The sequence below is a fragment of the Vidua macroura genome, chromosome 6 (assembly GCF_024509145.1).
Source record: "Vidua macroura isolate BioBank_ID:100142 chromosome 6, ASM2450914v1, whole genome shotgun sequence".
NCBI classification, from domain to species: Eukaryota; Metazoa; Chordata; class Aves; order Passeriformes; family Viduidae; genus Vidua; species Vidua macroura.
The window spans coordinates 62,948,380-63,070,275 of record NC_071576.1 but is presented as its reverse complement, the minus strand read 5'-3'; the positions used below and the strand labels follow the sequence as shown (position 1 = coordinate 63,070,275).

Below are 121,896 nucleotides of genomic sequence, written 5' to 3'. Positions count from 1 at the left end.
TGTCCAGGTGCCTGAGGTGGGGCTGACTATGGCCTGCAGTTCTGCATGCACACCCTTCCTGAAGGCTGGGTTGACATTCACTTCCTTCTAGCTCTCAGGAACCTCCCTTATCACCAGACCTCCCAAAGATAATTGAGAGTATCCTTACAATGACATTTGCCACTTCCTCAGCATTCTCAGGAGCACCCTACTAAATCCCACAGATTCACGCATGTCACAAATGAAATTTATCTTTAAAATAACCTACTTAATACTGTTAATACATATAATAATTACATATACAAAAGAACTTCAACAACAAGAGAGGAAAGGAAGAAACAATCCTACGCATTTTATTGGCACTGAGGTACAGTCCCATTACAATTTATCTTTTCCTTTTTTTTTAACTAAAATGCAATATAGAAAAAACATAAAAACCTGATTGGTCAACTAGCAGTAAACACAAAACCTGCTGACAAAAATGAAAAAAAAAAAAAGAAAGGCACAAAGCAATCTGCACTGGACATACAAGTACACAGAACTTCACATTTATGGTTCAAATTTGGTCGAGATTGTAAGAACTTTTTCTGGACTATAACTTCTTTCTGCACAGGGATCCAATACAAGGGTTACTCCTGGGCTTAGAAATCACCACTGGTAAAGATCCATGTGGCTGACAAGATACAGGTCTCTGACTCTTCTTCATGGCAAGAACTCTGTCTTCTTTTGGGGGAGGCACATGTACTGGCTTCCAAGGAATGGGGTTACAATATGCTGGAGCTGGATACAAATTTCTAGAAGCACTCCCTAAAACATTTAGAAAATACACATAATTAAGAAGAATAGTTATTGCCAATGCAAGCAGTTATAATAATTATCTGGACTAAATACAACACAACAATGTCTTCAGAGAAACACAGCACAGGCACATCACATAATTTAAGTGACCCAAAATGATAACCAATCCACCTTTTTGTTTTTTAAACAGTAACTGGCATAGTCTTCATCTCTACTTAAATAATAAACAGGTTGAATGCTCACTGCTTTGTGTTCTTAAAAACTGTAAATGTCTACAAATTGGTTACTTTGTTTTACACAACCACATGACTATACACTTCAAAGTTTGTAATACATTATACTGAATGCCACAAGTGAGTAGACCAATACTTTTCAGAAATCATTTGAATAATTGACTGCAGCTGTCAGTATGTAATGCAGGTCCAACCAAAACACGAAGGCAAGGTATATCACTATTTACAAATAAATGTAAGCGCAAGAGTAAGGGTTGTTCACCTGCTTTATACCTGTCTCTTAAACATACAGAGATCAGAATTTTGGTCTCAAAACTATTTCTGTTGCAAAGTCAAATAGAAACAATTATTTCAGTTGTGCAGAAAATTAACATGTTTGCAAACAAAAATGGAACAGGATTACAGAAGCCAAGGAGGTGCAATGCAGGTGAAAAGTGAAACAGAAAGGAAATTTTAGCTCAATACAGGTTGATGCCCCTGTCTCCTTTTTCAGACAGGACTTCTGTCAGCTTCTAATTGTTCTTGTGTCTCAAAACCCCACCTCTTTTCTAAGGGGGATTCAGGTGTGCTGACACACACCTTCTGTAGCAGGAAAACTAACTTTACAAGGACACAACTAATTTGCTTCACAGGACCTAGTACTTTGCTCTAGTGATTCCTATGCCTGGTAAAAAAAATCAGATAAAATCATACTTTGGTATGCCACATAATTATCTCAAATAATGTAATTTTCCTCCCAAATAAAAAAAAAAAGGTAAAGAAAAATACACAAAAGGTCTCAATCTGTTTCCCTGACTTATAGTATAAGTAATCATCCTTATGTGCCACAATTAAATATTAGATGAGTGTCTTAAGCAGCCTTCATTTTACACTAAAATACTAGAAGGAAGGAACCACAAACCAAAGTCACTACATATTTGTGTACTATACATACAAACCTGTAGACCTCCCATGTGGGAAACCATAACCATTTAAAGGAGGTTGTGGTTTGTTTCGAGCATTTTGCAGCCATTCCTTAAAGACTTTCTCCGATCTTGTTCTCTTCTCCTGTAGCTCAGCCTCCCGTTCTTTTTCTTTTTCCTAAAAAAAAAAAAAAAAAAAAAAAAAAAAAAAAAAAAAAAAAAAAAAAAATTAAGGTACTCCTAGACAAAGCCCTGTACAATATACACAAAACAGTGAATAATTTTTTGCAGATTTCCAGACTGCTGAATATAATTCAAATATTTCTTCCTAACAATTGAAAAGATGCATTTTTTGGTTTAAGACTGAAAAAAAAAAAAAACAACCCAACCTCCAACCTCCAAGTTACTCCAGTGTTTTCCTGAGAAAAAAATCAAAGGCTATTAACAAAAATGCATTACAATGCATCTTACTTTGCTGACCATGCCACAGTGTCTTTAAGGCACTACCATTGTAACTCTTGAAAGAATTTTCTTCACGTACAACACTGCCATTTGATGTCCATATATTCAATGTAAGATTTGAATATATCAAATCTGAATCTGCAATAAGTTGCAGAATAAGTAACTCCATCCAAATAAATTATCAGTTCATTTAACACCTTCTCTTTTTTCTTCTTTTCTGCCTCTTCAGCTCTCTTCTTCTCTAACCACTCTTTATACTTTTCATCAGCCTTTTCTTTTAACTGCATTTTTTCTAGTTCCCTTGTGGCTTTTTCTGCCATTTCTTTGCTCAGCTTTCGTTTCCTTTCTCTTCTTTCCTATGTGAAACATATCAAAGAAACAGAATAGAAATTTTTAGTCTATTTCAATGAGAGATTCTTTTGAGGAATACTGTAAATTTTATTACACAATTACACAGAAAATTACCCTAAACATTAAAAAATATGTGATATTGTAAGCTCTTTGAAGTCAGAACCTATTCACTGCTAGATTCCAGGTATGATAGACATATAAACTTGTCAAAAAAGACGACAAAAATTTACTTCCAGGTCTTCTCTGGTTTACTACTCTGTTTTATTTATTCAGAGATTTTTTTAAACATTTCAGACACATCTCAGTATTTCTGGGAATAGTAAATCATTTTCCACGCAGGAAAAAAAACGAAATCTAATTGCTTTTGAAACAGAGGCATTATATACAACTAGGAGAAAATTACTGAAATATGTATTTCTGTATTTTTACATCAATGACTAAATGAGAGGCCGGAATGTGTAAAGTGCAGAGGTGCTTTCTGTTCTGCATTTTCTATGTAGACTGTCACTGAGTAGAAATTTCAAGAAACTAATGTTGTGATTGTTTTTTTAAGATACTTCTCAAAGCAATCCTTTCCATCTTATGGTCTGCAGAATATGACAACATTTTTCTTTTCACAGATAAGTGTTCTGCTTCACGGCTGTTTGCTGACAGCTAGCATATTCTAGCTGATAATATAGCATATTAATATAGCATATTAATGCTGACTGATGGCAAAATATAGGAAAAGCCCACATTGCCAACATCAGAACACACGTCCCAATTTACTTGTTTATCCTCATAATAATTGTGGACATCAACCACTTCTAGCAGTCTTGGAAATCTGTGTCGTTCAAACAACTGTAATTATCTTTTAAACTTTGTCCTACAACACAACTCAGTGACCAGGCCTAGCCCACACAAATACTTCTTGAATCTCTCTCTAGAATTTCCATGTGAAAACAAGAAGAGGCTAGAAAGCAGGTCAACAACAGCCTGAGCTGGAGATGGCTCTTGACAAGCTGGTTTATATCAATTTACTGCTCACACAGTCACTGCAGTTTGGGAACTGGAGAATTACTGGGCCTTTCTCCCAAACTGTGTTCATTTCACGTGGGGACTCAACGTGTGTGGCAAGCATAAAGTTTTAGTGTACTTGGCTCCTGGAACACTCTTGGGATCTTCAGAAGAATGTGGACTCCACAAATGCTGCTGAAATACACGAGCACACATTCACCTGTCACACTCAACTCCTCTTCCAAAACTCTAAAACTCATTCTAACACTCAACACGAGAAATTAGTTCATTCTACTTACAGAAATCTAAAGGTAATTAAGATTCAGGTACAACCTAAAATTATAACAATGGCATTGGTCATGCATGACATCACAGAAACATTTTGCTTAAAGACTTTTCAGGTCCAGAGAGTAGAAGACCCATAATATGGAAAAAAAGAAATCTTTAAGAAATTAAGCCCAGACTCACAAAAAAATTTAGATATGTAAAGATCGACTTAAGTATGTAAACAGAAAATTTTAATTCTTAAATGCAGGTGGTTCTCATGATTGGAAAGCAATTATACTAGAAGTTTCCCTCACAAATACACTTCTTGAAGGGGTTCAGTCTTAAACAAGTGGACATCTTAGCATCTCTTTCAAGTCTGAACTTGAAAAACCACAGCAAAAACCACAGTAAAAAACCTCACACAAAAACCTCAGCAAAAACCACAGTACATCAGGCTCTACAGCAGCAACCAGTGTTTGCCTCAACAACAGTTCAGCTGTAAGAACATTAACCTAGACAGGGAAGGTCTGCGTTTCGTTACGTTTCTGCCACAGGAGATTCCAGCTAACATGTCCCCAAGCTGCAGGCTGGCATGACAGGATTCTCCACCCCTTCTCTGGGAGTGCTACCATTCCTCACAAAATCATTAACAACTCATTGGATGAAAGAAAGAGAGCATGAGCAAGCATAGCTTTTGAACTTGAAAGTCATGCTCAAGCTGTGGAACAATCTGTGCTCTGTATTAACCACGCTGAGATAAAATACACATTAAACAAAAAGCCTCTGGTGTAAGAGTTGGCACCTAGGTGTCTCGTCTGGAAGAACAGCACACCAAAAAGGGAAGTCTGCTCCAAGAATACTGTCATTCATTACTGCACACTGTGTTGGTTCTAGGCTTTCATATACTCCTTAATGCTTTTTGCTTCTCATAAAGACTATCACCCAACAGCATAATAAATGCTACAAACTAACTTTTCAATGGAAAAGCATTCAAATAGAACTTTTCCATCCTGTACCTAGTTTCCATTAAAAATTATATTTTTCAGTAAGTAAAGGGGACTTACTGAAAAGAACAATAAAAACTGTTGAACATCCAAATTCTATTTTTAATGCCTGCTTGGTAATGTTTACTTTTAAGGAAAAAAAAAATGTTGTCTTATTCTCTATTCAACAAAGCAGAAAGTATTAGAAATTCTACAGTCAATTTTAGATGGCTATTAGAATAATTGGTTTTTTCAATGGAAAACTGTAACTTCACTACTTGTGCTCTTACAACTTTGCTAGGTATCACATTATTACAGCATAAAGAATTACATGCAAAGCCTAAATACAGGGATGTTAACAAAATGAGTTTCAGAATTGCAGTTACCTTGGAATGCAAGTATTCCTCGTTGGGGATTTCTGTCACTGTTGCAAACATATGCATAACACATGTAGTGGGATTTGGTTTGGATGGAGATAATTTGCTTCATAGCAGCTCCTGTTGTGCTATGTTTGGATTTGTGAACAAAACAGAGTTTGCAGTGCTTATAAAGCTTCAAGATCTTTCCTGCTTCCCACGCCATCTCACCAGGGCAGTGTGGGGGTGCACGAGGAGCAGGGAGGGGGCACAGCCAGAACTGACACCGACCAAGCCAAGGGAAATCCCAGACCATCCTGCTCAGCAAGAAAAGCTGGGGGGAGCAAGGGGGATCTCAGCTGCCTCCTGGGGCTAACCCACAACAATAATAATATAGATATTTATATGCACACACACGTGTACATATATCAATTGGATACTTTAGATATTTCTAAGTTCATGCTCTACTGACACTGTAAAAATAGAAGCAGCTTTGCAGTCAGTAAAGGTGGATTAAATGATTTAAAGATACCATATTAGATTGTAGAAGGTAGAGTGCACTGCATCAGAGTTGATTTTTTTAACATGCAATGAAAAAGCTGCTGTCATCAGGCCTGACCTTTAATCCTAATATTTTGTTCAGCAATAATTTTAAGAGGTTCTGACTGTGATGACAATGTTAAGGAACTAAACTGTCATGGCAGTTTACAGGCTCTTCACAGTTTATGCATTCACAATGCATTTCTCATACTCTGATTTGAATCCAGTACTTTGATTTAATCAGTAATTCCACAATTACAGGTACCTTACTAAAGTGTTCAATCCCACAGCTGATGATAGGAATGAAAGAGACTTCACATCAGAAGTTCACATAAAACAGGAACTGAACACCAAACTTACTTGCTCAGCATTTATAAACATAGCCACTTTATTTTTATCAATAAATCTAACTAACTCAGAAATAAACATTTTAGTTGCATTAAAAATCATGTTATGTTCATTTTCCTTCTGGAATCAAAAGCATGCTTAGCATTATTTCAGAGTTAAAATATTTCAATTGATACTTGCTAAAATGTCAACAGACAATTTACTGTTTGCCCACAAATGGGTCAACTTTAAGAGGGAGAGAAAGTAAGACTATTTTTGTCCAGGAGGGATCCAGTATCTTACTGAAAATTGTAAAGGCATTATTAGGTCCAATATAGTGCCTAAAAATTGGTTTTATTAAGCTTTTAATTCCTAGTGAGCTGAAAAATTTTGCCATGAACAAATATTTGTATAAACATATTTCATGGCTTAGAATGTTCTTTCATGGCTCATATTTCAAAATATTACTTCTAGTTAATTTACAACCTTTAAGAACCACAAAAGCTATTTACATAGAAGAATACTAAATAGCTAGGATTCCTTTACTTTCAAAAATGGTTTCTGTAAAATGATTAAAAGCATAAGAAAATAGTAACAGCATGTAATTTTTGATCTATATTAAATAATAAAAAAACCAATAGTGAACAAAAACAGCTTTTAAGCTTTGCTTCCTAACCTCACCCTAAAGGACTGTATTTAACAGTTAGAGAGCACCACAACTAAAACTGCCATGCAAAAATACTGGCTTGACATCTGGAACACCAGAATTCTTTTATGCATATACAAACATTTTACTTCTGACATAAATGCCTCTCACATTCACAGCACAAAGACTGCTCCAGCCGTGTCTCCTGGTGCTGGATGCTCGAGATGAAGGAAGAAGTTTCATGTAGGCTCAAGTGTGCTTTCCTTTCTTTATCCCTACAGTACTGAGCAATGGGAAAGGGCACAGACTTGTGGAGACTACAGAGGTAAGATCCCTGAAAGTACTGCCTCTTCCAAATAAAGCATTTTCTGCTCTCTGCACACAGGGCTCAGAACCAATAACTGACTTTGGAAAAGGTGAGTGCTTAATGCAAATTTCAGAGAAACATACTGCAAGTTTTGCCTCAAGAAACATCTTTTGATACTTCTATGAGAAAATGAAGTGTTTTCCAACATAAGATATGCACATGCTCCCCAATAAAATTATATCAACTGTCAGTGCTCATGACTCTTACCTCAGCTACAGGTGAAATCTTGATGCACCTTTAAACATCTTAGTCATGGAATTGACATATTTATCCTTCAGTCTGTGTCCAGACCCACAAATAAGCTTGCAGAAAACTTGAAGTGGGACAGTCTACACAGCACAAATGTTAATATCCTATGGACAGCTAAGCTTTTAAATTCAGTTTATCCTTGATTTGAGTGTGGTTTATAGGAAAGACTAGCCAACGAATCACCTGATTTAAATAAAAATCAGCTTCCTTTTCTAAACACTTGCTCTAAGGATGACCCTATGCTTCCAAAACATAATTTGATAAAGTCCAGACACAAGCATGTTTTTTCTCCTGTCCTCTGCTGTGATTACTATAAAAAAGACCTCCTAATCCCACTGACAACAGAATCTAAGTTGTTAACCAGTAAATCCACAAAGTTCCAAGGAAAATGCAAGTAAGTCAAAATTTATGGAAGTTGAAGGAGGTGGTAGGGGTAGTGAGGAGGAGACAGAAGGAAAACTTCTGGTTCTGAACTGGAACTATTTTAAGAGGCAGACCAACTCCTTCAAGCCAATGAATAGTTACAGACCCCCAGAATTTAATTTTCATTTTAATTTCATTTTTGAAGAGGAAAATTGAATCGTATATGTTGAATAATAAATCTACATTTGCCTGTGTACTTTAATTAGTAACATAAATCGTAAGAAATTAATAGAGCAGGATAGGTTCTGCAGTGGGTTTCTGCCAATTATCCAACTGGCATTAAGACTAAGATTAATTAGGTTAGATCCAAATATATGTTATTCTAGTGGTTCTAGACTGAATCTGAAGAAGTTCTAAAACCATGAAAACAAATGTATGAGGTCTGCCCATCCAACCCAGCTAGTGCTGCTGTGATATTTTTAGTGAATTTTCATCTGTTTTTGTTCAGAAACAGAAGTTAATACAGTGAACAGCTGGTATTGCTGCAGGTCATAGGACTATGAACACATGAACTGCCAGGGCTGGACACACCCTGGTCTCCCAAGGGCTCCCACTCAGGGCACGTGCTCACCTGGTGTGACACAGCTGTCACACAGCCCCACTGAGATCATCCTTCTGTCTGTGTCTGACCCTGGACCCAGGCACTCCCTCAAGAGAACTTAAAAACATTTTGATCCCACCCAGAAATTAATTACTGACTGAAGGAACTCCCAATTACTGTGGTGTACTGAGAATTCCCTCCATCTGGCCCCATACCTCAATTATCCCTCCTAAACCACATCCTGTGGTAAATGCTCCTTGCCTGTCTGTGGTGATATTTAACTAAATCCCTCTTCTGACTCTACCTGGTGTACAGAACATTGCACACAGTCAAGATGTACACTTAACCAAAAATGTCTGGGCACTGAACCTGGGAAGTCTGGGTACACTGAAGACCAAAACCCCAGCTATCATCAGCAGAAGGCTACTGCACAAGATGTCAGTTATCTGACTACTCAGAAAACAAACCCCTTTGTACCTTACAGAAAAAAAAAAAAAAAAAAATCGGTCTTGAAAAAATGTTTAGTTGCTTTGGCATGTTTTTATAATTTTCAATTAAAGCAGCCATTTACTCAGCAAACTGAAAACATGGATGTCCAAACAGACTGAGTAAATTTTACACAGGCTTACTCAAGCATGGCATGTACTAGAATATTTCCAGCCAAAGCACTATTTACCTCTTCTCTCTTTTTTTGGACCCATTCCTTGTGTTTCTCTTCAGCTATCCTTTTTCTTCGTTCACATTCTTGATTTTGCTTCATTTCCTCAAGCTGTTTATTCATTTCCTAATTACAGAAAAAGTATACATTTCAAATCTGTGGTGACCATTTACAGCAATACTGGCAGTAGTACTGCAGTTAAAACAACGTAAGCATTAGATTTTGGTATGTTTTCTTCCACTAAGATTTTGGAGAAGAAGAATGGCAGTCACCATAGAAATACTATGAAACACAAACAGTGAAAATGTATCATTTTTAGGATATTAACTGGAAATACATATTTCAATTAGGCTTCGGAAGCAATTAAATACATCAAATCATCCCTCAGTTTAATGAAATGCCTTTTTAGTCAGCAGACTCTTAATTTGCAGTAGTATTTTCCTACAATATTTAAAATTTACACTGTGTACTGCTCTGCAGTGTGAAAGGGGTGAAAAGCTAAGTGAAATATTTTTCACCTCTGATTTTTAGTACCAGAACTACTAGAACTTTAGGGCTTAACCCAAGGCTTACTAAAGCCAAAATTATTGCAGATACTAGCAAATTTTGAAACAGAAGTTTTCATTTGAAGATGAAGGAAGAAATTTCAAAGTATATTTACATGACATACAGTATATATGCAAACATTTGTATCTCTCCAGTGAAGTTAATAAAGAAAAACATAGCTAAGGAGACAATTTGAGATGTCTAGTTTCTCCAACAGTAGCAATAACACAAAGTGCTAATTTTCAATGAGAAGTCATACCTTCAAACACAGACAGATTGAATTATTTCCATGAAACTGATTTTACGGTCCCTACACTGCAGTTTCAGAGAGAACCCCCTTTTCTTAGGACATCAGTGGAAGCTTACAGAAAGCTCACACACCCACAATACAGACACAGTTTGAAAACACAGTGGCTGTATTGAGGCAAAGTTACAGCAAATAACATCTCTTTTGAGTTCCAAGACACCTGTATTGCAGGGGTCCTGGTTTCTGTAAAAGCTGATGGCAGTCTAAGCACCTTAGAAGACCCAACCTAATCCACTTCAAATGTTTATCCACCTTCTTGACATTCAGGGCAGACTGAACGGTTTAGATAGTCCAGATTTTGCTGGTCCTAATGTCAGCAAAAGATCTGGAACTTCACTGTTGTTTCTTGGGATATCAGTTTAAAATACTTTTATTATGCAAACAGAGCAATATTTTTTTTGTATAAATATCACTCATTTCATTCTCTTCTGGCATCTTACAAAAATTCTGATTATATTTTTCCCCCAAATATAAGCTTCTGACACTGCCTTGCTGCAGTTTAACATCTAATGTTTTCAAAGTCTTACAAACTATATGACTAGTTCTACATGGCTTTAAGTAATGCTTGTTCTTAATATTTAGGTGAGAGACATCTGCTAGCTTACATTTACATTACCAGTGTAAATTCTCATATAAATGAGAAGTCATGAAACATTTGGTGGATGTGGATTAACAAGTCAAAGCATATTCCTCAAGTTTAACAAGCTACTTTGGTGTACTGCTGACCTGTAAAATTCTGTTCCTGAACCTTCCAGTGGTAGGTGTTTAATAAAGAGCATGAGGTAGCCCACATAAAACACCTGCATGCTATATTCACTTTACAGATAACCACGGAAAGGCTAGGAAAACATTCAAGGTCAAATAGTTAATCAGTAACTAAAGTGACAAGTTATCTAATTTTGACGTGATTGTTCTAATCACCACCCAATACTTCCCATTTGACTTTCAACGATGGTGTAATTTAACCAACTGCAACTACAAACACAGTAATCAAGAAAAGATACGGTGCTCTCACTTAATTGTGTCCCAGCCCTGGTTCTCAAGAACTGCTCTTCACTAAGGGGGGAAAAAGACAGAATGAAGGAAAAAAGTGCTGTAACAGGGATCCCTTTCCTGGGAAAGGACACCAAACAGCTGTAAAATTACGTGCTAAGTGGGTAACAACACTGTGCCTCAAAACTAACCAAGTAGCTTGGCATACTTACAATCAGCACACACCTCATTTTCTTCTACAACCTACATGCAGGCCCACATACCCATGACAAAAATCAAGGTAGTAATTTTATAAATGTTTTAATCTTCTAACATCGAACCATTACCTGACAGTTGGATAAACAAAATATTATACAGCACCAGTTCAATGAAGCATAACATTCAGCAACAGAAAATGCACATAACATGAATCGTGCCAGCACTGACAAACACAAACACTATGGAGGCCTAAGAGACAAAAAGGGGAAAAACAACTACTCGTGTCTGTACAACCAAGGAAAAGAAAATCCTGTGTCTGCAATCTTCTGTTAGACTCAGAATCAAAAGAGCTGGATGCAATCACCTCTGCAGCTCTAGCCTGTAAGCGGGCACGCAGCTCCTTCTCTTTGCCAATGAACCACTCTTCCCATGGTGAAAGGTTATCTTTCAAAGGTGACACTTTTCTCCCCCCTGCTATTTCAGCCCTCCTGAATTAAAAACAAGAAACAGAAGAGAATATTATCTGTAATGTATTTGATTGAAAAGTTAAAGTGTTACTGTCTTGAAAAAGTACTTTTCTTTTATGGCATTATGTGACAACAATGACATAATTTTTCTACTTGTTTAGTAATCTCCCTAATGGATAAATGGCATTTATAGTGCACCTCTGACCATCCCCCTTACATTCTACATTTTACTTACTAAATTCTAGCTTGTTAGTGATTCTAAACTGTGGAGCAGATGCGAACATTACCTTCTAGGAACTAAACAAGAAGAATACCCATAACATCAGTGTCCTTTTCCTTCTCACATATGGAAGCCAAGGAAAATCAGAGGTTTAACATTAACATCCTGTCCTTGGTCACAAGAAGCTCCATGTATCAACTGGTCTTTAGCAAAAGCAAAGCAAAAGCGAGAACGTTATTTTCTTTGTTCAAGTCTTATAGAAGTGGATTTCTGGTATCAAGAAACCTCAGCATTAAGAATCCATTCATTACAAATCCATCCATTCAATCCAGGAAGTTTTCCATCTTAAAATACTTTCACAGGAAATGTGCTTAAGAAATACAGCCAGCATACAATACTTGATGGTATTATACAGGGTTCTATTAGACATTTAATAGGATATCTTATGTAAGTCACTCATAACTTCTCTACTCATGAATAATGCAGCAATCCCAGCCCCAGGTCAGAAATGTCTTTTATAATGTTCTATACATGTAGTATTTAATAAATAATACCATATATTAGGGTCCAAGTCAGCAAAATTTGAAAATAGGCCAAGAGATTTCGTTAAAACATCTGCCACAGAATTTTGTCTTGAGAACAAAGCAATGAAACCAGACTTCACTTTACTATTTCATATAGATGTACAAGCTCTGGAAATACCTACCTGCATACATATTCCACTACAGTGAGGAATTCTGTTTGCTGAATCTAAGCTACAGAAGAAGCATCCAACAAGCATATTATGCTAATGCTCCAGACATCAATTTTTAAATATAAGATACCTGATTTTATCAATATAAAACTACAACATATTCACAGGACAGAGCAGTACTCCAATACTCAGTTGCACATTTTCTGTCCCAGTCATCTTTAGAACACATTTCTGTGCTAGAAAGCATCTGGGGACAACGTCAGTGTTGCAGAGTTTTGTTCTACTCTTCCCTGTTGTTTTACCCACGTGTGTTTGTGCTAACAGGACTTTCCTGGTCAGGTCAGGGCAACTGATTCACTGATTCACACTGAAACAAATAAACCTGGAGCAGGTTTACAATCCCACTTTTACGGTGTGAAATGCAGACCAACAGAACTGACAGGGACATCCTGACACACAGACAGAAGCAAGGACAGAAGCAGCACAGACCAAAGACTCACCAGTCCAGCACAGCCCCACACATTCTGCTGCACTCCAGGGCTTTTATGCTGCAGCATTAATAAAGACCAAAAATTCAACAGAGACAGCTTTTAAACACATACATATAGTAAGAGGTGCCACTTAAGAATACCTAATAACACATTTTGTAGGACAATAAGTCTCTGAAAGTTAATTAAAGGATAAAAGTATTATACATTCACATTGAGGAAAAAAACCCATAACTTTGTACAGACTTGACATTTTGGGCAGGGACACTTCCTCAATGCATTATTTTGCTTTGCGTGATTTGCATTATGGCACCTTGTGGAACATGACTGACAAATTAAACCAACCTAGAAAAAGTACTAGGAGAATTAATAAATTAGGAAAAATAATATGATATCTTTTCTTCTATCAATACTTATGAAATTCAAGCTGTCAACTTCTTAAAATAAGTTATTCACAGCAACAGATTAAAAACTTACTGTAGATAAGTAAGAAATAACACAAAATGAAGCTTGAAGAGGAAAACACGAGCTCAGTATTAAGACCTGTTAGGAGAAACACTTCTCCAGTACTCTGTCTGAAGCTCTCCTATTGCACCAGAACCCAGTCTTCCTTGGTGTGCATTGCAGCCACCAGTCACACTCTCCTGGCACACCAACCATGCATTTTAAACCACACACACCTTAAATTTCAGAGGACCATTTTCTGAAATTCTAGCAGTTATGAACTTCTTCAAAATAATTAGAGTAATAGACTTAAAATAACCCATACTCAAGTGCACATTTACTTCTAAATAGGTATCTTAAACAGAACTAGAGACATTTGGCATTAGACCCAAGTGGGATTAATAGTGAACAGTGATTATCATTTGCCATATATTCACTAAGGTGACACATCAAACATAACACTGGATCCACAACAAAAGTTTGAAAATGCCTAACAGCATTAACACCCTTCCTCTTTTGCAAATATTGCATTTTCCACAGCTTAGTTGCCTCCACCTAATTTTTGTGTAGTTTTAAGAGGACAACAACAACAAAAAAAAGATGCAGAGTGCATGCATACATGGGAGGCTACATAAGAAATGGTTTCTATTATATTTCTGAGATCTGTGCAGCTATACACAGAAGCTGCTATATGGACACAAGGTAGGCCCTTAGTGCAACACAGCAGCAGCGTTACCCAGCAGCAGCGTCCACGTCAGCACAGCGTGCATTTAGCCCACAGTTTAACAGGACTGCCAGCTCGGGCCCTGCAAGGGGCTGTCTCCAGCTGCACCTCACCGCTGCCAGAGAACGCTGCAGCAACAGGCCCCAGAGTCAGGAGCTGCTTCCAACAGCCTCTGAAGCTGCAAAGACACGTTGAAGCTTGAACAAACTGCAGCAGAACTCCAAGGGGCATGAACAGAATTGCTCATTGGGAACTAGTAACTGAAAGAGAAGGAACCATAAGGGATCTCTTCACTCTGAAGCTTCTGACTACACTTGAACACTCTTTCCCTGGACTTTTGGCACCTTTTTGAAGAAATGCTTTTAAGTAAAGTTCAGTGTGGTCCACATTCCTTCACTGCTCTCCATGGAAATTTGAGAACCATGCTGGAAACCTGCACCCCGTGAAGCTCTGCTGTCCTTCCTTTACTTCACCATCGATTTTAGCTCAGTTCAGCCTTGCTAGTTACATTCACCACCAGTTAATGCACAACTCTGTCAAGTTTCTATCATGAGGTTGTATTCGAGAATAGGACAGGCTCTCCCTGCTCTTCCCACTTCTGTTTTAAAGGGAAGAAGAATTATTCTCCTGTAAAGCCGGTGAGATCCCAAGTAAAAAGAATGCATTTTCTGTTTGCATATAATTAAAATGGAGTAAGATTAAGGCACCGGAGCAGGAGCTGTGCAATGCTTACATACAAAACTGACTCTGGACCCAGCTACATACACTATGCAAAACAACCCTTTAGTCTGCCAGCACTTTTAAATAAAGGCAGGAGAGACTGTAGCTTTTTATCAGGCTCAGCTCAACGGCTTATAGACAATTTATGAGCTCACAAAACTACTCAGGTGTCCACTGAGAAGACTTTCCAAGACACTAAAAAAAAAAGGAACAAAGTGCTTAAAGCGTTCATCTCTGCAAACAAGGCTGTATTTATGTAAAATAATCTTCCATCTCCAGCGGAGGGAAGCGAGTGCAAGGGCAGCCCCGAGCCCCGCTGGAGCCCGGTCCCTGCCGCAGGGGTTACCTATGGCCCGGCGGGCTCCGGGAGGCCGCCGCCCGCTCCTCCTCCTCCTCCTCCTCCTCCCGGCCCGGGGAGCTGCAGCGGGACGCGAGGGAGAGCGGCGAGCCCTCCGAGGGGCTGGCGGCGGGCTCGCCCTCAGCGGGCGGCGGGCTCCGGCGGCTGGGCCCGCTGGGCCCGCCGGCCCCGCCGCTCATGGCGGGGGCCACGCCGTGAGGCGGCGGCGGCGGCGGGCACCGGCAGGAGCGGGCACCGGTCACCGGCGGGAGCGGGCACCGGCAGGAGCGGGCACGGGTCACCGGCGGGAGCGGGGACCGGCAGGAGCGGGCACGGGTCACCGGTCACCGGCGGGAGCGGGCACCGGTTGCCGGCAGGGGCGGTGCGGCGGCGCTCCCGGCGGCCCCCGCTCCGCCGTGGCCGCCCCCTGGCCCGGCCCGGCCCCGCCGCAGTTCCGCCCGCCGGGGGCGCGGCCGGGTCTGCTCGGCCTGGGGAGAGACACCGGGAAAAGAGGGGGTCAGAACCGAGGCCCCCGATCCGCTGGGGAGCAGTGAGCCGAGTGCTCCCAGCGCTGGGATCTGCCGGAGGCACCCGGCCCGGCCCGCGGCACCGCCAGGGCGAGCACTGACACGCCTGTGCTGCTTTACAGCAACGCCTCGCAGTTGTTCTTTCTTCCTTAACGTTTTTGCACAAGTACCAGTCAATAAATAAACAGGAGCCAGTAACCACACCTGCAGGTGACAATCTCAACACATCAGAAGAAAGCATCTTAATATTTTCAAATAGCCAACTCAAAATTCGTAATCTATACTTGCATTAAATTGCAAAATCCCATTTCAGTCTTCACAATTACTCTCTTGTTTCTAAACTAAAGCTTGGTTGTCATACACCTCTGCTAGGAAAATGGTGTCCTTTGCCTTCTCCATCAGTTAATTTTCCACTGAGTCTACAACTATCCGTAATAAATAGGTCAGATTATACATCTATATCGATATTCCCATCTTTGTTTGCCAGTACATTCTTTGTCAGCCCTCTGTTGGGGTTCCAGATCCCAGGAACACAGTCCCCCTTCATTTCTTATGCTGGGCCACCCTGTTCCCCCCTCTGTTAGCCAAATCTTAAGCAGGATCAGCAACAAATATCTGCATAACCAAAGCTTTTCATTACCTTCAAATTTCATCAACCAAGGAGATAACTGCTGATCAGCAGCTGGCAATTTTCTATAAAACTGTGACTAATTTTGCTGTGGCCAATATGCAGAAGCATTACTGGTATTAACATGAGATACAGAAGTTTGAAAATTATTGTAGGTTTGGCTGCTATATTAATTGTTCTTGTGGGATTCTTCAGGTGAGTTTAACAAGAAATGTATTTTTAATTGGATAGGCAAGTTGAAAAATAAGAAACAGTATTAAAATGCTTTCTCTTAATCAAGAAAATCAATTGTGACATCTGAGGCAATTGACTTGCCATAACAATTGAATTTCAGTAGCTGAATGATACAAAAAGGTCATCAAATCTATACAACAATTATGGGCACCTAGACACCACCAAAAATGAGTGCCGTGAGGCAGAAGACATGTCAATGCCATCATTAACAGTCCTAAAGGATGCCTAAAATGATTATATTTGAAGAATTTAAGACGGGATGTTTGGTGCTTGGGCTGCAGACAGAGAGGCACCCAAATCTGTAATTGCTCTGACAAACAGCCTGCATCTCTCCTGTCTCTCAGGAGCACGTACTTCTCTCTCCCTCTTGCTCTTTAGACCCTTCACTGACACACAAAACCTTACTAAAATGGTAGAAAAACGTTTTACCAAACAACTTGTGGTTTGAGCAAGCTAAAGCTCAGGGTTTTTCAGACAACTGCTGAGGCCAAAACCAGGCAAGTGACAGGAACACAGCCATAGACTCAGAAGGAGAGGTAGCAGTGTAAGGGATTTGGGATTTCCCCCTTCACCGGTGCAGCTTCTGCATTTGGCTTACCATTTCACAAGGAACTGCACTTTTGACAGGCTGGAGAAATAACATTATGATTCCTGTAGGAAAAAGTCACGTTACTGCATTGCTGATCACCAGATAATCACACAGAACTGTTTACAGCAAGCTGAAAAACACAAAAAGGGCCTGAATACATCTCTGACCTAAGCACCCTCAGAATACTGAATACATCACTATGCACCAAACATGCTCATGATGCTTAAATAACTCCATCCAGTTACAGTAGACTGTTGATTGTTATTTTATGATTATCATAAGTAAAGAATCAAGTATGAGTAGCCACAGTATCGAACAAACAAATTACACCTGTTGAAATAATTTAAGTTGATGATTCAAGTATTGGAGACAACAGAACATCACTAGAATCTAAATTTCATGCCAAGTAAAGTTATAACAAGAAGAAAACTTCAAATTGGTCTGAATTCTTAGGATACAAGTTACACAATCCAATGCCTCAGCTTTGTTGAGCACAAACCACCCATGGTTTTAGAGGAACTTTTGTATACGTGCTGCATTGAGCTGAGAAATGAAAGCAGCTGTTCACTCCAAGGCTACCCAAGCACTGTGAGCAAAGCTCCATGTCATGGCAAGCAGGAAAACCTCAGGTATTCAACAGGCTGCAGATAAAGATCAGTTCAAAACATCTCAGGAAGGCTTGAAAACCTTCCCTGACCTTATAGCCCATCTCATAGTGAAGACAGTCATAAATGGATACAACAAATGAAAAGTACCATGCTGTCTCAGTGAATTGAGGAATGCTGGAACTCACTACACTGGGCATCTCTCACTTCTAATGGAGGCCTACATCACCTGGAATGGTCAGAAACTGTGGGATGGATGTGTCAAGGCAAGGCAGCAGCAACGTTGCTAAACACAAACATTTGAGCTTGTCTATTCCTTTCCTATCCTATTACACAGAATATGGGAATTTCTCAGGAGGCAGGAGCAAATAGCTGATATTAACAAACCTTAGCACTGGGACAAGCTAGTGGAGTTTATGCATCAAGACTGGCCACAGGGAGGGTGGCAAAAGCCAGCCCACCCTTTGGGAAATTAAAGCATTGTTCCTGGAATGGCAGAAGCATTCCAGCAACTTTGAAGAGATGTGAAAACATAAAATAATATTGTTGCTATCCCGCTTACCATTGTGCCCAACTTGCCAAGCCACCTGCACAGCCACTGTGCCCCAGTTAACACAGGAAAGGCATGAGCCCAAATAAAGTAATTTTATTAAAAAGCATTGAAACAACAATCCTGCAGGTTCAGGTACACAACTTCTATGGCCACAGAAGGATTGACAAGATAAATGGCATGCTGCAAGGATGGCAAAACCTTAATTCTGTGAACTGAACGCCAGAAGGAACTGAACGCCAGAAGCAACTGCCCTGACAAGAATTACATGTCAACACTGCTAAAACCCATAGGCAAAAGCAAACTGCCACAATAAAGCACAGAAGTTGCCACAAACAACTGAATGTAATGAATAAATATATACACGCCCCCCTAAGGTTGATACCACTGTGCAAAATCATCCTGATTTCTCACTAAAGAAAGTACAAAAACTACATTCAGTCTTTCAGTGCTAGCTCACTGTCACAGACTATAGAATAAGCACTTAGAGCTATCTAGCAACAGTGAGTAAAATTCAGAGTAAAAAGAGCATGACGTGTTCACAGACCTATACTTTCTGTCTGCATGGCCACGCCAATCAGCACGTCTGAACAACCAAATGCTCAGGACAAATTTCTCAGAAGTATTCCCCAATAGCCACCCACAGTATTTAAAAAATCATTTTACACATAAAATATCAATAAAGCAATTCCTCAGGTAACAGACATAGAAAAGATTTCTATTCTAGATAGACATCAACTACTCCGAATCACTAAGCACCTTGATTTGCCAACTCTTGTTTATGAAATCATTCCATTTTAGAAATTCAACTGTAATCTGATGAACTCAGTCTCTGAAAATACAGGAGCCAGCAGAAGGAAACTTCTCAGGTCAACTTGATGAACACTAGCCAGGTTTACTGAAAAGAATGAGATCAGATTGCTTGTAGATGTCATGTCTAATTCCCCACTAGACATTAAGGAACACAGAAGCATAAAAATAATCAAAAGGGGAAAAAAGATTACTAAATGTAGGGAGAAACAGAGGCTTAGACATCAAGCATTAAGCTTAAAGAAAATACTATTTTACTTGCAACCTTGAAAAAAGTAGAAAATTTAAACCAAATATAGTTGAATTCAACTTTTCTTAAGTCCCCTTAAGTCTTCAGATTTTCCAGCATAATAAGAAAAGATACTGTGGCAGGCACGGGAGCAAGGGAGAAAGCTTCTTGGCTCACCTCCATGTCAGAGCTCAAGGAACACTGCCTGTACTTGTCTGCTGGCTATTTTTGTGCCTGAATGTGTAGTTCTGCTTGATTAGAGGCTGTGAAACCTGAGAGGTCCTGCATTACTTCACTTTCCTTCGTGGTATGATGTATTCTCATCCTGCAGCGCACTGTACACACCGCCAGTCCCAGCTCAGATTCTGCTGCCTGCAGATGTGGAACTCTGCTTTAAAGGGACAGAGCCTCCAGATGGGAGTTCCTCTCGTCTGGGGAAATGTGCAAGAGCTCTGTGCAACGCATTTAGTTTAAAATCACATCCTTGTGAATCACTAGCAGGATTCCCACTCAACCCAGCTGTTTTTTGCTAGTTGGAGATCACAGCCCTCCTGCTTTGAACAGCCTTCACTTCTTTAGCTAGTTTATAGCTCTGCATAAAGTCTTTCTCTCTTTTAAAAAGCATCAGTTACTAACAGATTTACTTGCTCATTTTTGGGCTGGAATTTTCAGAACACAGGTTATGCTTTTGTTACTGGAAACCAGTGAGGTACTCTGTATTTTGTTACCCTCAAATCAAAATTAGTTCCCTATAGCAAACACCACAGTGACCACTAACTAGTATTACTTATGGAAAACCTACACTGCTACTTTATACTGGAGTAGTGCCAGAAGTGCAATGTATGAAATATGTCCATTCACCTTCCAAGCTCTTTCAGTATATAACTGTACAGAAAACAGCAATCTGTGATGGTATTATCCCATTTCAGATTTCATTTCCTTATTTATTGAATCATCTTCAACTGAAGCCTAGCGTTAAATCAGACTCTACAGTACAATATGTGAAATATTGAAAAAATCTCCTGCTAAAAAAATCAACTTATGCTAACAGTAAAAGATCAAAAGCATTTATGTAATTAAAAATTACTGAGAGCACATATAAAACAAACTGCACAATTTGCTTTTAATTAAAAGTATTACCCTGTAAATTGAAACTGAAGGCTTAAAAACAGTAATCAAAGTGAAAAGAATTACTTAAGTATCTTTGTGCAAGTTTGAAATTTCTGAGTAAATTCACAAATAAACAGGAAATTCTACTGGAAAGAAATTAAAAAAGGCAAAAGGCATCTAGATCAAAAAGTTGAAAAGCAGATGCATTGTTTTTATAAGAGAATGAAAAAGCTCAATTTCAATGGAAGAGCTCTCACCAGCGTATTGCCACAGAGCAGGCTAATATCCATCTGTAAGAAATTACTGTTAATGGGGGAAAGATAGGGAATACCTTTGGCAATTTTATTTGGGACCATCTCCCTGCAAAAAGGTGCTTCCTCCCAACTGCAGAAGATAAGGAAGAAAAACAACAACAAAATGCTCTCCTTGCCCTATGTTTTTCATTTAAAGTCAACAGCAAAGCCTTTCTGACTGCTAAACCCAGCACTGGAGCCCAGTATGGCAGTTGTGGAGAGGTCTAGAGGCACGATATGTGACACTGCAACTGTCAGAGCAGTTTCAGCTAGCGTTAGGCTCTAGAAAACTGGAGGAGTTATTGTCTGTGGGCACCCCAGAAGGGTGTTAACTTGTGGTTTCACTTGTTTCAGTCTGAAAACTGAAATTAGGAAGATCTACCTAGCAGAAGAGACTGCTGAGGTGACAGCTCAGAAAGCCACTGGTACACAGGTAACAAAAATCCCACACATTGCTAACATAAAATAGCTTTAAGGCAAGCTGTCCTCACCTATTTGACATTGCTTTTGTAGCAGCAGCAAGCTGAACACTGCACTGTGCCCTGGCCTGGGGCAGCTTCCCCAGCAGAGACACAAGGAAAGTTGGCATTACGTACCTGGACCTGTCTGGTCTCTCCTGTGGCGATGGTCCGCGGGCGTCACGCACGAGGTCACGCTGAGAGAGGCCGGTTGGCAGCACTGCTTCTGAACAGGCTGGTTCCAGGAGCTGCTGCCCACACTCCTTCCCCTCCACCAGCGGGTGCATTAGAGCTCACTGCTAGTATAACTGAACTCCAAAAACACGCTGAGGTACAGTGAAATAGCAGAGCTCCCAATGGATCACATCACCTCTGTGAACAGCATGGCAGCAAAGGCTCACTTGTAGAACAGAAGAAATAAATCTGTACGTAAGAACGCTGAAAATACAACAGGCTTTCTGGAAGCTTCACGGCTGGATTTCCTTCCCTACTGATTATAAATGGCAGCTGACATTTACAGTCTGTTTTGAGAAGCATTCTTATTACCTTTGACAGGTCGGCCAACAGAGGGAATGTGGGACAAGCTGTGACTCTTACACAGTGATGGCTTAAAAAACCCCCACAATTTTCAACATTAAACAATATCAATATGAAAATTATCATCTGTATGATTGTTCAAAGCATACTAAAAACATTTCCACTCAAACACAACACATAACACCTTTAATCAAGAGATTCCTTCATAAGAGGGCTAACACTTCGCTTAAGGTTTTTAACCTTTTGCATGCCAAGAGTCAACATTGTTCTGAAATCATAGATCCACCTGTAAACTGGAAACTTTCTTGTTTTTCCGGCAGTTCTTTCCTGAAACTTTCACGACATGTAGCCAAGAGCAGATGAGACATAATTTATGCTCAATAATTCTACATGTGCACCGTTTTCAGCTTTAACTTTTGAAAAACAGAGATAAATAACCATAGTTATTCATGTACCCTTTATTTGCTTTCAGTGTAACATTCCATGCTAATTGCAGATGTAATATTCATGAGTGTAAATATAAGAATTAACAACTCTTGGATGGTTTTCTTCCCTTTTTACGCTTGAATATTTTGGCTTACAAAATTAACAGCATACAGTAAATATTCCTCCCATACTTTGTACAAACTACATGATTTTGATATACAAGGATCCTGTTTTTATTATAGTGACAATATACAACCACGTCTATTTACAATGAAAAAAGTACATAAACCACATTTTAAACATTCTGCTACTGGCAGCCACTATTGTTTAGGAGGTAGCTTTAATTAACAAAATGAACTGAAGCCACATTGCCCATCATGGGTTCTATCAAATAACTTACAATACAAAGATAAAAATTCATTGTATGAACAGTATATACAGTTTAATTCTCAAAACAGAAATCTAGCTTTAGATCTCAACAAGAATTTCTCCAGAGTAACTGGGATGGCAGTGGATTTACTCCTCATCTAGTTGTATTGTCCAAAAACCTTATGTAATTACTTAATCATGCATTATTAACTTTGTATTGATCATATTTCAAACTAATTATAAAAAATTGATCACTGGTTGTACTTAAATCATTTGGGTCTCAGAACTTTAATGCTTTAAAAAGATTGCACTGATTTAGGTGAAAATCAGTGACTTTGCACAGTGTACTTCACTGTCAGTAAAGTAACTGGAAAAATGCTTTTTTTTAGTGCCAAATTGTGTTGCATTTTCCCTCCATTTCCTAAAGTCTCGGTCCATGATAGGAATTCCTGTGCCACTGAGCAGGCTGCAGAGCACTGGCCACGCTGATGGCACAGACACGAGCTGGCCACAGGGGAGCTGTGCCAACAGCCCGTACATCCACACTGCTGCCAATGCTGTGACTCGACTGGGTAATACTGAGGAAACGCTGTGGTTCACCTGAAGTGATGCGGCATCACTGGAAAAATGTGCTTAACCCTACTGTTCCTGACAGCTGTCAACATTCTTGTTCCAATAAATCTACAGAACACTGCGGATTACAAGTACTTTACTGCAACAAGTTCTTTAAAACTTGAACATTAACTAAAATACAAAACAAAACACAGTATTCTGATATTGCTGTCACAGTTACGTATGGGAGAATTAATCCCTTTTTTGGCCCTGCAATAAAATGCATCCTGAGATTCAATGCTGAATATACTATACAAAGCTAGCAATAGATTTTTTTGCTTATAGAAAAGTCACATTTAAAAAATAATTTCTATAATATTAAACAGCTGTCCTTTATATTGTGCTTTCTCGGGGGGGGGAAAAAAAAATCACCAGAACTTACCTCACCACCAGAAGAAGCAAAGTACAACTGCAATATGATGTGGAAACACACCATTAGCATGTAAAAGCTGTATAAAAGAAACCACTATTGTGTGAAAAAAGTAAAAATATTGGGTAACAATTTTGGTTAGCAATTATTTACAGTCAGGGCAATTGATTTTTTTTTTTTTTTTTAATGTATGGCTCAAGAAGTTACTGCCCACTTCTCTTCTTTACAAATGACACGAAATAATGATTACAAAAGTGCTTCCTGCTCAAAAGGTCAAAACAGTCGACAGTCTGCAAAACACGATACCTCTTTATTGGAGCAGCTGAGGGCAGAAAGCTTTCTCAGTCTTTAATTCTTGGTATGTTGTAGGCATAACGCACCAAAGGGAACCCTCTGCTTTGGTAGAAGCAGGCACGGCCACAGGCCTGCACCTGGTCCGAGCTGTCCGACACGAAGGAGTCGTCCTCATCCACGTAGTCAGAGTGGGCTGACTGCGTGCCACAGTCTGACCAGTAGCCATCCGGCCTTTGGCACGGCACCGCTGCCAGCGCGGGACAGCTGTGGGATTTTATTAAATGTTTACAGGGCACGGGCTTGGACAACAGCAGCGACTCGCAACATTCACACAGAGCAATGTTACCACCCTGCAGGTGGGAGTAAACGCCACAGTCGTAGTACAGATCCTGTGCCACGTCCCCTTGGGCACTGACAGCAATTGCTACGGCGCCGTTCCTCCTGCTCAGGTGGCGCCTGAGCAGCTTCCAGTCTTCCTTGAACTTCGGGTTGAAGAACACGTACAGGACTGGGTTCAGACAAGCAGGCAACGGGAAAAATATCAAAGTGACAGACTTCATGATTTCAGGGCTGATAGAAATCGCAGTGATCAACGGTGCAAATGAGAAGAACGCAACAGGACAGAAGAAGATGCAGTTGGTGAAGATTAGCCAAGCGACATGCTTAATCGTGCTGGACTGGGAGTTTTCAGAGAGATCCTCCTTCTCCAGGTTGCAATAGAGTTTAGTGTAGATAACAGCCATTAGCAAAAACGCTAATGAATTCAGCAGCACTAGAGTTACTGTGAAACCTAACAAAGGTGTTTCTCCAGTGGGGAAGGGCAAGCAAAGGGGTGATGCTGAGTACTCTGCTTTATAAAAGAGTGGTAAGCACCCAGCTACCAGAGCGCACAGGAAAGCAAAAAATGCTGCAATTTGAAATTGTTTGTGGCGATTGCTTTTCCCCTTCTTAATAAACTCCTTTGCAGACAAGCTCCGTTCAACAGCTGCCAACATCAGGAAAAAAATGGCACTTTCTGATGAAAAAACTGCAAGAAACCCAGCAATTCTGCAACCACTGCCAGTCTCCCACCATATGCCAAATTCAGCAAATCTTCCCCAAGATACAGCATCCAAGAAAGTTAAGATACCAGTATAGACTCCCATAAATAAGTTAGAGACAGAAATCAGGCTTATAAACAGTTTGGAAGATGGCAATGTAGTACAGGATGCAAATATTGTTAACATGACAAGCAGGTTGAAGAACAAAGCAACCAAAAAAATAAACCAGACAGTAAGGCGAATCATCCAGCTGCCCAATAAATATTCACAAGGCTTAAAAGCACCTAGAAGAAAACAAAAAACAAACAGAAGGACGACCAATTTAGGAAAAAATTCTCCCTTAATAAGCAAGATTTTGAAAAGGTCTTAAAAGTGTACTCCTCATTAATTCATGAATAGAATACACAGCTGAACTGCTAAATAGGTCAGCTGAAAGTAAACTATTCTGCTAAAGTTATTTACTAATTAATTATGCCTGAAATAATAATTAGTGCAGTGAATGGTCACTTGAGAACATTTGGTATAAACAAGCTAGCAAAACAAACTTAATTACCTCTTACCTATTCAAAATAGCTTTTATTAGTGTGACCTAAATACTATTTTATTTTACGTATATTTCATAATTCATAAAAAAGTTCGGCAAAAAAAAAAAAAGGCGAATCTTCACAATCCCCTTTGCAAGGGAAAACAATTTTTAGAAGGAACACATTCTCTTAAAAAATTATTCACACACATGCCTTCTGGAGTAACTTTTGGTGACAAGGAAGCATCTGTAGAACAGCAGACAAATTCAATTTAATCAGCTTTAGTAGGGACAGGAATTTACCACAAGCCCTGTCCCCCAGCCTCGCCACTGAAAGGCACTGTGAGCTTGAAAAGTGATATGAGAAAATTATTTTCTTCTTCTTCTTTTGCCACTTAAAAAAGCTTACATAATAAAAAAGTCCAACAAACAAAATGATAGGAAAGAAGGCCAGGAACAAAGGTCACTACTATTGCTTACCCTTCTAATTCCTCTAACTGCCATTTATTCCATAGGGAATCCTCCTGCTTTTAAGTAACAATTAGAAGAATTTTACCTCTCCTATATCCCCGTGCTAATTGTCCTAAGCACAGTAGCTCAGGATCCCTCCCTGCATTTGAGGACCACGCAGGGGACTGAAGAAAAATGCCAAACTGCAAAGGCTGGAGTCAGCCCGTGACCGAGGGCTGGCTCTGTGCTGCACATGCCTTTCCTCTAGGCAGGGGAAAGGTAAGGACAGCCCATCCCTCATGTGGGCAGGAACAGAACTGCCAAGAATGATTCAGTGTCAGTGCAAAAATCTCCCAAGGCCTAAAGCAACTTGCAGAAATTAATGAACTGACAGGCAAAAAAAAAACCCCACTTTTTTGTTTGTTTACATGATCAAGCTTCATTTCTGGGTAGAAAATAATGAAGTGCACTGGATTATCAGAAAATCAGGAGTATAACCCCTTTTTAGCAGGTATTCCCAAGTAAAACATCAATGACAGAATAATTAACTTTACAATACATTTGTGTGACACAACAATACCTGCTAAGCTGATCTACTTCAAAATAAAAACAACTTCCTACTTACAAAATTTTAAAATGTCAATTCTGTGCTTCCAAAAATTCAATTTGAAGCCATTTTTTTTATTTTTAGACAAATAAAAGCCACCACCCTTTCCTGTCTTTCTCCCAAAGTCTAGCTATCCTTTGAGTTAAAAGTTGCCCTCCTCTCACACTGATATTCCCAGCCCATGCTGGGAGGGGGCAAAAATCCATGCTTGGAAGGACGTTTCAGCAATCTTGAGCTCCTTGAGCACCACTGTTCAGCAATCCATTCTTCAGGCAAAGTGCAAAGTGGATCTACAGGCTGAGCAGTGATTCAGACCTGACATGGTGGGTGGAGTATCTCATGACCAGATGGCAGCATGACATAGAAACTTGTTAGTACGAGAGGGACGGGTGAAAAACAAGGCAAACTGTGAACTTGTAGGGCAAGCTCTTTCTTTTAGACCTACTACATCATTTCTGGCATGGACAAAAAGAAAGAGCTAAAGACTTTAAAAATTTAACCCCTGTAACACACCATCTCAGTTCTCATTCTGTAAACAGGAGATTAAAAGCAAATAAGCACCTTTAACAAATTAACTTTCAGATTATGTACAATTACATTAATATATTTGACTTTCTGACTGCAGGTTTTTTTGGCTGTGATCAAGAAATTCTTGTGATAATCTGGATATTAAAGCCAGAGCTAACTCAAAAGATAAATGGATTTTCATAACATAAAATAGTAGTTAGGAGAAGAGAAAGAAGTAAGACTTGGAAAACTCCTGCTCACCCAGGAGTAACTTCATTGGAAGCACATTGCATCTGCATGTTCCTGTTTATGCAGACAAAAGAGGGTAGAAGATGTAGGGAAGGAATCCTCTGGAGAGGCTGGGGCAAAGGCAGAAAGCAAGAGGTAGCACAGCAAGTGCTCCAGGAGCTGAGTGGAAGGCTGTACGGAAATTGGCAGTTTGAGTAAGAGAAACAGAAGGGCAGAAACAAAGCTGCCTAGAGTGAAAATATTCATTGCAAGATCAAAGACTTTCAACACTCCTGGACTGTTCAAGCCTGAGTTGGAGTAAATCTGGTATGCCAACAAGACTATTCACTGCACAAGTGTCTTGAGCAGTTTAAGATGCTACTGCCTACTGCAGCTACTTGTAACAGCCCTCTGCTCACAGCTAATGCAGCTACAGCAGGGCTGGGGAAGAGATCACATGGGTGCCCCTTATCCTCCCTCCTGGAAAGACATCAAGCTTCCTTAAAACCACCAGTGACAGACAGCAGTTGGAGTTAAGCTTTTAAAGCACAGGCTGAACTCTCACTGAAACAGATGAGCATTCACACAGTCTGCTCCACAGACATCTCCTTGGAAAAATAAGGCAGAATTAGGAGGCAGTGCATTAGCAGACTCCAAATATAAGCTTTACAGTCTTGATTATTCTGCTTATGGAAAGAAATTTTGGTATTTTTCCTAGCATAGTTCTCTAATGAAGGGCTGTATGTCTAAAGCTGAGTCAGATCTTTGTGATTGCTCATCCAAAACAACACTGACATCAAATCAAGTTTTACTGAAAGCATTGGAGAATTTAATCTTCTGTGTACAGAATGACTACCAGGAATGAAAGATGTAATTCTGCACTCTTTGCATAACACCATGCCTGAAGTTCAGTGTGGCTAAAGCACATGATAAGATTTACCTGTTGCTGGTGTACAGTGAATAATAGTCTGTCCCAATTCCTCATTTTTTGCATTTCTTAGAATATCTGCATTAGCTGTAAAAGTGAAAAACATGTTAGTTGTAGGAAGAAAAATAAGTGAAATGGCAGTGAAGCTGCCTAGGATGGAAGCAGTTCACTGACACCTGAGCCTTGTGACAAGTGAAGTGGTTCTGGTTTGCATTCTGTCAGATGCCCAACGCAGAAACTCCTGTTCACAAGGCTTTGTAACAAAGCAACATCTTTGATCACTGGGGAAAGGTCTATGGAGCCTGAAGCAGTCAGGAGAAGGATAGGTCCTGTCTGAATAGAAAGGCTGAAACACTGAGAACAATAAAACCATGACAGAAACAATACCTGCAGTTTGACTTTTTTTTTAATTACTAATTTTTTTTCAGACAGGCAAGTCTTACAGTGTCCAACATATCTTTCATGTGTTTAGAAGGAACATGGCACTGCTGATTTGTAAGCAATTGCTAACTGGTCTTTAAGAGACTTCTTTTGTATCCCTATAAAGACTTGTATTTTTCCTATTTCCTTATTCAAAGGCAACACACACGGTTATTCTAGTCTGGTACAAAACAATACTGCTGGTTAAGTACAAGAAACATTTACCCTTCTCATGATCCATCAAGGCACCTTGATCTTGGTGACTGGAATCTTCAGCATTGGAGTTTAGGTAAGAATCACAACCCCAAAATGCACAGCACTGATAAGCATATGGTACAGAGAGTGACCTGAAATATGGGCAGAACAAGGAAGACCATTAAACTTTGTAACCGAAGTTCAGATTGCCACCTATTAAAAATATTTAAGTGGCACATTTCTGTGCTAAACTCAAATCTTATTTTTCTCACAGTGGCTGATAAAAACTCTTTCAAATTGGATGAGGTAGAACTATTTCTAATGAACGCTTGCACTGAGATAAAGGGCAGGTGACGTATACAAGTGAGAAGTACAAAGATGATGTTATGATATTTTTAGCTCGCTACTATTCTTTCTACTCCATATACAAACCAAAATCTGATCAGGGTTAGTTTGTAGCATTGCTGTTGAAATTAAACTGAAACTAATTAAGTAAGCTAATTAAAGAGTAACTGTTTTGTAAGAAAGTTAATTCCCAGATGACCACAACCTTGTGTTACATCTTTCCTTCTCACTCTTCATTCTAAAGAATGAAAAATAAGATTTCTATTTTTTGTGTGTTTGTCAGAATTGGTACATACTGTTATTCTGGCAGAGAAGAAGTACATCTTCACACAGAGTTCTAAAAAAACCACATAAACAATGAGGGAATAGCAGACCAGAATCTATTATTTTTCACTCAGGACTACAATATCAACTGTCCTGAATTCCCTTCTTGAAAATATTTAGGAGGAACATCAGACTGCTTCTTCTTTGTAACATCTTTGTAAAATGGAAAACAGTTCATCACTGTCCGATCCATCTCCCACAAAAATCCATTACAGGCTTCCATTTGAATGATTATTTTTATTCTTATCATTTGCCTCCAAGAAAATATATAAAAAGCATGGTGATTATGTAATCAGACACCTGCCTGTCTGCTCCTGTTTTCCACACTGTCAAAGACAGATGTGCTCAGTTCAGTAACAAATGGAAATCTACCCAAAGCACTACTCTCAAATCAGATGATATCTGGCCTGAAAAGTGGTGGAGAAAAAATACAAAAAATCCCAAGAAAATGATCTGTAACTGGCTTCTACAGCAGAGCAGTCAGATGCCCTTTCTACAGTCCAGCACTGAGATGCTGCAGGACTCAGCAAAGGCCATTTGCCACGAGTACTGTACCCCCTGGCTCCGTTTGCCACACACTGCTGGGCACTGCAAGCACCCGGGGTGTTCTCCACCAACATACCGCAGCTTGGCGAAGTTCTTGGCTGCCAAAGCTTCTTTCAGCTCAGAATTGCCTGTGAGCTTGAGCTGGTTCAGTCCACTCAGTCCTTCGGCTGGAACTGAACTGAGCTCATTGAAACTCAGGTCTCTGGAATGGGAATATCAACACTGTGTTACAAAGTAAGTTTGAAGACCCTCTGGCACACATTTCATTAGAGCAGGGAAGGGCTTCATCATACGAGGCTGTGCTCTGGAAATGCTGTCAGTGCAGCAGGAACTCTGAAGAAGTGTGCCCTGCATGTATTCAGCTAGCAGGAGCCTTCCTGATTCACAGATATTGAACAAATGATGAACACATCACTTTTAAGCTAATAACATTTATTATCTCACCAGTTTAATGCAAGAGAGAGGAGGTGACTGCACAGAACAGCCTACTTACAGGTTAAGAAGAGCTCCAAGAGTGATGAAAGCTCCCTTGTGGATCTGATGGATTCGATTTCTACTGAGGTCCCTGCAATGAATGCCAAAGGAGATTATTTGGCAGCTTCACCAAATCTAACAGCCACTGTAGTGAGGAAAAAAGCTAAGGTGACAGTTACATCATGCCTTTATCAGAAAAGCAGAACATATCCCCTCTCTTCCCATTCAGCCAGGTGCAATAGCAGCCAAATTCCCTGGCAATGCAGCTGTATCCTGCTTTACCTCATCTCCCATTCCTGCTCCCTTTCCCTTTCTTTGTGACACTACAGCACAAGCTGTGCTCCCAAGGCAGAGGCTGCCTCTGGCATCACCTATTCCCAGCAGGAAGATGCCAGGATGACCACCCTGGTGACAACTGCGTCTATAGCAGGGCATGTGGGCAGAGATGGGGGAAAACAACAAAAGAACAAGCAGAGAAGCATCTGCTTTGCTACATGTGAAATCCAGCTCCACCATGAGTTATAACATTCTTCTTAAAATACCTGTCTATTTCTGGATTGTTCTTCCTGCTAACTTAATATAGCTTGAGTTGTAAGGGGAGAGGATAATTTTGTTCACTTATCTGCTTCTCCTGAGGAAAACAGATAGGATCTCTCCAACAAATACTATACAATAAAATAAGATAGTTACAATGCAAAATATTGGACCACTGAAAAAAAATCTCATTTTGTAGACTTCATATTTATAAAAATATTTTTATAGGCTAGAAAAATAAAATGGAGAATAGAAGGAACAGGGCTCAAACTGGCTGCTGGCCTTTTGCCATCAATCAAATTTGTAACACCAAACCCTGACATCAGTTTACATGGGAATCAAAACCAGGATCTTGTTTTACTCAGCATGCAGCTACATCTGCACTCACAGGACACGGAGGGAGGATAGTCCTTGAAAGGTGTCCTCTGCAATTTCATGGATTTGATTATGCTGTAAGGAACTGCAAAGGGAAGAAGCAGAAACAGAACTTTATTAGCTGATTTCAAACAAAGGGATAGCTTGGTGTCTGCTAATGCAGGGCTTTAGCCTTGCCAGTGAGAAGGTTTTACTCATTTCCCCTTGTAGACAGACTGACAAGTGTTTTGCATCAGCTATGTTCATACAACCATGGAGCACTTTCCTGGCACCTCTGCCCAATCCCAGTTCACAGCTCATTTAATTTAGAAGAGACTAAAGAAGTGTGGACTGAATTACTTTCAAGCTAAAAGTAACACTCTCCATTCTGCATGGAGTCTTTGGGCATATTCTAGCCATTCCATTTATGTGCACACCAATATTACTATGCAGGATTAAGCTGTCTTTCATTAATTTTGTACCACGGGAATAATTAAGTATTAGCTTATTAAGGAAAGCACAAGTGGTTGAATTCTCTGTCCAGCACACTTCTGATATGAGATCATCATACTATCTCTCTCTGTCTTTAAGTTTTGAAAATTAAGATGAAACATGAAGCAAAAAAGTCTCTAGAGATGTGGACTCAGAACACTATGGAGTTTATAAAAATAAACAACACTTATTTCTACTTACATTTCTTCCAAGGTGTGGCAGCCCTTAAAACTTGGGAGGTCCTTTATATTGTTATAAGACAAGTCCCTTCAAAATAGAAAATGGGAGAAAGGTGCTTAGTTAACTCCTTTCTACTTGAAACATCTCATCACTTGTAACTATTAAATGGATTAACAGAAAACTCATCCTATTAGTACCATTCTGCTGAGAAACCAAGGGTCCTTTAGAGAAAATCACAGAGGTAATCACAAGTGTGAACTCTACATCCTGGTATACACATACCCTAAAAACGTTTAGGACATGCTCCCTGAATTGAGAGTTATAATCTAAAAAATTTATTCATAACCTGCTTTTTTAGAATAAACTAGGTAAATTGTATGTAAAGCATATAAATTTGGTGCCAATTTTCTGTTTAGTGTGCTGGTAATTGCTTAAGTAAAGCTAGGAAAGCTCAGAATGTTCTGTGAAACAATGAAGAAAAAAAAAAGACTAGAAACAAGCAAACAATCTTAAAATTTCTATTTGATAGGTTAATGGCTGTTTGAAAATAAATCCCACCTCATCATTTTTTGTACTGTTTTTCTTCTATCAAACAGAAGGTATTTTTTCTCCTCCCTTTCCCAGGATTTGCTTCTGTTCCACATTTTCCTGCGTGCATCCTTTGCAAACACAGTTGTCCCCATCCCCCTAATAGTTTCAGTTATCAGTTTGGGGGTTTTTTTCATTAATTTTAACACATGCTCACTGCTTTTCATGTCTAGCCTTTGCATTGCTATCTTCTTCCTAATCCTCATCTCCATTTCTTTGGTTCCTGATGCTCTCTCCTCTGTTCCTGAACACAACAAGTCAAAGCACTGTAACTAAACTCTTCTTTAACCTCTGAAGGTAGCTAACTACAGTTCTGTTAACAATGAATGGTGGCACAACAAATTTGAAGATTGGTCTCTGCAGCACCACCTTACATCTCTCTCTAACACAGGAAAGAAATGTAACATACCCCTATAAAGAGGACTCTGCTTAAGAAATGTAAGGCATTGCATCAAATCAAAAAACAATCAAGAAACCACATTTCCAGCTTTAGTAGAACTACTAGGATGAAAAAGTCAAAGTAATACTTTGACTTTAAATTAGATTTAAGTTTCTTTCAAAACATTCTGATGCATGAAGAGAGGCACAATATATATACTTACAAAGTTCGAAGCACCTTTTGCTCTTGGCATAAATTAACAGGAATACTGTTTATCTTGGTTCCTGTAAGAGTTCTGTGGGGAAAAAACCCAACAAACCCACACATATGAATTTTCTTTTGTTTATGACAGATGGCATAACAAGAATATATAAGAATAGAATACTACCAGGGTGCTAGATTCACCCACCAAATTTTGTTTGTTTGGGTTTTTTGTTTGTTGTTGGTTTTTTTTTTGTTTTTTTTTTTGTTTGTTTGTTTAAGAGGACAATTTTTCTGTTTTTCATTTCTGGGAGAGTGGGTTCCTATCAATGGCTTTTTTCATAGGTTTTTCTCGGCTTCCCCTACTAAAAAAAACCCACTAAGTGTCACCCAGCTATCACAGTGAGGAAAACTGTATCATTACATTTATTGACAGGAAGAGAACATAAATGCGGTTTCTCTCCAGATCCACTAATCACATTTCCATTACTTCACAAGAGGCAAACACAAGAATTTATTTCTGCAGAAGACACTTACAAGCTCTCCAGATTTACGGTTCCTGTCAAATTTGGAAACCACTGCACCATGCTGGCACCCCGAATGACCCTAAAAAAAATCCCCATGAAAATTAGGTGTGAACTACTGTGAAATTGAATTGTGACATTCAGTCTTGTAATCAGGTAGATATTTACACCAAGGAGACACTCTAACATTCTTACTGCTTTTAAATTTTATACTTGAATAATGTGTGAAAGTTGTCTTTTGACTGCTTCCTTTGCTACTCATTTGCTTAATAAATTACTCCTCCATGAGCAAACAATTGGAATTCATCAAACTGAAAAGAGTGCTATCAATACTCATGAAAAGTGTAGCTTGTAGTTCAAAGTCTCACTCCATTTTGCTTATTCATCACCCCCAGAAGTGGTCTCTTTTAAGAGCAGGACTAACCTGCAAAACATTCTCACAATGTACATCCCTGCACAAAAAACCACCAAGGACACACTGCAGATTGTTTAACTAAGAGTCTGAGCACTTGGCCTTGGGTTATGTATCTTATGAAAGGTCATTAAAAAAAAGTTGTAGAGCGTATTTAATAGAGCTTCTTAAGAAACTAGATATTCCCAACAATAACAATATTTATTGAAACTTACTGAAAAAAAACCCTCTAATATGAGAGGGAAACAGAAAATTTATTTATTTTCAGTTCTTAGCCACAACATTTCATACCCATTTATTGTACAGTATTGTCAAGAAGGTACTTACAGGGAATGCAGATCTGACAGATTCTGAAATGCTGAGTTTCCCACAAAAGACAAAGGATTGTCATACAAATGTCTGGGAAATAAAAAACACATTTCAGGGTTTGTTCTTACGGTCACTGTCTGCTAAAGGCTAAAAATAGATGGATGGAAATTACTTACATTGTTCTTAGAAGGGGGTTTCCTGCAAATGCACCATCAGGAATTATGGAAATGTAGTTACTGTGAAATCCCCTAAAGATATTAGCAAAGAAAAACCCAACATTTAAAACTATACTGCCAGCAGATTCAACCAGTAATCATTTTCATCACATCTGCTCAATTCCCAACCCTGCCATAACAAGGACTGCAATAGGACTAAGTCAATCTGCAGGAATAATTTTAATGATTTAGCTGCACAGCAGCTAAAATGCAAATATTTCATTAGAAAGGAATTATTTTGATCCAACATAATGCTGTACTTTCACTTTTCTCACTCATCTCTTAAGAGGGGACAAGGAAAACGTGCATCATCAAGGAGTACCTAACCTGGAGGCCAAAACCATCTCCTGATTCACATCTATGCCAATGGTTCTCTTGCTTATGTAACTCCAAAAAAATTTTCAACACATACCCTCTCTAGATGTTGATTATATTTTCTTTGAATTATAGCCTCACTTAGCATAACCTAACCTAATTTAGGCTCCTGCACAATGAGACAAGCAGTCTAAACCAGGAATTTCCCCCCCCCCCTTTTTTATTTATGAAAAGGAGAATGAAAACTGGTAAAAAGGGAGAATAAGTAATACTCACAACTCCTTTAGACTTGGAAGTGCTTTTATGGCTTCAGGGAACTCTACCATATTATTATAATTTAAATCCCTAGAAGAAACAAAGCAAGAACATTATAAAATTTTTAACAGTACCCTGAACTGTCAAAATCATTTTTGTTTAAGACAGTCCAACGAAAGAAAAAAAAAGAACACCTTTAGCTAGACCATAGAATGACTTCAACTTAGATTTAATCTTCTGATGTTTTACATGCTTTATAACCAGGTAATAACTTAGGTAAGATATTTAATATTACCCAGAGGATTATTCATATTAAGTTAAATAATATTTCCTTACTATAAGTCAAAAAATTTCCTTACTATAAGTCAAATAATATTTCCTAAGCTCAGTATTATTCAAGATCTCACAGGTTTTTCTTCAACAGAATTTACACAGAAATGAACCATGATTTGAAAGATTAAAAAAAAAAGTAGATACAAATGATTACTCTTTATTATCATCTTACTAAGAATACCTTTTGTCAAGGTTTTATAAGCCAAACAGTAAATAAGCCATTATGTAAAGGCAGATCTTGCAGTGAAACCAATTATAAATACTGATCAGAAGCACAGAAAAGCCTCATGACAGATTGGTGATGGGTTGAATTCTCAGTTAAGCTGTCACTATTCCAGCAGTGATATCAGGACCTCTGCCAAAGGGATCCCTTACAAATGGCAAAGCCCATTTTCAGAGCCCTGTATCAGCTGTATCTATCTACCCAGCACGTCATTGCTTAACTGAGGGTGAAAGAGATGAAGTAAGCAGCACTTGTGGACTCATCCAAGCTCCTCACGTTAACAGAGCTTGTCACTGGCTTGCCCTTGTCCTCCTTCATCAGTTTCACTTATTTAGCATTCTCCAAAGCATAGAAAAAGGCACTGCTGAGGGAGATATCACTTATTAGACATTCCCTGAGCGAGCTGCAGGGAAATGGGAAATGTGACCCAAGCAGCTGAAAGCCAGTCCTTGCCAGTGAGGCACTTGGGAGGTTTAGGATGAGGAACAGAGGAGCAGCAGCCCCCTGAGACCCTCTCAGAAACCTCCCATTGTCACACAACAGCTTTGGCAAGGTATCCTGTGTACGTTTAACCCTACAGGAAATCTGAGAAACAAATATTTGTCCCTTATCACTCATGGGGCCACTCAAATACTTGTGGTCTGTCCACCTGGCTCAGCAGAGTGCTATGCAAAGGTACACCAGCTAGACCAGGGCCAGGAACGTTAGAGCCACATCACCCAGCATGGCACGTCACCCAGGCCAGTATTCACCTGCTTCTCAACGTAGTTAATTTGTTTTGGTGGGGCAGTGCACGGATACCAGCCTTCAGTTCCAAAACTGAGCTGGACCTAAGTGTCAGTGGCACAGTGCATGCATGCCTGATTTGCAAAACTTTCATCATAACCAGTATGGCAACCTTGATTAAGCTGAGACTGAGACAAACACCAACCACAAATTATTTTAAGAAACATACTTACAAGGTTTCAAGGTTGTCTAATCCATCAAAACAGTGTTTTCCTATTGTTTTTATTTTATTATTATGAAGATGTCTGAAAACCAAAACAAGTGAATGATTTCATATAAGTTAACAAATTAGCAGGTATTTCTATGAAATCAAGAGAGTTAAACAGTTTAGGAAAAAACATTGCATGGGGAGGATTACACAGAAGAATGTATTTCACTTCCAGACAGAATATTTCATCCTCGTATGGAAAAAGAATAGATTGCTTGCAGTCAAGACAACCTATTTTAAATCTTTAATCACTATTCAGAAGTGTGACAAAAATATAGCAAACATATTTTTCTTATTATTCCACAGAGATTGCTAAGATTACAAAGAGACAGGCTTCAGATAAAACATTTTTTTGCTTCTTTTCGTATCTCTGAAAGCTTTCTCTGACAACCATTGTTTTGAAGTATTCATTATATAATGAGAGGTCAGAAATCAAATCTCACTACCCACAGCCCATGTGGCTTTTTGTTTAGGAGAAAGTCTTTAGCAAACCTTCAGCAGGCTCTCTAATATACATGGTATCATCTCATGTGGGCAGTACAGGCTATTCCTGAGCTAAAACATAGCAAATTAACCATTTTCAGTGCCACCCTGGATTAACCAAAACTGTAACTGAGGAGAAAAGCAAAGTGCCCCATGAAACACGAACACTCACAGAACAACCAGGCTGGAAAGGTTGGTGAATGCATAGTCAGGAATGTGAGTTATTCTGTTGAGAGCCAGCGTCAAGGCCTGCAGGGAGGGGAGATTGCTGAGCGGAGAGATGGGAACTTCTGTCAAGCTGTTGTCATCCAGCCAAAGGTGCCGCAGCTGCAGCAGCCCCTCAAAGCTGTCCTCTGGTATGGCAGTGATGTGGTTAGCATCCAAACGCCTGCATTGAAACACAAAGAACCACGGAACAAACTCACAAACTGCAGCCCAGCAAAAATACCAGCTCAAGTCCTACTGTTCATCAACATCTCTTTTCAAGCTTATGTGTCTTTCACTGAAATAATACTGCCAAGTTTGAAGTTTTATTGAAAGATGCATGAAAACCCCTTTCAAGGCAAATGGAGAGCCCATAAAATAGTTCCATAATAAACTTCTCAGACATTTCTAATAAAACATTTGAACAAATTGATATGCTTATAATCAGCTAACCAAAATGAATTACTAACTCCTTTAAGGCATCTCCCACAAAACCCCTAGCTTCTAACATAGCAACAAGTCTTTAAAACAGTAGTTGACAGCATATGTAAGACTGCAGAGGCATTTACTCATTTGAATGGATTATCCTGACATCTCCTTTGCTGACAGCATTGTATACTGTTGTATGCTTTGTTTTGTGGCACTGCTATACAGTAACAAAGCAGCTACTTTAGAGAACAGGATTATTAAAAGCTAGTTGTGAACCAAGTCAGAGTTATGAGTTATCCCAACAAGTAAAACATCTCAACTAAAACTGATTGCTCTCTTGCCCGTGATCACGTCAGCACTGTTAACTCCTGTACATCACTGGATTTACCACCATACATTTTCCCTAAATGAATGCCATATCTAGGACCCAGAGGTTATTCAGTATCCTGGGAAGAAGCAAAACATTCCTAGTCCATGGACTTCAATGGGCCTGAGAAGGCACAGAGCAGGGAGCACTGGGCAATACTTGATGGCCCTTGGACCTAAAGGCTGCCTTCTCCAGGTCAGCACACAGCTGCACCATGGTGCCCTCCCTGCAAACACAAAGACAGCACCTTGCACAGGTGGCGTGCAGTGACTGCTGCACCAGCCACGGGGCCTTGTATGGGGACACAGAACACACACACCCTCCTCCCATAACAGGGATGCTCAGAAGATACAAATCAGCACAGCTCTGGAATTACTTGCCACTCTCCGGTCTCTAAAGCCATGATCAAATATGCTCTTGCAAGTCTAGCTAGGTTAGTTTCAGAAGTGATTCCCTCCAGCCCTTCATCCTGTCCTTCTCTGGGCAGGCAGCACAGACCAAGTGACTTCACTGCATTTGTCCCCAGGCAGAGTCAACAGATCTGGATCCCAACACTTAAAGGACATGCAGAATTCAAAGGGAGGAGACAACCCTGACTAAGAATTAATGCAGAACACAAGCCTGATCACAAATTTGACACGCTTCATCTTTTTCCTTAAAAGAGAGGGTTTTTTTGTAATGCACGCAGTCTGCATATTTCAAATTATTATGAAAAAAGCCATAATCTGAATTTCCATGTAGTAAAAAAAGCCCAAAAATACATCAAATTAAGGAACAAATATGCTATTACAAGTGGGAACTTAAAAAATTGTCTGCAGTCAAAGTTCTCTCCTAAGATGAGTGAGGTGTCATTAGCTCTAAAGCTGTACATCAAAGAGTTAATTGCTATGGTTCATATGCTGGCATCCCCTCATCATTTGCCCATGGTCCAGCAGGTGTGTATGATATTCTGTCTGAATGCTCTTGGGCTGCATGGAGACTAGAACATCTCAGAGGAACTGAAGTCTGATGATAATAAAGGAGGAAAACAAAGAGGCTGGGGGGAGAGAGGAAAAAAGCCTGAGGCTCTGCTTCAGAAAAAAAAGCAACTAGAAATTACCTTTTTTCTCTCCTAAATTTACACAGCTCCCTGAAGATCAAAGAATTATTTCCCAATGGAATAAGCATATCTGAGTCTTCTAATTTCTCCCTGCTCCTCCCCTCCCTTTTTTTTTTCTGAGATTTTTTTTTTTTTTTTTGGTTGGAGGAAGGGGTTGGTTTGGGTTTTTTTAAGAGAAGCAGCATACTCAAGAGACAGGCCTCGATCATTGTCCCTACTCATCTAGTCCATCTGTACTTCCACTGGCACCTTGCTAAATCCCATTTATTCTAGGAGGCTTTGGAAACCAAAAGCACACACCGTGCTCCTCCTCTCCCACCCTTAAAGGAGGAGGTGAGCAGGGGGAGGTGGCTGCACACAGTGAGGGAGCTGAACTCAGCCAGGGAGAACAGAGACAGGCACGGAGATGATGCTGCACCCCGCGTTTCCAGCTGGCTTTGCCAAGGCCTCTGTCCCCCAGGACAGGAGGATCCCGTACCCAAGTACCACACTTCAAACCATGGCTCTCCACAGCCATCCCAGCTGTTGTGTTTATCTTCTCCAGCCCACAGCAGCAAAGATGAGGGGGAAGGAACACCACCACGCACCACTGACACTACCAGGGAGGTTTGGAAAGTGAAAGAGGTGTTTTTAAGTTATTTGGCCTCATCCACAATTTTTTGTGTTCATCCATTTCTCCTAAGAGCCTAATAGGCCATGGTTATTTTTCTTTCTCTTCCAAACAGTCAAAGCTTATCCACATGATACTGAATGCACAAAACACAGCTGAAACACTCCCATTTAGTGTGGAATGCACATAACAAAGCACTTAGTGAAACAACTGAAAAACAAACCGAAAATATTTGACAACCTTCACAAAACATTAACAATTAAGGACCACAACTTTTCTTTAAGGTAGTTAGGGGAATATTCCCTAGCTCCAATATTTAACAAAGAACAAGCAATATTCTTTGCTTGGACTGGACTTTGTACAAAGTCTTCTTCCATTGTATTGTTAAAGATACAAGTATATTCTTCAAATTAGACCCTAATATTTCAGAAGTCACTTCAATTCCAGCTTTCTTATAGGCACTGGCTTGTGAGAGATCCTTATATTTTAGTCTATAAATTAAGAATTCAGTTGTGGAGCTGTCGTCTTCACTTTTATTCCTCTCATGTTCCCTCCTCACACAAGCACCAACTCCAGAAGAAGAAAAGAGCAGGAGAATGATAGAAACCTAAACATCAGTATTTGATATACTGTTAAAATAGGACACAGCAAGCTCTTCAAACAATTGACTCTGCTTTAAGGAAACCAGAACTAGTAAGAACGCCTACCCCAATTCAAATGAATAGAAGCTCCAAATCTAACACACGCATATAAATGAGATTTTACACACAGACCTACACACACTGCTCAGGGCAGCTGCCCTACAGCCTGCATCCCCCACAGGTAACAGCTGAGAGGCCTCCAGGACCAGCCTCACCAGCTCTCATCTGTGACCACAGGCAGTCTTCCAGGCTTCAGCGACTAGGAAGTTTTAACAGACGTGCACTAATAGCCTAATTAACAGCCTTGTACAGCAGGAGTTTACTGCTGATGTTAATAAAAGGCAAATCACTCCCAGCCCTTGTGTTAAACCACTTCTGCTCAATGGCAATCATTAAAGAACAGTGCTCTTTAAAGTGCTCCTTCAGAAACCACAAAGAAATCACTCCAGTAACAGTGGAGTAGGTTTTTAGTCCTGAAGTTGAGTGTAGATAAGGCTGGTACCTGGGAAATCCTGCCACCGTGGGAGGCAGTAACCCATGTTAACAGAGGCACTTTAGAACTCTCGAGAGTTTGCTCACTGGATCAAGCAGTGGCTCTTTCTGCAGTACGTGTTGAGAACATCAACACAAGGATTTGCTTTACTCAAAGACAAATTTACAGCAGCCCTCAGAACTAATGATACATGCTGAAGCTGTTTCCATCACTAGTACTGATGTGCCAGCACATCTCTTTCTTCACATCTGTTCAGGTGTACCACTCAAAGGTCACAGTTTGCTGCAAAGCACCCACAGAGGATTCAGCTAATTTTGCCTACATACTATTTAACTTTCACCATCTCATTTAAGTTTCCGATCATTCAATTTCTAAATAATTCCCTGATTTTATTTAAACTTAGCGATTCCTTAAGCAAGCCCAGACAGTTAAAAAAAAAGCTACAATAACGCCAGAAATTCCTGAAGTTCACAATAAAACATAGCTCACTTGTTCACAATAAAACATAGCTCAGGTAAAGATGGCACAGAAAAATATGTGAAGTATACAAAGCAGTATATTTAAAGGCTTTTCAGCACAATCAGATACGCTCAGAAGAGCTCTTACACATTCTTACCTCTAAATATTCAAGGAAGAAATACATATTCAGCGTATTTAAGTCTGTATTGGTTTTGCAGGTTAAAGAGAAAATGTGTCAATTTCTTCCATTCCCATTCTGATTAATCCCATTTCTTAACAGAGACTAAATCTGAGGGCTGATGCCCTTTAACCCCTTAATAACAGCAAAGCAGGAAACTAGAAAACCTCTGAAGACAAACCATTACAAGGTGCTTAGCTGAAAACACACCTGCCACAGTACGGGGTGCATACTACCTATAACACCAGTTAAAGCTCTTAACTTGGCCTAGCCATTGCTGTAGAGGAACACCTTCCACAGCCTCCCAGACACTGCTGTCCCTACAGACACGTCTTGTCCTTCCAAACTCTACACTCCAGAATCACAAAATTATCAACTGAAGCCCTAAAGCACTCTTCAAGAAGAAGCAGAATTAGAACGGAACTACGTAATTTTTGATATAAGATTATATTTGCATTGTTCTCTCCAAATTTAGGGATCTTCCCTTCTGACACATTTTGCATTTATGGTTTATGTTACTGAAATAGTCAGCAACATTAACTATGGCTTAAAATTGGACAGTTTCATTACCAGCAGAATGTTTCTACATTTGACTTCTTTAATAAATACAGATATTAACTTAATCTGAATAAGGAACCCTTCCTAAAATACAAAAAAGCTAGAAATTCGAGACTGCAGCTGATATGTGCTATAGCATATATTTTAAATATGTCTGAATTAATTTAAAATCATTTAAATTTGTATTAATTTATAAACAGACATTAAAATTAATTTAGACTATTACACACATTTCATATGTTTAATGTTATAAATTAAGACATATTTCAGTCATATTTATATTTTTAGATATGATTGAAATATGCTTCCATTCTCTGTCCCCGTGCTTCTACCATACATCTTTACCCTGCAAAGCATGATTCTGCTCTCACTCCTTTCAGTTCTACATTAGGACCCCAGCCTTTCCCACCTGGGCCAAGATGATTCCCACTCCCAGAAAACATATCCCATCCCAGTTCATCCATCCCATACGTTCGTGCCTCAAGGCTGCTGCAGCCTCCTAAGACAGGGCAGCAGGCTGAGGGACTGGTTATGGACGTGCTGGGAGCAGGTCAGGCTGTTCAGGGAGCCGAGGTGCCAGCAGGCGCTGCAGAAAATGCCTGCTGACCACAGGCGGAGACCTCGCCCGTGCAGCTCGGGTGGACACGCACACGCCAGGAGAGGCAGGAGCTGGCACAGCTCAGTACCACGTGGCAGGATCCCAGATCCCACCCTTGGGGAATCTGGCAGAACTGCTAGGCTGCAGGGCTTTGAACCGCGGCTGCAGCATGCTCCAATATTCTCTGCATGTGGACAAGAGCGCACATGTGCCGGGCAGCAGAACTCCAATTACATTAAATTGTACCCAATACATTAGCAGATACTGACAGGCATTCAAAAGACTCCTGGATTGATGGCAAATGCACAGTGGCAATTAGGTTTGTGGGTTTTTTTTTTTATTCAAGTGGAATAAAGTTTTCCTTTGTAAAGCATCTGAAAGTCTTTGTTTAAATAGTGTAATTCCAATATTTGTCACACACTGGGGATTGTACTAGACTATTCCTAAGTAGCTGTGTCTCTGTGGTCAATCAGAGCAACCCTAAAGATTGCTGCAGTTCACAGACCCATTTTACAGATCCCCAGGTTCTGGGTCAAAGCTCAGAAAAAAGACAAAATAAGTCATCACAGTCAAATATGCCAAGGCACTTAGAGGAGACTTTCCTCAATGGCTTCCCAGCAGCTCCCAGGAAGCAGCTCCAGCACTGTGCTCTCTGTGTGACCCTGGGACTGCCCACAAACCTCACCAACACCATCTCCAGACCTAAAACACAAGGTACACCTCTTCACTGGCCTTGTAGTAACAAAAACATGCTGCTGATGCTTTGCAGTAACCCAAACGCATCAAGACTATTGTTGACATTTGTGAAGCTCTTTGTCAGGTTTTTCAGCTACTAAAAGAGGCACAAGCTGGACAACCAGTGGCTTCTCCCTCGGCAGAGCTGTCCCACAGCCACACCTATCACAGCATCTTGCAATGTGAGCACACATCCTGCCAGATAAACTTTTCTGGGTGCTAAACAGCAAGCTTCCACTCAGTACAACTCTGTAATTTTGCTAAATTTCACCTCCATATAAAGAGCCCTGTTCTAACTCTCTTCTGGAGGCCAGAGCTGAGAAAAAATATTCAATGCAAAGAGCAAATAAAGAGCTGTCATTCAGTATTCTGAACCAGGCTGGCTACTCACCAGCTGTAAAATAACACTCCAGACCATGAAGCTCCTGTAACCATCTCCTTTATCTCCTCCCAGGTCTGTTTACTGAGTTTGCTAATGCATACCACACTGCGGCAACTGCCTTCTGGGAAGCTAAAAACTGGAGCACATTAAGACAGAAAACACTTCTAAAGGTGTTTCAAATGAAATGATCATCAATATACTATCAAGTTTTGTGAGGAAATAGTTTGTGCCTTCACCAACAAAAAAATACCCCTGAACCATACTTCAGAGCAAACTGGGAAACTGCCAAAAGAGGGACAGTTCAGTAATGTTTAAACCTGTAGGTTTGGGATGGAGATCATATAAAAGAGTAGAAGCAGGCTCTTCTAACATATATTTTGCAATTAATTATTTGTTTTAAAATAAGCTTCCAGCAATCTGGGAGTTTTGAATTAACAAAAATTCCTTAGGAAGGAGAATAAATCACTTTTTCCCTTATTTTTTAATACAATAAAGCAGGATGCTGACACTTATGTTTCCATGTTCAGACACAAAATTCAGAGGACCATTCTTCCATTCCTCTGCCAGAAGGGGCTATCTGCATTACTAAGGGATATGCATAACCAGTGTAATTATGCATGAGTAATGCTAACAAAGTTTTCCTAAAATTCATTAAAATCACAGGAATGCATTCTGGTGAAGTAAACAAATTGCACAGAAAAAAATGCTTTTCATCTCTCACTCACTTGTCTCAAAACCCAATTTATTCTCAAATTCCTGCCCATTCTAACAAATTACAAACCAAAGGCTCAATCACATCAGTGGACAGGAAAAAAAAAAAGCCAAGATAAAATCCTCCTGAGCTTGAGATGAGCTCAGCTGGTTAGAGCATAGTGCTACTAACACCAAGGTCATGGCTCCAATCCCTGTGTAACTCATTTATTCATTAATTCAGTTTCCTAGAGAGCTGGATCCAGGGATCCTTCCAGCTCAGAACTGTCTGTGCCTCTTGTACCAGTGACTTCCAGGCTGGACTTGCCCACCGTATTTCCAATGGTTATTTGGAAATCTCAGTTTGCTTTTCCTCAGAAAAAGAAGCAACAAGCAGCTTGCTGCTACTACTTATTAGCCTAATTTCCTCCTTTTTCATCATCCTAAAATTTATATAGTTTATCATCTGCCTTTGAATAATGAAGCTCCTAGAAAGGGAAATCTCACCACATTTGAAATTGATACTATTATATCTTAATTGTAAGGATGTTTTGGTCAAGTGATTATAATGATTACATTATACAACCTTACATAATTATCCTACTATTTTGTTCAAAAAGAAAATGTTTGCTTTTTAAAAAATAGCTCTAACAGAGCCATCTTCCCAAAAATATTTTAAAACAAATTAATTTTAAAAGAAGAGAGATAATGACTGAATTTATTCATTCTTTTTTTTTTCCTCTTAAATTTTGTTCCTTCCCTTTTGCACATAAAATTATCAAATTACCATCTCCAGCAACTGGAGATTTACTATTTTGAACTTTAATTAGAGAACAAACATTACTGTAAATATGTATAAATATTTATAAACATTACTGTAAATATGTATAAAAAAGAATGGATGATTTGTAGACAAACTACATATTTTTACTAAAGCAGTTTCTCTTTTTGCCATCAAAGAAATGCTGGAAGCCAAGAAGAAGCTTTTGTTTTAAATTATTACTAAAGGTTTATTCTTATGCAATTTGAAGGGCTTTTTTTACAATTCATAGTATTTGCACCAAGACCAAGGTATTTTCTCTTCTATGCACATGTTAAAAACAAGAGTGAAATTTGGACACTGAAATCCCTGCTTACTGGAATATCCAAGCAGCTGCAACAAGTAGGGCCAAGATCCAAGCTTAGGGAATGCAGAAAAGCACCTTTGCAAAAGCAAAAGTCATGCAACAGTTTGCAAATCTATTTCGCAAAACTTTTTTTTTTTTTTTCTTTTTTTTTTTTTTCTTTTTTTCCCCCCCCTTCCAAAAATCCGTAATATGAAAGCAACAGGGTCTTGGGCCACAAACCTGAACTTTGGCACAGAGAGAACAGATAATTTACACTCTCTTCCCCTCCCTCTCTCTCTGGAGGTAAGTGGGAAGGAGGAAATATCTTACAGCTCCTCCCACCTCCTCCTCCTCACAGTGATAGGCATCTACCACCTAGAGAGCTGTAATTAACTATTAAGGGCTGATTAAGATGCTTTATAAAACATAATAAGCCATGAGATAGCATAAGCACATATGAAATAGCTTATGTGCAACTGGCAACGATGGCTGAGGTATCCATAACTGTCTGTGAGATTGCAACACCTTCCCAAAACCAGTACTGGGCATGCCTCAAGTAATACTTCTTCCCAGAAATCCCTTTTCCTGCTCTGGATACAAAAGACTTGGGCATCATTCATTTTTGCATAACATTTAAGAATTGCTTAAATAGCTCGGGATGTGCAAGAGGGCTTAGAGTTTAACTACACCACCACTGCATTCACACAGCAATCTTGTACCCGGTGCTGGAGTTTTGAAAGAGTTTGCATTTGGGTCACTCCACCAAAGATGACAAATGAAATTCGTCACAGATTTTAATTTAGAAACTTGGTTCCAGTTGCAATTGCACTTTCAGAAACTCCAGGTACATTATTACACATACATCATTATAGTTCTTAAGTCTGTAGAATGAAGCAAAGGTGTACAGAGTGACTGAAAGTGGAACTCGGAGAGCAATCCCAAACCAAAAGCAAAGTAAGGCAACTTACAAGGACTGCAAGCCACTCAATCCTCTGATGGCCTCGTTAGGAACAGTCTTCAGCTGATTGTTCTGGAGGGTTCTGTAAAAATCCACTGTGTTAGTAAAGTGGAATTGGGCAATCATCTTTATCAAAGGTAGAGGTAACAGAAAAGCCCACAGTCCTGTTGTGGTTTCTCAGATTTCTGGTGTCTGTAAATGCACGTAGAATTCTCAAGACCAGATGCCCAAAGGCAACAATGAAACAATGGTCTATTTCAGTTTTATTGACAACTCATTCATTAACAGCATTAATTTGCAGAGAACAAGCTGTGATACAATATGCTGAAATTCCCTTGGGAACTCACTGAAGAGGTTAAACAACACTAGGACAAATTTGCTACAAGACATGATATTTTATTGTTTTCTTGTTGAATAATCTTACACATGCTAGAAAACACACAAACCTCTAATATTTCCTGAAGTTGCGTCAATACACAATGCATTAACAATCTAATTTACAAAGTGTGCTCACAACAAAGTACCATTGGGCCAAGCTGAATATTGTTGTGAGTTTCTTTAAAATTGTCTTACAGGACAATATATGTCATGTGAGTTCTTTTATAAAGAGAATGTAAATAACCTCATAAAATCTTACTCAGTTTTGGCACATACTGGGGTAAAAATTCAAGCAGACAACTGTTAATTAAGACCCATGTCCCACATTTTTCCAAGGACTGCTAGAATTTCAGGCACCTCCAGTGTTAGTGTTGCAATGGATAGGTCTTCAAGAGCTTTGACACTTTGCATTCAATTTACAAAATACCGTAGCAAATGGTATTGCAAATGGGCAGCTCCCTAATCCGTACCCTGGTAATAGTGTCTGTGTTTTTGTCTTTAAAACCTCAACGTCTGCTTTTTTTTTTTTTTAATATCTCTTTAATTAACTAACTATTACACTGCTAGCATTTGGAAGTATTTACATGATCAGAAATGCTACAGCTTTCAAACAGAGTTTGTTAAAACCTTAAACAACAGAAAGCTTTTTTTATCCTTAGCTATGGAAAAACAACTGCCATAAAAATGCTTATCTTAGAAAGAAAAACAAAAGACTTCTTTTAATAGTAAGCCATTTTCACCTGGAGAAGCACCAAACTATTGCAATTTTTTCTACTGCCAGTAGGGAATAATTCAAAGAGTGTATTAAATCTCTAAGTAATAGTACTACCTGATAATGTCAGGTACCTGACAGAGTATGCTGAAGGGGTGGAGAACAACAAAAGCTTACATGTTCTTTTTAGGATTTTTTCTCTGATTCTTCTGCTACAAGATATACTTCAGAAACAAATAAGTGTTCTAATAAAATGCAGTAATTATAGTTTACTGAAGTTCATCACTGTCATCTTAACCACATCCAGCAGGCTTTGTAAAGAAAAAATAGTAGGAGAGCTATACTTTAGCAGGACAGAGGGCAAAAAATTTCCTCCAGCCTACCAGTAAACAGTCTGGCTATGCACTAAGAAAGCATAGAGCAAGCTATGAAGCTCTAAAACCCAATTACTTACAGAACTTTGAGTTCTTTCAACCCGGACAAGGCCTTTGGATGGATGAAAGTAAGGTCATTGCCAGCCAGTCGCCTGGAAAAAAATTGCAATAATAATTTCAGTCACCAAATACAGTACTTCTACAACCATCTAACAAGGAAAATCACTGCAGTATCAAATCTTGCAGGCAATTATGCATTTCGCATTCAATAACGCCACATTCACACTCTTCCAAGTTTGTAAGAGTTATTTTACTTACAGCACATTTTTAACAATGAGGATGCATTACTCAGCCTCGTGGATATTCTTTTGCAAACGTGCTAGATAAAGCACACCCTAGAATGATGAAGAACCATCTTATGGTACAGGGTTTGAAAGTGCATTTACCAACACAGTCCTCTGGCTTTCAGCATTGCTCCACTGAAACATGCTCTGGTACCCATGCACTTTTAAGCTATGCAGTAGTTTCTGAAAAAAGTATGAAGTTAAGTAAAAACAGATGCTAGATGCTACAGCAAAGCAGCAGAAGTCTCTGTGAGAGTCCCAAACGTGAAAACAATATTCACAAGCCAGTGGTGTGTTCACCCAGTGCTGACAACTGACAGGACACCTACTGATATGACCAAGACATAATATTGGCAATATTTCATCTTTTTGGTCAGCTATTTGGAGGAACTTTTCAAGAAAGGAAAGTCTTTTGGGGCAGGGAAAAATGGAACAGGATTCTCAGCCATATACTCTCTCTCAAAATGTGGCTGGTTTCAAATCTGCACTGCTAGACATTAACACAAAGTAAATTATGAAAATCACCGTGATATTAAAAGTAATCAAGATGGGAGATGCTGCAGAATACAAAGTAGGAAGGCAGAAACAGCAGCCAAAAAGCTCCTTCCAAACAGCTTGTTCCCCCTTCCCCCACTCTTTTTTCTTTCTTCAATGTTTTACCTCTCCCCTGCCAGATCTGCAGGCCAGCCTTGCTTGAGCTGCTAATAGCTGTATTTTATCAAGGGTAAAGACAATAATGCAAAACACCTGGTAATCCATAACTGACATAAGATACAGAAGTTTCAGCCAAAGTATTTGGTTTTAGACTTGGGTTTCATATCCAAGCTAAGCAAAAGCAATGTTGGACAAGGTTGTGCAATGAAATCACCCGTGGAAATACTATGTACAATCCAATAAGTGTTAATAATTAAAAAACAATCAGTGTGCTTTAACAAAGGTTACAGAATGTCAAAACCCACCTCTGCTGTTACAAGGCACTGTGAAGCAAGCCAGACACAGTAAAGGGAAAATATCGTTTCAAAGAGGCAAACAGGAAATAACAAGAGCAACACCTAAAGGATCAGCTTGCCAGAACATATCAATGTTATTACGTTTTTATCTCCTTCTCTAACTACATAAAAGAGATTACCAAAGCACTAATGCTTACATAAATCTGCTTGCAACAGAATTAGTAACTTAATAAAATGCTGTCTGATAGAGAGGATGCTAGTTATCTTTATTAAAGCAATTTCTCAAATGCAGATGGTTATATTTATAAACCAAGGGAGAAGAGGACGAGAACACCTTCATGAACAAGAAGGTGACAGCAGGAGATCCTACTTGTCCTTACAAAACTCTGTTACTCTTGCTCGTTAAGGTAGATTTTGGGTTCTAGTCCTGGTATTTTCACACACTCCCCAGTTGCTATGGTTCTGACATCACTACAAGCATGTTTACAAAAAACCCACGTCTGCTGACTGCTGAGAAAAGCTTGTCTACATGCTTGAGGATAATAAAACAGCTCTGAAATGAGAAGAAAAATAAGAAGAACCTATGTATGCTTATTCTTGAAATCTCCTGTCTGCAAGCAAGCTCAGAATTTCTGAGCTGGGACATGATTTTTCAAGTACTTCGAATTTTTAACATTAATGGAAGTTTCCAGATGGCAACTCAGCATTCCCCTAAAATTCATTTTGTTGTCAGTAGCTGTCCAAATCAACTTGATTAACTTTATCTGGGGGGATGAGGAGGGAGGTTTGCAATATTTCATGTCTTTCTTTCTAACAATTTCTTAAGAAGTTCACTGTAAACAGAAAGAAGTACTGATGAAACATGCTGGGTCTACAGCAGAGCCAGTAATCTGTAAAACATGTTTGTGTTAAGATGTGTTTGAAACAGCATAATACAAATCCTTAAATCAAACAAAATTCAACTGGGGCTGTAGCACCTAATCATTCTGCATGCAAACACTACTGATTACACATTACACAACTCAAGGAGTGGCAGCCCTGGTAAATGTGTCAGGCAGCTCTGGCTGCAGCTCTGCCAAGGTTCCCCATTAATCTGCTGTGTGTGAGGCTTGTCAGGCATCTGCTCCTCTCCCAAAGAGACTGGGGATTGTTACTTTAGCTTTAAAAAAGCTAAACTAAATACAGCTGAATAGTCTCCCTCAACCTGAATGGCACTAACAACAACCTAGAGAGCACTGGAAACAAACGACAGCTGAGCCAGAGCAAGACTTGTGTGACTGCAAATAGCAGGACTTTGCTTTCCCCAAGGCAACTCCTGCTTCTTGAGCCTTTTTCCAACCAAGCAACAGAAAAACCCTAACCTTGTGACCAATTACATTTCCATTTCTCCACTATCTGGCAGTGTTCCAGGCTTTACTCATTAGTTTGCCAAATACACATTTATCATTCACATCCTAGCCTTGGGGAGCTGCTCATGAGGCAGTTCCAAGTGCAGCTCCCAAGCAGGCAAAGACCAGTGTATCACACACTGCTCTCAACACATTTCAGCAGCTGGAAGGATGGAAATGTTTCTCTTTACATAAGCAGGTTGATTTTAAAGAGACAATTGAAAAATTAATAGCGTAGAGTATAGCACACATACAGCATTATAAATTAAGATGCCATTGAAATCATCCAGTCAGGTTTTCCATGCTACCTTCTTTCAGCAAGTCTTAAAAATATTTATTATTAAATAATTTTAAAGCATCTCTGTTTTTCTGTCTCTCACACACATGGTAAATGGGCTAAGGGAAACCACAGTTTTACCGAGGCCAAAACTCTAGCACAACAGAAAAGACACAACTTTGATATCCTTGCAGCAAGACTCACTATCCTGCTTGAGAGCAGCCCTGGAAATTCCTGCTCTATAGTGGGACAATTCCACATTGTCACAAAGCAGCACCTTAAGGCAGCCCCACATTTACGCTATCAAGGGCTGAGTACCTATCCTTCCCCTTGTTCTGAGTGGAAATGGTTACACAGACCTAGTCTGAAATCCACCTGTTGCCACTGAACCACAGCACATCACCATTAACTAAAGCTCTTTGTCCAAAATGCAGCGGGCTGCAAAACAGATTCACCCACAAGGACAGTAAAAAACTGAATTAAACAGACAAGCGTAAAGTGTCCTGCCATGCTATAAGGCCACAAAAAACCTTTATTTGCTATCTCTTACTTCTCAAAGCACAGACACAGCAGCAGGCATCATCTGAAGTGTGATGTAAATGTGCATCACACTGACCATGAGTTTTTCTGCTGACTCTATCCTGGCTCCTCTCATTTGGAGACTCTGCCAAGGACTGCAGGTATCTGGAGTTAGTGCATGTGAGTTAAACCCTTGGAGGTTTCTCCAGTGGAGTCACAGCTGTAATGCACAGCCACGCTATGTATCTTTCTTGTAACTGCTTTGCATTGAATGCTGTAGTCTTGTATTTTTACTTTTAAAATAAATATTGAGTGTTTTAATGGTAAATTGCAACACATTCAAATTTACAGAGTCAATTTCAGCATAACAGGATAACAGAACAGGACACATGGAGAACAAAATCCTTCTGCTAGCCTGTCATACAGAGGTAATCATTATTTCAGTGAATAATCTCCAGATGTGGAAGCCACCTTGTTTTTACAGACATCAGGATGCAATGTAGCTGAAGACTAGCCTTTCATGGTGTCTCATTCCCAGAGTTCACACCAAGCCTAGGTTCTTGCACTGAGCTGCAGCTAACACGGTTTTCTCTCCTTTGGGAAATTAAAACTTTTGCAATTATGAGTCTGGCAACCCAGCTGCAGGTTAACCAAGCCAAGTTAATCACTGGTGTGGCTCCAAAAGTCAGGAAGGGTGTTCCAAGGATACATTTTTTGCCTGCAACAATTAAAAGCATCACTCTTATTATGACAGGATGCAATAAAACATCTTGGAAGCATCTCTCCTTGTCTTGCCTCCCAGATAGCAGCGAGCCCTAGGATATTGAGCAAAGAGTTCCAGCTACTTCTGTCCATCTGAAGGTCTTATGCTCATACAGAAAATATTTTTTTTGCTGTGGATTTTGGGTTGGTTTTTCTTTTCCCCTTGGTAGTATGATCCTAACTTTTTGTCTATCTTGTCTCTGAGAAAAATATAATGGCTACACAGAACAAATTCAAAGAGTGACACAGATGGCAATCCTCACATGTCATAATAAAACACCTGACTTATTATTTTTACTTCTACATTAGTTGCATTGTGGTAAGAGCCAAGACTCCTATTTCAAGGTTTAGTCAAGCCTGAGCCTTCCATACCCATCACCTGTTCCTCTGCCTGGCCAACATCTACTTTTAGCTATCCAGCTTTTACCTATTTTCATCCCACTGTAAAACACTGCACTGCTTCTCCTCCTGTACTTCCACAAATTCTACTTTTTGTGCTGTCTTACACTGAGCTATTCTGCTATCTTTACATGCCTGTCCCTAACTTCCACTTTTTCTGGGTTCTCTGTGCTTTCCAAATACAAACTTGAATTTTACTTTAAGTTACAAGAGAAGCAATCTTTGCAAATGCCTCATAGATAACTTAATCCAGGATGCCCAGCAAGTGTTTCCTCAAACCTGAAAGAGGTTCAGTTTCCGTCTGTGCCAAAATAGCAGTCACTTTGGAACAGAATTCTGTTTTTCTTAACAGATGATGCCTATTTATGTGCTACAATTTATTAATCAAGGTTGAAAGCTCTACAGGAGAGGTACAGTCATTTGCAGGAAAGTGCAGGGTTTTGCTGCGTGCCTTGTGCAGGGGTGGGTGCCCTGCCTGGTGAGGGAACACACCTCTGCAGACAGCTCCTACCCACATGGGCAGCTGCAGAAAGGAGGAGCTGGGAAAGGGAAGCTGGGTCTCCAGACCAAACCTGGCTTTGCTTATCTGGGAGTAGCCAACAGCCGCTTTGGGACTTCTGTCAGCTGCAGCCTGCTGCACTGCTGGGAAGCCAATCTATTGCCTCCAGGTTACTCCAAATGCCTCCAATTTAACAAAACCGAATGGAACTTTAATTCACTGCTGCTAATGGAAAATGCATTTGTCTCCTTTGCTTGCAGTAGTTTCAGTATTATACAACCTCAACCATTGTTTATAAAATTGTGAGTACTACACCAAGACACATCATGACTGGAGAAAGAGGACTGTCACTACAACAGCACTGAAACTGCACCAACTCCACTTCTTGTCATGATCTCTCCCTTTCCAGCATTTACAGCTTTCTCAAAGTATATTGAGCTTTAAGATAATTGCTTGTTTTCAAAATGCATTTCTAGTCTAAAAAGCTAAAATATCTAAGTAAACCAAACTGACGGATTAAAAAAGCCTAAAGCTCATTCCTAAGTTCTATGGTTAAATTGTCAGCAAGAGTCACCAGCATCTACCACAAGACAAAATATGCTCTATGGCAATGCTTTTCATGGACTATCAAAAACAGGAAAATAAATTACAGTGGGTTTCCAGGAAAGCAACCATTTACAACCATGCAAAATATGCTCTGTCCTTTCATTTTCAAGCAGTATCTGTATTTGGGCAAGATCTCGAAGTAGAGCCCACAGACTGCAACACATGCATCAAAAGAAATAATGTAACATAATTATTATACACTACGAGTTGTTAAAACAAGTGGTCTTTGTAATCTCAACAAAATTGAGATTCTGTGGCTGTAGTGTTTTGCAGCAAAGAACCTCAGAAGTTTGCACAGATTTTTTAACATGGACATGTATGTCGTAAACATAAGCAACAACACCATGGTATCTAGAAAACTGGTTAACACCGAGTGCGCAGCAGAAATGCTGAGTTTTTGCAGAAAGCAATTTTGATTCCTCTCACCTCCAAAGCAAAATGCAGAATATATTCTATAAAATACATTCTCTTCTCCCTGCTTGCCTTTGCACATCTTGTACTGTGTTGTGGTAACTTTCCTTTGCTTTACCATAGGCCAGATACACCTTTCTCCTGATAGCCATCTCAACACACAGGTAATAATGCATTTCACTTACCTAGTCTGCACAGCAGGGACAAGATGAAAGCCACCAAGTTTGGTTTTGATCAACTGGGATGCAACAACTCAACTACAGATTTGTGCTTTTAGCAGATAGTGCTATTTGGACACTCAGAAAGTTTCCAAGATCATTAAATATGTTAATGGTCAGACATGAGAGTGTGAAAAAATTGCTGCTGATATAGCAAATCCTCAAAGTTGCTTTGGTCTGCTCATACAGCCCTGTCTCTTGTCCTGGCATTGATTGGCTAGCCAAGCATGGGATCTTTGAATGACCATGCATCTAGCAAGTGATGCTGCAAAATGGGAGAGTGGGTTAAGTCTACGTGTATTTGGCAATTGAACTTTTGTTACTGGTTTTCTAACCCTCTCAGATGCATGTTGGGTAAATGCAAGACCCAGGCTCTGCAGACACCTTCACAATGCATGACCTTAGAGAAACAGAGGCAATTTTCAGTATGATTCTTTCATTCGGCCGAAATAAAAGCAAATATTTTAACAGAGGCATCTATAATTTTACTTTTATATAAGAAGGGCAGGAAAAAGAACTTTATAGGAGTCTGGTTACTATTTCTGTGCTAGGACATGTGCCAAGGCTAATTAGCCAAGAATACCTCTGTACTAACAAAAAAAATACAAGAACACAAACATCTGAGCAGAGGGGAGGAAAGGAGCTCAAAGAACGACATCACCACGTCTTCCCATGGTAACGCACAGCCTCGTACTCTGAAACTGTGATGACAGCAAATACTCAGTTACCTTCTCAGAGGATAAGGCATCTACCTTCAACATACAGGATTTTTTTTTTCTCCTTTTTTGTCTAAGGTTTTCAGAGCTCATGTGATGACCCTTGAGACCCTGGCCTCGAACTGGCTACCTGATCACTCACACACAGACACCTCCTGTTCCACACTCCAGTTTCTGAAACCAAAAGGAGAAGGAGGGAGGACTGCATGGTACAAGCTCCATTTGCAGAACTGTACTTGGAGAGACACAGTTTAAGAGCTTCTCAAGTTGCTGCTCAGCCTCCAGAAGTTTCTTATCTGGCTTATACCTTCAGACAGCCCCGACCTGGCAACTCAGGCAGCATAATAAATAAGGCTTGTAAGACTGGTCTGGAAGTATAACACCTCAAAGTTCAGCCTTCAGGCCATTCAGCTAAGCCAGCTTCTGTGTGTGTGCATGTGAGCAGAACACTGAAACTCAAAAAAAGGAAAAAGTTTTGTTGTCTTCTAAAAGTACTTGCAGCAGAATAACCAGTCTTGGGATCCTTATACACAGCCATGTCAACTTTGGAAATTAACATGTAGAAACAGAAACTGGAAAAAAACATCTTCTAAAAAACAATGGAATTTACTCAACCTACTAGCATCTATCCCCACAAACAGGAAAAAACATGCAGCTGTCAAGCAGAGCAAGAACCTTCTAAGCTACAGAAATATTCTTGTATCAGCACAATTAAAACTCATCTAGAATCAAATTGATTTAGAACTCACAGAGATAAGAAAACACTAATTAAACACAGGTTGGCCAACATGTTTTGAAACATCATTTAGCATTTAATGCAGACCAAGTAAATGATGTTTAAAAATATCTTAGCTGGCTGTGGTTAATTCTACTTGGGAGTCTTTGCCTAAAGGTTTGTCTTGACTAGAATCTGAAGGTGCAAGTTAGAACACGCTGATGGCTTTCGAAAGCTGCAGCGCACACAAGGCAGCAAGCGTTTCTAATGCGAGCAGGCTGGTCAAGTTGTTAGGCTTTTAACTTGCTACCACACGAGAAACCTACCCCTTGCATTTTTTTCATTAACATTTTACCTCTTGGAATTCAGGCTGGATCAACTGAGGAAATCACCTCCTCCAGCTGTTCACATATTCAGAGCTGGCAGATCAATGAAGGGCACTTACTGGCCTCTAACCCTGTGTCATATAGCTCTTTTTGAGGAACCAACAGCTGGTATCTACAGCGGCTGCCTTTGGAAAAAACCAGCTGAAGAAAGATCTCTGCCTGTTCCTCAGACTCTGCTGGTGGGCTGGATGGACAGAGTGGGGCAGCAATGTCTCCAATCGTGCCAGCCTGTTTTACAAGAGGATGTTTACCCACAGTTTTAGTTATCACATGTGAGCTAACACACGGCATCAGGACAACATGAAGATTCATTCTTACCTTCTCTACTCAAAACTTCTCAAGTCCTTCATCTCCAGTTTCTAACTATAAACCTTGGGATTTCTCACATACATGAAAGAGAAAAGAACTGCACCATCTCATCAACATTCGCACACTACCTTGAAAATACAGCTCTTAAAAAGACCCGGCACTGAAGGACAAGGCAAGCCTTTCCACCAAGTGCTCCACAGCCACAGCATCCTAAACTAACAGCCCAGCCTTGGCATAGCTCCAAGGCATGTCTTACTCATAAAAAAGACACAATACTCCCTCTCCCTGCCCAAGGATGATACAACTTGGTGCTGATTGAGAAATTAGGAGGAAGGGTACCATCTAAATTACACACTGAAACAGATACTACAAAAATAAGCAGCTGTGGCATTTCAGCCAGGTGGTCATCTTCAGCTGCAGTCAAGAGGGAAAATAACTCTAGACATCTCCCTTGCAAATACTTCCTGATTACAACCTTATGGTAAAAACCCACCTCATTTTCACTGCTAGTATACATTTTAATTATTCCTGATGTTCCTAACATATACTTTGTCAACTAAAATTCATGAGCAGAGACTCTGGAGATATTTAAGCAAGACCTCTTAAGACTTGTAATCAACATGGATATAATTGAATAGGCAAGCAAATACTCAGTTGCACTATTTATTTTCTTGCAACAATTCATTGCACGTGTGTGGTCTCTTGTTCACTGTTTATTCATTTCTCAAAAAGCAGATTAGCATTGTGTTTCAGAAAAGAGAAACTTTTACTGAGCTAACTCTTCCTTTTATTACTTCATTTCCCCAACCATTTTCAACCAGCCATTAAATAAGAAAGTTTTGCCCCTGCCTGATAAAACGAACAGGATCTGAAGGTAGGGTCACAGGAGAAGGGCTATTGCATATCATGTATGAGAAAAAAACAAAAACACAACAGATCTTGGTATCAGTACACATCTGGAAGTTGACTGAGCTGTCTGTTGGTGCTTTCAGGAAGGGTTATTTTCCTTGCAGCATTACTGGCTGTGCTATGGTTTTTATACCCAACAGTCCAGGAGTGGAGAGCACCCTCCTCCCTGACCCTTGCTGGGGAAGGTCAGGGCCCTGACTGGCTGGGAAATGACTGTGTCCCCTTTGGACAATCACACCCTTCTGTCAAAGTAACCTACAGACAGATTGCACAACCTCCACGGAACAGACTGCAGTCCTCTGCTTCTCACATGGACCAGCAGCCACACAGCTAAAAGCTGAACATCTACGAGTGCAGGGCAAATGAGATCACAACATTTTAAAGGGTTAAGAATGGAAATCAAAACAAGTTTAAATGGTCATTAAGTCAAAGATACTTCTGCATTATTGGAGTGGTACAAGTTTCTGAAGACAGATTCGAAAACTGGCCAAGAATAAAAACAATTTTGATTTTCCCTTCCTCAATAAGAGACTGCCTTTTTAATTAATCTAGAAGATCATTCACAAATAAAGTGCAAAATCCTTCAAACTAATTCAGATAACTTTACATACTGGAAGGGACTGCCACATTTTAAAAAGGCCATAAAAACATAACACAACCTGGATATTCTAGTTAAATATTCACACTGGAAAATGGTTTCTACTTTCTAAAAACACTGCATTATCTAGTTATATTTTCCTCTTCTAGCTTTCTATAAATACATCAGGTGTGGTTAGAAAACCACGGCTAAGTTCTTCACGAATTTTTAGTTTCCATATCATGTTTAAGGCTGCAGCATGTTTACGTTAGCATTTTCTGAAGAATACACATCATTAACTGCTAAAGCAAACCCTTGGTGGTCTGCTTCTCCCTGACTCTGACCATTGCCATTCCAACAGTCTGCAAATTACTTCCAGATGGGTATCAGTTACACAGACAGGAGAATTTTTATAACATTCATAAACAATGCTAGAGCCCTGCTGACATATGGCGAGCGTGCTCTGCAGTGACACGCGTGACTGCGTGTGCATGAGGGCACATGGAGCACTCAACCCAACGGGCAGATTCTGCCCCTGGACAAGTCAAAATCCCCTTGCTTGCACCTGTGAGTAAAACTCCGATAGGACATTACCTCAAAGTAACAAAATCCCAGATTATTCCTGCAAATTTGGTTCTTTGCTGGGGAGTCAGTTGCTTAAACATGGCCATTTAGTGCCATTTCAGATGTCCTCTTCCACCTGGCCCCAAAACTGCCATTCACAGCACCCACTGGTTTCCCATCTGTGTCAGACCTGAGACCTGTCAGTCTGGTGCAGGTGTCTTGGATAATCCAGAACAACTCAAAACAACCTGGGATGCATAACTGAAGCACCCGAGTTGCTTCCTCTTTGGTGATGCAGAAGGCACTTGTGAATCGAGCAGCCAGCTTTTCCAAGTCTGGTGCTCTGCTTCTTCCACTAGTGTTCTTTTTAGGATTTAGAAAATGATCCTCTGAAGTCTCTGCAGACTACCAAACAATTAATTTCACTGAAGAAATGACAACCCCCATTTCAAATAGCTCCTACTGAAGCTTTTAATCTCAGCCTCTCCATACGTGTAACTCAGTTGCCTAAATAATACATTCTAATTGCTTCCCATTTCCATTCCATTAAATTCTATGATACTATTTTGCAATATTAATTAGCAAACTCTGCCAAGGGCTAATTGAACACAACAGGGCTATGGCATGGCATGAAGATAAAGGTGTCTGGGGCTGTCTCCTTGGTGGAGACCCACTAGACTGCATGCTGGTGTACATACTTAATGCATTCCCATTAGTTTGTGGTATTTTCGTTTTCTTTAGCATAATTCTCGGGAGAACTTCCCAATGAAAAGTCACTTTTAGCACAGATTCCAACACCACTTTAAGTCTTTTCTTTGAATCACTTTTCTTTGGCATAAACACTAACTCCCAGGTTTGCGTGCTGAAAAAGGAACTTGGCCAGGGCCTGGCAGTCAGAATTTGGATCTGTTCAGCTGCAAATAAAAGCCAGGATGAAACTTTGACAATCATAGAGAGGAAAAATTGTGGTTGTACAGTAGGAACTTAGAGAGTTCAGTTGTTCCTGTTGATAACCAGCAAAAATAAAGAATGAAATATTTTTGTACCCTGTCCCATAGAGAAAAGGGAACAGGAAGAACAAAGCAGCAACATGTCATATCTGCTGCTGGTCATTTCTATGAAGGAGAAAAGCTGCTTTGTTTGAACTTACTTCATTATATTCCCATTTAAGAATAACTTGAACTGAAACAAGGGAATCTGGAATTGTGTTTTTGTTTTGGGTTTTTTTTCTCCCCAGAAGGTGCTTTAACACATCAAGTAAGCATGCTAAGAATGATTTAAAGCTTCTTGGTGTCCACACATAATTCTGAGTTTAATGCTAGCCTATTTTTTTTTTTTCAAACTGAAAACCTGAATTCAGGGGGACAATGATGTGATGTACATGTAGCAAATGGCTCTTAGGCAATAAGCACAACAGATGATGGCTGAAGGCTCTGCCTTTCCTCTTTATCTCCTGACGCACTCCAAGGTTTATGAAGTTACACAATAACACCCACCCATTAGGTTTTATTGCTTAATTACGTATTGGGGAAAAAAAATGAAGTCTCCCACAGTCATCTAAGTTGGAAAAACAGAATTGTTTGGGCTTTTCAACTTCTGGTGTGAAATATGCCTATGAAGAATTAAAATTTTAAAAGGGGGTTACAGATCTAGTCTAACAAAACATACAGACATACAGAAGGACATATTATAAAGCACACATGGAATGTTTGCTAGCATATATTCTGAAGCCAACCAAGCCTTCCTAGGCCACTTTTTTTTTCCAGCTGACTTACTCATGCCATAGAGCCTTTCTTAAATTCTGTCAATTACACAAAAGCACCATCTCAAAACCTATTTTTCTTCATGAAGCATTCTTGATTATACCACAGATATAAGCAATACCTTAAATCAAAGGGAATAAACCAGAACCTGTTAAACATGAAATGGGGTATCACACACAATTTATCTGACATAAATCAACTCAACTGCACTTCACAGTTGTACTGACCTGAGTCAAAACTATTTAAGAACCAGGTAAAATGGAGTTATTTAAGTTTATTAGTAATGGTAGCTGCTACGTTATCAGGATGTAGGAGAGATCAAAATTCTGAGGAGACATGGAACACCTTACTAGAGGAACCAGTGAGGCTGACGTGCAAAGAAGCAGCTTTCAGAAACACAAATCTTTCCTCAGAAGCAAGCAATCCAACTCTTATCAATTTCTCAGTATCTTTGTTCCAGTGAGGTGCAGTGGTTGCACAGGTCGTAACAGATAACCAGAGTCAAAGGGTTCAGGGCTTTATCTGCAGGTTTGTGACAGGGTTCATTTATTCTTTTGCCCTCTACAAATGGTTTTCATTCTCTGCTTGTTTCCTCACTGGTAAAGTCAGAAGAACACTCCCCTACCTCATAAGGGTGGTCTCTTTGGGGAAACAAGCTGTTCTTTCCCTAAGGTGATTTACTGAAAAACCTCTCGATGCAGCATTCATAGTCCTAGTCTTGCCAAAGTCACAACCTGAGACAGCTTTAATTTGTACTTTAAACGCTCTTTAATATAAGAAATCCTACTTTGTCACTGGAAATAAAAGAGAGGCAAAGCGAATTGCAGGGGTTTTTTCTTATCTATTGCTAAGTACTGGAAGTTCTCAAAGCCCTTGCACAGGTTGAACCATTACCCTCACTCTCTCTTCACAGATAAGGAAACTGTAAGGCACACAGAAAGCACGTGCCACACAACAGTACTTAAAGCAGTAAGTGAATGCCAAACCTGTGTACCAGCTCTGAAACCCAACCTAAATAAGGACTATGCTGTTGAAGGTGTGCTTCAGCTTTGCAAAGGCATCTTAGTTTAGACTTCAGCAAAGCACTGAGCACACGAGGTCAAGGATTCAGAAATCCAAGTATCAGTTAAGTAAAACATAAAAAAAGAAAGCTAAAATGAGAGTAGGACAAACGGGAGGTGGGAAGTGGAAAAAAAATTCTGCCAGAGAAATTAAGACAAAGAAACCCTGTACCACAGAACTTCTGATATAGGTCAGGATGGGCTTGTGAGAATTTCATCTGCAGCCTACAAGGACAATGGAAGCCAGTTGCTCAGTAAATGAAGCAACACCTATTTTATGGAACTTATGCAACAGCTATACTGTAGCTCCTTCAGAAACAATGGTAATTACACAACTCTTGTGTTATCTTTGGATAACACTGTAATTAGTATGTGTCATCACTCTAGCCATGATTAAAATAATTACTATAAAAAGTCCCTTGTAAGTAGCATTTACTGTCCTGGTTTCCAAACATATACAAGATTATATTTTTAAAGCATAATTGCTTTTTCTGTTCACAGCTCAACAGTGTTTCTCCACCCACCTTCCACTTTATACAGGCATATGATGTTGCAGCAAAACTTTAACATGTGTAAAATACTTACAGCTCTTCCAAGTAGGGAAAGTTCTTGAAGGCATCTTCTGGTAGTCTCGTGATGTTGTTCATGCTGATATCTCTGGAAAAGAACAAATACAGATTTATCAATAACCAGGAAAGGATTTTTACAATCTATGAGAAGGATAAAAAAAGAAAGTCTCATCAGGTAGTATGGGAACAGAAAAAAAACTACTCTAGTATCACACAGTAATATCTCTTTCTAGAAATTTGCATGCTCAACTTTCAAGTCACTGTAATTTGAGAATCAGGTTGCAGCAAAGACCTATAAAATGGGAAGTTGACAAAATAAAGTTTTCCAACACTTCTAAACAAAAATAATTACTGTGAAACTACATAGAAGGCATGCATGGAAGAGGCTCTACTGTACTGTTATCTACAGTACTAATTTTTACCAACACACTTATATACAGTTTTAACTCAGATGATTAAAAATACTCTAAAACCACAAGCATATGAAAAAAAAATATTGTGACCACCCACCACGCAAATTTTCATCCCACATGTCTTTAAAAAAACTAATACATGCATTAGGACTTAATAAATAGCTTCTGGCAAACAAGGCCTCTGGAACAACTGGCAAGAATAGCAGAAACATGTCCTAGCTCTACCACAGTCTTTTTTTTGTTTTCTTTTGTTTTCCATCTACAAAACTTATGAAGTCCTCGAGGTAATAGTTTTAAGCAGATTTCATTCTCAGTCCACGAGCACAGGGAAGCTGGCAGCAAGTGCTTACATGATAGCTATGCGGACCTGCTCAGCGTTTTTCTTTAGAGAGCAGCAGTAAGTGGCAAACTTGGTGCCATCACCTCGCTTCACACCTACACAATGATCTCAGATAGTCCAGTCCTAAAGCAAGTTATTACTCAATGTGAATAAAAGCAGCATGAAAACAATTCGGTTTGATAATTAAACTAACTGTGTAACAATTCGTGACATAATCCAAGCTCTAACTTCTCACTTGGTTACTGGTTTGGGTTTTTTCAGTATGTAGTTAATAACCAATTCAGTAACACTCGTTAGAAGAGCCTTCCCCCTTGCTGTCTTCCACACGCTCATCTCTAGTGTCTATATGCCACCTCTACACAATTCAGATAAAAAAAACAAACAAAGGCAAACTCTCCTTTTATCTCACTAATGGCCAACAAGTACCACTGAAGCTCCTCCCTGACATGAACAAGTAACTGGCAGCTGATCTGCTGCACCACCTGTGCACAGACACCCTCAGGTGCTGCCAGTGTGAGACCTGCACTCTTACACTAAATCCAGAGACTGCCACTCCTCTAAAACTGAGCTCTTACACTAAATCCAGACAGCCACTCCTCTAAAACTGAGCTCTTACACTAAATCCAGAGACTGCCACTGCTGTAAAACTGAGCTCTTACACTAAATCCAGACAGCCACTCCTGTAAAACTGAGCTCTTACACTAAATCCAGACAGCCACTCCTGTAAAACTGAGCCCTTACACTAAATCCAGACAGCCACTCCTGTAAAACTGAGCCCTTACACTAAATCCAGACAGCCACTCCTGTAAAACTGAGCTCTTACACTAAATCCAGAGACTGCCATTCCTCTAAAACTGAGCTCTTACACTAAATCCAGAGACAGCCACTCCTCTAAAACTGAGCTCTTACACTAAATCCAGACAGCCACTCCTGTAAAACTGAGCTCTTACACTAAATCCAGAGACTGCCACTCCTGTAAAACTGAGCTCTTACACTAAATCTAGAGGCAACCATGTCTCTAAAATAAATGCTAATTAAATAGTAGTCCAAAAACTTCATTTCTCACTTCAGCACAAACTAAGAAAGTTACTCCTCAGCAGCTGCTAATAGTATACTAACCTAACTCAAGAGCAGTGACATCAAAATAAGGTTTGGCATACACAAAACAAACCTAACTGTGATAAGAGCCAAAAGAAATCCACTACGGTACGAAAGCCTCCTTCACCAAGCTCCAGAAGGAGCTGAACTGGAGATGTTTTATCCCCAGACTCTACAGCCCGCACACTTTAAGCAGTGTTTTGTGCTTTGGCAGAACCCTGGTCACAGTAAACAAAATGTTGCTGTTGAGGATTTTTTTCTTCTTGTGCAGGAAAGTAAATAAATGTATCAGGTACATGATCTGTCATCATCTGCTCCATGGGAGACTGCAACATCTATTCTCACTAATCTTTCAAATTCTCATAAAAACACACATTTCACACATCCAGGCTTATCCTCTCCTGTTTAGAGGACTGCAAATCCACTTTTATTATCAGCTGGGAAGGATTTATGAATAGGGCAGAAGAGTAAGAAGAGAGTGGAGACCCTAATCTTAAGAACCAGTAACCTGTGCAAGAAAATCACAACTCCCAAAGAACTGTCCCAATGATATCAAACCTTACTCATATGCACCACAATAAATAGTGCTTGAAGTCAGTCAACAGTACATAGCATCAGAAAGCACTGTATGAATGCTTATGCTTCACTTTGGCAAAGACTGTGGCTGCACCCACACTTGCTGCACTACACGGAGCTCTTTGACAGCTGAGGCAAGGAAGGAACATCCACCTGAAAGCAATGGTCTTGAAATTTCCAGAGCTACAAATGCCCAGTTTCAGAAGTGCCCTATGCAATCCTAAACAAAGTCAATAGAAACCATGCAGACACACACAATGATTGACACACAAATTCAAAGAAATTTTGGCTTTCCCTGGGATCTGAAATGAACTAAGAATGTTTTTTCCCCGTAGCTTCAAGTATTAGGCTCTACAATTTTAATTTGGGAAGTGGATTCTTTGGATGCAAGCATGAAACAGATCGCCTTAATAATGAGGACTTGAGAGTCATCATCAATATTCTCAAATTCTACTGAAATCTATTTTCAGTGAAGCTGAGTTTGTAAAAAAAACAGACAGAAATATCACAACTGTGATTGTCTTTATCACATGAATCTTCAGGGACTGCTTATAACGATGCCTTGCTAAAAAGCTGAAATTTTTACAAAGTTTCTGCATTTGCCTTCATTACATGTGATATTAACTCTTACTAAATAAATAAGTCAATCATTATAGCACTGATTAGCAAACTTTGGACAAAACAATAGCCAAGCATCAATTCTGAAATCTTCCTGATGATCATCATACAAGTCTTAAAGCAATTCTTGTTTATTTAAGAACATTGTGTAAAAGCATTACTTATATATATATATAAACTTTAAAAAAAAAATTATTTTCATTTCACTCTACAGAATGTCCTCAAAGTATGAGTTCATAAGCACTACACACTGGTAATAAAATATTAAGTAGTTCATGAGCAAGAATTTTCAAACAATATTAGAAACACCGATGACACTAAAAATAGATTACTTAATAACTAGTCTCTATAAAGTTTACCTAGTTAATTTGGGAAGATACTCTTAAAAACACAGAATAACTGCAACAAAAATGGTGGAATACAATATACTATAATGAAATAATGACAAATAATCCCCAAAACCACAGTCCAAAACAAAAATAGCCCTTGCTAAGTTTCTACTGTTTGCATTCTAGAAATAGTAATTTCACTACTCCTAAACTTTAAAAAAAGGGATCAATCTATGCACTATCAAGAAAGCTGTCTATTTAACAAAGATAAATATTACTATGCCCCTTGATATGTCAAAGAAATCTCCACTGAGAAGCTGTCATACACCACCTGTTTCTCTACTAAAAGTCCCTTGGGAATATAAGCCCAGAAATAATTTAGGGTGCTAATATATAAATAAAGTTCCTAAGAATAAAGAAAAGCACATTAATGGTACTATCCCAGCCTCCAGCAGTGTCCATGGGAATGATGCTATCACGCAACAGAGGGATCATGTCAGCAGTTGCCTAAAGCCTCTTTTCAGCAGGACTAAGCTAAGAAGACCTGCTATGGATTGGGTTATTATATCCAGATCAAAGTCCCCTAAGAGCAGCACAACACCTGCAAACCTTTGGTGTGCCACCAAGCACACAGAACTCCCAACAAGTAAAACACCAAAACCTCCATATGCTTGTTTGCCCTAAATTTCATTGGTAAAATGAAGTTCAGACTCAGTATCTAAAAGGCTTGTCATAGTTTTCTTTTCTTCCAACAAGTCCCCAGCATGGTCTGTCAGCCCAGCAAACTACACCTCTGCCTTAAACTTAAGTTCAGACCCACATTTATACTCGGGACGTTTTCCCCAGAAGGTGCAAAACAGACCCAAGAGCTCTAAGAGAGTTAAGATTACGGTAATACCATGGGTTTACACTGCAGATTCATCAGGAAAAAGGAGAAACTGGGTATCCCTGCACCTTTCAGCAGGTAGCCATTAGCTGGGTTTACCTGCACCAAAGAGCCAGGCTAACTCTTCACTTGTTGACCGGCATGACCAAGGCAGAGGTGGCAGACGCCCCATTCCTGGAAACGCTGAAGGGCACCATGGGGGCAAGGAGCTGGCATTGAAACTAACGTGATGGCCAAGAAGCTGGCGTTGAAACTAAAATATGAGCTGCCAAAGGTGGTAAGCTCTACAGCAAGAGGCTGCATCTCGGGGGATACCATGAATCACAGCCTTATAATTACAGTTAGTGTCACCATTTCAGGTAGGAGAGATGTAACACAGAAAATAAACACAGTTGCAACTCCCTCCTACAGCGCCATGGCTGCAGTTTTGAATGATAAATAAGGCTTCTTACACTTACACTTCTTACACTGCCAGAAGCTTTGTCCTTCTTCCAAGAAGATACTACAGAAAAGAATAAAACTAACTAAAATTAGTAGCTTGTAGCTGTGAATGGTCTTTCACTATCCCAGGTAATGCTGAGATTTACTTTTACAAGCAAAAGGTGAAAAGCCAAGGTACTCCAGCACTCATTTGCTGTCTCCAGCCTGCTCAGGTAGATCCTTTCAGTTTATTCTGACAACTACTTGAATATTCATTTCGAGCTTGGTTTAGCACAGTTTCCTGCTTTCACCTAACACAGAAACACTTTAAAGTCATTAAAAATACTTATACTAACTGGCAACTATAGTAAAAGCAATGAAACCCTCCCTCTGCTGAAAAGAGGCATCAAATGAGGTTTCTGTGTTCTTGTGAATATGAAACTGTTGGGTTTCCCTATTTAAAGCTGTTGTGCCCATTTTCCTTGGAAGAGGAAAGCAGCTTTGCTGGACACAGTAAAAAACAATCTCATCTTGCATAATGCCAGATATTTAATCACTTTTAGATCAACCAGCAGTGGAGACTTCAGAACTGAACTAGAAAACAACACACTGAAACTTTTTATTAAACTCCTTCTGCAAGAATTCCAGTTCCTGATGTGAGATTTTAGTTACTTAAGATTTTTTTTTTCAAGGATTGTTGATTTCACCACTAACCAAAGTCAAACATCCCAAGGCTTCAGGATGAACAGAAATACTTTGTCTCTTGGATGGCAACTTACTAATTCTCTCATATTTAAAAAAAAAGAAACTCTCATGTTTAAATAGCGGCCTCAATCACAGCTTTCATAAGTGGCATCAGACAAAAAAGAGCATTAGATGCAATGCACAGCGTGTCCCAGTGTCTCCTGCAGGCACAGGCAGCCTCCTCTGTCATTTTAAAGCACTGCCTCCCCCATAAAGGAGCCTGACCCCTGCTAGATTTCCCTCTTACACCAATTGCCTGAGCATGATTCTGGCTGCAAAGAACAGATGACTAGAGATGATGGAAAGGGAGGAATGGGATGATAATTCTTGCATGAGAAGAAAAGCTGCAACAACAAAAAGGGACCACAAAATGGGAAGTACAGAACCCCTGTAGGACAGAAAGGACAACAAAATGATAGATAAACTAGCCCAAGATATAAGCACAGAATAAAAGCAAGTGACGCAAAATCACTGACTGGTATTGAAAAGGAAAGCAATGCCAGTCTCTGTGAACTGAGGGACATTTAGCTGCAACAGTCTTCTTTTTTATTTTAAAGACAATACCTACCATTCCTAACTGCATCTCCCCCAGATGTGTGCACATCTCAGGCAAAGAAACTTTCCTCACAGCTCTGTTGTGCTGGCATGTCTCCTAAAGCCCGCAGGAGATGCCAGTGTTACACTTTCTGTCCTGGCTCGCTGTCTCCTCCCCCAGCACTTGGATCTGCACTGAACTGGGGGCACACACGCCTTCCCACCACATCCATGCACTGCATGCTAATGACCTAAAACACGCTGCTTTGCAAAAAAGGTCTTAAGCCAAACCATGAAATACCTAGCTACAGAAAAGCAAAATTAAATCTCAACAAAACCAAATTGAGATTGGCTGTTTAAATCAAATAAGATCAAAATACATCCCTGTACTTCGCAGCACTTTATTAACAGCTATCTACTTTTTGGCTTTTTGATTCTGTCAAGTTTAGAAAAGAAGAGAGAAAGGGAAGGAGACAGAAAACGAGAGGAGAGCGTTGGTTGAAGGAAAGAAGATCATGTTTCAACAAGGCACCTTTAAATTCCTACAAAATACTGCCTCTGAGCAAGCTTAACCTGTTTGTTGATAGATAATAGCATGTAATACTGTAGGCTCCATTCAGTCTTTTCCAATGTCTGGGCCGTCTGCCATGGAGTTATTTAATTATAACACGTAGAAAATTACTTAGGCAGAGCTATCTATATTTGAATAAAGCCCTCCTACCTACTTGTACAAAACCATTAGGTAATAGGTCTTAATCTTATATAAAATTCCCCAGGTAGTAACCATGATCTAGTTTCAGCAGTACTAGGAAAAGCTGAGGCTGTTAATATTTTTAGAAGCTACATTAAATAAGCCAGGATATTGCAAATGCACCTCAACCTGAGCTGGGAAGTACCCAGCAGCAATCAGCCATCCATTACCATCTGGACCACTGAGAACACGGACCATGACCTGATTACAGTAACACTGGTGAGGAAAAAGACAAAGTGACATCTATTCTTCTTAGCATGCGAGACCAGTGGCTCTTCACCAATTATCAGAAACAAACAAAAAAAAACCAACAAGAACAAAAACCCCACAAAGAAACAAACAAAAAGGACCGATTATACAGCTGCATGGCAATGGTCATACTTCAAGTTTTGTCCCAGTCATATCTGTGTTAACCAAGAGAACTTCCTGGCGTTGTGGCAGCTGGAGAGACAGAGACACTGGAGCCAAGACGAGTGGGCAGGGGGACAAAAGAAATCAGAGAAACTCAAGCTGAGACTAATATTAAGTTGTACTGCAATGCTACAGTCTTGAAGATATACATTCAGTGCCCAGCTCCTTGTAGGAACATGTTCACATGATGAAAACCAATGTGATTTTTATCCAAATCACACCCCTCAGCAGCCAGCCTCATAGGAGAGAAGGAACTGAATTCCATCTCTAGTTTAGATCTTCCTTCCCATTTAGCCAGTTCCTTCAGGACAGTGATAAAACAGACAGGGACAGAATAAATGAACTCACATTAATACTGTCTCGTATCTTAATTGTATCCAGTAGGTAATGAAAGCATGGAAAGCCTAGAGGATCGGCAAGAAATTCTCAATTCAATTAAAAAGAAACAAATTTGGTAGTAGAGTGTTGTTTTATTCCATCTTCCTGATGACAAGAAGCCAACAATTCTCTTCCAGAAGCACCATGTCAAAACCACTGACTGCCTGGAATGGTAACTGTCTGCACTATGAATCCAAAGAGTGCAGCTGAAATCCAGGGATGTATTTTACACGCAGACATGCCAGCCCCAACAGTGAGAAATCATAAACAGGAAGTAAAGAAAAACCAGGCAAACATGATGTTTACAGAGGAACCTACACTTGGAAAGTGTGTGAGTTTGCAATGATGTCTGAGTTCAAAATAAAGTTTAAATAACATGCTGAGAAATTAATTTCTTACCTTTTATCTACTACCTACGTCTATTAGTGCAAGGCACTAGTATGACAGTATAACACCTATACTATCACCTAGCATTTCTGTGGTGATAGGACCCCTGTGTCAGACTGGTATCGTGTTTAAAGTTTGCATTCTCTCCATTTCTGACAGTGCCCATCTTCCAGTGGGAAGGGTCCACTGGGTTTTCCAACAGCCAGAACTCTGCAGTATTAACCACCCCTTATCTCCAATCCTTACCGCCATGTCCCAACACATTGTTTCCTTCTGATACTTATCTACTGCTCCTTCTAACATGGACAAAGTTGTTAATGACAAAAAGGAAGATTTTAAACCAACTTCTGCACTAATATAGATTTTTTTCTTCTTGTTACTCTGTCTCTCCCCAGCAAATTTAAGCATGCTTCTATTGCTTCTGACATCATCACAGAGAGCTCCAAATCTTAAAAGCACAGAAACCTGTTCTGTACTCACAGACAGGAGTAAGCCTATGAGACATGACATTTTTTCATTTAGAAGCATGCTTCGTTTTCCAATGAAAACACTCTTACAAGAAAGAAAATATCCAAGTATTTAAAGCCTCAGTCAGTACCTGCAGTGAGTGGCTAAGTAAGACACAAGGTGCATTGCCACCCAGCAAACCCACTTGCCACTTCCCAAGTACCCGTGCTATCTCACTAATGGGCACAAGGTCTTATCACCGGTTGTTTGTACTGCAGGAGAAGCCGAGGGCCCTGCTCAGTGGATCGGTGCTGTACAAATACACAGCTGGAGACACGCCTCACCTAGAGGGGTTTGCTGCCTAAATGCACGGAACAAACAGCAGGGCAAGGAGAACAAGTGTGCAGAGGTACCTGAAGTAAGCTGAAAAAAAAAGTCACCAACAGAGCCTGAAGCCCCCTCCAGCTGACCAAGTTCTACGCCCAGCTACTACCTATCATGACCTTTCTAAACAATTAATTACTTTTCTTCCCCTGCCCCTTTTGCTTGTCTAACAGGAAAACAGGACAGGAGACTGTTCTGACAATTTCTTGTTGGCTAGATATGTAAGTCCTCTCCATTTGGCAGCAGCAGAAAGAAATTATGCCCTGAATTATATGCAACATTTCCATTCACTTTTCTGTGGCTCTAACTGGAAACTAGGTGACAGCACTTGACCTGACTTCATGGAAATAATCAAACTTCAGATCACCCACCAACCCTGGCTATTAAAGAAAATTTTGATTATCATAAGGTTTAGTAAATAGTGGTACACAGAACCCTCTTAATTAAAAAAACAAAAAAAAAACCCAACAAAACAGAACAACACCCCCCCCCAAAAAAACAAAAAACAAAAAAAAAACCAAAAAAAAACCAAAAACAAACAAACAAACAAACAAAAAAAAAAAAAAAAAACAAACCAAAAAAACCCACAAACACAGCACATAAATCCTGTAGATTTCAGCAAACTTTTAGCATTTTGCTGAAACAGGACCTACAACATTTTCACTGGCAGCGACCAAAAACCTGCAGAAATTCAGGCAGGCCTGTTCCTTCAAGAGAAGTATTATCTCCCTCTTTCTCCCACCGTATCTCTAAGTTATTTCTCCTGCCTCCTCCTTTCCGTGTCACATCAACCTGTTGGTTTTTTTCCTTCCAACGTGGTGTTTTAGCTTTCTTTCAGACACAGTAACTACCTCTAATGTACCCTATTCATGTGCCAATCAAGCCATCATCAAGATCTTGGAGAGAACAATGCCTGTATGCAAAGCCCTATTTTCAACTGGTATTTGAGTCACTGCAGGCCAGCCATTATGCAATCACACGTACAGTTAATGGCTTATGTTGACACTTGGTAGGGAATTAACCTAGAAAAAATTCCATTGCATTATTATGAAAGTGATCCCGTCCCGGAACAGGAATATAGTGCAAGTTAACGTGCTCATCAGTTCATTTTTAAGAGACACTCTTTGAGTGCCTAAAGGAAGGGCTTATTGTAAACTGGTGGAGGGAACAAAATGTCTTTCAGAGCAGGAGTATTTCTTTTACACAGAGATTTACACAGTTAGAGATGATTTACAGCAGAGAGTAAAATTATGTATTATTCACAGTTTCATAATTATTTACTCTATGGAATACAGTAATGACAGGAAATTGAGTACCAAAACATCAAACCATGTGACAGGCACACTAATCCAGCAATCTGAGGGCAAATCTGTACCAAGATACTCCTTCTGAACCTATGAGTATTCATCACAAAATGTGAACAACCAGTCAGACCACAAAGAGGTCTACGGACAAAACCAGGTGGGAACTCACATCATGCACATCCCTAATCTGCAACCAATTTGCATGTCCTGCTATCAGCCAAACTCCTGACAGGAAAGCTTTCAGCATGGTTACATCACAGCTACCCTCTGACTTGAGACCTTCTAAAAATAATTTATACAAAGTAAGATCATCTTAGCTCAAAAAATATGCATCTAAAAACCATCCATTACAACCATCATTTTTGGCAAGACTTGGTATCATTTCTAATAGCCAGTAAAGGAAAGCAGAAATACTTCTATTTCTTTTAACCCATAGGTCTCCACACACAGGGAAGAGGGGAATGCAGCAACAGGTTACACACTTAAGAGTTCAACCAACTATACCCTGGCTGTATATTTCTGTGCTTTTTTTTTTTTTTTTAATCAGATGGTGTTAACTGCCTTTTATGGAGCAGCAGACTCCTATGGTAGTAGGAGAGAAAAGTACTGAAGAAGACAGTGAGAACTTCACACTAACAAAAAATGTCACATGTAGCTCATGCCTGTAAGAAATTAAACACCAGAAAACCTAAAGGAGTTTTATGGAAGGGTATTTGTTACGTTTTAAGTAAATGAAGTTTAACACTACACCTGCAACTAAGTTAAAATAGGGTAGCATTGCCAGTTGCATGAATTGTCCTTACCATAATGGAATCACATGGAATCACCAGTCACTGAGCTTAACTATGTCGTTTTTAAACAACACTCAGTGGTTTTTCTTTATTGAGTTGTCAGTTCCAGGTTTAACCCTTATCTGTGTTTTAAGTTAACACGTATTGCAAAATTCACACCAACACTCCCCACACGACCAAGCCCCAGTTGTGTCCACTACTGCTGAGGAAGTTCTCAAGCCCCTTTCCCTTCTCCCAGCCCTTCAGGAGCAGCCACTGCAGGAGCCCAGGAACAGGGCAGTATGTAACCAAACCAGTTCCAGAGATCTGGGTCCGTCTGTCCCGCCCCGGCTCCAGTCTCAGGTTTCTGCTGCACAACCACCAACACCCACCAGGCACGTTTCACTGCAGGTAACAGCTCCAAGGGCACGGCCATAAACCCACACACCTGACAGGAGTGTCGGAGTCACGCTCACCCTTTGGACTCCTGGGACACCACATCCCTCTCCACCGAGCACCAGCGTAGGTAAAACAACAAATGCTTCATGCCACAAAGCCCAGCCAGCTTCAGCGCCTTGCCTTGCTCCAGCAGAGATATTTCCTGGGTTTAGACAGGCTGCTTTCCTTCCCAGGTCTTGGGTCCAAAAGGAGAATACTCCTGCATCTCTGCGAGGTAGGAGGAGGCTAAAGCTACCCATGCCCCTGAGCTGTCCAGACAGAGCCTTAAATCTATTTACTGATAAAAAAGTAGTGCTATCAGTTCACACATATATTCATATAAAATCTTCTTTTGCAGCTTCACTGTGTGTTTTTGCTCTGCTGCAAAAAGAGAACATAAACAGCTATAAATCCAATTTCATAAAAATGCCAACTTTAGAAACTATCTTTGAATTTTATTCATTTTTTTCTGGTTTATTTTGGTCTTCTAGTCCGTCCCACCCAATGTTTTGAAAACAACCAGAGCCTCAAAAGTCTGGGCAAGACCTACATTTTTAGAAGGCTAAAACCAAAAAAAAATAGCAAAACAAAACTGGTGTATGAACACAGTCACTGATACAATGAAGCAAGATGACAAAAATCTAAATGTTGCACTTAGTCCAAAAACCTATGTACAACAGCTTTAGCATTTAAGTATTTTTTTCAATCACATATAACATGTAACTTGGATGTAACTAAAAACTATTTTTGGCAAAAAGCACTCAAAATATCTATATTTTGGGAAAACTAAAAGCACACAGCACAACTTCCTAGTGCCAAAACAGACTTCACGGCAGCACCTGGAAGGGCCTTTTTAGAACCAAGCATGCTTATATGTAGCAATTTTCAAGGTATCTTGAATAAAATTATCAAGAACAACCAGTTTTGGGAAGATGTAAAACTTAAGTTTTGAACGTTTTCGGTCACCAGTTATTGCATAGCATTTTAACATAAGAGTAATTTCTACTTTATGACATTTAAAGGATTAAAGTCTGCCTAAAGTTTCCCACGTGGCTGAGTTCATGGGAGCTAAAACACAACCTGTGTTTCTCTCAGGAAACTGTACCTTCAACAGATGGCAAAGCTGCTGCCTAGTGACAAGGAGTGTAGCTGAATACAAGAATTCAAACAGCCTCAGCAGCCTTCCTGATCTGTGGAGCTATGATGGTTTCAGCTACATTTCTTTCTTGGATTTGAGATCCATGTCCAAGTTCCTTACAGATACATATGAAGATATGGGTTAAGCATCCACCATGAACCAGTGAACCTTAGATTAAAATGAAAGCTCCCAAATAATCGGCCAGGAAACTCTTTAGAGAAGAGCCACAGGCTGACCTTCAATTTCAATAGTATAGGACTGAACAAGGGACACCAAGGGAGTATTCAAACCCAATTTATTTTCTTCCCATACAGAGTGCCAGCTATTTTCTTGTTGTTATCTGATTTATCACACGGCTAATTATTTTGTTTCAAGAAGCCAAAGCCATGTATGCTTTTGCCTAGTGAAAAAACACAAAACTCTTGTTGTGAGAGCCAGGCTGCCTGCCTGTCACCCTGAGCACTGCTGGCACTGGGACACAGCCAACAGTCACCCTGAGCACTGCTGGCACTGGGACACAGCCCAGCAGAGTCACCCTGAGCACTGCTGGCACTGGGACACACACAACAGTCACCCTGAGCACTGCTGGCACTGGGACACACACAACAGTCACCCTGAGCACTGCTGGCACTGGGACACACACAACAGTCACCCTGAGCACTGCTGGCACTGGGACACAGCCCAGCAGAGTCACCCTGAGCACTGCTGGCACTGGGACACAGCCCAGCAGAGTCACCCTGAGCACTGCTGGCACTGGGACACACACAACAGTCACCCTGAGCACTGCTGGCACTGGGACACAGCCCAGCAGAGTCACCCTGAGCACTGCTGGCACTGGGACACACACAACAGTCACCCTGAGCACTGCTGGCACTGGGACACAGCCCAGCAGAGTCACCCTGAGCACTGCTGGCACTGGGACACACACAACAGTCACCCTGAGCACTGCTGGCACTGGGACACAGCCCAGCAGAGTCACCCTGAGCACTGCTGGCACTGGGACACACACAACAGTCACCCTGAGCACTGCTGGCACTGGGACACACACAACAGTCACCCTGAGCACTGCTGGCACTGGGACACAGCCAACAGTCACCCTGAGCACTGCTGGCACTGGGACACAGCCAACAGTCACCCTGAGCACTGCTGGCACTGGGACACACACAACAGTCACCCTGAGCACTGCTGGCACTGGGACACACACAACAGTCACCCTGAGCACTGCTGGCACTGGGACACAGCCCAGCAGAGTCACCCTGAGCACTGCTGGCACTGGGACACACCTGCACAGCCCCACACTCTCTCCTCCTCAGGAGTCTGCAGAGCACAGCCCCACAGCTGACACCGGCCCACAAATGACAAGTGCCTCACAGTCACATCCTCTAAGGATTCAGGAGCCTCAGACAATGCTGCCTGCACCAGGCTAAGCTCATGGGGCATAACCAGCTTCAGTCAGTGAGGGTGACTGATACAATATTCATTCAATACAGAATGAATTCTGTAGAATCTGGCAGGAGCAGTCCTATCTGCAGGTAATAGGCCATTCCACACACACACCAAAAAAAAAAAAAAATCTCTGAAGGAAAATAATCAATCTGGATAAAGAGAAACCAAATGAAAGCATAAAAACTCCTCTTTATTCACCAAGAGATGAAGAAGGAATGTACCCAGCATGTCCACTTCCAGAGGTCTGAGGACAAAGGGCAGACTCTCCTCTCACCTGGGGCAGAAAACCACGTAAGTAGAGGAGCAGCACCCTGGTCCCTGTGTTTAATGCTGTTATTGTGAACCGTGCCTAAATGCAAAGGGGCTACCAAAGCAGCCCACCTCAAGCACTGACAGGCCTCAGGCAGCTAACACGACAAGAAGTCTTGTAGGGTAACAAAAGCAGATCAACTCTGAGACATTGGCCCTTGCCCTGAATTGTCCCTATCCGGAGGAGACTTCTCCAGAATCCCAGTAGTCAGAGAACCTCGTTCTTAGTCATCTGAGCCTCTTTACACATTTAAACTACAACCACTGAAACAAAGGAAATTTGCAGCAATAAGAATACGTTTTTAATTCTAAAAGCAAGGGTTTGGGGGGACAAGATTTTTATAATGTATTGGACCAAGCAATAGAGATGTGGGAGAAGGGGTGACAAGTTTCAGGCACAGACACTTTCTGGGGTCCTTAATAGGACTGACGTGATATAACACATATGCTGATGTGTTTTGCTGTTGTAGGGCTTCCCACTAACCTGCAGAGGTTGTCCCTCTATCATTACTGCATACAGAGGAGCCAGCACAGCCTGAGTTGGCAAGCCATAAGAGTTAAATGCACACTGTACACCAATTAGGAAGACTCCACCGTTAAAATCAACTGCAATTTCAAGGTAAAAAAAGAAAATAAGAGGAGAAAAATAAATTTAAAAACCCTCATTCACACACTTACAGAAAAAGCTGAGTACACTGTTAGCATGGGGAATCCAGTCCCTCACACGTTCCCATTCCCTGCCAGCACATTCACAGTAGTTTTCAATAAACATCTACACAAGTCACTGGAAGACAAAAAAAAATCTGTTTTCTTTCATACAATTACACAAAAATAACTGTCATCACAACCATCCTTGTGGTAGAAGAGTCCATATTTGCCTGCAGTGAAATCCGTCTGCAGCTGCCCTGCGGAAAAGACAGCCAATAATTGGCTTCTTTCACCTCTGTTAACCATGAACAAAAGTGTCATTCAGCTCGCAAAAGGATAGAAGGCACCAATGGATGGTCAGCTCTCTGAGCCAATGGGCTGGAATAACAATAACCCTGTAGCATTTTCTTTTTCCTTTTGTTTAGTCTTTCAAAGCCCTTAATTAAGTCCCTCACAAAGCCCCCCTACAGGCTTCTTTCAATGAGGCATTACACGCCTGTTTTCTTGTATTGAAAGAAGAAAAGTAACAGGGATTTCTGAAACACATTAAGCAATACACACAATTTCCACGTATTCACAACTGCAATACTGTTACATTTTAGCTTTTAAATATTATCATCGATAACAAGAAGTGCAAGCTTACTGCGCTCACTCTTTGCTGTACATCCCGTGCTTAATACAGGTAGTCATAAACCTAACCTATCTTCAACAGCTCGCTCAAAGCCATCACAAGACAGCAGCTCCCAAAATGAAAACATGTGGAAAGGGCATGCTGATGAAACATCCCTGGGCATCCTGAGGCACACAGCTGAGAAAGGACCGGATACTGCTGACACTGCACATGACACATCAGCATGGTCTGAAAATACAGCTGCTGAAGGCTGAAGTGCAAACCCTGCTATGTAACTGGCCTCTCATACAATTAAAGATCTACTTGCATTTAATATAATGAAGGTAATCTGTACTCCACTATTTAGGACCAAACTGATGTAATACTGATGATTGTGTATTAAACAGGACATTTCAGCATTACACCTGCTCTTCAGCATGCAGGCAGATTCTGTTTGACAGAAATCCTATAGAAACTTGTAGTATTTCAGCCACAAACACAAAACAAAACAGTTTTAAGAAAACACCACTGAAATATCACGCTCATAGATGCAGGCTGTTGAAGGAAACCTAGCCATCTAATCCCTTCCCACTCCAAACCAGTCAAAGCAGCAGACTAATGCGGCCACTGCTTTTTGGGAGGCATCCAGTGCATGTGGTGAAGGGCTCAGGGCTGGTAGGGAGCACCAGGTACAACCACCACTTAAAGCCATCACCTGTCCAAGCCCTCCAGCTGCTGCTGCCTCTCTCCATTATCCCGTAAATGCCCTTGTCCTGTGAATACAAGCAGCTTCCCCGCGGGAGACTGATCCAGCCAGTCCAGCCAAAAACTACCAGAATCATTACCAGAGGATACTTTTCACATTAAAGAACCACGGGCTGAGGCTCTGGCTAATCTCTAAAACACCTTCTCCCCTGAGAGATAACTGGAATAGCCTTTCTGCGATTGACAGAAACCCCCAAAACATGAAGAACAGACAAAACCATTTCTATTACAAACACCAATCTGAGCAAATGCAAAAAGCAATGTTTTAAAATCCTCTCTACACCACCTACGTATGAGGCAGGCACTCTTTAACAAGCACCACGTGCCATAAAGAAAACCCCCGTGTGTCCAGGCAAAACCTGGGATTGTTCAGCTTGGCAAAGAGAAGGCTGTGGGTTGACCTAACTGCAGCCTCCCAGTAGCTGAAGGGAGCCTAAAAGAGACATGGCTAAAGACAATTCACAAGAGCAAGTATTGGCAGAACAACAGGGAATGGGATCAAGCTGAAAGACAGCAGGCTCACATGAGGCATGAGAAAGACATTCATTACTGAGGGTGGTGAGACTCCGAACAAGCTGCCCAGAGAAGCTGAGGGTGCCCCATCCCTGGAACACCAGGGCCAGGTTGTTCAGGCCAGGCTGGACAGGAGTCTGACATGGTCCAGTGGAAGGTGTGCCTGCTCATGGAACCGGTGATCTTTAGTCCCTTCCAACCCAAACCATTCTGTGATTTTAAGAAAATGCAACTAGGTACAAATCAATATAGATATTTTTATTATCTTTTTGTATTTTTTTTAAATATACCAGAGAGTCAGCTGCTTATAACTCTGTTCACATAAAAAGAAGCAACTTTCCTTTCAGCAGTGGTAATCTAATGGTACTCAGTGATTTTGCACTCAGTGATAAGATGGCCTACTTAAGTATTATACACCAAAATCTCCTCCTAGTCCTACCTTAGACCACTGAATTAAGGCCACAACAAATAATACATGACAATCATCTGTCCTACATGGTGTTCCTGTTTCCTCCTCCTACAAGAAAATATGTAACTATACCAAAAATAAGGAGGAAAACACCACTGCAGTGTCTGCATGGCTTGGTTTGAAGGCCTAACTTCAAGTACATATTTTTGGAAAGCCTATTCACAAGCCTTTATCAGAATATCTTGTATCACTGACCTTAACAGAGTCCAACATTGATAGAGGACTAATTGCACTCCAGTTCTGCTACATTATTGACAATTTCTGTGATTATTTACCGCAGTCAGCAGTTCAGGAGGAACTATTCTCTAGCAGCAAAGAGCAAGAAAAGTAATTTACATTCTAAAACCAAGCATGAAAGCTCATCCTAACTGCATCCAATGCATCACCTACAATCCAAATGTGTATCAAGATTATAAACATCCTGCTAGAATACCTGATAAAACTGCAATGTAATGTGAGAATATGCCATTGCACCATAATACAGAAAGCATAACAAGAGCCCGTCCATCCTGTGCAAACCAAGGCCCACACTTTGCCTCTCACTAGTTGTATGGCTCAGTGTCTAATCTGCTGTTGTCAAGAAACAGACAACCCCCCTCCAACCAAACAACAACAAAAAAACCAACAAAAACCCTCAAAGAGACCAAAACAAAAACAACCACCCAAACCAAGCAAATATGGCCACACACCAAAACACAGGAAATCCCACTGAGGCAGCAAGATGAGCCAGTCCTTCTCTACACTGAGGGTGGCAGAGCACTGCAGGAGGCTGCCCAGGAAGTCACTGAGTCTCCCTCTGGGGACATTCAAACCCCACCTGGACACACACCTGTGCCACCTGCTCCAGGTGACCCTGCCTTGGCCGAGGGGTCAGACTGGATCATCTCCAGAGGTCCCTCCAACCTGAACAATTCTGTAAGAAAAGGAAACCAAACAAACGCCCCAAAACTACTCAGACATCGGAGGCATTCACAAACATGACTATTGGTTAGGAACTGCATCCCAAACTGGATGGTTGTGCTAACCAAATTTAATAGGACACACAGCTCTGGACTTCTGGATTCTGCCCTAACATGAATAAAATCAGTAATATTTACTACTGCTGACACAAAAATATAAGCCAATAAAAACTTAGCATAATTTCTAATTTTTAAGAAAAATGTATACAAACGTATTAAACATTTTACAGAAACCCTCTACCAAAAAGAACTCACAGCCATCACTTGCAATTATAAAAGAGGTCAAAGAAGCACTTATTACTAATGATTTTCTTGAAAAGGTTATCTCTTCAGTTTAACTTTGTTCTCAGTATTTAAATGACTACACCTATTTAAAACTGTTGTGATTTTAATCACTAAATTGCCAAGAAAAGAAGTTTACTTAATGCAAACAGAACATTTTAACTATTCACATGAAAAACAAAGACCTACCACACTGACTACCTGGTCCACAGTCTTTGCAACAGAGATTAAGCATTGTCAACTCTGATCATGTACATAGAATCAATTTTTGTACAAGCACATCTAATTTGTGTGTGAGTGAAAAGAAGCAACCCACAGAAGGCAATCAAGTAATCTGCCTGTGTTTCTAGCTTGCTTACAGACAGAAACAGTGCATGCATTTCCCCAGCAATATGCATTTTCCAGATGAACTCCAAGGAACAAACCTGGCTTAAGAACACTCGTCTCCTTGGTTATCTCCACAGGACAAACACGGGCATACGGTCACATCATCACAGCTATTCTATGGGCAAGGAAACACACTCCACTCTTACCCAAAGACCACTGACCAAGGCAAAGTGGCACGAAGACAACTACAATCGATACAAGGTGCACAAAAGGTATCCTTCCCAAGCTCCCTTAATAACATCATCTGGTTTGTCTTGCTCTTGCTTATTTTGAAGAAGTCTGGTTCCTCCTACCTTGAGAGACTATGGATTTTACTGGATCAGTAAACCAAGGCCAGTAAAACTTGCCACACAGCTAGAAACCTGCTCCTAACACAGACACCTTTAAGCTATTGACACTCTGTTGCCTCATTACCAATTTGACCATTTACTTCCATTAACACACCCCTTTTTCCAATTTATCACCAGCAAAACTAAGAAGATAACATTAAAAAAATAAATTAACACACTGAAAGTTCACAGAGTGAAAAGATTTCTGTTGAAACTGGCAAACTATTTTTAATGCAACAAATTAAATAAAGCTCTGCAATTACAGTGTCAGATTGCAAAAAAATAGCAATATGTCTTATATTCACTACCCAATCTAAAAAGTGTAAAACAGATGCGGTGATTTATTTTAAATTTTAGCTGAGGGACAGGTGATCAGCTTAGAGATTTAAGAGACCACCCTAGGGGAAAGGTGAGGAAATGGGCAAAACACGATCACTTTTTGTGTTTTTGAACAAACACCAGGGTATAATGAAGAACGCAATTTTGTTTTAACACATACATAACTTTGTCAAGTTAAAACGATTTCTTTTTTCCACATATAAAAAGACAGTCAACTTCACAAATATTTACTGCCATTAACAGCAGTTAAATAATTATTCCATCTTAATAAGAACACTAAATACTCAAAGGTTCAAGACAAATGGCACCTTTTGCTGCTTTTCATTATATTTATCACAAAGTAGTTAGATATAAAGATTATTTATAGTAAACACAGTAGAGTGAAGCAACCATCCCTTACATATCAGACTGTATTTTGTACAGCATATAGATTAATTAATGGAACAGCTTTTAGAAGTAATTCTGTACCACCCAGTTCAAGAAATTCTCTGTTCTAACTACCACTGAATTCAAATAAAAACTGTTTTAACAAAGAATGTACGCACTTTGTCCCTGCTGGTCTTTACTGTTTGTATTTTCTTTTCTTTCATCCATTCTATGTATTAAGAAGGTCATCATGGAAGGCAAACAGAAGGATAGAATCCTGAGAAATTTCCACAAGATTAAATATGTATTTCTTTGCTACCACAGGAGCAATCTGTCTGGCAGCATTGCATCACATTCATCTTATAAATACATTTTAATACTGTATGACTAAACAGCTGCCAGTAGAAAGCAATGGTTGAATGGATGGATGGATGGATGGATGGATGGATGGATGGATGGATGGATGGATGGATGGATGGATGGCTGGCTGGCTGGATGGATGTTATTAGGGAACCTGAATGTCTTTCCCTTTGCATCTGTATTGCCCCAATAGAGTATTGAAGGGCACTGTCAACTGGTGCTTCCCTGATGAGCTCATAGGGCCTTTAGTTCAGGGAGAAACGTTTAGAGCTTGCTTATTCAGTACATCTAGTCCTTTACTTTCTGCAAAATGAAGCTTAACATGCTATTTAAAAGGTATAATTTATGTTTCCAAGACAGCTCCAGGCACTTCCTTGTTTGGAGTTCCTTACCAAGCAACTAAGTTTCTCCAAACAAACTAATGTGCAGAAGGGTAAAGGGCAGTAAAGGCAATTACTGGAAGGAAATCTCTCCCTAGGCCAGAAAAGGGTAACTAAACTTGTGTGTGTTAAATCACACAGGGAAGTGAACACTGAAATAATTGAGTGTAAGTGATAGCAAGACCTATCTACAATCTTCTTGAAAAGAAATTAAGGCAGGGATAGTATAAAATGGGATTGTGTAGGCAACACCCCCAAACTTCATTCACAGGTCTTTGTATAAACGTTCACATTCTCCCTTATACACACACTCCCCAGAGCAGAGAAAACCTTCAGTAACCAGTAATTAAATGAGTGTGCTGAAACATAAAGCAGTTAAAATGCATTCTGCAATCCTGGATTCAACACAGTTTACTTATTGCTCATTCATCTCTCCACAGATGTTATCTTTGTAACAGTTAAAAAAGCTTAAAATATGACCAAGATTTTCAACGTTTAAGATGCCTCTTGTGCTTCATTCACCACTTTGTCTAAATGCACCCAACGGATGGCAATAAGTGCGCTGAGTTTCCAGCCCAGTCCTTCCCCAAAAGCCTTGGGCTACTCTGTGAAAACTGAATGAAAGCTATTTGCAGTGAAAAGCTGGCAAAGAAAAGCTGTAACAGTATCTCCTCCTTCCGAGTTGCACACCTGGAGAAAAGAGCTTTTCCAAGGCATGTGCAGTGCACTGCTGCTGCTGGCAGGCTGGCAGCACAACAGGGCCTGTCTGTGGTTTTACCTGCACATGCAGCGAGAATTTGCTGAGGCTTCTGGGTGATCTGCACGCATTCTCTGACATTATACCATGTGTTAACTGCTTTTAAAATAGAAAGCAAATATGGAGCAACAGCCTGCATTTCTAACATCCCTGCACTTCAGGGAGACCTAAACCAGACTGACTATTTCATAGGGACAGGTGAGGAAGTAATCCCATTTAAGGCTGTGCTTGTATGTTTGAGCTCCCAAAGGAGTTAAGCAACATCTAAAACATTGACAGATCTTAAGGCTTTCCCAACAGTTTTGCAGATATGAATGGTTAAGATATCTGCTGTCAGCCTCAAAAGAAGCATCTCCTAGCACTGTTCTGCTGCAGGAACCTGCCTCTACCAAACTTTAAAATTTTCTAAGTCACTCACTCTAAACTGTTTTATCAAAGCCCTTAGATTCAGTTGCTAAGCCAGATAACCATATGTTCCTGCAGATTCCCACTGATGTACAGCAGAGCTGTACTCACCACTACCATACAAAAAGCTTCTGCTTCAACACAAACGCGAGCAGGGCTCAAATCCCAAGGGAGGGTGCTATTACTCAATGGTTTTTCTTTCTTTAAATTAGAGATGCAAAAGACTTGTAAGGCTGAAAATGGTCATATGCAAAACTACCTCTACACTTTGCCTGTTGATTCACACTGAGATTCCTAAGTTCTCTTAAGAAACTACTTTTCAGTTTGACAGTGCAAGGAAGGCACCAACAATTAAAAGCTATTTAGTACGTGGGATGACAGCAGGCACTGAGTAGTTCTTGTTCTGTTTCTCTGTAACAGTACAATGCAACTGATGTATCCTCTTTTGAAAGGAGCGGATTTTTTTGAAATAGGTACATGTATCATAAACACTGCAGAATCCTCAGTTTCTCCAGTACCTCTAAAGCACATCTCCTGATGGGCACTTGCAGGCCAGAAGATGAAACAGAAGCTGCCTATTTCCATTGAAGGTGCTGAAGGAAAAACTGGTGGGAAAGTCAATTTGCACAGTAAAGTGGCCAACAATATCAATCCTGACCTTTTAATATAAAATAAATCAGACTGGGCAGCAAATTCACTGAGGAAAGTTCAGTGACAAATGGCACAAGGGACATTTTTTTTTAAATGTTTACATTATTATTCTGCTATTCTCTGTTCTTGATGGCACTGAACGAACCCAGACCAGGTGATACACTTTGCCTGAAAGACATAGGAAATATATCTGGTGAGGCAAATAGTGAGGGTATTTGAATATTTTTCTGATGTTTGTTATAGAATTTCTCCCATTTGTGCTATTAGACAAAAAAGTTATTTTGTGTAAGTGAAGATACAATCACAGTGCAAGCAGTACTACTCTTAAGTGGGATTTCAGATATATTATTGTTTTCATGCTAGCCTTTTTTGAATATATAGACTTGTTTTACTGGCATGACTACTCAGGAGAGTTGAAGAGTTTTAAGGAGGAAAAACTGGTCTTGCTGCAATACTGCGAGGTATTCTGCTGAACAAGTAAACAACTGCCACTTATTATACCAAAAACAAATTAAATCCTTGCTTAATCCTCTTGAACATTTGAAATATTGTACGTTTTTGGTCTGAAAACTAGAGACCTGCTCTTGCAGTAAGCAGGTTACAGAAAAAGAACATGCAAACAAACTAGTTGAAATTTTTGAAAAAAATGTCAAGCAAGAGCAAGTAAATTCTAAATAAAAGACTGACCTGATATTGAAGAGATATGCCTCTAGTAAACACTTAGCCATAGTAACACAAAGCCAGATTTGCCCTTGCAAAAGACATGGATTTTCTACACCCAGCAAGACTCACACTAGGTTCTGTAAAATATTAACAGTTTGGTCAATATTAGCCCATCCACTTCCATTGTGGTTTTTTAAAACCCAAATGTTAAAACCAACAGCAGTAAAAAATGACCGAAAGGCAGAAGCTTGTGCAGGCCCAAATCATCAGTAACTACATTCTCAGGGTAGGACTCTTTACAATGAACCATTTCCTCTTCTCTCCCCAGCTAATTCCAGGAAGGCCACCAAGACCCCAAGAGGACACCCAGCAAAGCGAGCATTTCATGTCTCAAGAGAGCAGCTACCTGAGTGAAACTGTAAATAAAGGAGATGAACAAGAAATATGTAGGTTGCTGCTGACAATGGCTTTGCAAAATTCCCTTAAAGAACTTGTAAGTCTGGCAACCATCTTCCAAACAGTGCAGGGCTCCCTTCAGTAGGTTAAAGGGCTCCTAATTTGCAGGAGCAGCTCACAGAACTGCTGCGAGCACTACTACAGGCATGTCCCCCGGTCTGGGAAAGCCTTCCCCTAGTTAAAAAACACCAACACTTTTCTAGGGCTTCTAACCATGGCACCTGAAAAAGATGACAAGCTCTTCACAGCTTCTACATGCACGAGTGAAGGTCAGATCCACCATCTCTGCCACATGAAGAACACCATGCATGTTTCCAGACAGAATAACCCACTGCACCAGAGAGAAGCCTGCACTCCAAAGTCACAGGTTTCAGTCTCTGCACTTTTCCAGATGAACAAACTACCTCCACTACTAGTCTGGATCAGCATTTAGAAAACAGCAAGGAAACTTCTCCAGTAAGAGTTTATTTTAAAAATAACATGAGACTAATTTTTAAAAAGGACAGTCAGGATATCCCACAGATCAAACCCTAATAACAAAGAAAGGACCGAGGCTACACACCACCGACTCCTCCTGACAGCACACAAGCAGCGAGCTTCCCCAAACATCCCTTCCTGACTTGCACCATCTCCTCCTCCAGCAACAGGAGCTAAGTGTCCTGCTTTCCTGCCACAGCCCTAAAGCCCTGAGTGCAGGAAAAACCAATTCTCCCTTCACAAGCTAACACACTGCCACATCCTGTTTGGACAGTAGGGAACAGCGTTTGCATTTTGTGCTCTGAAGGGGGAAGCAATGGGCACAGGAGACACCAACCCCCAGGCAGATCCCAGCAGGACCCATATCTGCACTCATGTCTTCTGCATCTACTCAACACCACCACAAATACAACCACCACAGCGCCCAAATGGTTCAGAAAAACACTGGCTGGTATCACATAGAAAAGAATGAACCGCAGCCGCAGTGAACTGCACTGCACGGCCTCTGCAATGCACTGCATTACTGCACTGCTGAACCAGCACTGTCTGCTTCTGGGCTTCTTGTGCCACCACTCAACAGTGCCTGGCAAAGCACAGCAGCTCCAGCCAGAGCGTCCCGAGGGCTCACAGCAAGCCTCATGGCTGCCTCAGCAATCGGCCGTCAAGCCTGAAGCGCTCCCTTCCAGCCCCACACGTGCTCACAGGGATGGGATGAGGCTTTCAGTCCACGTGTTCTCACTGTCAGGGACACGTCAGGGACGTGTCAGGGACATGTCAGGGACATGTCAGGGACACGTCAGGGACGTGGCTGTGGGAGCACAGCCATGCTGCTCTCCCCACCGGGCACTGGGGCAGGCCATTCATCTGTAACTGTGCACGTGTCAACAAGGTAAGGGCAGAACCCCCCAGTTAAAACACATCTTGGGAGAGCAGCCTTACAAAACATACAACTGCATCTGCAGCATTACTAAGCTAAATTAAACAGGTTTAGGCCTTCCCTGTGTACCCTGAAATCGCACATTCATTTATGATCCACTACTAATCGTGTGACCGTTTAAAAGTCCAGACACATCTGATTAAAAGTTTTAGGGTGAAAACCTAGCATTTTACCACAACTTGTTGGAGAGAGAAAAGGAGGAGGCACATTCACTTTAAAAGGAAAAAAGAAAAAAAAAGCCTTCATATTTTAGTAAGAAAATGCTGAAGTGATATTCTTATTTCCCAAAATCAAACATATCCCTGACAGATGTCAGACCGCAGTCCACCAGGGAATACCAACATCACCTGGTCAAAAATAGCTACCTGTATTTTTTGAAACATGTTATCATATTGGCTGACACTATGTATAATGCCATAAGTAGGCTATTACCCATTCAAATTCAACAGCCCTTTTCAGACACCAACTTTAAACTGTTATTTTTGAGATCACTACAATCCTCTCTGCAGTTTTGTAAGAGATGTATAATATCATTGTGCCTTCAAATTCTTGGTGAAGCTGAAATACAGATTTCCCTTACTCTTTCAGCAACAGGAGTATGTTTCTGGGAAGTGGAAAGTGCTGACCTTGTCACAATCCTGTAACAGTTAAATCATTCAAGAGTAAAATAAAATGGATTCTGCTATGTCAAGTATGTACTTCAAAACAAATGACACACGATTTGAAAATATTGGAAACTTTCAGCTCCAGTGAAACTCCAGTGACAGGAACTTAGCACTTAAAAAAGGCAAAAAGGTCAACTGTTTTGCAGGTACATCACAGGCCATTTTTTCACTGTTTAATTATACTTTCCAGGTGCCCTTATAACTACTGCTGCATGTTTCCAATTTGGGCATATCAGCTTTATTTGGAACAAAAGTGAATGAATCTGGGCCTGGTTCTGAAGAAAAGCTCTCAGACATATTTATAGGGAGGACAGTATTTACACAGTAACACCAAGATCTTCCTGCTCTCTGTGTGAGCTCCTGTGACAACCATCACTGCACACAATTCCCCATCAATGACACCAGCTGGCCACCTCTCAGCAAAGGAAAGATCAATAGCTACCTCCACTTCTTCTGCAGGGCTGGGCAGGGCAAGCTACTGCTGGGAGAGCACTGAGAACCAACATCACAGGACCAGAAGCCTCTTCTCAGACCAAAGTGTGAGAACATCTTATCACAAACTGCACCAGGACGTGAAAGGCAGACACGAAAAACTACAGAAGAGCATTTCTCTGTAGCAAAATCCTAGGTCACTGTTGAAGCAGATGCTGAATCTACCAGGTGGAAAGGATGGCCAGGGACCTCTAATCCATTACATACTATTGATACCTCTGTTAGCAAAGGGCTTGTAGCATTTAAAACTCTGCTGTTTCACTTTACAAGTTTCTTCAAATAGGAATGGCTGCTTCTGCTCTTTCTACCTTTGTCTCCTATTTCTAGGATCATAGAAATCTCTCTGATTCTTCCTTAAGCTATTTTTGACGTTCTGCTTCTTCCATAAAGAGACCCAAAACCACAGTTTGGCAGCACAGAGCTGCTGCCTGAAACACATTCACCCTTCACAGAGTCACTGCTGCCATGGAGTTTCATGCAGCCCTGCTGAAATGAACCAGTCCCATCCATCTCACTCCCTTGTTTGCACAACAAGGAGCAGGCAAACCCGGGCTGCTGGCAAACCCCCCAGAAGAGAAACAGAACACCAGCTCCTACCATTCCCAACAAGAGGCTCATCTTTGGGAACAAGCTTTTAGGAAAGGCACAGGGGTGGCTGACAGGAAGATCTGTGACATTCAGAGGTACTCCCAGAGCCCTGCAGCGACCATGCTCTCCAAAATGCGTTAGGGGTGCTCAGCCCTTCGGAAATCTAGGCCAGTAATTTTCTCTGGGTAAATAAGAGCTTGTGTTCTGCAAAAATTGCTGGCTTGGATGTAGAGTACAAAACAAACAAAGATCCTTGCAGAGGAGGTTTTTTTAGTTTTGTTTTGTTTTTTAGTCCTCATATTACAGCTTCCATATTTTCTCTCTCAAGTAGATAGTTACTAGCAAATTCCTCTCAAGAACTGAAATGGTAATTATTTACTAGCATAAACTTGCTTACACTAAAGTCCAACTTTATTCTATGCTGGAGACTTATCTTAGTTTTTATTCCCCAAAAATCACACTTACAAGCCTCTGCCAGTAAGCACCAAACAAGAAATTACATATTGCTGATAGAAATGAGCTCTGTGTACAAAATAAATGCCAAATACCTGGGAATTACATGCTACAGCAGAATGTTGGGGGTTTTGGGGGGAGGGATAAATGGCGAAGAGGAAAACACCAAATTTGATACCAACAAAAACATTAAAAAGGCAAAAATATTTAACACTGAAACATCAGCAGCTTCACTTTGTGTACACTACCTAAAATCATCTACTTTTTTGATAAGACTGACAGATAAATTGGCCAGCTTAAAATGAAGATAAAGACTCTAATCATTGGGTGGTATATGCTGGAAGGACTGTTGCTGGAATCACTGAATGTTCACCAAACTGAAACACTCCTCCTGTCTACAGGATTTCATGAGCCTGTACAAATGTAACAACATTTCTGATAACTTACAGGAACATTCAAATTGAATGGTCTTTAGAAAGACCATGTCTTTCTAAAAGAAGTATGGATTACTACTTGCCATCACATCACCAGTACGGAGCACAGGCAAGTGAAAAACTAAATGGTTTACCTGAAAAACCTTCAAACCTCTAATTAGATAAGGCTTTTCTACCTCAGGAGAATTGCCATCATGCTACATTTTCCAAACTCAAGGTCACATCTGGACACCTTCACTTTTCACCATAACAACTCTACCAGACAGCATTAACAAAACTCACCCAGGTCCTTACTATACCTAGATATCTGACCACAGCAGCACACTAAATATCTCTATCTTTGTACCAGATGTATCAGAAGAAGACACCTCACACCTCCCTACTGCATTTTATCACCATTCTACAAAAAAATAACAGTGACACATAAAAAGATTAAAAAAATGGGCAAGCTCTGCTCACTCCAAACAGAAGCACATCATTTTGCCATTTATACACAGACAGAGCAAGGCATCTCACCCAGTGAGAGCATGTAGGTATTTCCAGACTGCACGTATACCAAAATACAGATCAACAACTCTCTGTGATTGCTGGGGCAACCTGCAGTAAAAAACAAGTGAAAAAAGGATCTCAACTTCCACATCTCGGGCTCATAAAGCCAGTGCACAACAGCACACAGAAATACAGGACCATAAGGTCAAATGAGCAATAAAACCCAAAAGATCAAGATGGCAATTTCATCCTGAAGGTCTATCCCCTAGTCTAGGGCAGCCAGTGCTCCCAAGCTCTCCCGCCTTTCACACTCAAAGAAAGTAAAATTAAAGCAAGGGACCCTACCCTTCCTTCTTGTGTGAAAACACACACAAGAAGCACTAGAATGAAAACTATCTGTATTGTTTTCTTATTTGAAGTGCCTAAAATATAACAGTAGGCACTGAGAAGGGGCTCTATTCCTCGTGGTTGTCAGGCAAGACCTAAGTCAGCTAGGCCCATGGAAGATCTCTCCAAAAGGAATTATTTACAATTCCTTGCTTTTAATCTCCTGCACAAGACTCATGCAATTATTAAACCTTCCAAACTGGAATTTGAGTTCTCAAACTGACATCCACGAGAAGCACAAGCACATGTATGCCTTACCATAATTTTCTCTCATAAGCATGAAGCTTTCTAGAACATGGCATGCAAAACATCACAGCAAAAACCAGAAGCGTACAGCATTGAAAAAAAACCAAACAAAACCCATTTTTATATTCTAGCACAGGCACCACTTACACATTTTGGAAAGATGGTGGAGCCATGACCCAACGCCACAGGAGGCTTCAGACAGCTGCTCCTTATTGCTCTTCAGTGCAACCTTTTATAACCTTCATCTTACCACGCACTGCACCTGTGTGCCTCTGCTCCCTGTGTGACTGCTCAGCACACCTGGGCACTCCATGGCTCGTTACCTTCAACACTGCTCACCTGTCCTGCGCAGCTGCACCCACTGGGGATCGGCCACAGCCCCGCTCCCAACCACCACACACTGTGTGCCTACAGCATGCACAGACTGCAGTTATTTTGCAACCAAGCAGACTGAACCTTCATAAACAGAAGAACTGGCAGATGGTAATTAAGAGTTACATAAGCACCCACCTAAATTATACAAACGGTTGCCTACAGTAAAAGTATCAAGCAATTATCCTTGGTCATGTCATCCCAACCCTCTCTGAGTTCATCCCCATCCGTCCCAACCCCTCAGAAAGGTCTGATCTGGTGCTGCCAGATCTTTTCTGAGCACTTGTACATCTTTTCACTGAGCTGACTGCAGCTGGGACAGCTTTATTCAAACTCCACCTCTCAAAGTTCACCAATGACTCAAAAGCAGTGACCAGATACTCCATCTTTTCGAGCTGCTCAGTCTGATAGAACTACCCTCAGGAGATATCACGTAACCCCCCGCTATCACACCAGCCCCTCTCTCCCTGCTTTCAAACCACCACAGTAAGCAGGAAACAGCAGGGGATCAGTCAAGAGCTGAATAAACAGAAACAAGGAATGTCAAGGGTATTCTGTAAGGTTATGCCTTTAAGGCTCTACAGAAACCCCTGCCTGGCCATTCATGGCAGCACCTGAGAAGTTAGGCTAAATTATTAGACTAAATACAAAGAAATTAAGGCTTCAGGAAAACAGAAATACTAAAAATTCAACATTTGTTTCCTTCCATAATTCCCAACTGCCTTGGAACTCATTCACTGCCAACTTTAATTGTGAGCAACTTTTCTTCAGTTGCTCTCTCATGGCCAAAGCAAAAATGTGGGCATACCTTTGCTTTAGTGTCACAGAACATCACCTGTAATGCTCTTTCAGCCATCCCTATATGCTACAGGCTCTCTGCTGCCATGGCTGTAATCAAAAACTAGCCCAGCAGCAATGCTAAGGGGCTTGCCTGACACCATTAAGGTGCCTGACTTAGAGCACAGAGAAGTTTTCTTCTCTTCACGTAGCTAAGGTGCTTAGCCATGAGACAAACATGTCACGCAGGAGTGTGATTTTATTTTTGTGTCCTCTTCTTCCACACTAACCAACTGAGCATCTCTGGCAAAACCATACATTGTCCAGTTTCAAGCAGGTCAGAAATGAATTTTTTATTGCCTCCAAAACTGTCTTCTACAAACCCTAAACTTCTAGTGTCCTCACTACAAGAGAGACTGGTTGAGCTCAGGAGTACCAAGAAGTCATCAATTCTTTTTCCTTCTGTAAATAAGGAAGCAGGAACTACACACAAACAGGGATCAAGACTATCCTCCACTGCCACAGCAACAGACAGATTCTTCTCAAGGTCAAGAAAGATTCTTCTCAAGTTTAAAGAGCATAAAATCATAGCTACAAAAACTCATTCCAAAGCACATTTAAGTGTGTGCAGGCCTCCTCTCACTTTTGCCATATGTGTCACATTGACTGTGTGAAATTTACCTGCACAGTTAGGAGAAACACGCTGAAACTCTTTGGCAGTTTTATCTCTAACAGGTGTTGGCTATGGCAACTTGTGCCCCTCAGACAACTTATGCCATGTTGCAGACACTCAGTGATGTACCAGTCCATTTTATAAGACAGCCAGACAACGTAGGAGCCATAAAATCTTATGCTTAAATGCAGCTTTTACCAGAGAGACTTCAAGCACTTCATTAATTTGGGTAACCTCCCTGTTTTATCTGTGAAGAGAAGGCTGTTTAGCAGTAATCCCAAGGGTTCACGATGGCAGAGTCTAACTCCCTACCCCAAACACTCAGAAACCACCATTTCTGCCACAGAAAAAACACCACAAAGTGAGGTCCCACTTAACACCAGAAAAAGAGGAACAAAATATTTAAGCACAGATAACAACTGAGACCAGATGCAAGTTCTACCATTCATCAGCTAGTACACAAGAAAAAAGGCCCAGTAATCTTTCTCCACCCAGCCTGAACAATTAAAAGAAACAATCCAAATATGTAGGAGAAATTGGAAACCTCCTCAGTAAACTAAACATCCAGTAACTATGAATCAGACTCCCTCTGCATATTAAGTGTAGGCAAACAAAGACAAAGAAAAAAAGTGCAATTTTCTTAGGCATACAGCGCTGCTGTACTCTGACAAAACAGCAACTGAGAACCGATGTGAAACGATGCACCGTCGTTGCCGCAGTGTGCTGTACCGTATGTGGCAAACACGGCAAAGCTTCAGTAACAGCAGACTTGACCACTGGCCCATCCTAGACCTCGCTCCACCCGGTGAAATCTGCGCTGAGAAGTGGGGCAAGACTGACAGGTTTTATTGTGAAACTTAACAGGTTTGTGGATTAGCAAAGCTACCATACTGAAAGCTGCAAATCCCTCCTCGGTCGTGTCTCTACAGAACCGTGCTCATTCCTCAATTAAAATTTTAGTATTAAAGTTACCAAAACGCCACACAAGACCTACCAGCTTCTGCCTGCTTTACAACATGATCATAGAAAACGGGATAAAACGTTTTAAGAGATGTTTTTCTTCATTCACGAGCAAAACAACAAACCTTCGATGTTTGGCTATTGCTGTTTTGTTCAAGGTTCCCCAGGGCTTTGCCACAGCGAAGATTTTGTAAAAGCGAAGGCAACCGTATTTAACCAGGCTTACGCGTTCTTCGGACTGAAAACGCCTTAACTTTTGGGAGGAAACTGACCAGCAACGGCAAGCGGTTTCTAGAGAAGAGCCAGGAGAAAGGCGAGGCAGGGCGAGGACGCCCGCTGAGGCGCACACACGCGAGGGCAGCAGCTCCCCCCCGGCTCAGGACGGCACCGGCATCGACTCGGCCGCACCGAAGCCCCGAGCCTCCCCCTCCACCGCTCCGAGCGGCTCCCTCCCAGCCCGTGCCCCGCCAAGGCCGCTCCTCCGGGGCGGGCCGGCTCCCGGGCCCTGCCGGGCTCACCTGCCCCGGCGGCCCGGGCCCTGCGCGCGGCCCGGGCCCGCGCCACGCCCGCACCACAGGAAGGACACAGAAGTACCCCCGCAGCTTTCGGGGTACCCGCCGCCGGTCCCTCCCCGCCCGCCCGGCCCCGGCCCCGGCCCCGACTCACAGTGCGTGCGTGAAGGCGCTGAGTCCCAGCGGCACGGCCGCGAGCCCCCGCCCGGAGCAGTCCACGCCGCGGTCGCCGTCGCAGCTGCAAGGGGCCGGGCAGGGCGGGGGGGACGCTCCGCCGCTGTGCCCGGCCCAGCTCCCCAGGCCCCAGGCGACGAGGCCAAGCAGAGCGAGGCACCGCATCGCCGACCCCGCCGGCCGCACAGCCCCCCGGCCCGGCTCGGCCTGCGGCTCTGCGCCGGCGCCCTCCGCCCACCGAGCCCGGCCGGCTGCCGGGAAAACGTACAAAAACCCAACAGAAACGACAACGACCGCAAAAATCAAAATAAAGGGGCTCCTCCGTCCGGCGCGGCTCCGGGGCTGCCTCAGCGGGAAGCCAGCCCTCCGCCGCCCGCCTGCCCCGTGCACAGCCCGCAGCGCTGCTGGCCACCGCTCATCTCAGCCGCGCAGGCAGCGCTCGGGGGAGGCCGTGGCGGTGCCGGTGGCCGTGCCGGTGCCGGCCGTGCCCCGTGGCTCGGCGGCCGCGGCTCCGCTGGCGCTGCCGCCGCTCCCGGAGCTCGGCGCTGCGGCGGCTCCGCGCCCGGGGCCGAGGTGCGTATGCTAATGAGGCAGCCGCACCCGCGCTCCCATTGGAGCGGAGCCGCCGCGGGGCGGGGAATATGCAAAACACGGCCGGGCCGCAACCAACGGGCGCAAGGGGCGGAGCCGGCGCGGCAGCCCCGCCCCCCGGGCCGGGCCCCCCGGCCCCGTGCGGGCCCCGGCGAGCCGAGAGCCCCGGGAGCCCCGGGAGCCCCGGGAACCGGCGAGCCGAGAGCCCCGGGAGCCCCGGGAACCGGCGAGCCAGGAGCCCCGGGAACCCCGGGAACCGGCGAGCCGAGAGCCCCGGGAGCCCCGGGAACCCCGGGAACCGGCGAGCCAGGAGCCCCGGGAACCCCGGGAGCCCCGGGAGCCCCGGGAGCCGGCGAGCCGGGCGAGCGGACCCGGAGCCCCGGGAGCCCCGGGCCCCGTCCGGGCACCGAGCGGGCCGGGAGCCCCGGGCCCCGTCCGGGCACCGAGCGGGCCGGGAGCCGCGGGCAGGCCGGCCGGCAGCGAGGGCAGCGCCGGGCCCCGGGCCCCGGTTGACCGCTGCCGGCCGCGGCAGGAGCGCGGAGCGCCTGGGCCCGCATCCCCTCGCCGCCGGCGGCTCCGGCCCCAGGCAGGCCCAGACGATGCCGGGCGGGAGCTGGAGCCGCCCCGCTCCCTTCGGGGGCCCGGGCTGGAGCATTCGGCCGGCACGGCCCACCCAGCCCCTGGGGATGAGCACCGGGGGCCGTGCCGTCCTCCTGGCCCAGCGACACAAAAGCGCTTCTCACTCCTGTTCCCAAAGCTGCAGCGACTGCAGCACAAGCTCTCCCCAAAACCGGTTTGCTTTGAAAGAACGGCTTCCTTCCCACACAAAACACTGCCGTGGTACCTGGCTTTTATACAGCTCACACATCACAACCTAACCTGTGCCAGTCTGGGTCCTTTTCTCTAACTACCTTAGAAAGAGTACTAAACAAAAGGGAAACTCTGTCTGTCCTTGTCCTTAGTGCCCACCCTCATCTGATTTGTTTTTTAATGCTTTCTTTTGGATGCTTCTACCCTGCAGCCACCACCAGGAATAAGCCTGCTGCATTAGCTTAGCTCACTCATGCACTATGCCCCACACAATCACCAGGGATCACTGGTTTTCTCCCAGATTTATCCTAAACCAGGACAAGATGTCACAGCAGCCCTTGGGTAACCAGCTGGGACCTCTCACTGCTGGCCTGCTCTGGTCCAGACCCCAAAAGAGGCTCTGAGCCAGCAGCCCTGGCTGAAGAAAGCCCAGCAGAGTCACGGGCTCCCGTGCTGGTGCCCAGCCACAGCACCCATTTTCCATGTTGGGTTGGATGCTCCGAGCCTGCCCGGGGGCTGCCAGCCCAGCTGCACTGCTGGCCAGGCAGGTGTCTGTGCAGCCCAGCCCAAAGCCCACCAACACCCACAGAGCCCACGCCAGAGCTGAGCAGGTAGGCAGGGCCTCTGAGGAGCGAAGACAGGACTCTGCAGATTCAATGTGAATCAAGCAAGAGCCATTTGTTGTGCTTCTAAACGCTGTTTATATTTACTTCTTACCTCGGTCTACACAGCCACACATGGTTTGGTTTGTTGCTCCGCTTTGTCCAAGCATCTCTGGATTGGCAGCTCTGCTTGGTCCACGAGGCAAGCACACGTCTCTTTCTTACTCTAACTGGTAGATGTGTCATTTTGCTCAGGTTGACACCCCTGTGTCTGTCAGCAACTTTCCTGCTGCTTCTTTCTTCTCACATCAGCTTTTTTATCCCCAGAGGTGACCTCGTTCTTTAGTTCCAGAAGTTAGGCTGGTTCGTTCAGTCCATGCCCATTTTCCTGCAGCTGTGATCCCACAGCAGCCTTCTGTCCATCCTGCAGGTCAATGACAGAATCACAGACAGGGTCAGTGGCTGACAGCCGGCCTCTGCCACAGCAGAAGTGGCATGAACCACACCGCCCTGTACACACAGAGCTCTGCCACCTTCCCTAAAGCCAGGAGCAGATCTGCAGCGCTAACTGAACCCTGAATCCAAAGGGAAAGCAGCTGTCCAAGGGTGTCATACGGCCTGGTGGCAGCTGCCCCAAGTTCCTGCAATTGCATATGAAAAATCCTAAATACCTGCAAGCACGTGGTAAGGCAGAGAGGTCAGGGATGAGGCAGGCCTCACCACACAGGGAACAGAGTGTCCATGGCACCCTGGCCTGGCACGGCTGCTCAGCCAGGAGCTGAGGAGCTCATCCCTTCCACTTCACCTTCCAAGGACTGCCTGTGACACCACTGACATCCCAGGAGACACCCGTGCAGGGCTGGGATCTGGGCTAATCACACCTTTCTTGAGCTGAATGGAGGGAAAAAAGCAAAATGTCTCTGCTTAAAAAATGGTCACGTGGTGAAAAATAGAAATCAGGCATGTCAATGGTGGGGACCTGACGATTTAAAATCATCTGTGCCCAAGAAAGTAGAGTGCACAGTGAGGACCCTAGGAATGCAGATCCTTCAGCCACCACCACCTCCATCTCCTACATTTCTCCTCATCATTTTTCAACTTTTAACTCCCTTCTAAAAGTGTTAACATTCTTTTATCTAGCTGCAAAAATTATTTTCTTGCATTTAGGAACTCTGTTCCTGCTGCACTGATTTTATACCAACATCATCACTTACCTGTGAAAAAGTAAGGCCCTTTTTAATAACGGGCTGTGTGCTTGTCCTGTGCCTTGTGAGAAATGCAAAGTTCTCAAAGTGGAATCTACCAATGTATGCTATAAAAGTACCAACGTTTGCTGTAAAAGTGCAGACACTCATGGTTATCTTTTGTCCTCCCCGCTGACGTCGGCAGAGAAATGCTGTTGTCAAAGCCATGTTGTTCTAAGAAATGTCAGGGCCAAAGCCAGCATGTCACTTTCCATGCTCAGGGACAGCAGTGGAGGAGCAGCAACCAGAGTAGAAGGGGAAAAAAATTCAAAGGAATTCTCTCAACTTACTTCAACAAAACAGATACAAACCAATCCCCTAAGAAAAGTGACCTTTTTCTTCTACTGCTGGCAAAGTAAAATAACAAAGCACTTATACTCACTCTGCAAACAGTCTCACTTCAGTAACCAAAGATAATGGGAGCAGAAATGGCCCTCGGTGCCTGCTTGGATTTTGGAAGATAAATAGTAGCATGGAGATTACTTTGTACAGCAGCAGTGGTACCCTATAATGCCCCCAAGAAGTTCTCTGGACAAAAGGGCCCGAGTAAAAGCAGAATAGCAGAGCTTTTTTATTTTTTCTGTATGCTTTGAAGCACTGGAATAGTCCAGCTTTTCCTCTCAATCCTTGCCTGATTTCAATCTTTCTGTTTTTTTTACCAGTATCACTTTAGATTTTTTTCCTTAGTGCAGCTCTCTGAAGTCTCTACATTTGAAACTCCTGTCCTAGGAGCAATCCACTTCTCCTTTTTATCCAGTCAATACTGCTTTGCTGCTTCCGCTTCGTCTGGAACTCATCCTAGCAAATTAATACTTTCCTTAGTTTTTCTGCCTCTCCCTTGCTGGTGCTGATGGATCACTGCTCTCTCCATCAACAACTGCCATTTCTCTTTTTCTGCTTAGGCAGACACCTGCTTGCAGGCATCTGTTGAATTTATTTTCCTTTAAAAATAAAAACCCTGACATTTTCTGTGAAGCTGGCTTACTTTTGTAAGAAAGATTTACATGCTAAAATGTTTTTAAGCTGAAAAAGTATGGCCATATTTTACTAAATCATTTAGTTAACTAAAAATTATACCATGGATATTGAAATTACCGTAGTTTAAAAATCTAGTCTGAAGCAATCCTTAATATCACAAATTCCAAGAAGCATCCCCCAAAATACAGCAAAAGGCAGCAATTAGCTTATTTAACAATAATAAAAAAAAAAACCTGCAAAAGAGAGAAAAAACCTGAGGTGCACTTGAAACCAGGTGAAGATGATGAGAGTCAAACAATAAAAAAAATAGATAAAACTAGCTCATTTTGGTTGAGCTGTGGAGAAACTATTCTCTGTTCCTCTTCAGGGAAAATGGGAAGCACCATAAACTGATCTATTACTGCATAAGATCTTCAGGATTTAGTGCATTTTACATGGTTTTGAAACTTCTGTCAGACATTTGGTGAAAAGACATCGGGAAAGCTTGAGAGACATGGGGGAAAACACAGAAGTATGGACATGGGACCTTTTCTTCTATTGCCACAAAACTGTCCAGCAACGTACCTGCTTCTGACAAAAACCCCACTTCAGAGACACGAATCCATTTGGATTTAATGGGAGTCTGATGTGGAAGAGCAGGCAGATTAAGACCTGAAACACGGACACAAAAATAAATACAAAGTGAAGGCAGACTGGAGCATCAGAACTCCTTGTGCCATGAGAAGATGGCAGGTGAATGGGAATGTAAAGATCATAGTCCTGATAAAAACTTTGTTTTCTTTTAAGAATTTATTAGACTTTACAGAAAAAAATGGGATTTGCATGGAGGTTTTAATTTATAAGTTGGGATAAAGACGCAGTCAGTGTGTTAGTCCTGCAGGGTGAGCTGTTTCCCCCCTGGTTTCCATCCTCCAGATTTTCCTCCACCAGAAGTGCTGATGTGGCAGGATGTGCCCCAAGGGCTGTTCCCTTCCCGAAGGATTGCCCAGACCCAGTTTAGTACACAGATGTAAACATAGAAATGTATGCAGTTTAGAGCACCTTTACATTTTATCTCTGTCTAGTGAGAAAAAAGAAGCTTTATGCTCCAGTGGGCTGGAAATGGACCTGAAGGATTCATCCAAACTGTGAAAGAGGCATCATGTGCAAAAGCTGCTGCTGCTGTTACTGAGCCCGCGCTGCTGGGAAATTCAATTACCACTTGGATTCTACCTACGTGGTGTGCTGGGTTTGGCTGGGTTAAACCACGACACCAGGAAATTAAAGTTATGCTGGAGAACATGACACAGAGCTGCTGTGGGTGGAGAAAGAACAGTCTGGAATATCTGCACTGACAAAACAAGCTCTCTTTAAAATCGAAGAATACTTCTTCCCACAAAAAAAAAGGCTGAAACTTTTACTCGGGTGAAGTAGAACTGAAAGTCACTTCAGGAAACAAGTGACAAAAGAAAGGCTCAGCCAAGTTCAAAGCTTTGTTAAGAAAACGAAAGTAAACATACAAACTTTGGTATAGTACAAATACAGAAACAATTTAAAGCTTCAGAAAAATTGTTGGGAAAAAAAATCATTTTGGTAGGTTCAAAAGTTTGCCCAGAAAATTTGTTTCCCCAATATCTACTTTATGCATCTGTAAAACAAGAGAAACTAATGAGGACAGGCAAGACCACTAAAATCCACAGTTTAGAAACAGCACATGTAGAGTGAAGGAAAAAATATACAATATTAAATAGAAACCCGAGAGAAAATGAATTTTAAAATTGCTTATGAATAAATATTACCTTTCTATGTAAACAATGCTTAACTTCCAATGGTAGAGTGTCTCTACCACCTGTTCCTGTGTTTGCATTACCTAGATGATCTGGAGCAGAATGGATCTGGCAGTTTGGCCTGGTGATTGTACCCTTGCCCGATTATTCCAAAAGATGCCTCTGAAACGCAGTGGGCTGGGCTGCAAGCAGAAATGAGATGTTGTACCACAGCTAAAGGAGAATGACTGCAGGCAGTTTATTCCAACAGCTTCTGTAAATTGGATAGAGCAAAGCCAAAAGAGAGAATAGCTCAAAAAGTGTGTCTGTGTAGGGTTGTTATTTTTATTTTGTTCTGTTTTTGTAGTTTGAGTTTTTTCAGCCTAGATGTGTCAGGTCTTCTGCTGCCTAGAGTTAACTCTGGAGTTTCTCCAGTACTATGTGTTCCCCTTGAAAAAAGAGGGACATCATAATAGCATCATAACAAATTTATTTTATCTTGTCACTCTAACCCAGTCATCAGCTGAAATTAGGTAGCTATACAGGAATTAAAAAGCAATTTAGGACAAAATTGCTGGAAATTAAATTCAGGGTTTAGTCCAATATTCATGTCAGTCTGTATTCTAGCTAGAAAGTTTTTGTAATAAAAGAACAGGCTTTAATTTGTGTTTTGCAACTTTCAGAGGCATTCCACTGTAAATAGCACAAACCACCTCAGTCTTACTGTATGCAAGCAGAAGGAAGGCAGAAAGCATCAAGTCCCTGTTTCTCAGACACCCTCCCCTGCTTCACCCCCAGAGCAGCAGTGGACAGCCTGACCATGGAAGGGGTTGGCTTGGAAGGAACCTTGGAGCTCACCCAGTTCCACCCCCCTGCCACGGGCAGGGACACCTGCCACGAGTGGTCCTGGCACTTCTCTTACCTGAGGGGTTCTCTCCGAGGGCGCCTGCACAGCTGGGCTGGGGAAGGGAGTTGTTTTGAGGAGTGGGGAGAAATTCTTAGCATGTGTCTGTGCAGGCTTATTTGAAACCTCTGGTTACCAATACAATGCCCAAGTTAACTCACACCTGCCCCCAAAAATCCCAACCAACCACACAACTAAAGCAAACAAATGTGAGGAATACAGAGCTTGTTTTACTTTTCATGACTTTGTCACTTCAAACCTGACACTCTAAAGCAACAGGAAACAGTAACGTGTCAAAGCTTCAAATTATTTCTAACTTAATTTTAAAGGGCAGCTATACAGGTTTTTTCAAATTATTAGAACTAGCAATCAATTTCAGCCTAAGGCCCACTGCTGAATCTCAGATGTCTTCTGTTGACATGCCACCTCAGACTGTCACAGCACACATCACACAGAGCACCACCACACCCTTCCAGAGAGCTCCAACCCACACACAGTGACCCCTTACCTCCTCAGCAGGCTGCAAGCTCTGCTCCTCTTGTCCTCCAGCCCAACCTTTTATCCCCTCCTGCTGATGCACTGCACCTGCGTGCCTCTGCTGCCTGTGTGGTTGTTCAGCACACCTGGGCACTCCATGGCTCACTGCTGTCAGTGCTGCTCACAGCTGCACCCCCTGGGGATGAGGCTCAGCCCCACTCCCAATCACCACACAGAGTGCCTACAAGACTCTCCAGACTAGGGACAGTTCCTCTCTAAAAGTGAACAGACTTACCTCTGAAACCGGCTTCTCACCAGGATTCTAGAAGACACAGAATCACAGAAACTCACACTGCACCTTCTCCACCATTTCCCCCTGGAATTTCAGTGTTTACCTACCACCCTTTCCTTTTCCAATTCAATTCCAACTTTGCTTTTTGACTTACTTCACTGTCATAAGACAGGGCACGGTAACTAGATTTTTAAATAAAACTGGAAATGTGTTTTTATTTCCAGTTCAAGTGCTATCTATCGTCTACATCAAATGCTCACATAACATTGCTCCATGTATTTTCAATTCACAGTCCAGCCTACTTAAATTTGGAAAATAAAAAAAAAAAAAAACAAAACCCCAACTTGTTTTACCTGCAAAACTGAAGCATTTTCTCTATGTTCATCTCAGTTCGTAACTCCAGAAACATTTTACTGACAACCTTACAAGTTGTCCTTTGAAGGACTTAGAGAAGTTCAGTATCTCATTACTTAAGACACTTGATTCAAACAATTAAAATATCTTACAATGAGATACTTGATTCAAACAACTAAAAGGTAATGTCTGACTCAGAATTATATGCAACTTTGAGTTTATGTAGCTGACTTCCCAAAAATGCAAAAGGTTCAAGCCTTTATAGATATTTTATAGCACTGTCTCTCTCCAGCAAATCACAAAACATTGAGTAGAAAAGGGAAGATGCAAAAGCAACCAGGAGAGAAACTAAGCACAGATTTCAAGTTTCTCTCTTTGCTCCCACACACACACGTGTTTGTTATGCCCTAGAGACTGTGAACAGCCAATTAAAGCAGTCTGGAACCTGGACTCGAAATGGAAAGTCAGAAGAAAAACACACAAACACAGCGCGTGTGAGACTGAATTTTTATTTTTCTGTTGATAAAACCCAAAGATCCTTCAGAGCAGCAATAGATGCAGAAGTCACTTGCAGAAATGACAGCTCTCCTTAATATGTTTCTATACCCATGTATGAGAAGTGTGTGGGGACTGCAGATTAACACAGCACAGGCACTGCTCAGTAGTAACAGAGATCAAGTTTCTCGGAGTATTTTAATCGACCCTTTCCCTATTAATAAAGGGTTCTTGTAGTATCAAAGATGATCATTAATTAGTTGGCTGTTATTGATTTATTTGTTACTGCAATTTAAAAGCATTTTATCAAATTCTGCACATACTATTTATATGCCCAGCTACACCTCTCCACATTTTGCAGCAGCTGACAAGACCAGAGCCAAATGCTACAATTCAGAATGAAAATGTTACTGCCTTTAGCAGCTCTAGCTGCAGTGAAGTAAATATTTCATTAGAGTAACAAAACACACCTTGTTCAGTAATACAAGGGATACGGTTTGTAAAATGAACATTCCTATCTTGCGTCCATACCTTTCTATAATATATATATATTTATATATGGCTCTAAAACATATCTCTACTAATTAACAATTAAATTAAAACACATCCACAATTGGTCTAACTAGTGATTTTGGTCTCAATACTTTTAACATTAGTTGTTCCATAAAAATATACAATTCAATAACATGGTTGTATCAGCAACATGAGGCCTTTAGAAAGACACCTATGACATAAAACCAACCATGCAATTCAGTGCTCAATGTCATCTAACTGATAAATATTTATACTGCATTTTCAAATTACCAGTATCTCCCAAACTTCTCTTTGCAGGCTTACCATGCTTACAAACATGCAGAAAGCAATCACATTTCTCACTTGCCCATAGCAACCACATTTTTTTTTCAAATAGATCAACTGACAAAGCACAAGCTTCAAGCTGTCATTTTCAGATTACTAACCTTTTCCTTTCTTTCACGTATTGCTTCATGTGAAATAAGACAGGGATTAGCCACACAGCAAGAACGGCACTTTTCAGTTTAAGCCTCTAAAAATCCAATTACTAACAGTCAATTAGGATGTACTCATAGCTGCCATACAAGTGAACTGATACCCAGTAGACAATGAAGTTACTTCTTCAAAAGGTGTAGCTTAAAAAAACCCAAACCAAACCCCTAAACTACACAAGTACAGCATCAAACCTGGTCGATCCCAAAAATGGATCTGTGTCCAGAATTTTTCAAAATGTACACAAAACCCATGCCACCATCAAGAATCCATGAGCTAGGACAGTAATGGTTCACAGATGGAGATGTCCTTATTCAGCAGTCGTGATGTAGTACTTCTGCAGTACAAACAAGAATCCCCCGAGTCAGAAGCAGTCAGCAAGAAAACCCCAGACAAGTTCACATGTCACAGTAACCTGGCATATAAGACTCAATAACAATCAGTAATTTAGGTACTAACAATTCCAGAACCAATACATTCAATATGGAAATAAGACTACAATAAAAGATGCTAGGAAGACAAGAATAGTATGACAATTAGGATGAATAATTCTTTTACACAGCAGAAAGTCAGGGGAACATCTGGAATTCTTTTGCACTGCATTCACATATCTTCTGTTTCTCAATATAAAAATACATCTAGAGAGTCAATCCAGAACTGCATACAGCAATCATGTTTTCCCCCATAACTGCTTTAGAATTAGTACAAAATAATGTAAATTGCAGGAATGATTGTTGCAAATTTGTAAATGTTGGCTATTACAACATCATTATATAAGAACACTAACTGTAAATTATTTACAGGAGAGGTAATACAACTTCCAGAGTAGTGAATTATAATTTAGCAGAAGTGTAAAAACAATGTACTTACCAAAAACATTACAAAATCTGGTTTCGTTATCAGCTACACAGTAGGTTGTGATTACATTTTGTAGTTGACATACAACATATTCTTAAGAAAAGTGCCAAAATACTGCTACATAAGAATATTGTATTTTTTAAAAAATCAGTTAGCAAAACCCCTGGCAGATTCTATGCTAAGTAATGTAAAAAGCAAGCAGGAAAAAAAGGATGCTGATTGTACAACTATGTCTTATTAAATGCCTTTGAAAAATCTGTAAATTCACTTTCTTACTTACAAGACTGACATAAGACTTACTATAAAAGTCTAGAGAAATATCACCATATATGCTTTTCAGGGCATTTTAGGCCATTCTAAACCTACACATTCCTCCTAAACTGTGGAACACAAGGAGACTGAAGACATTGTGAAACTGGCTGAACTGCTGAGGATTGCTGTGATCGGTGGCCAAGTGTCCCGCCAGGTGCCAGTCACCTCCAGGGCCCCTGCTGGGGTCCACACTCCTGCACGTTTTTAATTTCAACCCAGGGGCTGGGACAGATCACACTCAGCAAACCATTCAAAGGGACTCAGCAGGCTGGAGAAATGGGCAAACAAGAGTCACAAAGTTCAGCAAAGAAAAGTGCAAAGTCCTACACAAGGGGAATAACCCTGTCCACCAGCACAGAGTGGGGACTGAGCAGCTGCAGAGCAGCCCTGCAGAGCACAGCAGCGAGCCATGACCCACCACGGGCCCCTGCAGCAAAGAAACCCAGCAGTGCCCTGGCCTGCACGGAAGGAGCACTGCCAGCAAGCTGAGGGAGGGGACTCCTCACTCTGCTCAGTCCTCCTGAGACACAACTCAAGTGCTGGGTCCAGTTTTGGGCTCCCCAGTCCGACACAGAAATGGGCACACGAGGGTGAATCCAGTTAAGGGCCACAAAGGTGACTGAGTGACTGGAGTATCTTACAGACAAGGAGAGTTTGGGAGAGCTGGGATTGTCTCTCTCACCTGGAGAAGAGAAGGCTCGGGTGATCTTACCAGCCTGTGTCAATGCCCGAGAAAGGAAGAGCACAACTCTTCCCAGTGTATCTAGTGATGGACAAGAGGAAGGGAGCACAAGTGGGAATAACAGAAGCTCTACTTACACACAGGAATGGATCTTCATAATGTAAGGGAGAGCAAAACACTCAACAGACTGCCCAGACATCTTCTGGAGTCTCCATCCTTAGAGATGTCTGACAATGCAGCTGGTCACACTCCTGAGCAACCTGTGCTAGCTGGCCCTCCTCCGAGCTGGGCAATGGGGCACGGACTACATCTAGTCCCTCCAACCTCAACTGTTCCACAACTCTATGAAAAGGACAGGGTCTTATGACAGGCATTGGATCAACTGAGTCACAAAGAAACTACAAAATGCAAGAGGAACATATATTTTCTCTTTAAGTTATTGCACACAGTGTTAATTTTGCTGCCTTCGTTTTGCTGATCTCATCTTTTCGAACCTCGACTCCATTTCTTCCAGGACTTTTGGTGTGTATCGCACAACTAGTTTAACCTTCCCTTGAGCTGCCTTCAGCAGTTCTACTGCTTTCTCATGGTGCTCACCTTCCACACTCTGTGAAATACAAACCAGCTCGTATTAGTAAAGACAAACTGAAAACACATTTTTACATTTTTTGTACAACTCTATATAAGCAATTATATTTATGTATTTATTTATACGTGCTCTATTTTCAAGACTGCCTGAGGAAACACAATTTCAGGACTTATGTTTAAACAAACCAAGTGAGGTGATGATACAAATATTAATTAGTATTAGCAAAAGAATAGTGCAAAAATCTTAAGATTTAATGCTGAACAATTAAATTCTGCAATGATAACCTTAGTCACTTATGAAATTACACTTAAAAATCAAAAGCTTCAGGAGAATACTTACTTCAAATTTAATTTGATTTTTCTTCTTTCACATGCATTTTAAATTTAGCAGTCACCCTCAATTTGAATAATAAATTGGCACAGACAACTACAAGATACCTGCCTTCTTGATGTTACCTTGCATCACAAGGCAGAACAGTGCATGCTGGGCGCTTGCAATGGAGCAACTAACACGTAGTGTGTGTTGCTTATCTTAGTGCTCCATGTATCTCTCAGCAAACCCAAAACATTCCAGTTCATCTCCTCTAAACTGCTTATCAATACCCTAACCCAACTCAGGAAGACCACAATAAAAATGCTTTCCTAAACCAACTCTCAGAATTTCTTAGGATTATATTAGATTCATCTCGTTGCAATTTTTAAGCAATGGTTCTCAAAAACTGCATCCAATACATTCCTGCAGAGCATACATTTTATCAGCAAAACTCCTTTCTCCCAAACGTATGAAACACAGTGACAGGACTACTCCAAGCCTACCTCCCACGGGTGCTATTAGAAGCTAGAAGGCAGGTGATGTACCTGTTGATTGGAGGGTTTCCCCGTTACTATAAAGTTACTTACAGAAAGAAAAACAACAGTTAAAAAAACCCCAAGTTATTTCTCTTCTATCAGACTTAGACAACACATACATTTGAATGTTTTCATTTCTGTTATTTGAGTAGATGTGTAGGCTGTATACCAGTTTGAAACTGGTAATAAAAGGTTTGTGGAGTTCTGTTTAATTCTATCAAAACACCTAAATTCTGGAGTACACTTAAGATCTCCCACCTGAAAAAAATAATTGTTTTTCAGTCATATTCCCTGCAGTCTTGGCAGCTGCATTTTCTACTATTATTATTGAAATATAAATTACAACCACAAGAAAATGGCAGTCATGTATTATGATGACAGGATTCCATCTGTAAATATCAGATGACAAGGATTTTTCTAACTACATTAGCATTCCTAACAGCAATTTCTGCGCTCACTATATTCTTACAAGAGCTACATATATTTATACATGTGCATGCACACAGAGCCATTGCTAGCTGCACCAACTGCCTGATGATCAGGTTCAGTTTCGGGTGGAGTGGTGGTTGTGCTGTCTTTAGGAGAGCCTGTGGGTGAGGAAGGACTCATCTGAGGACAGTTGTGCACCAGTCCCTCAGTGTTCCCTAAAAACAGAAGGCAAAGGCAAGGACAGTTGCATCACTACAGCTAGGATTTCTCTTAAGCCTCTAGAAGAGCACAGCTGGACTCCCAGGTAACAGTCAGGAGCCAAGTAAGTCAGATTTGTGCTAGCCAGGAGTTCCTAGAGGACAGACACCCAGGATCTGTACCCAGTCACTGTTCCTTTCAAGAGTCAAAACCCCCCAGAATCTAGTTTGACTCTCAATCTTAAAATAAAATTTGGTTTACAGATGCAATAAGAACATTAATTTTAAGCCTGCATAGAGCCTCTCTGTAAATAAAAGCAAGTGTTTGGGAGATATTTACATGCATTCAACTGAAAGCTGTCTCATGTCAAAGCCTATAACCTTTTCTTTCCAGCCTCCCTTTGTATTACTTTTTGTATTGTTAATTGTTCAGAAGAGTATACTTACTAAAAAAAAAAAAAATCCACATCAGCACTTTGGACACATAATTCTTAAAATACAGTAAAAAGCTTGCTTCTGAAGCTCAGTATGGTTAAATGGAAGGAAAAAAAAATACCATACAAGGCAACACCACCTTGTAGTTTCATCTCATTACAGCTTTCATCATGCAGTAGCATTTTTACTATGGGAAAAGTGAGAATCTGGTCAGCCAAAAGCAACATAGCATTATTTACTACCTACCTCAGAAGGTGCAGAAAATTCTATTAGTAAAAACCTGCATCATCAAACTTTGATGAAAAGGGAAGGCAGTTTGTATTGTACGAAATTCTCTGACTACATTTATATAACCCCTCGGATTCTGAAATACTGATATAGATAGCATAGTTCCTTTTTGAGACAGATAACCAAAGCATAATCCTAAAACTCTCAATGCACAGAACTCTACAGAAACCTAAGAAAATTTGTTTTGGGAGGACAAAAAGAAAGTGTTTTGCCAAGATGAGAAGACACAAGGAGCTTGTGCCTTGTGTTCTCTGTGCCCCCTCAAGTGGAAACAAGCAGTCACTGCTACAAAAAGAAGAGAAAAGCAGCTCCTACCACTCCGTTTACAGAAAGCAGCTGGTCTCCACGTTTGAGGCCTCCGTGTCTGTCAGCAATACCTCCAGGGATAATCCGAGAGATATAAATTGGAGAATTTTGTTCTTTGCCTCCCATAATGTTGAAGCCAAGACCTTCTTCTGTTTTGGGTAGTTCAACCACTCTGGGATGAGAATGACCTTCACTAGCAGCAAATGCAGCTACCGTGGCCTGTGAGAAGCAAGATTTACAGGAAATGCAATACAGTCCTTTTAACTAGACACAGCGAGCAGGCTGAAAATGTATTTCATCTCAAAGCACTTACTTGTTAAGACAAATGAGACAATTAATTCCCTACATACCAACAGTGGGATGAAAAATTCAGAATTCTAAGAATAAAATTGAAATGAAAGAAATCTAAAAATCATGAGTCTTGTTATACCTTTTAATAATCTGTTAAGATTATCCATTTTATCAGACATTTAGATAATATCCTTCTGAATTTTATATAAATCTTCTGCTTCTCAGGTAATGAACTATCGTATTTTTTGCAAGTTACAGTTTGGCTTTTACCTTTGCTGTTGCATTAGCTCTAACTTCGGGGCTACTGCTGATATCCACAGTCTCATAGACATGTTCATATACCTTTAGAGACAAAACAGTTTCAGTATGAGTAAAACTGATATCCTTCTGCTTGGGTAACGTAACAAAATATCAGGTGCAACCCAAAACTGTGCAAATTAAAAGTACGCCCCTCTAATGTTACTCCCTGACTCACAAGAACAGGCCACCTCACATTCTGTGAAGAAACAACTCTGTCAGTATTTTTGTTGCTCAGTCTCAGCCTAAGGCTCCCCTCCTTGCACAGTACTCAGACCTCACCAGGACTTTGGGAATGTGGATGGCTGGGCTGGCCCACCTGACTCCAGGTATTTTCTTTTGCTTGATTCCAGCTGGAACTCTTCAACACGGATGCACACAAAAACACTTCAGGGCAGCTCTTCAGGGCTTTGCTGACAACCCCTCCCTCCCCACAAGCTCTCAAATTTTCCTTCAACTTTAGCAACTCACTGAGTATTTTAAGGAAAAAAAGGATTGAAAACACAGAGACAATGAGAATACTAATGCTCAGGAGCTGCAGGCTAACCCACATTTCACCTCCCTGCCAGCCATTTGTACTTGCTAAGCAGTAAGTACAGTGTCCTCAATGGCATGAAAGCATCAAGATGACATCTGTGTCTACAAACAAATTTTTTAAAAACCCTTCCAGCTGTTACCATAGTATTAACATAAGCAACTGAAATAGCAAGGCACATCCAATCACCTAGAAGTCTCCAAAACACTTGGTTGAAGATGAGGTGGCACAACACTCCACCTAAAGACTGCGTGGATTTGGCTTAAAAATAACATTTGGAACTTTGTCTATTCCTACATACTATTAACAGTCTGTCCTCACTGTTAGCTGCCAGTAAGGACAGACTCTCAAAGTAACCTTTAAGAAGTGATTTGCTACTAAGCCATTATTTTGTACACCTATGGTGTCCCAAATTATTTTATTTTGAAATTACTTAAAAATAAGGCTTGTTCTGTTAAGCTCTGTAAATTAAATACTGCTTTATGAAGTTCAAAATCAGCTTACTGCACTGAGCACAAAAAGGAAAAAGTAAATCATACTGGCCTTTAAATGAAGGTAACTGCTTACCTCAAGTTAACTTACCTCTCTTACAGCATTACAGAATTCACTTTGCAAAACCCTTTGCAATGCCTGTAGCTTTTGTGGTGGCACTTCTCCACTTCTCTGTAATTTTTCCAGCAATTCAATTGCTCTGCAGATGTCTATGAAAAAAAAAAGAAAGCACTAGTAATGAGGAATGCCTGAGGAATCTCAAGGTATCTTTACTTTTTTTTTTAATTAAGTTAATGAAGCAGTCTATATGTGTGCACTTGCATACACTTTAAAACTATGCTTTAAGTTTTGTTACTCACAAAACTATGTATTTATAAAATGCTCCAAAAAAACCACTGTACTTCCAGCCTGTTATAAAGCAGCCACAACAACCCTGTAACATATCTGGAGCTATCCCTGACACATGCATATTGCAAAGACAATCCAATTTTTCCTCAAAGGACTGAAATATTGCTATGTGTATTAAAGTATTGGTAGTGTACACTTCATAATACTCTATGGAGGACATTTTGTTAATACCAGCTATAATATTACCAAATATGCTGCCTAACATGCCTTTTATATTCAAAAATCAGTTCAGTAAGGTATGCTCAATACTTCCTAGGGCTGAAAACTATCCAGCCTATTTCTTTTCCCTCTTCAAGTGTTTATAAAACCAACAGAACTCCTTTTGATAATCTCACCTGAAACAACATCTCCATAGTCTAGAATCCTCAACCCCAAACCTCTTTCAGCTCCTTGAAATTTGTTCCCAAGAGTCCATGTTGTACATTTTGTCATACATGCTGCTCTGTACTGAACTCCATGAAGGATTTGACTCCAGACCAGAAAGACTCAAGACAGGCACCAAACGCAGTGTGACGTTCTCTTGGCAGCGCCAGGAGAGCAGAACACATTCACATCCCTCACCTGTACTTCCAAACTGTTACATTAGTGATTATTCTGAAACACAGAAGTTCTTGAACAGAACTACAACAGTCTCTTAGAAAAGCAGATAGGAAGGATTACTTTCATTATCACAAAGACAAAACTGCAGGGATTAATCTACTATATAAAATTATGCACAGATCATTTTAGAACAGGATGAAGTCTGGAACACTGCTGGTTCCAAAGGCTTTACTTCCTTTTTTCTGTAATTAACCTCTGGGTACTCATTTTTCATGTGAATGCACACTTGCTCAGAGGTATCATACCACTGTGGTACGTGCAGTAGCCATGAAGGTCTAAAACATGAGCGTAAAGAGAGAGCACCTATGGAACAGGATGAGAAGGCAGCGGGGTGCATGCTCTGAAACCAGGCTGAAGTGCACTGGCAGGACACAGCCCACGGCAATGCTCTGTCCCCCCACAGGAACTATCAGACACGCCCTACAAACCACTAGATCGAGACCAGCTCATGCAGATGGAACAAGGCATACCCTAACCACACAGCCTGGTCACCCGTGGACTGGAAACAAACCCTTCATGGGAAAGCACCCAAGTACCACAGCCCCAAGACTCAAATGATTTCTGATGATAGCTCCCGTTTCCATGTGCCATGAGAACTTGGTGTTTTCTGGCAAGCATTTCCAAGCTTTACAAGCACCAGCTATCTAGAGCAATGCAATATCAACCTAAATTATCTTTTAATAATCTCATGTTGCATAGAGAACACATTTTTCACAGTTACTATTTGTATAACTGAAAAAAAAAAAAAAACAAAAACAAACAAACAAAAAAACCCCCCACATTTACAGCTTATTTCCCAATACATATTTTATATTTCATTCAAAATCCAAAATAGCTGGTGAAATTAAAGACATTCTAGACGATGCGAAATCACCAGTGTTCTTAGTAACCCCTGTGTTCAGCAACAGCAGTACTGATTAATGAAGCACTTAATTCATGACGTAGCCCACTGATCAACTTGAAGAGCTATGATCAAATGGCAATGGCAGCAATTCCAATCTGACAACACTCCACAAATTAATGACAAACACCTGGCAAATCTATAAACTACAACACCACTATTATTTCAATATCTGCAGACGCTTTGAGACAAATAAATAGTACATGCACATAAAGTCTACAGCTCCACGTAGCTGTTCTTGAGCCTATGGTCTCTGAACCACGTTAAGATGTAAGGTGTACAAACTTGTTATCAGCTTCATTAGGATTCTGCAAGAAATTTCAAATGCTGACAACAAAGTACTGATACAAGAAGTAGCTGTAGAAAAGACGACATCAGAATTCCGTGTGATAATTTCTCTTTCTTTCACCTTTATGTTTTGTCATTAGACATGCTTCTGACCTGTATCTCTTAACAGACAAAACATGCCAGCAAGATGGCACGTGTGACCAAAACGCAGAGAGAGAAAAAACACAGCACCCTCACGGGTTAACCTCCTGATTAACCACCTCCACTGCTTACGTGCAAGCAGCCTAGATTCTGAGCTGTGTGCAGAGTTAGCACATGTCACCCCTAAACCGCAAGAAGAACTGAAATGTTCACTGTGGTTTCATTCCTGCCCTCTGGTGACTTTGGGTGGTGGTGGGTGCAACGCAGCCGGAGGAGAAAAGACACAAGAATGTCCCAGTGCCCCGGCGGCAAGCATAAGGTAACGATTTAACATCCCTCTCCACACTATTCTCTCTTCTTCTGCTGTATGCCAAAAACATTAGCGAGCTCACTTTCAATCTAATTACGACGCATCAGCAGGTTATGTGCAGTCAACCCCACGCAATTAACAGTTACTTATTTCAGTAAATAAGGCTCTTGCTTTCCTAGGTCCATTATAAGGTGCTCTCCTTTTCTTCCTTCCTTAAAAAGACCAACAGCTCCTTTGTTTCACCGATCCCTAAGTAACGCTGCAGATTTGTTTGTTTTCAGGGAGGGAGCACAGTGGCAGGGTAATGAGGTGACGGATGGGACCTGAGCCTTAAATCTGCAGACCTCCCAAGCACAGCTAATCCACTGCTGAAGCAGCTGCCCTAATTAACAAGCTTTGGAGTAGAGAGAGTAGATGAACTGTGAAGCAAAGACCTTACATAACTCACTATTTACGGGCCAACTCCCATTACAAGGGGTTCCCTGGTGGAACGGGAAGCAGGGCTAGCAAAAGAAGAAAAACTGAGCTCTTCAGCAGGTAACACGGTAGTGCCAGAAAAACAGAGTGGGTGTGTACAGTGTGTTACACACCTACAAAAATACATGTAGGACCAAGAGCAAAAGAGGTGGTGCTAGTGGGAATGGTAGGGGGAAAAGTCAGCGCAATGAATCACCTCTGCTTCATCTGCGTTCCTTTTCAAAAACATGACTTCTAATTATCAGTAATCATTTCCCATGTGAATTTCATTTTTCAGTCCCTACTCTTCTAAATCCATACCAACAAACCAATCATCTGTATTGTTATAAAAGCATCTGTGGACCTTACATAGCACCAGATAATCACGTTGAAGGAAATTTATAATTGTTTCTAAAAACCGTGGATAAATCTCACAAACATACTACACAAAAATACCCAACTAGGTTCTATGCTTTATCTATATTGCTCTTAATTTCAGTTATGAAATACACTGCATGCATTAACAATACAAATTAAGACTACACACTAGAAAAATGGGGTGAAAACATAAATATGAGACGGTAATAGAAAACAATAATGAACGAGTGTAGCAGGACCCCTGCATGTGTCAGCCGTCTTCTATAAAAGTAGTAAATTATCATTCCTAACACGCAGCTAACCGACTGAACTCAGAACTCAGAATTTTGCCGCTCAAGATGAAGTTCTCCCATGAGAGAAACAGAAGCCGAGAGACGGCAGGCTGAGTAAGAGCAGGCTGAAGCGTTCACAGCAGTGAAGGCAGAGCGGACACAGCTACAGCAGGCCTGAGGCGAGTGCCCCCATAGAAACTCAGCCGCAAACCAAAACGCGAGAAAAACCTCCGGGGGCTGCACACAGCAAAGCCCAACAGGTCCCACCGAAACGCTTCCGAGAGCCAGAAGCGACGGAACCCTGCTCAAGTCAGATCAGCTGTTCGAATCAGCCGCGGCTGCGCCGGCGGAGAGCAGCGGCTCGGCTCCTGCGGCAGGCCGGGAGGGCGGCACGGCAAGGGCGGCACGGCCACTGCTGCCGCGGCCCGGCCAGGGGCTCCGCCGCGGCCGCCCGCCCGCAGCGGAGAGCGGAGGAGCGCCCGTGAGGGCCGCGGCCGCGCTCACCTCGCTCCAGCCGCACCGGCTCGCCCAGCGCCGCCATCTCGTCCTGCCCGGCCCGGCGGAAGTGACGCAGCGCCGCCGGAAGGGCGAGGCCGCGCGGCGGCCGAGGGACCGAGCGCCGTGAGGGGAGGGCGAGCCTTCGGCGGCCGAGGGACCGAGCGCCGTGAGGGGAGGGCGAGCCTTCGGCGGCCGAGGGACCGAGCGCCGTGAGGGGAGGGCGAGCCTTCGGCGGCCGAGGGACCGAGCGCCGTGAGGGGAGGGCGAGCCTTCGGCGGCCGGCGCCGCGCCCCGGGGCCCGCTGAGGGGCCGGCAGCTGCCTGACTGCCCGCCAGCGTACCTGGGCATTATTCCTCTAGACCGTGCGATGCCCAAATCCTGCTGGGAACTTCAGTAAAAAATGTCCTCTCCGTTTTCATCCCCGTCCTTCAGCGTGACTGAGGACTATTTACACAACACCACACTGCGAGGGCAGGTCTGTCTGTCCACCCGGAGTGCCCCTGGAGATGGGATATACACTTATGTTAAATGCGTACATAATGTTAAGTATATGTACATATACATACTCGTATAGAGAGAAATGTTGTCTACCTGGACTTAGCAAGGTTTTTGACACTGTGCACACTGTGCAGAAAAACCACTGTCCACAAAGGAGACAGAAGGGTTCTGCAACTCCATTCAAATAGTGGACCCTATAGGTCCATGATACAATATTGTATTCTATAATAGTATATATATAAATAATACAAAATTATATAATAACACGGAGCAAACAGTATACATATTATGCACAATAGGTATATTTTAATATCTATAAATATATGCACATATAAATACCATTCTGCCCGTGTGAAATGCGAGACGTGCTTTCTATTTCCTGTTTGGCACCAGTTTAATCTTTGTGGGGCTAATGCATTGAATTTACCATCTGTATTAAATCACTGCATGACATACTGTGTGAGTTTCTTCTGGAAAAGAGCAGGGGACTGCTTCAGAACATGTATTTATATGCTCTTAATTTATTCTGAGGGTATAACTCTTCCCATTTGGCTTTGATTTTGTCTGCATTTTGTATTTTTTGCTTTGAAAGAGAATAGTTCTCAACAGGTCTCAAAGTGTCCGCCAGTGTGGCGGTGATGGACTCACTTCTCTCTGTGATTTATTTTCATGTCAGTTCCTCTCGGTCTGAGGGCTGCTGCGTATGCATTTCAATGAAAAGGTCAGACAAATGGAATTTTGCAGGTGAACAAAATTAAATCCTCAGACTAGTTTCCGGCGAGAAAAAGTGTTTTAGCAGCCGGAATTGTAAAATGCTTCTGGAATAAAATCCAGATGTTTCTATCAGTGGTGCAGGAATGACCATTCTGTTAGATGTGGTTGAAATTTTAAATAACCTGCTCAGACTTCGGACAGATTAGCCTCTGGAGAAAAATGAGTGTTCAGCAGTATTTCATCAATCCTAAGACTTTTCCAAAGGACATACATAAGAATACGTGTTTAAACATACCTTTAAAGTGCCATTACTCTGACTTCAGTAGAGACTAAAGATTCAGAGGTTAAAGCGGCTGCTTTAAACTTCCTGTATACCCAGTGACCTGGACAATGACATTACAAGAATAAGAAAATCTGAAAAGCAAATTTTAAGTAGTGCTGCCACTGTCTACTTCATAGCACTCTCCAGCTTAAACTCTATCACTCCAGCAATTTGCACTGATTTTTACCTGCAGAAAAAAACCCAGCAAAACAAACCAAAAAAACCAAGCCAGGACAAAGTTTGGGTTTCTAGGCTGTCATCTGTGAAGATTGATAATGTAATAGTTAGCAGGAGAAAGGTTCAAATTCCAGTTGAGGAAGTGGAATGCCTGTGCAGGACCACAGTGGAGGGAAGAACAGGGCTACAGGTTAGACAGAAAAAAACCTTGCATTTTTGCAGCAGAGTCTGAAGTTGCAAAGGTAGGCATTGCTATAGCAGAAGTATTTTAGTGTGGTTTTTATCTTCAAACAAAAAAAATGTACTTAAAGAAATAGCCACCGTGGAAGTTCTCCTGAGAGTTCTTTTAACCCCCTGCGTTCTCAGAAGTGTGTCCATACCTTCAGTAGTTAGTCTAAGTGCTAATATCTAAACTTAACTACTCATTAGTTTGACTCAACTTCTTAAAAAAATTCAACTCCATGTCAAACCATAACAGATGCCTGCTCCAAATTTGGTCAATAGCACACTTATTCTTTTCATTCTTTTCATTCTTTTTTCAGTAGATTTGTGCAACAGCTTCACAGGAAGTTCCTTTAGCACAACTAAATTACTGCATACCTTTAGCCTTTAATGTTTCCTGATGAGGAATCTGAGGCCACATGGTGTTCGTGCTGGAGTATGTTAGCATTTCTGGAAGTGAATATTAAAAAATAAAATATGATGCTGAAGAGGTGCTAAAGATTTTGTTTAAATACTTGAGCTGAAATACAACAATTAAGTATCCATTAACAGATTTAGAAAATAGAAATAAAAATCTCCACACTGGTGAGCACCAGACTATTAATTTTGCTAAATATCTTTATTTTAAAAAGTCCAGCTAAAAAAAATTTAAATTCAGGGTTTGCTGTAATAAGCAGCTGCACGTCTAGCTCTGCTTTAAGACAAGGTTTTCTAGTCTTTTCCTGTTGCCTGCCCCAGGTGAGTAACAAGACCCCGGTGAGATAATTTAGCCAGATTGGCTCTGAGGTTCTTACCCTGCCTTGGGCCAGAGCGTGGCTGTGGTGACAGATGCCTGTGCCTGCATGTGTCAGGCAAGGGCTGCTGCTTGCTTCCAAATGGTTCCTTGATATGGCATCCCCAAAGAGTCTGTAATCCTTGTTTGCTTTGTTCTGCATTGCTTAATACCCAGTGACTCAGCAGCATTCCCTGCCACCCACTGGCATATCTTCCCTGTTATTTTATACATTGTGAAACAGCCACTGATTTCATTTAATGGGTGAGGAATGAGCCTGCCACACATAATTCCCCAGCATATTATGTGGGATCTTATCAGGGAACTTCAGAGCCCCAGGAAAAGTTTAGCTGGCATGTGAGTAAAGGCTCTGTTTTGTGGAAAGAGAGTTTGGAAGTGTTTATCCTAGCGATCGTACAGGACCCCGGAGCCCAAGGAAACGGCAGGGAACGCACCAAGGGATACTTACCGTGTGAGTGGTGAGCAGATGCTCCAGAAGAGACACTGAACAAGCTACGGAGCAGCACTGCCACAGCCTGGAAGCTTCTCCGGGAACAGGCAGTCATGGCAGCTGCAGGAGTATCCCTGCTCCGTGGGACAAACACACCCAGCTCATCTGCCTTCAGCACTGAGGACTTCAAAAGGTTCATAAGGCTCTGTTTGCTTTGCTCCGTGGGATTTTGAAGACTTGGTTGGTATATTCAGCTGCGTAACCCTCTCCTGTTGTTTTGAAATAAATTAAAACTTGTTAAGAATTATCTCTCTTACCAACACCTCTGTATGGATGTAGCTCTCTGCTCTAGCCATTAGGACTTTCCCCCGGGAGGAGCTAGCCTTGATAGCTTGCTAGTTTGAGTTAAATGACTTACATGATAAGTGGCATTTTGTTCTCATTACACTAAGAAAAGTCAATCAATATAAAGCCCATCAACGCATTAATATAAAAGCAGAAACCAAAGAAAACTGATATTAAATGGAAATTCAGGATGCATTCTATTGAACACTACAACTCAGTTTCCTGAACTAGAGTTGACAATCCACCAGTAAGTGTCCAGCAGGGAGTAGTTCTGCTGTGATTATACTGACTAGATGATTTAATAGGTCTTTTTCCTCTCTAATACCTATGACATATGAAAATCAATGGCAGCCCACTTAGTGGAAGTACCTTCCCTCTCTTGCTCCAGATGCACGCTTTGAGCTACCTGTGCAGAGCAACACTAACAGAGATGCCAGCTGCGTGTCCCCTCCAGGGGGAAAGCCTCATGCAGAAATGCTAGGCCAAAACCCAAAGGATTTCTTCTGAACTCTGAAAAACACCACCTCCTTTCCTTTGTAGCAACTTCAGGCAGAACCTTGCCCCAGGGGAGGAGAGAGTGCCAGCTGTCTGTCCTAGAGCAAGGTGGCACCAGCTGGCAGGAGAGAGAGAGATCTGTGTCCTGCACCTGTCCCCTTTTGGGACACAGGTCCCCTGTTGGTGGGAGGGGATGGGACAGACACTGAGGTGTCCCCCGCAGGCTTCTCCTCCATGTCACAGCCCTGAGAACACCTACCTGAGCAACGTGCCCAGCAGCCCAGCCACGTGCACCTACCCAGATGAATTCTCCTGACCACCTCGTCCCACGGGCCGTGGAAATGCCGTGCCTGAGGAGTGGGAGCAGCTGCCCCGAGGTTTCATGGTACTTCTGAGCTGTCATTTCATCCCATTTCCAGTAGATGCTACTCTGCTCTAGATGCTCGCTAACCAGGAATTGCTCCTTACCCGAATGACAGACCTTGGCAGAAACACTTCTTTGTGTATTTTCAGACTACAGGAAAACAGTCTTAGTTCATCAGAAGCTGGTCAGTGGTACGACATGTTTAATTAACAAGCAAAAAGGAAGGAGCAGGGCCATGCCTACCCAGTGAAGCCCATGGTGACAAGCCAGTGCAGAGCTCAATACATTAAAAACAGTTTAGTAAACGGTGGCAGGACTATGGCAGACCACATTGTACATCAGCAGTGCTGGTAAACAGCATGGGTGTAGGAGAAGCAATAAAAGCTTGGGTTTTGGTAGGGAAATAAGGGAAAATGGAACAAAACATCCTTTCTGAAACAAGCTTTATGAACTAAAACAACAAATAAGACCACAAAATTGTTTTGTTTTCCCACCTACAATATTGAATATCTGCACATCTTATCCTTGACCAATTTTTACATATTTCTCTGCTTTTCTCAAAATAAAAAAAAGTGTGTGGTGGAATCCTTTTCATTAAAGGAGTTGCAGGACTTGTTGAAAACCGTTTAGGACAAAGGACATAGTTTAGCTAAAACAAAAATAAAATTAGAAGAATATTTTACATAATTATATTTTACACAATTATACATAAAATATTATATATTTTAACCCCTCTGTCCCCTGCACACTCTGTGCTTTGGACACAAAGCCTGCCATCATTAGAAAGCAGGAAAAAGTCTTCTAATCTGAGCTGGGCCACGCTGGAAAGAAAAGCTAAGTACCTGGTTCAAATCCATGTCCGTGTTATTTGAAGTGCCACCTTCTACGTGCTTCTGCTGGAAGTACTGGAAGGATGAAAGCTGATGCTGGGTGTGCCACATAGGGCAATTGTTTTACACCAAAGGAGGGAGGACACAATTTCCACAGGAGCCCTGTCCCAGCTTTACCTCCCCGTGGTGCTGAAGACCAGCAGCACCCACTTGCTGACACCCCCATTCCAAAGCTTTGCCTTCCATGCAGTGCAGGCCCCAAAACTTCCTCCTGCCCTTGCATCCAAGGAGACAGACTCATGCACACTCACAAGTAAAACAACACAGGAAATCCTGTGAAATGATGAAAAGGTAAAAAAATGAAAGGAAGAAGTGTTGGTCAAATCTACTGTGAATATTAATGAATGATGCCAAGCAGAGTTTTACCAACACTGCTGATTTCCACAGCAATTCATCTCAAAATCTTGGCCTTTTTTCCCCTCCCACGATAATTATTTCAGTAAATTTTAAAGTTAGTGGCAGCATTAACCTAATCTTTTATTTGGCTAATATTTGAGCAGTTCTGGAATAAACGTGCGTGTTCTTTAAACTGAATGCGTAATGGCAATTCCCCATTCAGGTGGGAAGTGCACTGAACATGGCTTTGTCATATCTCGAGCTTTTATTTCAAGTGTCACATTACCTAACCTTATTCTTCAAGTTCTAGTTCATGAAATCATGTTGTTTTGTGGAAATCTGAGCTTTTAATAGAGGAATAACGGTTTCCTGAGAGCTACAGAGAAAACCTTAATTTCAACAGCTCCTAAAGCAAGCATGAGGAACCTCAGCATCTATGGTTAGAAAAAAGTAACAGAGCTTCAGCTCTTTACTTACGGCATCTGTAACGGTGAGCACTACACATGGTGTAGCTGTGTGGGAGAACACACTACTAGACACAGAACGAGGGGAAACGATGCCTTTGAGATGCCTGCCCGAACCTGGGCATGTCCTTGTGCAGCTCCCATTACACATCCAGGCTGTAATGCCATTCAACACTGCTGCTGAAGCCTGTGGGAGGGATCTAGCTCTATCGAGCCGAGATTAACTCCAACAGTCTCATTTGTGCACCTGATAAGCTTTAATGGCAGTGTTTCAGGCAGGGGTTACCTGCACCTGGGCTCCCTCTCACCCTGAGCACCACCACCATCATCACGGCCCCGGCTGGCCCTGCTCCTCCCCAGCCCGGCTCCAAACCCCTTCGTTTCTCACCTGAACTTCACATCCTGTCAGCAGAAATCCCAGCGGAGGCGAGCTTGGCGAACAGGACGCTGCTGCCTCGCAAAGGAGATAATCTTTTTTGAACACGCTGCGTGAGGGCTGCGAGGCGCCGTCACAAGGATGGGTAAGAAAGCGCCTCACGAAGCCAGCGGGGCACAGCCCCGCTGCGAATCACCGACACACGGCTCTGCTGTCCCCTGCTGCTCCTCACGGTGCTCCCCGCAGCCCAAGGCCGCCCCCGCCGGGGCTGCACACGGGCGGGAGCGTCGTGAGGGGAGCGGGCGGGACGAAGGAGCGCGAACCGCCGCGGGCGGAGCCGTGAGGGGCAGGGCGGCCATACTGCCCCGCCCCGCCTTTTATAGGCATTCGAACGGCCCCGGCCTGCGCTCTCATTGGTCTGGGCTACACGCCCCCTCCGGGACCTGGACCAATGAAATGCCTGCAGCCTTAGGAGAGATCTGATTGGCTGAAGCAGCTGTCAATCAACCCCGGGGTGTTAATTAACAAAGTACTGTCACCTGTGAAGTTTATTAATTCACAAAATCTGTGAAAATTCACACAAATCTGTGATAATTCGCAACACCTGTGACAGTGCACACAATTCTGTGATACGTGAAAAGTGAAATTCACACAAATCTGTGATAATTCACAACACCTGTGACAGTGCACACAAATCTGTGATATGTGAAAAGTGAAATTCACACAAATCTGTGAAATTCAGACAAATATGTTATATATGAAATGTGAAATGCACACAACTCTGTGAAATTCACACAAATCTGTGAAATTCAGACAAATCTGTGAGATGTGAAATATGAAATCCACACAAATCTGCGATAATTCACACAAATCTGTGAGATGGGAAATGTGAAATTCACACAAATCTGGGATAATTCA

General features: G+C 41.5%; 3 protein-coding genes and 1 long non-coding RNA gene across 8 annotated transcripts; all 4 read right to left on the bottom strand.

Moving 5' to 3' along the window:
• Positions 1-311: 311 nt before the first annotated feature.
• On the bottom strand, positions 312-15,502 carry CCDC34 (coiled-coil domain containing 34). Of its 2 annotated transcripts, XM_053981404.1 has the most exons (7): positions 15,226-15,431; positions 13,004-13,051; positions 11,487-11,610; positions 9,097-9,204; positions 2,572-2,730; positions 1,949-2,090; positions 312-786 (listed from the first exon to the last, which is right to left on the bottom strand). In XM_053981404.1, the coding sequence occupies exons 1-7, from the start codon at positions 15,414-15,416 to the stop codon at positions 572-574; spliced, it is 987 nt and encodes a 328-aa protein (XP_053837379.1). In that variant the 5' UTR covers positions 15,417-15,431; the 3' UTR covers positions 312-571. The 2 variants fall into 2 exon arrangements, with proteins under 2 accessions (XP_053837379.1, XP_053837380.1); XM_053981405.1 differs by lacking the exon at positions 13,004-13,051 and having other exon boundaries at positions 15,226-15,502.
• A 6,726-nt stretch (positions 15,503-22,228) lies between these two features.
• LGR4 (leucine rich repeat containing G protein-coupled receptor 4) lies at positions 22,229-96,582 on the bottom strand. 4 transcript variants are annotated; one of them, XM_053980276.1, is made up of 18 exons: positions 96,363-96,582; positions 62,165-62,236; positions 48,287-48,358; positions 46,753-46,824; positions 37,408-37,623; positions 36,718-36,789; positions 35,224-35,292; positions 34,594-34,665; positions 34,436-34,507; positions 33,710-33,778; positions 33,195-33,266; positions 32,026-32,091; positions 31,367-31,438; positions 30,464-30,535; positions 30,047-30,172; positions 28,786-28,907; positions 28,153-28,227; positions 22,229-25,181 (listed from the first exon to the last, which is right to left on the bottom strand). In XM_053980276.1, exons 1-18 carry the CDS (start codon positions 96,491-96,493, stop codon positions 23,905-23,907), a joined length of 2,799 nt encoding a protein of 932 aa, XP_053836251.1. In that variant the 5' UTR covers positions 96,494-96,582; the 3' UTR covers positions 22,229-23,904. The 4 variants fall into 4 exon arrangements, with proteins under 4 accessions (XP_053836251.1, XP_053836250.1, XP_053836252.1 ...); XM_053980275.1 differs by lacking the exon at positions 96,363-96,582 and adding an exon at positions 94,225-94,739; XM_053980277.1 differs by lacking the exon at positions 96,363-96,582 and adding an exon at positions 94,077-94,089.
• Positions 96,583-102,734: 6,152 nt separating this feature from the next.
• Positions 102,735-114,627, bottom strand: LIN7C (lin-7 homolog C, crumbs cell polarity complex component). Its single transcript, XM_053980150.1, has 5 exons — positions 114,559-114,627; positions 110,391-110,509; positions 109,247-109,318; positions 108,695-108,904; positions 102,735-106,200 (listed from the first exon to the last, which is right to left on the bottom strand). Exons 1-5 carry the CDS (start codon positions 114,593-114,595, stop codon positions 106,045-106,047), a joined length of 594 nt encoding a protein of 197 aa, XP_053836125.1. The 5' UTR covers positions 114,596-114,627; the 3' UTR covers positions 102,735-106,044.
• A 1,396-nt stretch (positions 114,628-116,023) lies between these two features.
• Positions 116,024-117,800, bottom strand: LOC128808711 (uncharacterized). The gene is made up of 3 exons (XR_008437523.1): positions 117,727-117,800; positions 116,864-116,935; positions 116,024-116,147 (listed from the first exon to the last, which is right to left on the bottom strand). It is a non-coding gene; the product is annotated as an uncharacterized LOC128808711 (long non-coding RNA).
• Between the last annotated feature and the right edge of the window lie 4,096 nt (positions 117,801-121,896).

Coding starts and splice junctions, on each gene's coding strand:
- CCDC34 (XM_053981404.1), bottom strand. CDS start 15,416: ATGAGCGGCGGGGCCGGCGGGCCCAGCGGGCCCAGCCGCCGGAGCCCG. Junction 2,731..9,096: donor TCCAAAAAAAGAGAGAAGAG/GTAAATAGTGCT, acceptor TGTTTCACATAG/GAAAGAAGAGAAAGGAAACG. Junction 787..1,948: donor CCCACATGGGAGGTCTACAG/GTTTGTATGTAT, acceptor TAAATGTTTTAG/GGAGTGCTTCTAGAAATTTG.
- LGR4 (XM_053980275.1), bottom strand. CDS start 94,409: ATGCGGTGCCTCGCTCTGCTTGGCCTCGTCGCCTGGGGCCTGGGGAGC. Junction 32,092..33,194: donor CAAAAGGTGCTTCGAACTTT/GTAAGTATATAT, acceptor TCTATTTTGAAG/GGACTTGTCTTATAACAATA. Junction 31,439..32,025: donor TGCCACACCTTGGAAGAAAT/GTAAGTAGAAAT, acceptor TTCCCTTTGCAG/TTCCTTACAGCATAATCAAA.
- LIN7C (XM_053980150.1), bottom strand. CDS start 114,595: ATGGCGGCGCTGGGCGAGCCGGTGCGGCTGGAGCGAG. Junction 110,510..114,558: donor GCCGGTGCGGCTGGAGCGAG/GTGAGCGCGGCC, acceptor TTTTTTTCATAG/ACATCTGCAGAGCAATTGAA. Junction 106,201..108,694: donor TGCTTTCTGTAAACGGAGTG/GTAGGAGCTGCT, acceptor TGTATTTCACAG/AGTGTGGAAGGTGAGCACCA.